Source organism: Sturnira hondurensis, unplaced genomic scaffold (genome assembly GCF_014824575.4).
Source record: "Sturnira hondurensis isolate 20B ecotype Veracruz unplaced genomic scaffold, ASM1482457v3 Scaffold0004136, whole genome shotgun sequence".
Lineage (NCBI taxonomy): Eukaryota > Metazoa > Chordata > Mammalia > Chiroptera > Phyllostomidae > Sturnira > Sturnira hondurensis.
Window position 1 is genome coordinate 18,152,176 of NW_028076767.1, and position 138,336 is coordinate 18,290,511.

At 52.2% G+C, this 138,336-nt stretch overlaps 7 protein-coding genes and 1 long non-coding RNA gene across 14 annotated transcripts in view; 4 read left to right on the top strand and 4 right to left on the bottom strand.

Annotated features, from left to right (window-relative positions):
- Positions 1-3,041: 3,041 nt before the first annotated feature.
- MYLK2 (myosin light chain kinase 2) lies at positions 3,042-17,234 on the top strand. The gene is made up of 14 exons (XM_037043816.1): positions 3,042-3,124; positions 3,222-3,321; positions 3,786-3,896; positions 4,917-5,274; positions 5,972-6,273; positions 7,754-7,859; positions 8,442-8,535; positions 10,631-10,740; positions 10,823-10,964; positions 14,086-14,156; positions 14,280-14,408; positions 14,965-15,117; positions 15,267-15,399; positions 16,325-17,234. The coding sequence occupies exons 2-14, from the start codon at positions 3,270-3,272 to the stop codon at positions 16,403-16,405; spliced, it is 1,842 nt and encodes a 613-aa protein (XP_036899711.1). The 5' UTR covers positions 3,042-3,124; positions 3,222-3,269; the 3' UTR covers positions 16,406-17,234.
- Positions 17,235-26,219: 8,985 nt separating this feature from the next.
- Positions 26,220-29,089, bottom strand: FOXS1 (forkhead box S1). Its single transcript, XM_037043820.1, has one exon. The coding sequence runs from the start codon at positions 27,471-27,473 to the stop codon at positions 26,481-26,483; it is 993 nt and encodes a 330-aa protein (XP_036899715.1). The 5' UTR covers positions 27,474-29,089; the 3' UTR covers positions 26,220-26,480.
- Positions 29,090-29,178: 89 nt separating this feature from the next.
- LOC118985342 (interferon regulatory factor 4-like) lies at positions 29,179-39,644 on the bottom strand. 3 transcript variants are annotated; one of them, XM_037043819.1, is made up of 8 exons: positions 39,277-39,644; positions 33,724-33,913; positions 33,314-33,411; positions 32,413-32,524; positions 32,256-32,321; positions 31,132-31,506; positions 30,420-30,562; positions 29,179-30,186 (listed from the first exon to the last, which is right to left on the bottom strand). In XM_037043819.1, the coding sequence occupies exons 1-8, from the start codon at positions 39,505-39,507 to the stop codon at positions 30,109-30,111; spliced, it is 1,293 nt and encodes a 430-aa protein (XP_036899714.1). In that variant the 5' UTR covers positions 39,508-39,644; the 3' UTR covers positions 29,179-30,108. The 3 variants fall into 3 exon arrangements, with proteins under 3 accessions (XP_036899714.1, XP_036899712.1, XP_036899713.1); XM_037043817.1 differs by having other exon boundaries at positions 30,420-30,553; positions 39,277-39,607; XM_037043818.1 differs by lacking the exon at positions 32,256-32,321 and having other exon boundaries at positions 39,277-39,607.
- Positions 39,556-45,413, top strand: LOC118985345 (uncharacterized). Its single transcript, XR_005066102.1, has 4 exons — positions 39,556-39,630; positions 43,487-43,635; positions 44,569-44,694; positions 45,284-45,413. It is a non-coding gene; the product is annotated as an uncharacterized LOC118985345 (long non-coding RNA).
- DUSP15 (dual specificity phosphatase 15) lies at positions 42,709-51,207 on the bottom strand. 4 transcript variants are annotated; one of them, XM_037043821.1, is made up of 7 exons: positions 50,860-51,205; positions 50,061-50,094; positions 48,471-48,553; positions 46,473-46,522; positions 45,427-45,501; positions 44,135-44,306; positions 42,709-43,252 (listed from the first exon to the last, which is right to left on the bottom strand). In XM_037043821.1, the coding sequence occupies exons 1-7, from the start codon at positions 50,878-50,880 to the stop codon at positions 42,980-42,982; spliced, it is 708 nt and encodes a 235-aa protein (XP_036899716.1). In that variant the 5' UTR covers positions 50,881-51,205; the 3' UTR covers positions 42,709-42,979. The 4 variants fall into 4 exon arrangements, with proteins under 4 accessions (XP_036899716.1, XP_036899717.1, XP_036899719.1 ...); XM_037043822.1 differs by lacking the exon at positions 46,473-46,522 and having other exon boundaries at positions 50,860-51,207; XM_037043824.1 differs by lacking the exons at positions 46,473-46,522; positions 50,061-50,094; positions 50,860-51,205 and having other exon boundaries at positions 44,135-44,298; positions 48,471-48,528.
- Positions 51,208-60,048: 8,841 nt separating this feature from the next.
- On the top strand, positions 60,049-97,180 carry TTLL9 (tubulin tyrosine ligase like 9). 2 transcript variants are annotated; one of them, XM_037043826.1, is made up of 15 exons: positions 60,049-60,113; positions 63,102-63,145; positions 65,981-66,073; positions 69,901-70,012; positions 70,764-70,949; positions 77,516-77,584; positions 78,236-78,310; positions 79,475-79,565; positions 81,367-81,407; positions 82,244-82,331; positions 89,032-89,090; positions 89,906-90,102; positions 91,462-91,575; positions 92,771-92,895; positions 96,773-97,180. In XM_037043826.1, the coding sequence occupies exons 1-15, from the start codon at positions 60,099-60,101 to the stop codon at positions 96,847-96,849; spliced, it is 1,386 nt and encodes a 461-aa protein (XP_036899721.1). In that variant the 5' UTR covers positions 60,049-60,098; the 3' UTR covers positions 96,850-97,180. The 2 variants fall into 2 exon arrangements, with proteins under 2 accessions (XP_036899721.1, XP_036899722.1); XM_037043827.1 differs by lacking the exon at positions 60,049-60,113 and having other exon boundaries at positions 65,981-66,065.
- Positions 97,181-98,850: 1,670 nt separating this feature from the next.
- Positions 98,851-103,935, bottom strand: PDRG1 (p53 and DNA damage regulated 1). The gene is made up of 5 exons (XM_037043828.1): positions 103,772-103,935; positions 102,183-102,258; positions 101,071-101,145; positions 100,374-100,454; positions 98,851-99,778 (listed from the first exon to the last, which is right to left on the bottom strand). Exons 1-5 carry the CDS (start codon positions 103,856-103,858, stop codon positions 99,696-99,698), a joined length of 402 nt encoding a protein of 133 aa, XP_036899723.1. The 5' UTR covers positions 103,859-103,935; the 3' UTR covers positions 98,851-99,695.
- Positions 103,936-117,847: 13,912 nt separating this feature from the next.
- Positions 117,848-138,336, top strand: part of XKR7 (XK related 7) — a 23,651-nt gene continuing 3,162 nt past the window's right edge. Inside the window, exon 1 of the mRNA XM_037044707.1 lies at positions 117,848-118,431. Within this exon, the coding sequence (XP_036900602.1) occupies positions 117,848-118,431 (584 nt within the window). The remainder of the gene's footprint in view (positions 118,432-138,336) is intronic.

Here is a 138,336-nt window from a genome sequence, read left to right on the forward strand (position 1 = left end):
TGGCGTGTTTACATAAGTTTAAGAAATGCTAGTTATTGTCCTGATTTGTGTGGCTCAGTTTCTTGGGCACTGTCCCTTACACCAAAATGTCGCTGGTTCGATTCCCGGTCAGGGAACATGCCAGGATTTCGGGTTTTGTCCCTGGTTGAGGCGTGTACAAGAGGTGGCCGATCGATGTTTCTCTCTCACATCGATGTTTCTCTCCCTCTTTTTGACTCTCTCTTCCTCTTTCTCTAGCAATAAATCAATAAAATCTTTTTCAAAATGCTAGTTATTATTTGGGAACCACAACAGTGACAAAGGTAGCAACATCACACCCCTTGTGCTGCCCCAGCCTGGACTGTGGTCTCATCAGGAGTGGCTTTGGATTTGCAGCTGCTCAATAACTGTATGACTTTAGAGACAAGCCTCTTACGCTTCTCGGCATTAGTTTCTGCGCCATTAAAGGGGTCTGACACTTGGCCCCTGGAGTCCCTTGTGAGGACCCAATGGGCTGGGTGAAGCCTTTGACAGAGGCAGCCTGGCCCGTCGTGGGTCCTCGCTCAGGAGATGAGCGGTATTGACAATCACACACACTGATAAAGAGAGGACGCCAGCAAGGGCCGCCCCAGGGTAATCCCGCAAACCCAGGCCAGACCCACGCTACTCACCCCTGCAACACTGACTGGCAAGTACACTTTGTGCTGGGAACACATGGGAACATCACACCGCCTCTGACCTCTAGGGGCTCCCAGACGGTGTCAATAGTGGGATCAGCCAGGTTGAAGGAGGCCAGAGGAGGGAGGTCTAGCATTACAACCTAAACTAGAACCTGCTATGGGGATGACCCAATGGAGGCCTAGCGGCTCCTGATAATAAGCCCAGACAGGAAGTGTTTCAACCATCGGAATGTTGAGACCCCAGTGGGAAGAGTGGGGCAAGGCACAGGCTGGGAAATTTTAGGGAAATTTTACAGAAGAGAGAGAACTTCAGGTTGTGAAGAAGGACATTTCTGTCTGGCTGAACTCCTCATGGAGTGACTTGGAACAAACTGCTCAGATTTTATTTATTTATTTTTAGAGAGAGGGGAAGGGAGGGAGAAAGAAGGAGAGAAACATCAATGTGTGGTTGCCTCTCAAACCCCAAACAAGGGACCTGGCTGGCAACCCAGGCATGTGTCCTGACTGGGAATTGAACTCATGACCCTTGGTTCGTAGGCTAGTGCTCATTCCACTGAGCCAGGGCAAGTTGCTTACTCTTTCGATCCTCCCTGTCTTCACCTAGGAAATAAGATGAAAGCTCCCCAGGCAAGATGATGTTTTAAGACAATATGGATAAAGCTAATAATCAAAACAGCCCTCAGAAAAGTAAGAGCTCCTTTTCCTTCAGAGAGCCTGGGCTCAGGTCCCAGCTCAGTCCCTGTCAAACTGAACAGCTTTGGGTTAGTCACTGAACCCTCTCTGAGCCTCAGTTTCCCCATCTGTCGTCATGCCTACCTTGCCAGGTTGTTCTGAAGATCCCGTGAGTGAATCGACACGAGAGCACTTGGAACGGGGCCTGGCACACGTGGCAAGTACTAGATAGGCACCAGCTATGGCTTCTGCTTTCTAGAAAAGGCAGGCTGTCGAGCAGACCTTGCGGAGAGACGTGGAGGCGGTCAGGAGAGCGGCGCCAGGGAGAGCGAAACCCGTGAGGAGGGAGGAAGGAGCGCCAGCTCGGGTTTGTTCTCGCCTGTCCTGTCCTCCTCTCCCTAGTATTCTGTCCACACAGTTCACGGTTCAGAGTGAAGGTGAAGGGCATTCATCTCCCTCCCCCCCTCCCCGGCCCCACTGTTCGCTTTTCCTGCCAAAACCATTGTTGGGTGCACAGAGTGAAAATGTGTATGTCATTACATACATGATTTCGTTAAATATTATATATTTTACTCTCTTGCCCCCAAATGATAGCTTTTTCTGAATGTTATTCTGCACCCGGCTTTGTTTTTGTTTTTCCGCTTTGGAGGTTGTTTCCTGTCAGTTCATTCACAGATTCCTCACTCTCTTTTACAGCTGAGATGTGGTTTCCCCCCCATTGCTTAGACTTAGACATGCTGTGTCCTCACGTCGTTCCCCGCCCCTCTCTGCTGGGGCGTGTCTCCACCATTTGCCAGAGGGGTGGAGGCTCACCACAGTCAGGACCTGAACCCCGACGCCCACTCCAGAGCTATTTCTAATGCACGCAGCTCAGCTAGTTCTCAAGTTCCCCTTCAGAGAAAGGCTGGGGGCAGACAGGGCCTGGGTGATGGGAGACCCCTTGGATCATATCTCAGCCCACCCCATCTTGGTCTGAACACCTCAGGCTGGAGTGGCCCCTGAGGGCACCCCTTCAGTGGAAGACCCTTGGAAAAGACTGTCTATCAGCCCCCTCCTTCCAGGCAAGCCATTGGCAAGACCGGGGGCAGCTGGGGGTGGGGGCCCTGAGCACTGATCATCTCTCACAGCCGCTTGGGACAATTTCCACCTCCCCAGGAGCCCAAGAAAAAAAGAGAAGGCTTTCAGGCCAGTGGGGATGCTGAGCAAGTGCCCCTGCGACAATTTCTTACCCAGAGATGCTCCAAGTAGGTCTGATTGCCAGGGGCGGGGCTTGTGGGCACAGAGCTGGGTGCTGAGATCAGGGCGATTATTCTGGGCCTGTGTGGCTCTAACCAGGTTTTGGGGTACGTAGGGGGCCTCAGGCACTCAGGTGGGTAGAGCCAGGGCCCAGCCTGGGCGTAGTGTTGCCCTTCAGCCCAGCCTGAGGGCCCCTCTTCCTCCAGGCTCCTGTTCCTGATCCAGTTCAGGCCAAAGCCTGAGAGAAAGCAGCTCCCCTGAGGCCCTAGGTACCCCCTCCTTTTTCTCTTCCTGCCCGTTCCAACACCACTCTCCCCCCAGTCAGTCCGTGGGAAGAATGCTGTGTCCTCTGAATGGGGGCCAAGAGTGACAGGTGGTGGCAGTCCGAGCTGCATGGCCCCTGGTGTAAGAGATCCTCTCCTCCGTCCCCGCCTCCCCTGTGGGCGCCCCTGCCTCCGCCTCTGCCCACCCGGCCCAGTCGCTTACAACTGCCCAGGACCGCTCCGGGGAAGCTGCTGCATGACAGACAGCCAGCAGGTTGCCCCTCTCTGCTTCAGGTACTTCTGTGTGCTCCGTCAGCTGGCCCTGGCTTCCTCTCGACCTGACAAGAGGAGGCATCTGACAGCCTGATATACCTCATGCTTCTTTCTGCAGCTAGCAAGAGTTGAGTTAGACGAGCAGAAGCATACGCCTCCCTACCTCATGGCGACAGAAAACGGAGCAGTTGAGCCGGGAATCCAGAGCTCTTCAACAGGTGCCGAGCTGGGCCAGGAGACGGGGGGAGGAGGTTTGGGTGTTTGAATCCAGGTTGGGGCTGGTTCCTCAGCGGTAGTTTTGTGCCCTAGCCCCCTCGTACGGCACACGGGGGACTCAGAAGTCAGAATTCTGTCTGGGTAGGACTGGGCTGGACCAAGAGCCTATGTGAATTCCTTCTCAGAGAGTCTAGGAAAATGTAAAGCTCCCATGGACAGCACCTAAACACAGGGCAAGAGATGGTGGGGCACCCAGGCCCACCAGGGGACCAGAAGCCCCGAACAGGCCTCTGTGATACCAGCAGCCCATCTCTAGGGCCCGAGTGGCTCCAGAGGCTCCACCGAACCAGCACTGCAAACTGTTGCCTTGGTGGGGACCTGGACCCAGAGCTGGTCTCTGGCCAGGGTGGCTGGGAAAAGAGGGGGCGGAGGGTGAATCCTGACAGGTGTCTCACCTCTTCTACAGACAAGGCACCTCAGCATGCAACAGGGGAAGGACCCCCAGCTATGGAGAAGGACCCTGGTCCCCCAGACCCGAAGAAGGAACCTGGTCCCCCAGACCCGAAGAAGGAACCTGGTCCCCCAGATCCAAAGAAGGAACCTGGCCCCCCAGACCCCCAAAAGGACCCTGGCCTCCCAAAATCAAAGAAGGAATCTGGCCCCCCAGACCCAAAGAAGAAACTTGATCCCCTAGATCCAAGCAAGGAACCTGGTCCCCCAGACTCAAAGAAGGAACCTGGCCTCCCAAAATCAAAGAAGGAATCTGGCCCCCCAGACCCAAAGGACAAACCTGGTCCCCTAGATCCAAGCAAGGAACCTGGTCCGCCAGACCCAAAGAAAGAACCTGGTCCCCCAGATTCAAAGAAGGAAACTGGCTCCCCAGACCCAAAAAAGCAACCTGACCCCCCAGACTCAAAGAAGAAACCTGGCCTCCCAAAATCAAAGAAGGAATCTGGCCCCCCAGACCCAAAGAAGGAACCTGGCCTCCCAAAATCAAAGAAGGAATCTGGCCCCCCAGACCCAAAGGACAAACCTGGTCCCCTAGATCCAAGCAAGGAACCTGGTCCCCCAGACCTAAAGGAAGAACCTTGTCCCCCAGATTCAAAGAAGGAAACTGGCTCCCCAGGCCCAAAAAAGCAACCTGACCCCCCAGACTCCAAGAAGGAACCTGGCCTCCCAAAATCAAAGAAGGAATCTGGCCCCCCAGACCCAAAAGACAAACCTGGTCCCCCAGATTCAAAGAAGGAAACTGGCTCCCCAGACCCAAAAAAGCAACCTGACCCCCCAGACTCCAAGAAGGAACCTGGCCTCCCAAAATCAAAGAAGGAATCTGGCCCCCCAGACCCAAAGGACAAACCTGGTCCCCCAGATTCAAAGAAGGAAACTGGCTCCCCAGACCCAAAAAAGCAACCTGACCCCCCAGACTCCAAGAAGGAACCTGGCCTCCCAAAATCAAAGAAGGAATCTGGCCCCCCAGACCCAAAGGACAAACCTGGTCCCCCAGACCCAAAGAAAGAACCTGGTCCCCCAGACCCAAAGAAAGAACCTGGTCCCCCAGACCCAAAGAAAGAACCTGGTCCCCCAGACCCAAAGAAAGAACCTGGTCTTCCCACCCTGAAGGAAGGTGACAAAGTCCCTGCCTCAGAGAAAGGGGATGATGCCCCCGCCCACCCCTCAACTGGCAGCCAGGGCCCTGAGGGAGAAGGCGGCTTGGGTGAGTGTCCTGCGGAAGGCAGTGTGGGGCAGCCAGCAGCCCTGCCTCAGCAGACCCAGACTCCAGAAGTGGTGGCCGGTGTCAAGAAGCCCAGCAAGGACGACAATCAGGGGACCTCAGGCAGCCAGGATCCCAGAGAGCCCAAGGCAGGAAAGAAGGCGACAGAGGACCAAGCAGAGGCCAGGAGAGGCTCACCCGCTTTTTCACACAGCCCCAGCTGCCCTGCCGTCCTCGTCTCCAGGTGAATGCCCCCTGCCTGGGAGCGGGGAGGGGTCCTGGGCTCTGTCCCCGGGGGTCACGCTGAGCTCCTCTGTCCTGAGGATCACTGGGTCCACCCATGGTGGAGCTGAGATGTCAAGAGGAAAGGATAATCCCTCTTCTTAGGATAATTATCGGTACAACATGGAAAGATGACTAACAGACTGGTAGATCCTTACCAATACTTTCATAACTTACTAATGCTTTTTTATAATAAAGTGTCAGTTTTATGATGCAATCAATTACACTTACCTGAATGTTAATTATATTAATGAGGTCATTAATGATGTATTGTAAACCACAATAATAACACCATATCAATTTAAATTTCATATTAATATCAATTGCATTGTCAGTTTTTATGAATCAAGAGCTATGTAATCTCCTTAATTATATCCACATAATAATTAACTATATCAACAATCTCATTAATCGTTATTAATGATTAGTGGGTCGATGGTCAAGATAATGATCACAGTCATTTATGATAATAATAACATCCCTTAATTTTGTATAAAGTGAATTCAGGTGCACGACCCCAATGCGTCGGGGGTTGGGGAAGGGGCAGGGTTACCTTAGCTTCAGGGAGCAGACAAGGCTTTGGAAGGAGGAGGCCTTGCCTGAGGCCGCGGTGGGGCTGCGGCTGCTGAGGGCATCACCTTCGTGTTCTCGCCTTCTAGCCCTGAGAAGCTGCTGGCTGAGAAGCCCCCAACTGAGGCATCGGAGCTGGTCTTTGAAGGGGTGCCCGTAACCCCCGGCCCCACGGATCTCGAACCCGCCAAGGAAGCAGAAGAAGGCAAAAACATTCTGGGAGGCAGCCAGGAGGAAGCAGGAGGGAAGGCTTCAGGCCAGGCTGGCCAGGCCAAGGTGCAAGGGGACACCTCGAGGGGGATCCAGTTCCAGGCTGTGTCCCCGGAGAGATCGGAGGTGGGGCAGGCCCTCTGTCCCACAGCCAGGGAGGAGGACTGCTTCCAGATTTTGGGTAGGCCAGGGGCAGGCATGGGCTGGGGCTGCCTGTGGGCCAGGGAGGAGGGAAGGGGGTTCCCCAAGCCTCCTTCGTTTCGAGTACTGAACTGCTCTGAGCCACGTCTCACCCAGGCTGATTTATGTAAGTGCCACTCGGCTCCGGAAAGCAGGGAGTTTCTAGTCTCTTTTGATTGATGGGGAAATGGAGTAAGTACTGCAAAATCCATAGCTACTGTCAGGATGACCTGACTCCAGAGCTCACTTTTGCTTTCTTTTACTTTGGCTAAAATGGGACTTTGAAGAAAGCCAGGCATATTATCGGTGCAATTCCAACTCTCTGGACAGTGACATCTTAAGTCAGTAGTAGAACTAAAAGGCCAGGCTTTGGTAGTTAAACTATATCCTGGATGGGGTGGGAAGGGTCATGGGAGCTACAGAGGATTCATGAGCTGAGGAGCACTGGTTTCTGTGTGGAAGCAGTGACCAAGGAAGCTGGGCACGTGAGACGCGGCAGGACCGTGGCATGGATTAACTAATCATCAGACTCAGAGCGGGTGGTTTATTCAGCGGGCAGCAGGGAGCCTCTGAGCATGCGTGAGCTTGGCGAGTAGGTGAATAGGCCTGGGCAAAGGTGCGGCAAGGCTGGGGGTGGGGTGAGATGGGGTCAGGAGAGCCCAGAGTGTCCTGACACCCCCGCTCCGGGCCAAGGTGCCCTGGGAGACCCGCCAGCCTGCCTGGTGAGCGGCACAGTGCCACCCAGACAGGGTGGGAGGGCCTGGCGGCTGGGCGGCAGCCCGGAGTCCAGCCTCCTTCCCCGAGCAGCGCCGGAGACCTCCGCCCCGCCCCGCCCCGCCCTGAAATCACATCCTCAGGGTGACGGGAGCTGAACAACCTCCAAGGGCCGTCTGATTTATCACCAGCCTGGCTTCCCTGCCACCTCTTGCTATTTATAAGGAGGTTTCCGTTCCCTACGATTCAGCCTGTCGGCCTCCAGGGCCCCGTTCCCTGTGGCTGTCACTAGGTGGCAGCCTCTCCCTACCAAACTCCGTCCCTTCCTCCCTCCAGCCTAGCCCAGCTCCCGCCCTGGTTCCTCACGCTCACCCTCGACCGCTGGGCCCTCCACAGGCCAGTTTGTGGTGACATCTGAGGGGATGGTAGGCGAGTCCCATCACCAACCCCATCAGACACAGTGACCCCTAGCTGGCGCTCCGACACCGTAGCTGTTTTCAAGGGAAGTGTAGACAGCTGGGGAGGGTGTGAGTGGTGTAACGGGCCATCCCCATTTCTGTGCGGGAGAGGCTTTGTGCATGTTGGGGGCAGAACTGGAGTTGGAAACTGGGCCCCCAGGCTCCTGTCCCGGAGCCAAGCTGTTCCGTAGGTATTGCTCAGTGAACTTCCCTGGATGGGCCGGGGACAGGCGGGAGGGGGTGGTACCAGGATGGATCCTCAGCAGCCCCTGGCACTTTGACTAATGGCTCGGCTCTACTCTGCTGCAGACGATTGCCCGCCACCCCCGGCCCCCTTTCCCCACCGCGTTGTGGAGCTGAGGACAGGGAATGTCAACAGTGACTTCGTCATGAACTCCAAGGAGGCGCTGGGCGGGTGAGCGCTGGGCCCCTGAGCCCCCGCAGAGCATCCAGCCCCCCTGGGGCTTCACATCTTCCCTGTGGGAGGCCCCACCACACCCCACTGGCTGTGACCGACGTGGACACAATTGCTTCTAGTGGCTGCATCTGTCATGTGCAAGCTGTCCTGTTGCTGATGTCTAATGACATCACCGTCACTCACACGGACACCTCCTCAGTCATTCAGTATTTTCTACAGAGAGCACGCAGTGTTTTCCTGTCTGTGCTTCGGTCGCAGGCGCCACACTGACCCTCCCACGGTCACTCCTGCCTTGTAGAAAGCACCGAAGGGCTCCTCCTCTGGGGCCCAGAGCCCTATCTGCCATAAGCCTGTGAGTTGTCACATCCGGGGCCACCCTTCAGATCAACCTGCCCTTTCCTGTGTCCACAGTTTCTGTAGTTCAGCCATTGTCCCCACAGTAGAGATTCAGGAGGGAGTCAGGGCTAGCTGGGGCGATTGTCCCCATCTCACAGTGGGGATCCAGATGGGCACAGAGCACAGACTCCCTCAGCCCTCGTCCCCAGGAACCCCCTCACTCCTGGCCCTTTCTCTCTCCAGTGGCAAGTTTGGAGCGGTCTGTACCTGCACGGAGAAAGCCACAGGCCTAAAGTTGGCGGCAAAGGTCATCAAGAAACAGACACCCAAAGACAAGGTAGTAGGGGTGGGGGCTTGCTATGTAAAAGGGGGGGAGTCTTGGAGCAGGGGGGCCTCTCGCCTCCCTCTACCCGTGTGTCTGTCTAGATGGACAGACAGACAGCACTGCCACTGGGGCCTGATGCCCCTAAGTGTGAACCAGACACCTCTGTTAGTGAACTTATCCCAGGACTTCCCTGTCTGGGCAAGGGACAGTCATGCCCTCTGCTCTGTTCAAGTCTGCAAATGCTGATTCATGCAGGCTCTGGGCCAGACCCCGTGCAGGGCACCAGGGGTCCCCCCACTCAGGGACCGACAGGGATAATAGTCCTGGTCTAGAGCTCTGGCACCTAGCACCCAGCTCAGGCCCAATTCAGTGGAGGCTGAGAGCTGAGCTTGGGAAGGAAGGACAGAAGGATGGATGGGAGGGGCTCACATGAAGTGAGGGAGTCGGGGAGGGGTTGAGGAGGTGATGATGACCCAGCCACCTGGTGAGGTAAGAGCTGTAATTGGGCAAAGGTGGGCCAGGGCAGGCGTGGTGAGGAGGGGGAGGAGGAGGCTCCTGTTTCAGCCTGTGGGGTCAGCGAAGCTTCCTGGACAGGCTGTCTCCTTAATGAAAACTGTGAGGAAGGAGGGACTGTGGGAGGAGAGGCCTGAGTGCTGGAAGTAGGGGGTAACTGCTGGGGAGCCGTGAGTCGAGGCAGGAGGAGCAGGGAGTGAGGTTATGGGCATTCCAGGAGGAGAGCACAGCATGCAGAGGCCCAGAGCCCGGGGTGAGTATGAGAAGCAGCTCTGAGTGCCGCAGCCCTGAACTCCCCATCTGGCTCTCCACACTGTTGGAAGGCACGCGTTTTCTTTGTGACCCTGTCTCTTCCCCTTGCTGGGCCTGGGTCCCTGTCGCTGACTGCCTGGTCCCAAGGCCTCTATCCTGGACCAGCATAGATGCTCAGTCCATATGTGCTGTGTGAAAGAATTGGAGGCAGCTATTGATTAATTAATTATCCACCAATTTTTTTCCATGCCATTCACCGTGCAAGGGAAATAGCAGTGAACTAAGCAAGTCCCTGCCCTCATGGGTTGCCACGCTGGAGAGGAGAGACAGACAACTAGAAAGCAAAACGCAAAGGAAAGCCGAGCGACCAGAACTGAGAAGGGCTAGGGGAAAAAATGAAGGCAGCGAAGAAATAGGGAGTGTGGAGCCGATTCAGGTGGACGAGGTTAGGCCACTCGGAGGGACGAATGTACATAAGATGAGCTACGAGAGGAGGAACGGGAAAATAAGAGAGGTGAAGCAATTCGGGCGGGCGGCGACATGATGTTCTGGGCGCCGTGCAGGGGAAGGCCTGATTTGTAGCGTTCGCCGGCTTCTGTGGTGTAAATAGTTCTACCGGCTTGAGAGCTTTCTCAAAGTTGTAAGTGATGGTGGCTTAGGCTAGGAAGGCAGTGGTGGAGGATTTGGAATCGAGTGGGAACGTAGAGTCTGAAGACTTAGTGAAGGATTGGATGTGGGGTTTGAGGAAGCAAGATTAAGAGAATAATCTGGAATAGCTCATAATTTATAATCCTGCACACCTGGGTGAAGAGTGAGGTCGTATTGCTAATGGACAAGCTGAGGGCAGCCCAGTTGTGGGGCAGGACTGATACCAAGGGCTTAATTTTGGACGTGATATATTGGAGATGCCTAGTGGACATCCCAGGGAAATGGCAGCCAGGCAGGTGGGGACATGGGTACGCTGAGTTCACAGGCGGGGCTCAGAGGTGGACATGTGCGTGTGGAGAGCTAGAACGTTTGGGTGGGATTATCTAGTCATGGGGCTTGAGGAAAATGCTCAAGGAGAAAGTGTAGGGAGGGGAGGGATGAGCTGGGAGGACTGAGCCCTCGGGACACCAGTATTCGGTCAGGAGAAGAACCCCAAAGGAATGGTGTACCAACAGGAGGGACTGGGGTTGGTAGGACACAGGGCTGGGAGTAGGGAGAGACGGGAGCCAAGGAGGCCAGCAAGGAGAAGGCTGGGCAGTGGTCCAGGCAAGGTCTGGTCAGGGCCCCGGTACAGAGAGTGGAGGGCAGGGAGTGATGACTCCTGGATGGTACCCCCGACTTCCTTGGTCCCCAGGAAATGGTGAAGCTCGAGATCGAGGTAATGAACCAGCTGAACCACCGCAATCTGATCCAGCTGTACGCAGCCATTGAGACGCCACAGGACATTGTCCTGTTCTTGGAGTAGTGAGTGCCAGCAGTGGGGGGCGGGGGGCGGGTGGGGTGCCAGAGGCCCGGAAGCAGCCTGTAGAGGGGTCTGTGCACACAGCATCGAGGGCGGCGAGCTCTTCGAGAGGATTGTGGATGAGGACTATCAGCTGACCGAGGTGGATACCATGGTGTTTGTCAGGCAGATCTGCGACGGGATCCTCTTCATGCATAAGATGCGGGTTCTGCACCTGGACCTCAAGGTACTGGGGCTGGGGCCTCCTGGGAGGGGCCAGGAACAGCGTCCGACTCCCTGAAATCAGGGCTGCAACCGTCCTCCCGCCCCTTCTTCTCCTCTTCCATCCATCCTTCCACCCGTAGACTCAAAAAGGGTTTATTGGGCACTTACTCAGTACCAGGAGTGGAGGAAGAGACAGGAAACAAAGACTGGGTCCTCACTCTTTGGAGCTTCTGATGTAATGCTAGGTACTCGTCGAACGTGTCTTTTGCAGCCCCGTGAACGCCAAGCTCAGTGCCTCCCACGGAACTCACTAATGAGTGTTGCAAAGCACCTCCCTCCGTGTTGGGCCCTGAGAGACACAGCACGTGCCTGCTTATTTACTCAATAAGTATTTGTCGAGGGCCTGCTCCGTGCCAGGCGGTGTTCTCGCTGGTGGAGATCCAGCAGGGAACCAGACAGATCAAAATGCCTGCCCTCACGAAGCTTCCATTCTAGAGGGGGAGTCAGAAAAATGAATCAGTGCGTACAGTGTCCGTGCAGCAGGACACAGAGTAGACGCCCACGAAGACGTTTATGAAAGAATACTTACATCCCTCTTCTGGCCTTGATCGGCACGTCGGGCATAGCAGGTTAGGAGCAGCAATAGATTTTACGGTCGACTGGTAGTGGGTCCCCAGAGCTGAGTGACCGTGGCCGTGGTGCGGAGCAGGCAGGAGCAACACCAGTGCCAGCCAGTCCCCGTTCTTACGGCGGGCGTTAGTGTTTGTAGGGTGAGTGGCCAGGGGAGCAGGGGTGGAATACGCACTCCGAGGTGGGTTACACGTGTCAGCGAGGGAGACAATGCTTGCATGTTCATGCTGAGCACCTGCTAGTGTGCTGCTGTGCACCACACGAGACGTGGGCATGATCGTGGGGATGAGGACACGCCCTGCCCCGTGGAGCCCGCAGGCTCGTGGGGGAAACAGACATCCATAAAACAATGACCAAATAAATAGATCATTTAACACCATCAAAAGCATTATGAAAAAGCCCATGAGTAATGGGGAGATGGGCAAGGTGAAATCCCAGGAGTGGGTAAAGGCCCGAGCATTTGAGGTCTAGAGCAGGCCAGGGAGCTGCTGCTGGGGCTGACTGCACCCATCCCCTGTCATTAAGGGTCAGCTGCATGCCCCTCCTGGCCAGGTGCCTACCTCTCCCACCAGCCCATTGGGTCAGCTGTCCTGTTATCGTCCCCACTGATAAGGGTGGAAGAAAGGACATAAGGAGATGGATTTCGATGGGGCCAACATGGCGAAAGGAATTGAGGAGGCTGTTGAATTAAGGCAAGAGAGAGATGGTGGGGCTGGAGAGAGTGGCGGTGAGGGACAGGAAGTAGCCTGATGATGGGTGTGATCTGAAAATAGAGCCGTTTGGATTTGCGGGTGGTTGGGGGGGGGGAGGAATGAGTAAGGGTGACCCCTGGATTTCCAGATGGCACCCTGTCATTGGAGGCTTGCTGTTCTCCAGGGAAAGCCAATTTCTTTGGGGTGGAGAAGGGTCGCCAAGGAAAATGCCCCAGGAAGAGACTCACCTTTAACCCCTGTATTCCAAAATGGGCTTCTTTGGGAATAACAATAGTTTTTCATTAAAAAAAAAATGGCTTCACGTTCCAGTAAGTTGGGTGAATCATTTTCCAGACCGGGGCTTCTCAGAAGGTCGCACATCCTCCAAAAGGAGGTCTGGGTCCGGCTCGTTTCCCCAGCTGATTGTACCTGGGACCTTTCTTTTCCTTCCCTGTCTTAGTGGGACACCAGGTCCAGCTATTAGAGTCATCGGTGTGCTGCTCTAATGAAGGCACCGGTGGGCAAAGGGCCTTCAGGAAGTGTGTCATTAGGGGCCGACAGTCAAGTGACCACAAAGCCCAGACGAATAACAGAACCAGGTTAAAGGGCCACTTGGGAGGGGGAGGCCCCCAGGGAACAGGAGGACTTTCCCGAGTCCAAGGTCAGCAGCCGCTCAGTCATGTGCGTGGCTCTGTGGCTGGGGCTTCGGCTGTTTTGGGAGGTGCTGAAAATTAGAAAATCAGGGGTTTTTGTGCAAACTCTTCTGCCTTATCACCATGGAGAACTACTGAACGTGTTTCTGCCCTGTATACAACCTCAGGTTCCCCCTGTGTCCTTGTGTTACGTGAAGAGGAGATGGAGACCCAGAATGGGGAGGGACTAACCTGGAAGTAGCTTCCTTCACCTGCTCATCCGGGCCCGGAGCAGAGGATTCTGGGAGCCATGGCTGAGCCCCTACGGGCGTCTTTGTTAGATTCTGAGGGTGGGGGGCAAGGGGCCCGAAGAGGACCATCCTTGCCCTGGAAGAACCGACCCTGTGGCGTTCTGTCTGCCAGCCCCCACCCTGCAGAGCTCACTGGGGGTCGCTGTTGGCAGGGGAAAGAGTGACATCCAGAGATCGGTGCTGGGGCAGACGGTCCTGGGGTCAATCCCTGGCTCTGTCACTTACTCGTTGGATGACTGTGGCCAAGTCACGTCTCTGTCCAAGCCTCTTTTTCTCAATGTGAAATGGGGATGCAAAGTGAAAGGTTCTGCCTCATAGAGTGTTTGGGAGGACTGGCAGGCGAGCTAACGTGTGGAAAGTGACCGACCCGGGGCCTGACATTTTGTCGGTGGTATCGTCACCGACAAAATAGGGAGACAAGAATAGCACATCTTAGAGCATGCCAGGAGCCCGCCATGCTTGCCCAAGAGGCTTCCTTTGGGGGCCCTGAGCTGGTGGGCTCTTCCTGTGGTCTCTGGGCCTCCACATGCTCGGTGGTGGCCCTGAACTAGCCTTGTACCGGGCACAGCTCAGCCCTGTGGGCCCCGGTCACTCCACCCTCAGACCCGCTAGAACACTGTTGTTCTTTCATGGCCTTACATGAAGGAAAATACCACCTGCACCCATCCGGAAGCCTCGGGCTGCGAGGCCTCAGCTTAGTGCCTCTCAGGCCCTCGGGTTCCACATCTGTGCTTGGAGCAGGTGGGCCTGGGGGTCTGGGATGGGCTGCCAATTCTGGCAGCCTGGGCTTCTGGCTGGACCTGGGGCTTAGGTGGCCCTGGACGGGGAGGGAGGGTGAGCCAGGTCAGAGGCCAATCCAGGCCACCCCTTCTCCTCAGCCAGAGAACATCCTGTGTGTCAACACCACGGGCCATTTGGTGAAGATCATTGACTTCGGCCTGGCACGGAGGTACCACCTGAGAGGGTGGTGAGGGCGGGCAAGCCTCTGAGGAGGGCAGAGGGCAAAGGAGGGGTGGAGGGTGCCTGGGAATGGGCTGGGAGCTGTGCTCTGAGCATTTGGTCTCACCCCCAGGTATAACCCTAACGAGAAGCTGAAGGTGAATTTTGGGACCCCAGAGTTCCTGTCACCTGAGGTGGTGAATTATGACCTAATCTCCGACAAGACAGACATGTGGAGTCTGGGGGTCATCACCTACATGCTGTGAGCCCCGAGGGAATGCAGTGTTCCTGGAATTGGGGCACCTGGGTGGGCAGCTGGGACCAAGACTGGCCTTGGGGTCCTGGTGAGGTGGTCCCACTGCCCCATTCACTCAGTCATGGGTTTGCTGGGGGTTGGGAGTGTTAGGGAGTACTAGGAAAGAGAAACCTTGTGCCCATTTTATAAATGGAGAAACCAAGGTCCCTAAAGGTGTAGTGTCCCAGCCCAGGGCTCTGGGCAGCAGATCTCTGATGACCCAGGGTGGGGGCAGAGGGGCAGGGGGCATTTCTTTGTGCACTCACCATTCCTCTTCTTCGCTGTACCTTGGGAAGCTGGGATGATTATGCCCATTTTACAGATGAGAAGAGTGAGGCTCAGAGAGGGGAAGTGACTTGCCCAAGGTCACGCAGCCAGATTCAAACTCAGGTCTGTCCCACTTGAGAAGCTGGGGGTCTTTTCAGCACCTGGTGCTGCCTCCTAGGATCTCCCCTACCCCCCAAACCCTCAAAGGTGACTTTCTAATCTCACTTTCCTGCCCCCGGCTACCCCCTTCCTCCAGGCTGAGTGGCCTCTCCCCCTTCCTGGGAGATGATGACACAGAGACCCTGAACAATGTTCTGTCTGGCAACTGGTACTTTGACGAGGAGACCTTCGAGGCTGTGTCAGATGAGGCCAAAGACTTCGTCTCCAATCTCATCGTCAAGGACCAGGGGTGAGGCTCACCACAGGGCATGGACCCACTGTGTGCGGGCCCAGTGCTCACGTGCGTGCAGGCTGGGTGGGAACTGCTGGAAGGCCCGCTGGGCCCTGGGGCCGTGGGGGCTGGCCACCCACCCTCGCCGTGCTGCCCCCGCCCTGCAGGGCCCGCATGAGCGCTGCCCAGTGCCTTGCCCACCCCTGGCTCAACAACCTGGCCGAGAAAGCCAAGCGCTGTAATCGACGCCTCAAGTCCCAGATCTTGCTTAAGAAATACCTCATGAAGAGACGCTGGAAGGTACTGCTGAGCTGGGGGTGGGGGGAGGGAGGGGCTGCAAGGCAGGAAGGGCTCCTGGCACGGGATTCCAGGCCCCACCAGCCCTGCCTTGGCAGGTTCTGTGGACCAGGCCTGGCCCTGTCTGGAAAACAGGGCTGGCTTTTCTCTCTTTGTCCTGGGCTGGCTGCGGGCCCTCCACCCTGAGGAGGGGCGTCCATCTGGGGCTTGGGCTCAGGAAAAGGTCTCCGACCTCATCACAGGCTTCCTTCCTTCATTTTACAAATATTTATTGAGCCCCCGCTACTTCCATGCACTGGGAATACGCCAGCGGATAAAAGAGACAGGGGTTCAGTCTTTGTGGATTTACTTTTGGGCGGGGGTGGGGTGGGCGACAGAGTAAAAGGGTTCAGGAAGGGCCCCAGGCAAAATAAGGAGTCAGGGATGCCAGAGGAGAGGTCGCACTTCTAAGCAAGAGGTCAGGGCGGACTCCTTGAGAAGAAGAGTGTGAACGAAGACCTGAAAGGGCTGAGGGGTGAACCGTGTGGTAGTGGGGGAAGTGTCCCGGGCAGAGGGAACAGCCAGTGCAAAGGCCCTGAGGTAGAAGCATGGTTGGGCATGTGAGGAACAGGCGGGAAACCAGCGTGGATGGAGTAGAAGGACCAAGGGGTGGGGTCTGCCTATTGAGAAAATTGGGGGGGCAAGGTGTGGCGGGACTCACTGGCCTCAGCGAGGGGTTTATCTTTTACTTGGAGTGCCTTGAGCAGACCCGTAGTCCGGCGGATAAATGTGTCGAATGGAGGGAGGACTCCTGTGGCCGTGCTGAGCACTGCACCCTCTCTGGCACCTGGCCCTCCCGCAGTGAAGGGGACCTCGGGAGACACTCGGCTGTCCCACAGCGTTTCCCCTGCCCTTGTGCTGACTGGGGCCCCTCTCCCTCCCCCCCCAGAAAAACTTCATTGCCGTCAGCGCTGCCAATCGCTTCAAGAAGATCAGCAGCTCGGGGGCACTGATGGCTCTGGGGGTCTGAGCCCCAGGAGCAGCTGAGGCCTGGATGCAGCTGTACAGTGGCCAGGGCCGAGGCCACACAGCCCAGAAGACCCGAGCAGACCCTGGGGTGGGCTGGCCAGGACAAGGCTACACCAGGCTAGGAGGCTCAGGGCTCCCTGTGCCCCCACACAATGACTGCTTCCCGGATGACAGCCACCTCGGATATGGTTCTGCTAACACCTTCCCAGCCGGGGCTCCAGCCCTGCGGCCGCAGCCCAGACGCCACGGGGCTGTCGATCCCTCCCTGGCTCCCTCCTCTTGGAACCACTGCCCTGCCCTGCTCAGCCCCACCTGGGCATCCCCTGGCCCGGGCTTGCTCCTAGCTGAAGTAGGAGGGCTGGGGGACCCAGGCTGGGGGGGCTCCTGCAGTTGTGGATGGGGATTCTTGGTTGGGCAGGAAGGCAACAAAGCTGATTTTTGAGGCCCATCTGCTGGGGAGACAGAGCAGGCTTTGTGAAAAAGGATCTTCATGCCCTGCCCGCCTCCCCGCACCCAACAGATAGGGCCCAGCACACACCATCTGGCCAGGTCCGGCTCCCGCCCACCTTCCTTGCCGACCACCAACACACAGGAACTCCGTGAGAGAGAGAGGCCCAGGCCTGGCGGAGGGGCGGGGAGGGGCCTGGGGGACACAGGAGACCACCCTTGAGCTAGCTGGAGGGCCAGGCCGGCTCAACCCAGTCATTCTGGGCCCCCATGGCCGAGGTCACTCTTGGGATTCGAATGGTAGGATCAGCAGGCCCAGGAGGAGTGGGAAGGCCGTGGGGCGGCCCCGGCGTGCTCTCAGCTTGTGCCTTGTAAATAAATGTACAGGTCGACGTGGCCTCCCTCCCTCGGCCTTCACTTAGGGGAAGTCACGGGCGATGCCCCATTCACTGGCAGCTGCCGTGTGCCAGGCACCCTGAGGACACCCGCTGGTTCTCGGTGTAGTGGTCGCCAGCCCAGCCTCAGGAGCCAGACTGCCCAGCGTGTGACGTGGACAAATGGCTTCCTCCCTCTGTGCCTCAGTTTCCTCATCTGTGAGAGGGAGGTCGTGGCACCAGCTCACATTTATTGGGCGACTCCTGTGAGTCAGGGTTTATGGTAGCTCTTGTGTGTATATTGACTCACTCATTCTTCACAGAGGGGGAAACGGAGGCTCATAGAAAGGAATAAACTTGAAGACTACTCAACAAGTCAGACTCTGGGGCTTGAAGGGGACTCTTCTGTCTCCCAGAGCAGGGGTCTGCTCCTGAGCCCACCCTGTATCTCACCAGAGCAAGGCGTGAGCAGAGAGCAGAGTCATTGCCGGGTCTGCAGTGCTGGGGGTCTCTCAGGAGGCCTTGGGAGAGGGCTCTTCCCGGTGGGGCCACAGCCCACCTCCCTGTAGGCCTGCACGGCAGAGGGGGGGCTCCACCTGCTGGGAGTGGGGGAGGTAAAGCAGGACTTTGAGTCAGAAGTGGGACTGACTAAGCCGGGCAGCTGGTCTACCTGCTGGGTGGCTGCAGGGTGGGTGTCGTATCTGTCGATTCCAGCAGGAATCGCAGCCACAGCAGGTCACGTGCCCTGTGCTGGGTGCTGGACCGGGGCCGGTTCCATGTTCAGGACCACATCGGCTGCTCGCAGTGACGCTGCACGGTGGGCACTGTGCTGTGTCCATTTCTCAGATGGGAAAGCCGAACTTTAGGGAGGGTAAGTCACTCACTCAGGGCCATATAGTGGCAGAGGCAGGATCTGTACCCAATCTAGGCCCATGCCCTCAGCTGCTATACTGCCTGCCTCCTGAGCGTCTTGGACTTGCTCACAGACCACGACCAAGATCATGACTGTTCACCCCCTCCCTCCCGTGCCTCTGTGGACCTTGTCCTGGTGGGGAGGCCAGAGTCCTCCCCAATACTGCTGCCCTCGCCCAGCAGGTGGTGCAGAGCCCCACAGCAGCAGGTTCCCTGGGGGCAGGTGACTCGACTCAGAGCCTGGCAGGGTCCTCAGTCAGGGCCGGCGGGGCTGGGGAGCCTGGCTTGGGCTCGTGGTGAGAGACGTGTTTATGGACAAGATCCCCCGTGGCCGTGGATCCCTGCCCGCCTGCCTGCCTGCCACCTGCCAGCTGGGCCAAGCCCGTGGTGTCCTCTGACTTCTCTCAACCTTGCTGGTCCCCACCCAGGCTGAACCTTGGCCACACAGCACGATGATGAGGGATGAGTCACCCTTGTGGGGTGGCGGGGGGGGGGGGGCGCGGGGAGCGGGCAGCAGGGAGGAGGAAATGAGGTCCAGTGAGAGCAGAGATGCAGGGCCTGGGTCCAGCTGGGGAAACCGAGGCCCAAACAAGGAAGCCTCCTCAGTGGGGACAGCAACAGCTGGGACTCAAACCCAGGACTCCTGACGCCCAGGACAGCCCTCCATTTCCTGCTCTACCTCAGTTCCGCTCTCCTCTGCCGTTCCCAAGGCCAAGGTGACAATCAGGATACGGGATTGGGTGCTCATTCACCATATTTCACAGGCGAGGAAACAGGCTCAGAGAGGAAAAGGGACCCAACCAAAGCCACATCGTAATAATACGTCCTGGGCAGGACGCCCGCCCACCATGGAACAGGGCTGACCCCATTCCCTCCCAGGAGCACTCCTTAGAAAACTCTTTTGGTTGATTAAGTGACTCCTTTGGGCCTCCCTGGTCCCGGGAGGTAATGATGTCAATGGGGAAATAGGGATTCGGAGAGATTTCTCTCCCTGCAAGGGCCACAGAGCAGGCTTAGAAAAAAGCTGGGGAGGCAGAGGGGCTGAGTCTCCTCTGCCCCTCTGCAGGCCTGGCCCCAGTTCCATCACCAGAGTTGGGGGGGTGGGGGACCCGGAGCTTTTTCACCCTAGGACCCACCCTGATAGATGGGGTGAGCCCTCGGCTGGTTTGGGCCTGCTAGCTAAGCCAGAGCCAGTGCCAAAATTCTGGGTCTGAGATTCTGCCAGTCCTGGGTGCCAGGCTATTGTCTTGCTTGGTGTGCCTGGTCTGCCACTGTGCCTGGTTGTGGGCTCCTCCTACACGGGGCCCATGGCAATGGCGATGTTGCGACCTTTCCTGCAAAGTGTGCTGCGCCTCACAGGGTCAGAACCACGGGTTTCCTCTGCCCAGTGTCCTGGGTGGGCGAAGAAGGGTTAACGGTCTCAGTGGGACAGCTCCTCCCGGTTGGTCCCAGCCCAGAGAGTGTTCCTCCAAGACTATTTCCTGCCTCTGGGCCTCGGCCAAGCCCACAGTGACCACCCCGTGGGTTTGAGGCTGCATCTGGTTTGAATTACACCAGGGCTGGTGACGCTGCCTTTTCCTGTCTGTGTCCAATGGCCTTGAATTCCACAGGTCACCTTGGACCCAACAGGGCAGCGGTGAAAAAAGATTCAGCCAGTGACAGGGCTGCCTCCAGGGTGCGAAGCAGCCAGGGCTGCCCCAGAGGATGTGCCCTCCGGGACCGAGCTCCCACTCCATGCCGCCGCCCACCACCTGTTCCCTCCTTCACTCCAACGGGCCTTATTTACCAGGCACCAGACCCTGTACCAAGTGATTCCATGAATGAACTCATGTCATCCCCAGCACTGCACAGAGGAGGAAACTGAGGCACAGGGAGGTGACAGACAAGTCCATGGGTCCCCAGCCTGTAACCAGCGGAGTCAGGATGCAAAGCCAGCAGTCTGACTTCCAACACACCCAATCACTTCACAGTTATTTGCTGGGTCCCTGCACTGGGCCTGGCCCCAAGCTAGAGCCTGGAGATGAATTAGTCATGGTCCCTGCCCATGGGGAGTTCACAGCCTCTGCAGCCCCAGTGGGTAGGAGGTTGGGATGACAGCGAAGCTGGAAGGATATGGAAGAAGACACCAACCCCTATTCTCCGTCCAGTGAGAGTGACCGCCAAGCGGAGAGCAACGAGGAGCAGGGTTTTTCCAGATTGGGGGAAGAGAGTGTTCCAGGCGGAGGAGGTCACATGTCTGAAGACTTGGAGCTGAGAACAAGCCCGCCTGGGAGCATGTCATTCAGCATGTCATTGCGTGTGATGGAGCGGAAGGTCCGTATGGAGAAATTGGCAGGGCCTCAGATGCCAGACTGGACTGGGGCAATGGGGAGCCATGGGAGGGTTTTGAGCAAAGAAGGGCCATGGTCATATCTGGGGTACAGAAGGATCTTGGCAGCCAGGGAGTTCAGTGAGTCGGGGAGAGAGATTGGAGGCAGGGAGACCAGAGGGAGGCTGGGCCACGTCTGCTGGAGTGGCTCTGAGAACCGTGGGGACAGGAGGAGTCAGAAGGTCTCACACCTCTCAGGAGACAGCCTGGTGACAGAGGGACTGGGTGCAGGTCGGACAGAATGGGGTTCCAATCTATCTGTTTACCCTCTCTGAACCTCAGATTCCTGCCTCCGAAATGAGGTAGTAATAATGTGAAAGCTACATGAGATGAGTCGGTAGAGCCAGCCCAGGTTGCTGACCTCATGTGTGTCCCACAACTGTTCCTCCAGCTCCTACTATGTTCCAGGTGCCGTTCTAGGTCCTGGGGACAAGCGGCCCGTTGACAAAAAAGAATCTCTGGCCTCGAGGAACTTCATTCCAGCGGGGAGAAGTCTGAAGGCAATAATGAATTTGGAATGGGCTGTCGGGGTGGGTGGGCACGTGGTAGTCAGAGGGGCTTCTCTGAGGGCTGGAAGGGCATGAGGGAGTGAACCATGAGGGGATGATTTTTTAAGGTTTTATTTACTTATTTTTAGACAGAGGAGAAGGGAGGGAGGAAGAAAGGGAGAGAAACATCAATGTGCGGTTACCTCTTGTGCACACCTACTGGGGACCTAGCCCACAACCCAGGCATGTGCCCTGACTGGGAATCGAACTGGCGATACTTGGGTTCGAAGGCTGGCACTCAATCCACTGAGCCATAACAGCTGTGGCGGTTCTCTGAGACTCAATTCCTGGCAAATGAATGAATGAGTGACAATGACATCTCTTGTACAGTCAGCAAACCTTTACCGAGGGCCTGGCCGGGTGACCAGGGTTAAGGAGATGGATACAATGATTCAGGCAGAGCCCACTCCTGCCTCCCGAAGCGTACATTCTAAGGCAGAAACACGATAAAAAGTGAACACACACTAAAATGCATAACCCCACCTTGCATTAGGTGCTGGATGGAGAAAATCAACAGGGTGCAGAGAAAGAGGATAAGCTACAGACGCCTAATCAGACGGCGGTGGGTGGGGGGCGTCCCAAGGAACTGGTGTTTAATGTGGGCTCTGAATGTGGAGCAGTCAGTCAGTGGGAGCGAGTGTTCCAGGTGGTGGGCGGGACAGCAGGTGCCAAGGCTGACGGGTGGAGAAAACGTTCACAGGGGAATCAGCTGTCTTAACCTGGAGCAGGAGGATGAGACTCCCCTTTGTGTCCGAGATCAGTGCACCCTGAGAACTGCAGTCAGGGGCAGGCGGCCCTGGCCTTTCCAAGGAACACCAGGCAGGGTTTGGATCGACTCTGGCCTGGTTTTAGCTTGGAGCTACTTCCTTCAGCCCCACCAGCTGGCTCTCTGAGGTACCAGCTAATTACCAGCAGGGCAGGAACAGGGCATTAGGTACCTCCAGACCTGCTGGCACGGAGGTGTTGCCACGTGCAAGGGAAGGGGCAGAGAGGACTGGAGGGTCCAGGGCCCTCCAGAGGGGCTGTTTTATGTCCCAGCGTTATTCTCGTTGATTGAATTGTACACATAGTGTGCAGTTTTCCCACATGCCGGTCCTGGGCATTGGAATCATTACTCCATTTTAAGATGAAGACACTAGAACTCAGAGAGGTAAAGCCACTTGCTCAAGGTCACACAGCAAGGAAGAGGAGATGCCAGGCAGTAAAGCCAAAGCCTTGTCTATACAACAGTCTTTTCTCCCCTGCATCCCCCCACCTCCACAGTAGCTTGACCTTCACTTGGGGGTAAACCATTAAGAGGACATGCACCCCAGGTCCAAATATTTATGTATTGTACTTAACACACACTTATATTGCAGTTTCTGCATGCTAGACTGTTCTAAGCATTTTGCAAGTACTAACCCATGTAACCCTCACAATAACCCCATGGGAGTGGGTACTGTTAATGCCCACACTTTATAGATAAGAAAAATACAGAAAGGGGAAGCAGCTTGTCCAAGGTCACACCGCTGGAAATTGACAGAGCTGGGAGCTGAACAGGCAACTGGGCTCCAGAGCTCTTGCCCTTAGCCGCAACCTCTACTGCCCCGGTGGCCTGGCCTTCGGGGAGGTGGGAGCCTGGGTGGGGAGGAGCCGGCTTGGCAGAAGCCTGGATTCCTGGGTTCTGTGTACTCCCAGCAGGCGGATGCCAGGCCCGCTGACACGGCCTCCCCCAGCTTTCTTCCTCATCATTTGGTGGCCTCTGAGAGCCCCCCCCTTCAAGGGGGAGGGTCTCCCCACTGGGGCCCAGGGGCTGCCTGGGTGTGGGAAGGAGTGTTGACCTCTGGGCGGTGGAATGCCAGAATCCAGGGAAGGAAACGGGTGGGCGGGAGGGGAGATAAGATGTGGAGGGTGGAGGAGCCGGCTGAGGAAGGCCCAGCCCTGTGGGTGGGGGTGGCTTCCACCGGGTCAGGGGGAGCAGAGACCCAAGGACCAGCAGGTGAAGAGCTTCCTGACAGTCCAGGGGAGCGCTTGCCCCCAGTGAGGCTGGCAGGGCTGCCTCTGAGGCCAGGGAGCTCCCTTCCCTGGCAGCCCACGGGCGGGCTTCTCAGTGCGGAGGGGATTCAGAAACCCAGCCCTGCCCTTTCCACCCTGATATTCCAGGAATCTGAGCCGCTGCTGTGATTAAACACTCCGATGCTCCAAAACACCGCTGACTTTACTCCTCTCAATTTTGGTTTAGCAAGGTGACTCGGTATCCTTTTTTTTTAAAATTCTCACCCGAAGATGTTTTTTATTTTCTTTTAAATTGATTTGAGAGAGAGAGAGAGAGAGAGAGAAACACTGATGTGATAGAGAGCATTGATAGGTTGTCTCCCACATGCACCTCGACCGGGGATGGCACCCACAGCCTAGGCCTGTGCCCTGACCAGGAATCAAACCTGCAGTCTTCCGGTGTTTGGGACAACGCTCCAACTCACTGAGCCACCCCGAAAGGGCTCAGTAACCTTTTTGGCTCTAAGCGGCATGGAGGCGGAGTGGGGGCCGTGACCCCCTCCTGGTTTCAGACAAACCTGCAGTGAAAAGGGACTTGGAAGCAGAGTCCCATGGGATGGCCCTTGTCCAGTCAGAGCTTAAAGCAGCAGAGGGGACGGATCGATGGGTAGGGAGGACAGTTCTGTTCCTGCCTTGCTGTGTGGCCTTGGGCACGTCACTTCCCTCCTCTGGCCTTCCTCTCACCATCTCTGCCGAGGTGTACTCTCTGTGTCGGCCCAGCTCCGCCCCCAGCCCCTGACCTGTGGTTTGAGGCATTCTGAATCTCTGCTGAGCACTGTCCACCCTCTCCAGGTGGGGGTGGCCAGGCAGGAGCCAGAGGGTCATGGAAAGAATGTGAGGGCAGGAGGCCCAGTGGGTGGGGTCCTCGGGCCACGCAGCGAGCAGAGGGCAACATGAGATCACGGTGTCTGGGCCTCTTGGTTCAGCACCCCTGCAGGTGGGATCCCCTCCAGGCCATCCCCCAGGGCACACCCTCCTCTGGGACCCAGACTCAAAAAGTCAGGCTGTTCCCCTGCTCCCCCACTCCCCTGGGGCAAAGGGAATGAAATCAGGGCCAGAGAGGTGGGCACTAGTCCAGTCTTATACAGAGATCCAAGGCAGGCACTGAGCCCAGGGTCTTGCTTGGGGATTGGTGCTGAGTCGGGTGAGGTGGGGGAGGGGCTGTCTTCGCTTCCTGACTATGTTGGGAGCCAGAGAGGGATGTGGAGAGGGGGCTCTTGCCCAGAGATGAGTCTGTGCCCCTGGGTGTGGGCGACTGTTCTGCATGTTTCCCCAGGGCGAAGGGCGGGCAGGGGGTACAGCTTTCTTTTCCCCAAGCCCCCTTCCCAGTTCAGAAGCTAAAGCTTCTCAGGGGAGGACTGGGCAGGGTGCAGAGGCCTGGGCTCCCCCAGGCAGGCCAGCCTCCCCATCCTCCTAGCAGTCCAGGACTCAGGCTGGGAAGGGATTGGGGTCACCAGGTCTCCACAGGAATGTACCACAGGGAACTGTGCCTGGCAAAGGCCTCTTTCCCTGACCCAACTGAGAAAGAATCCCCGTGCCCCTGAATCTGCTTGTCAAACACACCCCCTGCCCCCGGAGACATCCTGACCCACACAGGCACACGCCATGGTATGAACCCATGCAAGAGCCTCCTTCCCCCTTCTCACCCAAAGCCCCCCACCCCGGGGACCTCTCTCTCCTCCCCTTTCAGCCATGAGGCTGCCTGGATGCAACAGGACTGACCCTCTCTCCTTCCCCCCATCACTCAGTGAGCTCCAGGCGGGGGTCCGGCAGGCATGGTGGGGAGGGACCCCACAGCTGGCCAGGCCCTTTCCCACCCCCTCTGGCCTCAGTGAGCCCCCACCCTGCAGGTTCCCCTTCCACCCTGGCTCTGGATTCTGTGGGAACCAGACAGCTGGGGCTGTCCAGCCGGGCTTGCTTCCTCCCAGGCCCCAGGGGACCTGCCGAGGGAGGAGGGAGGAGCAGAGACTGAGAGACTGAAGTTGGTGTGGACGCCTGCCCAGGAAGGGCCTCTGGAGGGGACTGGGCTGTCTGCCCGATGAAAGGGTCTCCAGCTCCCTGGGTGTCACCTCGTGGGACATAAGACATTCCAGACCACCACACCAAAGACCAGAAAGGGTGCGAAGAGAAGGATCCCTGGCCCTTCTCTTCTCCCCCTGTACCCCTGATCCAGATGGGGGACTGAGACTCTGGAAGGAGCCTCGGCAACTCGGGTACCAGGGGGCCCAGGGACAGCGAGGTTTCAAGCACCTAAGTCTGTTCCTTTGGTGAGGGCCACAGATCTACCCATTTCTCCTGCTTCTCGAAGGGGGCCAAAGGTCAGGGCTCTGTCACTTCTGCTGTACCCAGGACAGCCCCCCCCCCAAGAGAATGCTTTCTTAAAGAGTCACCAGGAGGACTCAGAGAGCTGGGGACTCAGGGAGGCCACATTCGTGTGGGAAATCCAGGCGGGAGGCTTGGTGCTGCCCTCCAAGCCTCAAAAGCAGGGCCTTGTTATCACAGGCATTGGAAGCCCCACCCTCACTCCCATCTCCCTGCACACGACTAGCTCTGCTCGTACCCTGTGTGGTACCTCTGCGTCTCTCTCAAACCGCAGGTCAGGGGCTGGGGGCAGAGTACACAGACCTAGATTTGTTTTTCTCTCTGCCACTTACGTGCCACCCAGAGTCAGAGCCAGGAGCGCCAAACTCTCCAAGCCTCAGATTCCACCAATGTAAAATGGTGAGACCATTCCGTACCACACAGGATTTGGCGAGAGGATATATATATATATCTCCGGGATGGAATAAATGTCGCAAATGATCACAGTGACCCTGACCGCTCATGATGGGGGCAGCTGAGTCACAGGTTTGGGACTGGAGAACGAGGCCCCCAGGGCAGGCCAGCGTCACCCGCTGCCTGGTTTCTCTCATGGCACACCCCTCTCCCCTCTCCCCCGTTCCCCACTCCCCCTTTCTCTGCCTTCCTGGGAAACTCCCGGAGAAAGTCCCCAGCAGGAGAAATCCTCACGAGGAATATTTCCATCCAGGGTCTCTCACCCCTACCCCACAACCCCACAGTCGCAGCCCCTCCCCCCTGCCCCCAGAACCAGACGTCCCAGCCCTCAGCCCCCAACCATCCAGCAAGCTGATCCTCATTATCACACTGGCTTTATTGGCCCTGAGAGCCACAGAGTAAATCCCAAGGGGGCTCTGCTTCCCCTCACCCCAAGTCTGTCTGGAGGCCCTGAAGGCTGGTTGCATGTTCACCATTCCAGTCTTGGCTTCCTGTCCCAGTCGTCGTTGGCTTGCCAGACCTGGGTCCTCTGAGAGCCCCCCAGATCCTAGAGTCAGGCCCAGCCTGCAGGATGCAGTGAGAGGGGTCCCACAAGGACTGCCCGAGGCCAGACTGGCTTCACTCGAAGAAGAACATTCCTGGCGTCCGGTACAGGCAGGGGGTCAGTCCCAATGGGTAGCCAGAGCCTCCCTGGACAGGGAAGCCGCCTGCAACCCAGGGCTCCTTGGGGTCAGCTGGCAGGGGTAGCGGGGCCCGCAGTGAGGCCGGAGGGGTGGGAGTTGCAGGGGAGGGGGCTGCTGAGGCCAAGAGGTGTTCAAGGCCTGGGTCAGTGCCCATGCAGAAATTCAGGGCCTGCAGCCGGCACTGGTAACTGCTGCCAATGCCTGTCTCGGGGGTCAAGATGGGTGTAGGGGCCTTGCTAAAACCCTCAGCCTCAGAGAAGCTGGCAGGGAAGCCAAACGCCGGGCATGAAGAAGACGAAGTGGCCACGGGGAGCTCTCCTGAGCCTGCAGGCTTGGGTGTGGGCATCTCTTTGGGCTCCGCAGATGACCGGGGCCTGACATCAGTGGTTGCCGGGCACATACTGGCTGGCAAGGCCCCCACCAACCCCCCAAAGCTTAGGCCCTTGGTCTCTGGCAGCTCTGACAGGAATGGGCACTGCCTGCCAGTCGTAGTATCGGGGACTCCTGGGTCCTGGCTGGTCACTCTGAGGGGTCCTCGGCGTGCCTTGGCAGGGCCCTTGGTGCCCTCAGCACCTGTCCGCCGGGTGAAGCGTCGGCGTCGGCGCAGGAAACTGCCGTGCTCGAACATGTCGTGGCAGTCGGGGTCCAGTGTCCAGTAGCTGCCCTTGCCTGGCTTGCGGTCATCTCGGGGCACCTTGACAAAGCACTCGTTGAGTGATAGGTTGTGGCGAATGCTGTTCTGCCAGCCTGGCCGGTTGTGGCGGTAGAAGGCGAACCGGCCCATGATGTAGCGGTAAATGCCGCTGAGGGTGGCCCGCTGTCCCGGGGAGCTCTGGATGGCCATGGCGATCAGGGCTATGTAGCTGTAGGGGGGCTTGGTTGGCTCGGCTGCAGGGGCCAAGGGCCCTGATGGGGGCTGCTGTTGCATGCTGGCTGGGCTGGCCGGGCTGGAGGCTGCTGGAACCAGGGGAGCCAAGCACCACAGGAGGCAGGCACGGAGTCCAGGGCTGGTGTCCGGCACAGTCTGCCCAGGCTGGTTAAAAGGCCCACTGGCCCAGCCTCCCAGCCTGGAAAGGCAAAAAGGGGTGGGCCCACCAGGCTGCCCTCCCTTCCTCCTTCGCCCCCCTCCTCCAAGGCCCAAGAGGGGCGGGCAGGAGAGGCCAGGACTGGGAAGCTTTGAGCAGCTGCCAGGGGTAAGGACTTGGGAGGGAAGAGACCCCCAGCCCACACGTGCTGGGTGGTGGTGGCTGGGGAGGGATAGGATGTGAAATTGAGGGCAACAGTGACAGAAGCAAAAAAAAAAAGATAGTAAAAAAAAGAGACGGAGCTAAAGAGAGGTAGAGACAGAGCAAGAGGCAGGAACACATGGAGAGAGCTAGAGGCAGAGACATTATGAGAAAAAACACACGGTCAGGCGTGCCTGTAGTACACAGACAGAATCAGTAACACAGAGAGGCAGAGAAATCTACAGAGACAGAGGGGACAGGGGAGCTATGGAGAGAGACACAGGTACAGGCACAGGAGAGGGAGGGGCAGAGAGACCGTCGTCCCTGATGAGAGAGGGGAGAAGTAGAATCTAAGCCTAGAGCTAAGAGAACCAGGAGTCTCCATGTGAAAAGTCACCAGGGCCTCTCAAGTCCCCACTTCCAGTTTCCCTTCCCTCCTCTCCTCCTCCCAGGCTTGTGGTCTACTTCTCTCCACAGTGCAGGGTCCTCGAGTCACACCGTTACCTGCCTTCCTCTCACTGCCAGGTCTGTGGGATGGAACACCTAGGATGGTGATGGGAGCCCGCCAAACCCGGTCTGCTGCATCCTGGCGCCCTCTAGTGACTGGTGTGGGGAGAACAGATATTTCGACAGAGACCTCTCCCCTCCCAAGGAGTATCTCAAACAAGCCCCAGACTCCGGCTGAGCCTCAGTTTCCCCTAGCTAAAAGTGAAGCTGGTGACTCTCCATCTGTATGAACTGTGGTGAGGAGGCAACATGCCCCCTTACATGGAATCTAGCGCCCTCTGAGAGCCTAGCACACAGTAGGCACATGGTTGAGGAGTATTGCTCTGAACTGAGGCCTCCTGCCAGCCGCAGCCTTGCGCCAGGAGTACAGCAAAGCCCAGGGCAGACACTCAGGCCTTCTAAAGGCTGAGGTCACCTCCTCCATGTTCTCCCAACCACAAGTAACCCAGTCAGAGGGCACCTACTGTGTGCCACTCTCCATATCAGGTCCATTCACCTCCTTTCACATTGTCTTCTCAGACCAACCCTGCTCCAGAGGCCTCCATAGCTTCCTTGGGTAGACAAGGAAGCTGAGGCTCAGAGAAGCTGAGTGAATTACTTAAGGCCACATAGCTGGTGAGTGGAAAAGCTAGGATTTCAGCTCAGGATTCTATAACTCCCTAACCTGCCTCCTGTGAGGGGCAGGAATAGAACAGTCTGTGGGGCCCCACTGGAACACAGGCTGTGAACCCCAAGAGAGCAGAGACCACGCTGTTTTGTTCTGTCCCAGTGTCCAGCATTGGCCAGGAAACAGGTGCTCCATCAACATTTGTTGAATGAATTAGAAAAATAGTGATCTGATTGACTTCTGCCCTTTCCTGAATCATCCAGTTCCCCCCGCCCCCACCCAAAAGTGGCTTATTAATGTATCACTGAAAAAGATGTATTGTGTTGCCATCTGTAAAGGAGCCCTGAGAAGTCAGAAACCAGCAAAGGGGAAATGGTCTGACATCTGGGGCAGAAAGCAGCGACTCACTGACAAGGTGGGGTCAGCTGCCTTCATGGCTGAGGGGCTCCCTCCCGATTCCCAAGAAATCCGTTGGCAAAGTTTGAAGGGGTTTGGGGAGGGGCTGGACTCCTGGTCTCCACTTTGGCTTCTGCCTTAGGGCTCTGTTTGGGGCCCTGCCTCAGTTTCTCCAAAGAAAGTATCTCCTGGTGCTGGTGGTTCGGTGGTTAGCATCTGAAGTCGCAGGTTCAGGTGAAGTCCTCTGTTTGGGGGATCTCTTCCACCCACACACACCCAGAAAGAAGAGAGATGGGGCACCAGATGCCCCCAGTGGCAGGTAGGAGGAAGGATCAAGAAACTCAGAGGCCCTCAGAGGTTCCACTCTAAACAACGCTGAGGATCTAATTATTGGTAAACTCAGTTTTAAGCAAAGCTTATAATGGATCAATCACAGGTAAGGTCTGCTTTAGATAAACCACTGTAGGCATGTTGGGTTCTCAATAAACAGATGAAGTCTTGTTTCTTCTGCCCTTACTTTGGTTTCAGGAATCTCAAGATCGAGTTCAGTTTCTGCCTGACTCCCCAGACCCAGCATCGGCCGGGCAACCTCCAAACCACGTTCCAGGGCTACATCTCGGCTCAGAGGTTGAAGGCTACAATCAGCTTCCCCCATCCCAACCCACATGGGCGGTGGGTGGGGGGAGGCCCCAAGTGCACTGGCTCAGTTTGTGCAGAGCTGGGGTGTGGGGGGGGGCTGCCTTTAGAGGGTACAGGAGGAGGAAGTGGCTGCTTAGGGCTGACTCAGCTGCGTCATCAAGGGAGTGATGCCATCGGAGATTTGTGGACTAGGGACCAGCCGCCAGGGCACTGAGGCTGTGGTGCTTTGAGTGAAGCAGGAGCTCTCGGGCAAAGACGGGCTCCACCTGTGGAAGACAGAAGGCAGGGCAAGGAGTCACCTTCCTCCCTCAACCATCCTCTGTGTTCTCCTGGGAGGTCACAGCCCTAGGGAGAGCCCCCTGCTCACAGGGACTTTACATGCAGGGTCATTACAGACCAGGGGTTCACATGGCAGGTCAGGGGTGGAGCTGGGACCTGAGGGAGTGGTGAGGGAGTGGTGAAGGGCGTGGTTCCCCACTGGCCCGGGGAGGCGACTCACGTGGGCCATGATGAGCCGCTCCTGGGGCTGGTCTGGGGGGCCTGGGTACTCCTCACCAAAGCACAGTCGGATCTGGTACTCGGGCTCCGGGCGACCATCCTGCAGGTGGGCCCGCAATTCTACGGGCACTGAGACTGTAGGGACTGGGCCAAGATGGGGCATCCCACCCGGCGCCTGCCTTGTGCCCTGCCCCACGCCCACATGCTGTAAGCTCACATCTCCACTCTGTACCCCCATGCCCTATGCCCACTTCCACACCCCTAAGCCTGTCTCATCTCCCACATCCGCCCTCACTTCCAGCGCTCATGCCCTCTGGCCCTATTGCTCACTGCCACTCACTTAGGCCTATCTTGTGCCCAGTGCCCCTGTTGCCCACCCTATACTTAGCGCCCTATGAAGAAGGATCACACGTGACCAAGTCCTATGCGTGTGCTCACACCCATACCCAATGTCCCTAGCCTGTTCCTGGCCCATGCCTCATGCATGTCTATGACAATGACTGTGCCCAACCCTCTTGGGGACTGTACTCCCACTCACAGTGCTTCTGTGTCATGTCCTTTGTTTCTCTGTCCACCCCATGCCCAACACCCGTAAGCCCATTCCCTCGCTCCCACAGCTCCTGTGCTTTCTTCTCTGCCCACTTTCCTTCACCCACCCTTGGGTCCAGCCACTCTGCCCTGAGCCACCAGCGGCCCCACCTTCGCCACTGTACCTGCGAGGAAGCGGCGCGTGTCGAGCAGCTGGCAGGTGCGCTCACGCTCCAGTTTGTTGGGCTGCTCACGGTGCGGGGCAAGCGGGCCGCGCCAGTACACGCGGCCCTGGCACAGGCGCTTGGCGAACACGCCCTCGGGCGCCACCCACAGCAGCACGCCGCGCTCCAGGTGCGGCAGCAAGCGCTGCAGCACGCGGGCTCCCGGCGGCGGCTCCGGAAAAGGAACCTGCGCGATGCACGACGGCGGCCCCAGCAGGCGCTCCGCGGCGGAGGCGACGGCTGCCCGCGGGCTCAGTCGGCAGCCCTCCGCCGCGCGTGCGGTGGCTTCGCGCACCAGCTCCGCGCCGTAGAATAGTCGCACGTGCAGCCAGCAATCTGAGGAAAGTGGGGAGAAGGCGCACGGGCGTTGGTGGCGCCAGTTCCCACCTCCTCCCCATAATAGGGCAGGGGACCCTGAGGTCCTCCAGGCCCTCACCTCAGGAGATTTTGGCGGTTCCTCCCAGTAAGTGATTATAATTTTGGTGGTGGTAAATCACTGCAGCTTCCAGTATAAATGAACTGATAGTTGAGCCTCAACTCTCAGCGTCTGGGCCATCTGTACAATGGGGGCACCACCACACTGAGGCCCTCGCAGCCCCTACTTCTGGTATTCTAGAAGCTTCCTCCCAGCAAATATTTTAACGCTGGTGGAAATAACAACGACAGCAACGAAACCGCAGCCTCGCAGGGGAGGAGCCAGCGGTATGCTCAGTGGTTAAAGCTGTGTGCTTGGCAGCCAGGCCCTGGGATTCTAATCTCTCACTGCCACTTAGGAGCTGTGACCTGTTAGTAATTTTCCCAGGTTACTAGCTCTGTGACTTTGGGCAAGGTTCTAAACCTCTGTGTCAGGTTTCTGCACCTGTAAAACGGGGTGGTGGCAGGGTCTATCTCTCAGGACAGTGGGAAGAGCTCAAAAGAATGCCTGGAACAAACGAAGCCCTCCACTAAGCCCTGGAACAACAAGGCTGTTGTTATTGGGAGTCTGGGGTGGGCGCTTTGCGTGGCAGCAGAGGCCTGCTGGCTCCAGCCCCGGGCCTTCCCCGTCCTGCACAGTGATCCCAGTGGGGAGCCTTCAGACTCCTTACCCGGGTTGCTGAAGTCCTCAGAGGGCACAGGACTCCAGGTGTGTACGGGGTCCTGTGCCTGGTACCCTGGGGAAGCAAGCAGTCAGGTACTACTTCACCCTTGACCCCTACCTAGATCAAGGTCTTGGAGGAGTGGGTGAGGAAAGCCAATACTTACTGCGATCAGCCAAAGGGCCTGGGAGCAGGGCAGCTGGTGGCAATGAGCCCTGCTGGGCCAGCCTGAGGGGCCGCTCCTTATCTGTATCGTCTGTGGCTAATCTGGAGCCAACCTGAGCATCAGGAGAGAGGGTTGTGAGGGTGGGAGGGGAGTTCCAAGACTCTGGGCCCTAGGGCAGAAGGAAGTCTGGGCAGACTGAAGGCCAGCTGGGATTGACAAGGACTTGGAGGTTTCAGAGTTCAAGACCCTTCTTCCTACAGAGGTAAAAAGAGAGTCGGTAGGGGTGTTGGAGGTGATGGGGTCAGAGATGAAGCTTGCCGTGATAGCAAAAAGGGTGTTAGGAATGAATGGGAAGATGGGGAACAGAAGTGATAGGGAGGAACGATAGAGTGGATGTTGGTGGGGCCACTGGGAACAGTGGAATGGACCAGACTAATGGGATGGGGATGGAGCAACAAACCACAGATGGTTGGGGGAGAGGTGATGCTGTGGAAATAACACAGGTGATACAGACAGTGATGGAGGTGGAGATGGAGATGATGGCATCGGTGGCCACAGTAAGAGAGCTAAAGGTGGTGCAGGTAAAGGGAACACGGAGGTAGAACTGGATCTCAAGGGGTGATGGGGGACAGAGTGATGGACCCGATGATGATGGAGGCAGGGGGTGAATTTGGGGAAAAGAGGGTTGATGCAGAATGATGGAGCTGACAATGATGGAGGTGGTGGGAAGAGGGAGGGAGGCAAAGTGAATGGAATGATGCACCTGAAATTGATGGCAGGGATGAATAGGAGGGTAAGGATGGAGGGGACGAGCACACGTGCTGGAGACCACAGGGAGTGTGGTTTGGGGAAGAGGTGACTTAGCTGGCAAGGCCACAAAGGGCTGGAAAGGTGCACTGACCTGGTCTGCCCTGCGGGCTGGCTTTGTCACTTCTCCAGGGGGCTCCTGCTGGCTCTGGAGAGTGTCCTTCTCTTCAGAGGAAGAACAAGCCCTGGCAACTAGATGCAGTAAGAGATAGCCTGCTGTTTCCTGAGCCCCCCAGGGGAAGCCCCTCAACTGAGATGATCCCAGACCAAGAGACCCCCAGCTCACTGCAGGATCTCAGGCAAGACCCACCTCTCTCTGGGCCTCCATTTTCTCCTTTTCAAATGGGAGGATTAACTGGCTGGTCTAAGGGTCCTTCTGTGTTTCCCTGCCCATGAGTTTAAGCTCAATAAGTTGACCATTTCCCATTTGACCGATGTGCAAAATGAGGTCCTTATTGCCCAGAGAGCTGTCCTTGGCTACCACCTCCAGGGGCGGGATGATACCTGGGCCATGGGCACCGTCGGACACAAGCCGGTAGACCTTGTAGGGGTTGGAGATGTCCAGCTGGCTGCGCTCACGCACCTCCCAGAAGTCAGCACTCTTGTTGAGAGCGCAGCGAAGTCGAGTCTTCCAAGTGGAGGGGTCCTCCTTGTCAGTGCCCTCTAGGTGCTTGCCCTTGTATATGGCCCAGGCCTAGGGATGAGCAAGGGTACTTGGGGAGGAGTAGCCTGGGGTGGGGGACTGGTGTTATACCAAAGAATGAGGGCCTGCCGAGCCTCCCACCCCTACCTATCTCCCTCCCTCTGACCCTCTGTCCCTCTGTGTCTCCATCCCTTCCTCTCTCCTTCCCTCCATCGTACACATATTTGTATCCAGCTGGCCAAAAAGTTTGTTTAGTTTTTTCCATACGATTGCTCTGGTAGTGCTTAGTTGTCTTTAACTTCATTTGCAACAATTTTGTTAGATTATATTGCAACAGCTGTCCCAGCTGTGTGCACTTAAAAAAACTTATCAAAATTGGTGAATTTTTGTGCAGTCATTTTAACATTGAAGATGGAAGGAAATACATCCCGTTTTCAGGTATTATGTATTATTATTTCAAAAAAGATAAAAACGCAACTGAAACTCAAAAAAATTTGGGCAGTGTTTGAAGAAGATGCTGATCGACCATGTCAAAAGTGGTTTGCAAAGTTTCTCGGTACTTATTGACATTTTGGCCAAATATTTCTTAGCTGTGGGGCTGTCTTACGCATTGGAAGATGTTTAGCAGCACCCCTGGCCCCTGCCCACTAGAAGCCAATAGTGGGAGATAGCTGACATATGTGAAGTGTCCAAATCAATAAAGTTATTGGTGAAAATGAAAAATGTGCCCTTTATTTTACAGGAAAAATTAATGGACTTTGTGGCCAACCCAACATTCCCTGCACTCCTACAACGTGCCAGGTTCAACTTAGGCACTCGCTGGGGAACAAGGCAGACGCTGTCCTTGCTCCCACGAAATCCGGGCGGATGGGAGAGGACTGTTGCCAACAGCCCAGTGGTAATAGCTATGTCCCAAACTATGGACTGTGAGAAATAAAAACATAAACAGGATGATGGGGTATAAAATAATGGTGGTGGGTTTTTATCTGGAGAACCATAAAACTAAATCCCTACCTTTTGCCACCTCCAAAAATGGACTCCAGTCGATTAAAAAAACAAAAGTAAGAAGTAAAACTGTGAAGTTAACAGAAGATAATGCAGCAGAAAATCTTCGAGGGGCAGAGAACGCTTGGAAACAAAACTTCAAAGGCATGGACTATAAGGCAAAAAAAATTAATTATCTGAAATCAGCAAGGGGCTCAGATCTGGAGCAGAACTTCTGGAAGTCCACAAGAACCAGAGAGCTTCCCGTGAATAAAACACTCTCACCAGGGGCCATGAATGAGCGGTTTACAGAAAAGGGAACCATAAGCCCATGAGCACATGAATCCTTAAATTCTAGACCCTGGCTGGTGTGGCTCAGTGGATTGAGCGTCCTTGTCCGAACCAAAAGGTGGCTGATTTGATTCCCAGTCAGGGCACATGCCTGGGGTGCATGTCCCCAGTGGGGGCCATGTGAGAGGCAACCAGTAGAGGTCTCTCTCACACATCGATGTTTCTCTCCTTCTCTTTCCCCCTTCCTTTCCCTCTCTCTAAAAATAAGTAAATACAATCTTTTTTAAAAAATAAAAAATTCATTAGTGCCAGAGAAATGCAAATAAACATACGTAGAGATAGCACTTGTAAGGTGGCACAGTCTAGCAGCTGGCTAATGCTAGGAGGTGGCTGGGATGTGGGCACTGTTGGTACGTGGGGGATGGGTGCGGAGCTTCTGCATGGTCACCTGGCATGCCTAGTTGAACAAAGTACAAACGTACCCTGTGAGCAGAAATTCCAACTCAAACAGAATTCTCACAGAGGCTTATGAGGGGGGCAGGGCGAGACTTGCAGGAAGACAAACTTGTGTCCGTCCCTGGAAAAGTGGATGGGTGTATGTGCGTGATGGATGTCCGCTGTGCAGCCTCTGCAGCATCTAGAAGCATCTAGGAACAACACACTGAATGTGTGGAGAACAAGAATAGATATCCAAGGCATGGCCACGAGTGATAAGCTACGGAATGAAGTCTACAATACAATATAACGGGTATTAGGTAAGAATACACACAGAAAAGCAATGCTCACTTTGCCATAAAGCATACCCACTCCGAATAGAGCTGGGGGAGGGTGTTCAGGGTAGAATGAAGAGCAAGTGCAAAGGTCCTGAGGTGGGAAGAGATTGATAGAGTCAAGGAAGGCCAGTAGTCAAAGGAGCTATATTGCTTGCGTTGATCACATTCAGGGCTGCGAGTAGGGGTTTCAGCAATGAATCACACGCTCAGTCATTGCCCTCAGAAATTCCAGACCTAGTGGGAAGCATGGACACCAGAGCAAAGAGTCACATTCCTACATTGGGGCCACTTGCCAGTGCTGAGACCTTTAAGGCTTGATTTTGTTGTCTCTGAACAATGCCAGTGATGCCAAACCTCACATGACTGTGGCGGCTGTGAGATGAATGGTCCACGTAAAGTGCTTAGCACTTCCTCAGCACAGTAAGGATGCTCTCACCCAAAGGTAACCCGGTCACAGGGTGCCATGCCCATAGAGAGGGATCTTGGTTTTGTCTGCCGCTGTGTCCCCAAGCACTTAGAGTGGTGCCTGGCACACAAGAGGCACTCGCTGAGTATTGATGGAATAAACCGAGAAGTTGCCAGGTGGGGCGACATTCCTGGCAGCGGAAACAGCTTGAGCAGAGACCTGGAGATGCGTGTGTGTCTAAGGTTATGTGTACAGTCCTCTCATTGCCTGCGGTTGTTATGGTCTATAAAGTCTACACAAACCCCGAATGAGTGAGTAGCGAACCATGGCTCCTAGGGAAAACACAGAGCTAGATTTCTGCACATCTCTGTGTACAACATTTCCACCAACTGATCAATACCTGAGTTTGTTTTATGTGCATTTCTGCAGGATGCCTTATTTGACACAAACTGTTGATTTCTGACCAAGAAAACTGTAACTGACACCTGAATGAAGCTTAGCTGACACATGTACGGGGGTGGAGGGCAAAAGTAGGCCCACAGGTGTAAGTATGCGAAACACAGAGTTTATTCTTGTATTCACTACCCGTCGTATTACTGTCCACCCAAACCATTATAAACCTACTTTTGCCCACCCTGTGTTTTCTCTGTCAGGCACATCACAGGCTTCTTGTGCAGAGGGGCTCTGGACAGCACTTCCCCACTACTCGGGCTTGGGGCCATTTCACACTGTGAGATCACCAACCAAGAGCACGCAGGTGTTTGAAATGTGGCTCTCCATGGGCCGAGAAAAGGACATTTGTTTCTAGGATGAGAGAGGGCACAACCCAGAAGGCAGAGCGTCACCTGTTCAGCCTCAGCTGGGAATGTGCGCGGCCCGTGACTCAGATTTCTCACTCTCCTGCGTGCGTCTGTGAATGGCCCCCGAAGTGCCCTGGGTACTGATTTGGGGATCACAGATTTCAGCCAGTGAGTGAATTTCCAAATAAGGAATCCACAGATGAGGAGGGTTAACTAACTGTATGTGTGTGGGGGGGGGAGGTGAATCGAGGGAGAAGAGAGACACTGAAATTCCAAGAGGGATTCTGGAGAGTAAATGTGATGGGAAGGAGCCAGTTTGGACAAAGGTAATGACGACTGAATCTGGATCACGAATGCCCCCAAAGGCCAAGCTCTGCCCCCTGGGTTTGGGGCACCAAGAAGGTGTGAGGCCAGGGAGTCACATGTGTGTGTCAGCGGTGGGTTGAGGAACAGTAGCCAGAACAGTGGGGACGGCCAGCCCACAGAGTCTGTTTTCTGAACAGCACATAAGTTTTAAGGGACAGGCCATGCACACACTTATTCAATACCGACTGAGTACCTACTGTATGCCAGACACTGGGCTCGGTGTCACCACCTCAAGCAGCTGGCAAAGACACAAATACACAAAGCACTTCTAATTCACAGGGAAAGTTGTTTTAGTGGAGAAAGCAGACGGAATAAGGGATGGATTGGAAGAAGTGCTCAGCTGGAACTTAACAAATGCATTAATACACATACATGCATTAAATGCACGTATCAGGGAAGGCGCTCCTGAGGAATGTTTAAGCTGAGCACAAGGACAGCTGGCCAGGTGAACGGGAAGAGCAGAGGGTGTTCCAGGCAGAGGGAAGAGCACGTGCAAAGGTCCAATGGGGAGGTAGCCCTGAAGCATTTAGAAACTGAAAGAACTGTCAGGCTTGGGTCTCAAGCTGGGAATGGGGGGAGAGATGAGTCCAGGGAGAAGCCGTTCCTGTGGGGGCTGCCATGATAAGTAGCTGGGACTTTATCGCAAGATCACTGAGGAGCCATGGAAGGATTCTGAATAGGGTAGTAAGCGAGGCAAGATTTACATTCAGAAAGGTCCCTTTGGAAGACTGAGAGCTGGGCGACAGGTGGAAGCAGGGAGTTGGGTGAAGTCACAGGTGTCCTGGTGAAAGACTGTAAAATGGGTCCAAGTAGATGGACTGAAGGGCAGTTCTGTGGGAAGGGCCAGCGGGCCCTGGTAATAGAGTTGGGTAAGATTGGAAGAGAGGGGGTTTGGGCACCTGGCTCTGGGGTCTGGAGGGCAATGGTGCAATATTCCATTTTGGGAAACAGATGCTTGTCGGCACAGGCTGATGGGGATACGCTGAGTTGGAGAGATCTGGGAACTGAGACCAGCAGCCTGGGGCTCCAGTGCTAAGCCTGTGCAAGGGGAGAGCGGGACATGAAGAGGTAGGTCCAGCAGTGGAGGCCGAGAGCCCCCAAATAGGAGCGGAGGAGTTGGAGGCTGAGAAGCAGGGGCCACGAAGGTAGGAGGAAAAGGGAGGGCAGGGCGAGGGGTGGGGTGGGAGGCAGAGATTCTGGAAATTCAGTGAGTGTGTTTCAGGGAGGAGCTGGGGTGGGGGTTGGTGGCCAGGAGACTCTGTCCAGGAGAGGGGAGTCCAGAGGACCAGGAGCTGGAGACGCTGAGGTGTTTGGGGTGGCCTGGATGTGGCCTGACAGGTGGTTGGTGGGTCGTTGGTTCCTTATTGCTCACAGGAGGGATTCTGGAGTTGAAATGCGACGGGAAGGAGCCAGGCTGGAGGAAGTTAATGATGACTGAAGAAAGGAAGTGCATCCCTGCAGGGGCGAGTTCCTGAGAAGGGCTGGTATTGGGAAGCACAGACAGTGTCCCCGAGCTGCTGGGTCGAGGGTTCGTGGGCGGGAAGTTCAGGGAGTTCTCATCAGTGGCGTCTAATTTCCCCCCACGGAGACGGAGGAGAGGCCCCCCCGAGAGGTGGGGTCGGTACAGGTCATGCTGTCGCGGTCATTCTGACTTAAGAGGGTGTCCGAGGGTCTCCATCTACCGAGAACACTAGAAACGGCTAAGGCTAAGGGCCAAGCCAGCGGCCCAAGGGAACCCAGTGCGTCCACCGCTCCTGTCGCTGGGGCCGTGTCCCCCGGCCCCCGCCCCCTTACCCTGAAGAGCGCCGCGTCCTGCTGCGCCTGGTAACCCTGCTTGGCTGCGTGCTTCCAGGGGATGCGGAAGAGAGTCTTGCCCTCGTCCTCCCAGCGCAACCCCGCGTAGCGCCCGCTCTCGATCTGCGCCACCAGCCAGTCGCGGAGGCGCAGGGGAGCCCTGGCCTCCGCCGTGGGTCTCCTGCCGTCGGGGACCTTCCCTTCTTCCCTCCGCCAGGGGTCGCCGGCCATTGGGGACGCGGTGCTCCAGGAGCCAGGTCTGGGGCGTGCGGTCAATTTGGACCCCGGCGCAACTGGCGATCGCGGGGCCACTTGAGCGGCGCGTGGAGGCGGCGAAAGCGAAAGTCTGGCCAGGTAGGTTTCACTTTCCGTTAGGTCCCCTCTCTTGGGAGGCCCCTTCCTTTCTCCCCTCCCAGTACAGACTGGCCTGCAGGGCGCCGGGCAGCTTGCAGGGATCTGCTAGAACTGGCGTGGGCCGCCAAGACCCATGGAAGAGTTAGGTGCCCTGCCCGTCCCCAAGCTTGCGGAGGCGTCCCCTGCCCCACCCCTGCCCCTGTTTGCTGCTCTTCCCAGCCAGCCAGAAACTTGTGGGCCCTTTTCAGAACCTGAACTGTAGGGGCTGGAAAGGTGTCGTGCTGCTCAAACTAAGTCCCCTCAGAATTGCGAACCCTCCGTTCCAGACTTGTAGAAGCAAACTTTAACAAGTTCCCCATGCGGTTCTGATCCAAGTGGTCCATGGCCCATCATACTGGAGAAATATCACCTCAGATCTCAGGAGTCCCATTTATTGGGGCTCACCAAAGTGCTGGGCCTGGCAGGACTGGTTCNACCCATGGAAGAGTTAGGTGCCCTGCCCGTCCCCAAGCTTGCAGAGGCGTCCCCTGCCCCACCCTTGCCCCTGTTTGCTGCTCTTCCCAGCCAGCCAGAAACTTGTGGGCCCTTTTCAGACCCTGAACTGTAGGGGCTGGAAAGGTGTCGTGCTGCTCAAACTAAGTCCCCTCAGAATTGCGAACCCTCCGTTCCAGACTTGTAGAAGCAAACTTTAACAAGTTCCCCATGCGGTTCTGATCCAAGTGGTCCATGGCCCATCATACTGGAGAAATATCACCTCAGATCTCAGGAGTCCCATTTATTGGGGCTCACCAAAGTGCTGGGCCTGGCAGGACTGGTTCGCACAACAGCATGTGTAGTGAATATAGTTGCCTATTTCATTGTTAAGGAGACTGAAGCTCAGGGAGGTTGAAGCCCTATGACACTGCTACAGGGCTAACAAGTGGGGGTGCCAGGATTCACACCTGGGTCTCTCTGTCCCAAGGGCCCTGGACCCTAAACCATGCCTCGTGGTGCCTCCCAACAGCTACACCTGGAGTCCATGGATTGCTGGTGGGCCTGTGATTCCCCTGAAAGTGTGTGCAAATTTTCATGTCTATGCATTTTTCTCGAGTTTGTATCTTAAATTGTCACATACGGGTTGTGATATGAAAGAGACCAAGTAGTCCAGACCGCTCCACCCCTTGCTGTGTACCCGGGGCATCTGAGGCTCTGAGAAACCACCCCCGCTGCAGCAAGTGGCGTTGACTGGAGGCTGGAAGCACTGTCCCTAATGTGTCCTCGTCAGAGGGGCCTCCGTGCTCCCTGCCCTCTGTCCCCATGTCCCAAGCAGCCACCCAGTTCTGACACTTCTAGTTGTTAGCCAGGATTCAAATTCAGGCCCATCGGGCTCCCATGGAGCATAAAGCATTTTGTATGATTAAATACAAAAGTATTAAATAATACAAAATAATTGCATCAAAGCAGAGGTCTTCAGTGTGTCAAACAATCCCTTCATTTTCCTAAGTGGTGGAACAGTAGTAATTAGGGTGGGCTCCATGGCCAGACTGCCTGGATTCCAGTCACGGTGCCCCCACTTGCTAGCTGGGGACTTTGGGCACCAACCTTCGTTGCCACACCTGTGAAATAGCAGCAACTACTTCTCAGGGTTGCTTGAGGATTCACTGAGAGGCAAGTAACATGTTTATCACGTTACCTGGCCCATAGCAAGCGCTCAGTAAATGAGTATTATCATTGTCGTTGTTGTTGTCACTATTGTTGAGTCAGAGTGTGGTAAAAGTAATTACGGAAGCAGGTGGAACATCAAAAAGGACCTGGAACATCAGACCAAGGTGCTTTGTTTTGCCCTCTTGATGACCGGGGTCATGGAGGCCTTTAGGTAGGGGATGGCACCAGTAGAAATAGAATGGTATTTTAAGCCCAGTGGGTGGTGACCCCACTAACCAGTCGGGACTCCCACAGACCCCCTGCACTCTGCTGAGTCCAGCCATCTTGCTTTCACACGGGATCCTACCTCAGGACCTTTTCACTTACTGCTGCCTCCACCTAGAATGCTTCTCCCCAGATAGCACACCAGTTCACTCCCTCACTCCCTGATTTATTTTTACTTTTGTTTATCTGACTGTCTGGTGTCTTTCCCACCAGAATATCAGCAACACCAGGGCAGACGTCTTGCTCACCGCTGTATTCCCAGTGCCCAGCACAATACCTGGCGCACAGCAGATACTTGATGGGCATTTGTTGAGTGAATGTGGAGTGGGAGGTTGGGCAGCAGGAAAAGGTAATTTGCTCAGTCTCTCCAACCCCAGAACTGGAATCCGGGTCTTCCTCACAGCCCTGAACACAGTGCTTGTGGTCTAATAAGAGCCCCATGAAGGTGGCTATATTATTATAGCTATTTCAGACTCCTCACAACTCTGGGTTAATGTTAGTCTAGGAAAAGTCAGCTTAAGTGACCTCTGTTCATCCTGGAAGTGAGTTTGCTGCTGTAAAGGGCTGCCTGGCCTTTAAACTCTAGATCGGAAGGGTCATTCCCACTAGCTAGAGATGGATTCCCCTCTCCAGTAACCTCCAAGGTCAGAAAGAGCTGCTTCTTAACAACCATCATACCATGCAAACAGCCTAGGTTCAAACCCAGCCTGCCCTACTCCAGCTGTGTGTCCTTGGGCGAGCTGCCTGCCTCGGGATTAAGTGAACTCGAGTGTAAAAGGTCAAGCATGAGGGAGGCATTTACCAGCTAGTATTTTTGAGTAGGGAAGGGCAGGGAGTTGGAGAGGAGGAGGGGCCTCTGGGAGGAGATGGGATTCAGAGAGGAGGGCCTTCGCAGGAGACCAGGGCCTGGGGGGAAATGGTGAGGGAGGCAGGGAATGTCAGAGAGGAACTCGGAATTCAGGTCCCAGGCCTGCAGTTTACCAGAGGGCAGCAGGCTCCTTAGGCCCCCGGGGATGCAGACCTCCTCCTACCCCTGTATCCTGCAGGCTCCTGGCCCCTGGCAGAGCCCTGCTGTCCCACCTTTGCTCAAAGACTTGGGAGGCAGTCAGACAGGCAGCTTCTGTGTCTCTTTAATACCCTCCAGGCCCGTCCAATCCCTACCCACCCACTCCCACCGACTTTAAGAGGGGAGGCCCGGGTGCCCCCACCCCTAGCCCAAGGACTAAGGCACCAGATGGCTGCAGCAGCCTGGCCCGGACACAGAACAGAGACGCACTAGACAGAGGACACACTACTGCAGACAAGCAGGGCGGGCATAGGGGACAGGGTCAAGGATCAGGCCACTGCGGGGCTCCCACAGGCTCTGGGCCCTCCTGGAGGCCGTGGGAGGCCCAGTCGGCCCCTCGCAGGGGACCAGTCAGGAGGAAAAGGGGCGGGATCCTCACTTGCCGCCTTTGCGGGACAGACACCGCGGGAGGCAAGAGAAAGTCTGCTTGACGCGCGCCAGCAGCGGCAGCGGCCGGTGGGTTTCCCGGGGAGTCCGCGGTACCAGGCGCTGCAGGGTTCCCTCGGAGGCTGAAGACTGCGGCACGGGGGAGGCGGCGGAGGCGGCCGAGCCCTGCCGGCAGCGCTTGCACAGTGGCAGCAGCGTGCGCACCTCCTCCTCGTCGCGGAACGGGCTCTCTCCGAAGTGCTCCTCCAGCTGCCGGCGAAGCTGGGGTGGGGGTGCACGGGTTCGGGATCGGTGCCAAGCCGCCGGCCTGTCTCCTCCCCAAACCACAGAGCTCCCGCCCTCAGCGAGCTTTCCACACCTCTCTAAGCCCCTCCCCTTCCCCAACATCCTCTTAGCCTCCCTTCTAGGTTTCCATCATCCTCACTGAGAACCCCCCCAACATGGATCCCTTCCCTTTCCCTGAACCCACTTTCCTTTTGCCGCTCTATCTTCCAGACCTGTTGAAGCGAACCCCCAGCCTGCACAGTGGAGACCACATGATCCCCCTCCCCCTGCTCAGCAACCCGGCTCACACAGACCTCTTTCTCACCTGCCTCTTTCCTAAGGCCTTGCAGATAAGCCTCTGGGTACCAGCCTGCCACCTGGTAAGAGCCTGCCTGCACTCGCTGCTTCTTTCTTTGTCTCTCTGTCTCTCATCCCCTGTTGCATTCTGACATCTCCATATGCCATCTGCCCAGTGGGCATAAGAGGAAACACTGCTTTGGCCTCATCAAGGACGCAGGGATGCAGTAGGAGATGGACATTTTTCCCCCAGGGGCCGAATGCTCAAATGCCTTCAGGTTCCAGGCAGGTAGGGCAGGCAGTTCTGGGACCCAATCAAACTGAAAGCTCCATACTGTGGCCCAAAGGCATTCAGATTCTAAATTAAAAAGCTAACGAAAACACCTGGCTATCGATGGAAACACAATGCAACTAGGGGCTGTATTAGCCCCAGGGCCGTGAGTTTGAGACAGAGACATATTCTGCCAGGCCCGAAGTACAGGCTAAATTCTTTCCAATATGTGCTCAGCCCAAGTGAGGAAAGAAAAACCCCCATCCTTCCCCAGCACCTGCCCCTGCCCCTGCCCCAGCCCCAGCCCCTACCTTCCGGGAACTGCCCCAGCCAAACTCTTCAAGCTGCTGCCTAAAGCCTGGGTTCGGGTTGGCGATGGGCCGGGTGGACTTGATGGCTTCAAGCACTTCCCGCCAGCCTAGCCCCGTCACAGTCATCACATAGGCTGTCACGATCGTGGTGCTTCGGGAGATGCCTGCGAAGCTGGGGCCACCCCCCACCCCTCAAGCTTCAGTTAAGGCCCAGTCCCCTCTGCACCCCCACCCCCACCTCAGTGTCCCCCTGCACCCAACCGTGAGGAACCTGTCAGGACCTGTCTTCCCACCTGCAGGCCTTTGCCCATTCTGTTCCCTGTGCCTGGAGAACGCCCCCCACCCCAAGCACTCCCCCACATTAAGGGCCCGAGTAAAACATCATTTAATTCATTCAGTCAACAAACATTTCCTGATCATCTGTTATTTTTCAGATACTGGGGATGGAGTGGGAAGTAAAACAAAGACAGTCCCTGTCATCCTGGTACTTACAGTGTGGTCCGGGGGAGGACAGACACTAACCAGGGAAACGAGTGCACGTGGTGATGATGGCTTTGAGGGTGAGTCCAGGGGCTAGGACAATCTAACGGGGGGATGGGGAGGGTGAGGGAAGGTGTTTTCAAGGAAGTGACCTCAAGCTGAGTCTTGAAAGAGGGGGAAGGGTTAATAAAGAATGTTCTGGCCAGCACTGGAGGAGGAACCTGCCCAGGTTCTACCTTGAGGTGCGAACCTGGTGGATCTGAAGAACAGGAAGATGGCCAGTGCCCTTGGAGCAGGGAGAGGCGGCAGACAGGGTGAGAGACAAGGCCGGAGGGGGCTGTCCTGTGGCTGGGGGCGTGCTCAGTGAGCAGTTATGAAAAGAACGGCACCTACTGGGCCAGGGGTTCCTGGGGAGACTCGGGATCCTGTCTCCCAGCTTGGGGTTCCCCACTGCCCTGTGCTACCATCCCAAAGGCCCAGTTGGAGGGGAGGAGAGGGAGCTAGAACTATCGGAGGGTATTGGGCTGCCTGCATCACTTCACCTGGCCCTCCCAGTAGCCTGGCGTGTCGGCATTGTGTTCCCCACTTTACAGGTGAGGACAGGGAATCTCGGGGGAAACAGCTCTCTGGCTGTGCTAGGGGACAGAGCCAATGTGAGCCCCCTCTCAGTTTCTCTCAGGTGAATGGTGGATCGTCGGCCCTTGTGACAGCCGGACAAGATCTGTCATAGGTTCCTCCTTCCCCACAGAGTGTGTGTTCGGGATGGAGGACAGCCACTTCCTCCCTTTCTCCCCACTGCCCTCTTAACTCACCAGTGCACAAGGCAGTTCCCCCCATTGAGGCGGCAACAGTGGATGAAGTGGATACATTCTTTGAAGTGCTTTTTGCTAGAGAAGAAAGCAATAGGGTAGGGAGCACTGGTTGGGGGGGCATGTCTCCTAGGAGTTGTCCCCCTCCCCATTCATGAGATGGCAAGAGACAGAGGACAGAGACCCTGGGGTCCTTAGGTCAGTTAGCACGTGCCGTGAGCAGGAGCCTGTAGTGTTACATGAAGTGGGGATGCCTGTGAAACCATAAAGGTGTCACTTCGCGTGATGAGAGAGGCCAATCATGGCAGATCCCAGCAGGAGCACCTCCCAGTGCGTCCTGTGGACTCTATTTTCATGGGGTGGTTGATCTTGACCTTTCAAGGAAATGGGTAGGAGAAGACACAGGAGTCCCCCTCCTCTGGGGTCTGTAGTCAGAGCATCTGGGGACACTGATGGTCAGCAGTGGGGTTAACAGCGAGATTCCCGAGGGGAAGGAGAGTCTCGTCTGGGTACCTCCCGGGCTGCAGGCGCTGCTGCTACCATGAACCAGAACCCTGTGTCCTGAGCCCCCTCGGCACTCAGGCCCCTAGATCCTCACTCAGTCCACGCCATCTGACCTAGGAAGGCCTCTGTGGTGCCTATGGAGCCCGTTTTCCCTCTCAGAGAGGGGAAGTGATTTGTTCAAGGTCACACAGCAAGTAAATGGCAAAGCCTGGCCAGAACCCAAATGTCTTAACTCCAAGGCCAGGAACCCGCTGAGCTTGACCTTTTCAAATCCGCTGGTGCAGCTGATCCTTTGAGACAGGGTGCTTTCTCCAATTCACAGCAGAGGAGACTCAGCTCTGGGAGGTTAATGGTCTTAATCAGGGGCACAGGCAAAGCCATAGCTGAGACGTTCAAACCTGGGGCTGGGTGACCCTCTGTGCTGGGGTTCCAGGACAGTTTTCTGGCCCAAGTCCTCTCTGTCTTTCCTCAGACCACCTTCCATCCTCCCTCCCACCACCATGGGAGGCAGCTGTCTATCTTTTGGTCCATCCCAGGGAACTTACATGGGTACCTCAGGGGTGTCAGCCACTGGGATGCGAAGGTAGGTTATGCCCTGAAAGTACAAAACACACACAGGCGGTGGGGCGGGGGGGCTGGCTTGTACCCTCTTTTCCCGGCCTGGGTCCCCAAGCACTGCCTGAGCCCAGACCAGTTCCTGTCCCTCTCTGGGCCATGATGGCCCTCTCTATTCAAAGAGAGTAGATGCCTTCTGAGGGCCTCCCAGCTCTGACCATCAGTCAGATTCTAGAACCTTCTGAGAACTTGATAAAAAAAATTATTCAGGGACCTTTCATTTCGCAGCTAGGGAAGGGCCACTTAAAGTGACTCCCTTCCAAATGAGGATTACAAAAGTACATAGTAAGAAGGGCAGCTTTTATTTTCTTAAAAAGAAACAAAAATTATGAAAATAAGTTTACACTTCATGAATTGTGTTATATTAAACTTTGTGCTAATTCTTAAAATAGTGAAGGACTGAATCGTCAGTTTTTCCAACCAACTTGCTCCAATATCCTTCCCTTCATACTTTACCTTCACGTGAGATAATAAAGATGATTTTTGCCCACATTCCAAGACCCTCCTCGCTTTTCTCAAGGACCTCTCTTAATCAGTCGATATTCAAACGGCTCTTTTCAGGTGCCCGGCCCAGCAATGGCCAGTGGCTGAGGGGTCTCCCCATTAGTTAATGGCTTCCTGCGAGAGTCCAGCCTTTCTCTACCTCCCTTTCCCCAAGGTCACTCAATCCGGAGAATTTTGCAAGGTTTGCGATTCCATTCGCAACATACTTGGCTTTGCATTTGCATGGCATAATCAAACCCTGACTGGTAAAGTCACTGATGTATGAAGCGGGAGAGGTGCTTGTGAGACGAGGGGCGGGCTGTTGGGGCAGGGATTTGTTTTGCAAGCAGTCATTTCATTAGTCAGCGTACTCCTGACTCAACAACTTTCCCCCTGCAATCTAGTGACTGCGTACTCCGATTACTCCAAAACGAGTCTGCTCTCTTCAGCAAAATCAGGCTCCACTGACCTGGAAATTTCTTCTTTGAATGACACTGAGAAACACAGATTACTGGAGGTTGCTCTTAGAAGTCATCAAGTCAGACACCCAGGGAAACTAAGGCCCAGAGACGGGAAGGATCCTGCCCAAGGTCACACAGCACATCCGGGGCAGAACCTGGTCTGAATCTCAGATCTCCCGAGCCTTTTCCCACCCGCAGCTCTCTCCCTTCGGTGGGTGACAGAGGCTGTGTAACAGATGAGGAGGAAGGAACTTTGTTTATGGGGTAAGATACAATTAACTTAGTATTATAGCAGCTGTAATTTGTTAAGCACCTATGATGGGGCTCTCAGTAACTCAGTGAGGTCGGTACTATTACAAAGTTTCCTTTACAGATCAGGCCACCGAGGCTCGGAGAGGAGAGGTCCTGTGCCCAAGATTTCAGGTAGTGAAGATGTGAACTGGAGCCTTTAGACTCTGGCACCTGTGGCTGAATTTCCTGCTTTTCTCCTCTGGGTCAAAACACCCTCACTCCCTTTTCCCCGGGGCTCCATAATACTTGGGGCAGATGGGGCTGAAGAATCAGAGTCCCAGAGAGGTGAAGTCACAGCCCCAGGTCACACAGCAAGATCTAGAGTTCAGAATCATTCACTTGGGGTCATCTATTCAGTTGGGCATGTGGGAACCTTTTTATGCCTCACGTTTGAAGCATTTTGGGCTAGCTCCTTGGCCTGTGTACAAATTCTGGCCCCTTAGTTTCTTAGATGTGTGAGTTTAGGCAAACTACTTTACCCCTCCGGGTCTCAGTTGCCAAAGGGGATCAACTAGGGGCGCTAATGTAAAACAGGCCAGTGTTCAACCCAGTGAATTAGCACGGGTCAGGAAGGCAGTATAGGACCTGGCACACAGTAGGTACATGATAAATGGGTGCTGTGGGGGGTGTAGAGACCCCCGCCTCAATCAGTGCCCTGCTCTGGGACGGGGGTGAGGGGTGAGGAATGAATACCTGCAGCAGAGGCTGGGGTGACTCGTGAACGGAGATGATATGTGTGATTTTGTTCCGGCCCAGCTGATCCGGGTCTTTGGCATCTGAAAGAAACAGGGAGCTTGAGCCAAACTGGCAGGTGTGACTTATGTGTCCCTGCACCTAAGTCCCACTGAGGGGAGACTCCCCGCCCAACTCGCCTCACCTCACCCTCTCCACCTCAGCAGACCTTCTGCGGGCTCCCTGCACCTTCGCCACCTCCTGCTCCCAGCTCAGCAGGTCCTGCCACACCCCTCGGCGTCAGTCTTGTCTCTGAGGCAACCTCGAGTCGCAGCTCGGCATCTCCCCCACCTTCCCCATGCTATTTTTTTTCCATCATAAACACCCTTCCCTGGCATATCCTTGACCTAGTAATTCTACTTCTAGGAATCTGGTCTACAGAAGGATTTGCTCACACAAGAGCTGTGTGTAGAGGACGCCAGTCTCTGCAGTGCTGCTTGCAACAGTGAAGACATCAGGAAGAGTTAAAAGTAGGAACAAACTACACGTCCATCAAAGGGGAGCTGAATAACAAGTGGACTATTCATACCTGAATACTATGCAGCCACTAAAAGATCTTTATGTGCTGACGTGCAAGGGTGTCCACTATGTATTATTAAATAGGAAATACAGGGAACAGAACAGCATGCAGCACGGGATTCCATTTTTGTTTTAAACGCGGTATCCGTATCGACAAAGATGAAAAATGACCCAGGGGTACGCCTCGCACTGCTATTAGCGGCCGTCTCTAGGGGCTGGATTTCTAGTGTGTGCAGCCCTTTTATAATCAGAGTAAATAACACATGCCTGCTGTCTCTCCATGTGTCCACATTCTCATGCAACCCATTTACGGAGTGCTTACTGTGTGCAGCCTCGGTGGGGCACAGAGGTATGGGGACAACTTCTGCCCTCATGGGAATATGACCTTTTTAGCCAAATACTCAGAAATCAACGTGGTGCGAGCTGCTGAGGTAGCTGCAGGAAGGAAACGGCCGGGTGGAGGGCCTCAGCCCGTGAGGGACAGGGTGGCTGGGGAAGCCCTGTCTGGGGTCAGATGCCCCTCCCTCTCTGAAGCTCTCTCTGGCTCTGCAGATGGAAGGGACTTTTCTCACCTTGCGTCGCAGAAGCCCTGGACCAGCCTGTCTCTTAACACAGGCCTGGGACAGGCAGAGTGCCATGGCCTTGGGAACACAGTGGGCAGTGCTGACCAGTGATGTTTCTAGGGTAGAGTCCAGTTTCCAGGACTTCTCCTCTGAGGAGGAGGTTATGGGAGGGAGGGGTCCCCAGCTCCCCAGCTAGAAGCAACATCTCCAAACAGACCCCCCCCCCCCCAGGAAGAGGCTCAGAGCAGATACAGACCAGCCCACAGCGTCCAGCGTCCTGGGTCCTTTCCCCACCCACGTCTCCCTTTGTCCTCATGAGCTCTCTCCCCCTCCCAGCCTGGCATCACTTCCCTGCCCCCAGCCCCATTCCTGAGCTCCTCCACGGTGCGTGGGCCAGAGCATGAATGATGGACTCAGGCCTGCGGCAGGCAGAGTGCCAGGCCCTTGGGACAGAGTGGGCAGTGCTCACCAATGAAGTTTCCGAGGTAGAGTCCAGGAAGTACCTACAGGAGAGACGGCAGGGTCAGCCGGGTAGGGGAGCAAGCTCTTCCCACCCGACAGCTGGAGCCCACAGCCTTCTCCATCCCATGAAGGGTGTCTGAACCTCGGGACTCAGGGAGCCCGCTCCTCCCTCTGGTGGGCTGGGATTCTGTGAGAGGGGCTGGGCGGGCACGAGGGGGCACCAAGGGAGGCCACCCCAGGTAGGGGTGAGAGGAAAGAGGAGGGAGGGCACAAAGACCTAGGGGGTAGGGTAGGAGGAGCAGAGAGGAGGAGAGGGCAGGTGAGAGCTGGTCTTGCCTGGGTGGGTGGTGGGGAATTCTGAGGAGGGAGCAGGGAAGGCAGGAACAGGAGGGGGTAGAGGAGGGAAAGAACATAGAAACAGCCCCAGGGAGACAGTCAGTAGAGTCAGAGAAAAGGGAGACAGGGGAAGGGAGTAAGGGAGAGAGAGACTCTGGGAGTGACAGGGAGCCACAGGAAGAAATAGTCACAGAAACAGGCAGAGAGACACACAGGGAGACTGAGGCTAGAGAGAGAGACAGGGACGTGTACCGAGACAAAGAGAGATGAAATTAGAGAGAGATGCAGCCCCAGAGAGACAGCCAGCGAGACAGGATCTCCGACAGAGTCGTAGGGAGACAGAGATAGGGACACAAGAGTCTCGGCGACACGCAGAAGGTCAGGGGCAGGCGGAGCGAGCCGGTGAGAGGCAGGCGCGGCGGTCGGGCTGGGGGCGGGCAGGTGCGGCTGCGAGATCCCCGCCCACCTACCTTGGTCATGCCATTCCCCATGATCCCGGGGGCTGGGGTCCTGGCGCACCCCCAGCTCGCAGCCCGGAAGACGCTCGGGTCACAGCCGCCTTGATGGCCCAGGCCCGGCGCCGACAGCCTGAAGGGGAACAGGGGGCCTGGCGTCCGCGGCCCCGCCCAGCCCTGCCCAGCCGCCGTCACAGCCCGCCGACCCCAGGCCACCGAGGGAAACGAAGGTGGAGCCGCCGCCGCCACAGCCGCAGGCTCCTCCTACCCCTTCGGTCATGTGGGGGCCCCCTCCCGTGGGTCGCAGCGGGGGGCTGGACAAAGCCCCAGTGTGCCGGGCCCCGGGCCCGCGGGACAACGGCAGCTTGTTGGGGCCTCGTGAGGCGGATACCTCCGGAGGTGGGGGCGAGGGCCCTCCCCCCACCCTGGCACTGTCAGGCTCTGACGGGTGGGGGGCGGGAAGAGGCTTCTGCTGGGGGCTTAGAGACCCAAACCCCAGTGCAGGCTGTGCCTGGACTTCCCTATGGGCCCTGGGGCAAAGCACCTCGCCCCTCTGGCCTCGGTTTTCTAGCAGGAATGTGAAGGGGGCCGGACTTTGATCGCTGTGGGTCCTCTGTTCTTCAGATTCTGTCTGAGATGAGAAAAGAGGGTAGGTAAGTCCTTCCTTCTGTAACCCCCTCTCCTGCTCCACTCCTCATGCGGGCATCCTACCAGCCAACCATCCTCCTTCCCCACTCACACACAACCGCCTGTCCTCACAGCCTTCAGTCCATCCATTCATTAGTCGGTCCATCCATTCAGCCACCCTCCCATCCCTTCCTCCCATCTGCTCTGACCTCCTTGTGGGTGGTGCCATTTGGGTCTGTTCTGCTGGGACCAGGCACACCTGCCCTTAGGCCCCCCCAAAGAAGTCAGAGGTGAATGTGAGGTGAGGGGACGGGTCCCTTGGCATAAAGGACATTACAACAGGATGTAGTTGGCGATGAAAGTCCTGCAAGGTGATTCTGGAGACCAAGTTTCCAGCCCCTATTTCCCTCTGACCTGCTGGGTGACCCTTGGGGTCTCAGCTGCCCCGTGCAGCTCAGTGTGTTGAGTCCTTCCTGCTACTAGGACCAAAGCTGGAGAATGCAAAGTAAATCTTATGATCCTGAAACAAAAGCAGCTGAACCGGCTTTGCTCCTCCAGCCTCCCCTGAGCCCGCCCCCCGACCCTGCGGCCCCCATCTATAGTAGTAGGTAGGTGACTGTGCAAGGGAATGTCAGTACAGAGCAGGGCAGAGAGTCCACAGAACCTGTTGGAAATGCAGTGACTGGAGAAAAATAAAACCCTCCTTTTGCATTTCTTTATTTCTCAAATTCACAGCACACGTGGGGGCTGCCTGTCTCAGCTCTCTCTGAGCCCAGAGTTCTCATAAAAACCAAGTTATTCAACAAATACTCACTGAGCACCTACTACATGGTGAGCACTGGGAACGCAGAGGTAGATAAGGGAGGCAGTTCCTGCCTTCATTGGCTAACAGTCCAGAACAGCACTGACTAATAGAAATAGAATGTGAGTCAAATGCATCATTTAAAATTTCCTAGCAGCCACATTAGCAATGTGGAAAGAAGAAAGCTGTTAATCATGTTTTAACCCAATGTATCCAAAATATTATTTCAACATGGAGTCAATATTTAAAAATGATTAATGAGCCCTGGCTGGTGTAGCTCAGTGGATTGAGCATGGGCCTGCGAACCACACAATCACGGTTCAATTCCCAGTCAGGGCACATGCCTGGGTTGCAGGCCGGTTCCTAGCAGGGAACTCACGAGAGGCAACCATACATTGATGTTTCTCTCCTTCTCTCCTTCCCTTCCTTTCTAAAGATAAATAAATAAAATCTTTAAAAATAAAGATAAAAATGATTAATGACATATTTTACGTCTTTTTTATTGTATTTAGTCTTTAAAATGTAGGGTGTATTTTACACTTAGATCACATCTCGCTTCAGACCAGGCACATGTCCAGTGCTTCATAGCCATATCTGTCTGGTAGCTACCGATTGGACATTTCAGGCCTAGGGGGGCTGGCAAACAAAAAAAGCAAGTAGACATGCAAATTAAAACCACAATGAGATACCACTTTGCACTGGTCAAAATGGCCATCATAAACAAAACAACAAACAACAAGTGCTGGAGAGGTTGTGGGGAAAAGGGGACCCTAGTTCACTGTTGGTGGGATTGCAGACTGGTATAACCACTATGGAAAACAGTATGGAATTTCTAAGAAGACTAAACATGGACCTGCCTTTTGACCCTGCAATTCCACTGCTGGGATTATATCCTAAGAACCCTGAAACACCAATCCAAAAGAACCTGTGCACCCCAATGTTCATAGCAGCACAATTTACAATAGTCAAGAGTTGGAAGCAACCTAGATGCCCATCCGTAAATGAATGGATCAAAAAACTATGGTACATTTACACAATGATATTCTATGCAGCAGAAAGAAAAAAGGAGCTACTACCCTTTGCAACAGCATGGATGGAACTAGAAAGCATTATGCTGAGGGAAATAAGCCAGGTGTTGAAGGACAAATACCATATGATCTCACCTTTAACAGGAACCCAAACAACAAAACAAACAAGCAAGCAAAATATGACCAAAGACACTTATATAGAGAACAGGCTAACAGGTACCAGAGGGGAGAGGGGAGAGAATTTCAGGGGAAAAGGGGAAGGATTCACAGAAACTAGTATAAAGGACACAGGGAGAACAACTAAGGGGGGTGGAAATGTGAGGGAGGTAGGGAGCACGGGGAGGGGTGGGCTGGGTTGGGAGTGGGGAACAGAAAACTGTGCTTGAACAATAATTAAATAAAAAATATTTTTAAAAAGCAAGTAGACAAATAGAGCATTTACACATAGTCTCAATTTTCTATGAAGAACACAAAAAGGAGGAAGAAAGAACCTCTCTAAATAGGTGACATTAAAGCTGAGACCTGGCATAGAAGAAGGACCCAGCCCTTAAAGAGGGGCGATATTTCCAGCAGAAACAACAGCTCAGGCAAAGGCTGTGCGGGGTGAGTGGGGGGGAAGTTTAGCCTTTGAAAACAGCCAGGTGAACTGCAGGGGAGAAAACCAAAGGAAGGTGATAAGAATGAGGCTGAGAGGAGAGAGGGAGTGGAGTGTCAAGACCACGTATGGCCGTAATTGGGGGTTTAGGGTTTTCTTTTCAGGACACTAGAAAGCCAGTGGGAAAATTTAACTGGGGAAGCCGCATCGTCTGATGTACATCTTAAATTCATCACTTGAGCTTCTATCACTTAAGTGTAGATTAGAGAGCAAAGCAGGGAGGCTACTGAGGTTACTGAGGCAGCCCAGGCAGGTTTTCCTGCATTGGAAATCACCACCTGTGCCACAGAAGTGAAAGCAGGGTTATTCATTCATTCAACAAATGCTTATTGGACACCAGATTAGGGATGGAAAATTGCACCGAAGGTGTCTGACTTGTGTGTCCCAGAATGCCCCACTCCATGGATGACATAAAGAAATGCCGATAAATGGGCCTGGAGACTAGTGCCTCATCATGGCCGCTATGCGAACCTGGGCAGGCAACCAAATGCCCCTGGGTCTGTTTCCTCATCCACAAAGGGGAAATTATAGCATCCCTTTGAACTTCTACTTGTACGAAAGAACTATCAAGTTAAAAATATCCTAAAAAAAGATGTGAGGCCACGACACCCCACCCCCTCAAAAAAACAATTATTTTGTGGTGGACAGGCCCCTTGCAGTACAGGCTTCCCCTGCTATGTGAGTGTTCTAGGAACCCATCTGCATCTGTGTACCAGCCAGTGTTATTGTGAGAGGCTATATTCAGCTTCAGTGAATTTTTTTGAACACTCAATGCATTTGCCCATTTCGTGATGGGTGATTTACAAGTGTACCTGCCCACACTCTGCTGAGTGTTCAGCAATTTTCAACCAAAAATGATCTCATCCCAAGTGACTTTTTTTTTTTGGTGTTTCTGGATGAAAAAATTCCTCAAAGAGAAATGTTTTGCTGATGTGGAAGAGTTGAAATTAAAAAACGGCAAAAGCACTAAAAGGCATCAAAATTGATGAGTTTAAAAACTGTTTTGAGCCTGGGATGGTGTGGTTCAGTGGATTGGGCGCGGTTCGAGTCCCAGTCAGGGCGCATCCCTGGGTTGCGGGCCAGTTCCCAGCGGGGAATGCACAGGAGGCAACCATACATTGATGTTTCTCTCCCTCTCTCCTTCCCTTCCCCTCTAAACGATAAATAAAGTCTTTAAAAAAAATACTGTCTTGAGCAGTGGAAAAAAACATCTCAATAGGCCCTGGCTGGTGTAGCTCAGTGGATTGAGCGCGGGCCTGCGAACCAGAGGATCAGGGTTCGATTCCCAGTCAGGGCACATGCCTGGGTTGCAGGCCAGTTCCCAGCAGGGGCCAGTTCCCTGCAGGGGATGCACGAGAAGCAACCATACATTGATGTTTCCTTCCTCTCTCCTTCCTTTCCCCTCTGAAGATAAATAAATAATAATTTTAAAAAATAAAAAAATATTTTAAAAAAACATCTCAATAGGTGCATTGCATCAAATGGAGAGTATGTTCACTGAAGTTTAATCATGTAAGGATAAATACACAAGTTCTAATAAATAAATTCTGGGGGGTTGAATCTCTCCTTGTATACTTACTAGATGGAACAAATTTAATATCTATGAACTGTTTATTCTTTGAAAGTGTTAGTTGTTTGTTGCAAGCGCAATTTGCAGTAAATAAGTCATGACGTGATGGTTTTATAAAACCAATAATAAAAATATACTGAAATGCAGGTCTCACCTTGTCATTTCCTTGCTTAAAACCCTTCGGTGGCTCATTGTGGTAGGCAAAATAATGGACCCCCCCCCCACCAAAGAAGTCCAGGCTCTAATTCCTATAAACTGTGAATATGTTGTGTGACGTGGGAGGGGGAACTAAGGCTGCACAGGGAACTGAAGTTGCTAATCAGCTGACCCTGAGGTGGAAAGATAATCCTGGATTATTTGGGTGAGCCCACTGGAATGACTTGCGTCCTTGCCAGTGAAGGAGGGAGGCAGGAGAGGAGGCGGCAGAGGGAAGGTGATGGCAGAGGCAGAGATCAGAGAGGTATGAGTGCTGGCTTTGAAGATGGAAGGGGGCCCCCAGCCAAGAAATGCAGGTGGAAAAGCAAGGACACAGATTCTCTCCTGCAGCCTCCAGAAGGGACCCAGCCCTGCCACCACCTCACTTTCAGACTAGAGAGACCCATTTCAGACCTCTGACCTCAGGCACCGTAAGCTAATACACTGAGGTTGTTTTAAGTCACTTCATGTGTGGTAATTACAGCAGCAATAGGAACCTAATACACTCACCGACACCCCTGGGAAAAAGTTCAAACTGCTTAGTATAGCACACAAGGCCTTGTGGGATCTGGCTCCTGCCACTGTGACCTTGAGCAAATTTCTTAATTTCTGCAAGCCTCTTTCCTCATCTGTAAGGTAGTGAGGAAAAAAAAACCCCTCTGGGTCCGTAATGAGATTAAATGAGAGGACACATTTGAGAGACCTGGTAGAGAGGCTGGCACGCCATTATTATTGTCCTGGAGCAGCTGACAGGGAGTTAGGAGGCCTGGGCTCTATTCCCCTCACTGAGGCTCTGTTTCCACGTCTGTAAAAAAGGAAACACACACACACTGGCTTAGCAGCTTCAGCTCTCCCCTTTTCTTCACTCCTTCCTGGTCATTGATCTGATTTCACTTGCTCAAACTTGCTTCAACTTCTCAGACTTCTGATTTTGCACAAGCCATTCCCTCCACTGGGAGTGCTCTTCCCCTCCCCCTTGGTAAGGCTAACTCCCATTTCCTCCGGGCTGTCCTCTCGGATTCCAGTTAGAGTTGGTTAGACCCCACTGTTACGCATTCCCGAAGCACCCTAAACCTCCCCTGTCCTAGTACTGATTTTCTTTCATTGATACCGCTTGTGTGCTTTTTGTTTGGAAAAAGCCCAAACCCCAGAAAACAAATCCAGATAAGAATACTTTGACCTGTTTGCTTCAAGTATGTTTAAATAAAAAAAACATTCTAAGTAAACTTGAAGTAGTCAAAGTTCCCTTTCTCTTCTTGTCTTCGCCAGAGGCAGCCACTGTTATGAGTTTGGTGTGCACCATATCAGCCTATATTTTAAACTTTTAATACTTATATACCCATAAATATATGTAGACTTATGTTTGCAGGTGTGTTTATAATATAAATTGTAAATTTTAAAAGTATTTACCACTCTACAACTTTCTTTTATTTACTCAACAATAGGTTTGAGAGATATTTCTTATTTATATTATATTTATGTGCTGACTTCTTCATTTTTATCATTGCATAGCATTTTATTATTAGAATCTACTCCATTTTATTCATTCATTACCCTCATAATCGACATTTATATAGTTTCTATTATTTTCCACTATTATAAAGAACATTTGCAAAGAACATCCTTACACACATGACCTATGCACAAGTGTGAGAATTTCTTTAGGAAAGGTTGTCATCTTGCACTTTAGTAGTGACATGAAAGGCAGTTCACGGGTCGTGTGGCTGTATTCGGTGAGCCGGTAGGATACAGCCAATGGCACGGGATTGGTGCTTAAGTAGTGAAATCGATGGGTTACAAGCTGTGTGCTTTTTCAGCTTTACCAGATAGCGTCCAATCTCCTCCCAAAGTGTGAGTGTACCAGCAGCGTGTATGGTTCCCGTGGCCCTGCATGCTCACAAACACTGGGCATTGGTATATGTTTTTATTTCTACCTAGCTGATCATAAAAATCACACCTGATCATTGTTTCTATTTATAGATCTCAATGTGCTTATTGGCTATTTAAGTTTATTCTGTTTGAAAGTTCCTTATTTATATCTTTTGTCCATTCTCCTTTCCCTTGCAGTTGGAGGAAGTCTTTCTTAGTGGTGAGTAGTTCTTTAGGTGCTAGTCCTTTGTTATACGTGCTGCAGTTACTTACTCTTAGATTGTAGCTTGTCTTTTATTTGAATTTACAACGTCTTTGGTTACATGGCAGTTCACACTTTCAGAGAGTCATAGATCAATTTTTTTATGAATTATGTTTTATTCTTGCTTGTCCAAGAACTCCTTCCCAATCTTGAGATCATAAAAATATTATATGTATGCATATACATATTTCCAATAGCCTGAAATATATGTTTGCCATATTCCTCAGTCCACTTGCATTAGGCTTCTATTTTTCATTCCCAGGAAAGCCAGTTCCTTGGTACCATTTACTGGGTCCTCCATTCTTTCCCCACTTATTTATGATGCCACCTCTATTGTATATCAGCTAACACACACGCAGACACCCACTGTGTCTGTGTTTATGATCCTCATTGTATTCCATTGATATTTGCCTCTACCTGCATTATATTGGGGCTGATAGGCACGGAAATGTCCCCGGCCTCCACACATGCGCTTTGTTGTTTTGGCTTGACAAGAGTTCTCAAAATTTCTCATTTGGGGAAATACATATCTTGTGTAGACATTGAACCTTCCCATCCATACACATGCTATATTCCTCCATTTATTCAGGACTTCTTCTTCTACTTCTTCTTTTTTAAAAGATTTTATTTGTTTATTTCTAGAGAGAGGGGAAGGGAGGGAGAAAGAGAGGGAGAGGAACATTGATGTGTGAGAGAAACACGGGTCGTTGCCCCTTGCAAGCCCCCCAACTGGGCTGCGGCCGTGACCAGGTTAGCAATCAAACTGGCCCCTTTTCCTTTTGCAGGATGACACCCAACTGACTGAGCCACACTGATCGAGGCTATTTAGGTCTTTTTTAATGTCCTTCTGTTAGGTAGAAGTTAGCAAAATGCTGGAGGGAAGTAGGAGGGGATCCACAGTACTCAAGGAAAAACCCATAACTAGTTAGCTGCCTCTGATCACCTACCTGTTTTACAGTGGATGACAAAAGTGGGCCGGAGCAACGGTAAGAGTCTGGACTGAAAGCCCTCCACACATACCTATGTTCAGGTGCTCATGTCTGTCTCTGGGGGAAGCTGGCCTCACCTTTACCCCCCAACCTGTATGCAACTTCCTCATCCCCATCCCACAAACCATATGAGTCCTCAGGATAAAGGGCCTGATGCTTTTTGCCTCCCAAGCCTATGCCTTTCACCCCCACTTTGGCTAGGCCTGTTCTTCTCTATGAGAACTCATCACTAGTAAACTTTGCTTGCATGCTAGCAGACTTGCTGATCTGTAACTCTTTACTGCATTGGCAAGAAGAACCGAGTTCCCCCCACAACACTTCAACGTTTTGTCATTTTCTCTATGAGAATAGAAACTCCACAAGGGCAGATGCTTGTTGACTTTATTCACTGCTGTCTCCTCTGAGTCAAGAATGGGACATGACATAGAGAAGATGCTTAATAAGAATGTGTTGTTAAACGAAATACCTTGCATACATTTTGTTAGTCATATTCCTATATATTTATATTTTGGTCACTATAAAGCAAAAATAAAATTTGAGAGTTAAATCAGCGATGATTGGTATACAGATGCTGGGGTGGTGAGGAAGGGAAAGGACAAGGAACCGGTACGGAGTGCAGTGACCGATAAGATGCCATTTCAGGGTATATGCAGGGACGAGACAAGATCGGATCTTGTGTTAAAGAGCTTTTTGAGGGTAGTGCGGAGAATGAACTGGAATGGGCAAGAGAGGTCACGAGTAGACTGGTCGGGTAGGTGGCTACTGCAGGAGCTGGCAAAGAGTCCGCGCTCAAGAGTTACAGTCACTGGGAGAGAGCAGAAGTGACTGGTCTCGTTAGTTGGTTAGCTAATACCAACTGATTAGCAAACGAACCAGGTGACAAAGTGAGGGCCCGAGTAAGGACACTTAGAACCACTGCGTTTACCAAAAAATGACAACTTTCCAAACTCAGCTCTCTTAGGTCAAGCGAAGCTCAGCTGGAAGAGGCGCTAGGCAGTGAACGACCGCGACAGTCTGGCCGGGAGGGCCCCAGGGTCGCGGAGGCACAGGACTCCGAGAGAAACGTTGAGGCGGGTAGAAGGGCCTAGGCTGCAGGGTGCGCGATGACTTCCAGTCTCCTGGAACTAAAAGAAGTGCTCTGGGCTCATCCAATCAGAACGGCGGATCCGGGCTCCCCCTCCGTTGCTTTGGCAACAGGACGCACAAGCTCGCGCCAGGCCAGGTGGCGGTTTGGATCAGGCCCTGGGGAATCGCTTCATGTCGCGACCAAAGGTAGGAGTGCCCCTGGACCCACGTGCTTTCATCGTCCCTAAAGAGAGGAAGGGAAGCTGCGGAGGGATTCAGAATTTGGATCCTCGCGCAGGGATTCCAATGGAGTGGGCGAAAATGATGAATTCAGAGAAAAGACCACAAGTCCCGGCAGGCCGCGAACCGCCAGAGCCTCCGCGCAAGTCCGTCGAACCAGGCTTGCTGGCGGGAAATTTTCGAAACTCTAGAATTCTAAACTGTACTCCGAGGCGTGCGTGTCCCCAGGGAGAGCTCAGAATTTCAGGTTTTCTGACTTGGAAAACCGTTTAAGAGATCTGTTCATCCCTTCTCCCACTCGCCTACTCATCCATATATTCATAATCCACCCACCCACTCCAAGTGCTGGCCAGTGCTGCGCCGTGGGGCGCAGAGGTGAATCAGACTGGGATAAGTCCTGACCTCCAGGAGTGCACAGGTCACCTCCCCCGTGTTGGAAGTGTGTGAAGGAAGACCCAAACCTACAGCTTCTTATCCCGTGCTCCACCTCTTATGAATGGCAACTTTTCCTTAATCCCCTCTTACAATAAAAAATGAGTGATTGCATTGGGTTTACCCAGGTAACCTTGAAAAATCCAGAATAGTCAATATTTTAAAGTCAGTTAGTTAGCAATCTTCATTCCATCTGCAATCTTAATTTCCCTTTGCCATAAAATGTAACATATTTATAGGTTCTGGGAACTAAGACATGGACATCTTTTTTGGGGGGGGGGATATTATTCTGCCTACCTCTATACTGTCACCAATTTAAAAATAAATTTTAAAAAATACTGTTTATAATAGCATCACAAAATCAAATACCTATGAAAATTAATTTAAAATGTTCAAGACACACTGAAAACTAGTAAACATTGTGGAAAGAAAATAAAGAAGACTTAAATTAATGGAGAGACTGACCATATTCATGGATTGGAAGACTCAGTAATTTACGATGCCATTTCTCCTCCAAATGACCTTTAGATTGAATGCAATTCCAATCAAAATCCCAACATACTATTTTTAAAAAGAAATTAGCAAGCTGATTTTAAAATTTGTATGGAAGAACCCCAAATTGCAAAGACAATCTTGGAAAAAAAAGTTGGAGGGCATGCTACCTGATTTCAGATTTACTAGAAAGCTACAGTAATAAGAATAGTAACAAGCTACAATTTACTAAAAAGCTACAGTAATATGTGCCAGTGACATAAGGTTAAACAAACAAGAAAAAAGAACAAATAGAGACCAGAGATTGGCCCACATATAGAGAGTCAGTTACATTTTTAAAAATATTTTATTTATTTATTTTTAGAGAGAGGGGAAGGGAATGAGAAAGAGTGGGAGAGAAACATCAGTGCGTGGTTGCCTCTCACATGTCCCCCACTGGGGTCCCGGCCCACAACCCAGGCATGCGCCCAGACTGGGGATCGAACTGGTGACCCCTTGCCTCACAGAACCGTGCCCAATCCATTGAGCCACACCAGCCAGGGTGAGAGGCAATTAAATTTTGACAGAAGTGCCAATGCAATTCAGTGAGGAAATGAAAAGTTTTTCAACTGAAGACTGGAGCAGCTAGGTAATCATATGGGAAATGGAACTGAAAATACGAGAGAGTATAAAAGGCATAATCAAAAGGACAAGGATGCAACTAGTTCTGGGGGAGCTGGAGGGGCTTGAATGGACAAATGGGACAAGATTGCACTTACTTCTGTGGGGGAACTTGCTTCTGCCAATCTTGTAGGGCAGTATCCATATCTCTCTCCAGCAGCTCTCTGAGGGTAGCATGGTGTGGTAGGCAGAATTCTAGATGGCCCCCAAGATTCCCACCCCCAGTGTACACCCCTTGTATAGTTTCCTCCCCTTAACTATGGGTGGAACATGTGAATTTGATGGGATAGTTACTGTCATAATTATGATGAGTTGACTATCATAATTTGATGGGTTGTATGAGATTCCATCATGGCTGACTTGGAGGGGCAGGATTGAAGTCAGAGGACATGCTCCTGCTGGCCTGGAAGGAAGCAAGTGCTCATGTTGTCAACTGCCTGTGGGTGCCAGCACTCTCTAGGAGCTGGAAGCAGTTCCCAGCCAATGGCTAGCAAGTAAACAGGGACCTCAGTCCTACAACCCGAAGTAACTGAATTCTTCCAAATGATCTGAGTGATCTTGGAACAGGGCCCACGCCCTGGATGAGAACCCTAACCCACCCAGGTCATCACCTTCATGTGGCTTTGTGAGACCTGATCAGAGGATCCAGCTAAGCCATGCCTGGACTCCTGGACCGTGGAAACTGTGAAATATAAATTTGCACCGTTTCAAGCCATTAAGTTTGTGATAATTTGCCAGGCAGTAATAGAAAACTAAGGCAGATGGCAAGTCTGCCCAAGCCACAGAGGTCATCCTGCACAAGACCAGTTCCAATTTCTTTCTTCATGCCTGCCGTTAGGGATCAGTTACACCAGGGTTGAGGGCCAAGCTGTTTTGGACATGGTAGAAGCAAAATAATATCCACCGCCCTCTGAGGGTTTAAAAGATCCAACTTGGGTGGAAGAAATTAACTTTGCTCTGAGTCATTGACCCAGCCATCTCCTGGATCATGAATCTGAACACACACCTGAGGTTGGAGTGAAAGGGCTTCTCGCAAAAACTGCTGAGTTTGACGCTCAGGACTGGGTTTCAGGGCCGGACCTTTGGAGTATTGAAAACCGGGTATGCGCTCTACTGGTCATACCTGTGGAGCAAGGCTGCAGTGAGCAACGCTGCAGTGAGGCGGGCGTTGGACACTTGTGGATTCATTCCAAGGATCAAGTTGCCAGGCATATGGTGACTGATGAGAATTTGGCCAGGACCTTACTGTCTCAGGATCTGGACGGTGTTGGATTTGATGGTTTGAGCATGTTAATATCTGCAGTGAGTTGAGCTGGGAAGGCAAGGTGGGTATTCAAAATTAGTGTCATCACTTTTCTTTTCTCATTGCAGAATCAAAATTACAAGGGGTATGGATTATCCAAAGGAAAGGAACGGTAAGTGGTCCCACACATTCCAATAAACACAGAAATAACTCCTTCCTTCCTCCCCTTCATCGATCCCCTCTCCTTCTCCTTAACTTCAATGATCAGAATGATGATGACGATGATGATAAACAATTATTGAGCATTTGCCATGTGCCAGGCCCCACATTATTCATTTTACCTCTATCATCTCATTGAATCCTTATCACAATCCTCTGAAGTAAATCCTGCTATCACGTCCACTTTACAGATGGGGAAACAAACTCAGAGACTACGTAACTTGCTCGAGACCATAGGGTTAGTAAGCGGCAGAGTTTTCGGACCCCAGAGCCCATGTTGTATCTAACTGTGCTCTCCCACGTCCTTCAACAACCACGAGAAAATGACTTGATAACTCAAAGTTCAAGTCCACCCTGATCCTCTGCTTCACTCTGTATCACTAACCTGAGCGGGAACTCAGCCCCTTCTCAGACTTCCTAAATAGAATCCGTTTGCACAAAGCAGGGGTGAGCAATGTTGACTCAGCTGAATATTTTTGTGGGGAGTTAGAAGAGGTAGTTTACTTTGTATATACCATGGCAAATATTTTAGCTCTTTCTATTCTTTATATCTGTAGATATTTCTGTTCTCTCTCAAGTCCTTCTTGGCCATATCCTCTTCGCAGGGTCTTCTTTCCTGCACCGCCCGTCTTTGCCTTCTTTCTCTCCACGCTGGCCCTGTCCCATCTATTTCAAATCTCTCACTCTCTTATGCAGAGCACTTCAGCACTGTTCCAGGTCCTGGCCCTCGACTTATACACCCCCTCCTACCCCAACAAAACAGAGAGGACTTTAGGTAACAAGACCCATCCATGTATTTTATTAAGGCAGAAATCAATTAGGAACAGGAAACCCAACTGATAGCAGCTTTAAAGAATGGTATTTATGTTCCTCATGTGACAGTCTGGAGGGCTGGCACAGTGACTCAGCAGTGTCAGAGCTAGTCTTCACTTTTCCCTTATGGGCACCAAGTGGCTGCTGGAGCTCCAGCCTTCATGTCACACTCCAGAAGGGAAGAAGTGGGGAGGAAGACACAGTCAGTGTCTCTCTTTTCCTCTCTCATACACATACACATAAAAAAACCCCACAAAACTACCCAGGAACCTCTTTCCCCAGCAGTCTTATGTGTTTAACTTGCTGACCAAAACTGTGTGGTACTTGGACACCCCTAGCTGCATGAGAGGCTTGGAATACAAATTACATAAGTGCCATGATACTGTGGTCATTGCACACCCTGTTTTTGTCCCACAAAATCTAATTTTCAGTATTTATCATGTTTGTGCATGTAGGTCTGATACATTTCACTCTATATGTTCCACTGTGCCCCACAAGGTATTAATCTATCTTCCTGCTAAAAGGCATTTCGGTTGTGTCTTAGCATCGGTTTCCTCCAGAAGCCAACCCTGAGACAAAGATGTGAGAACAAGTCATCTATCTGGGAGGTGATTCCAGTAAGCACTGGCAGGGGAGTGGGGAAGTGAGACAGCCAGAGGAAGGGAACGAGTAAAAGGTGCATTATTGACAGGTTACTCCTTGGGCAAGTGGGGCTCAGTTCCACTGGGGATTTCTGGCGGGTAGCAGAGAACACACTGCAGACCTAACCCAGCTGAAAGATGGGAGAGCTGGATGACTTACCCATCAACTCCAGGTATACACTGTTGGGGTATACACCTGGTCCTCCAGATCTGCTCAGAGCGCTAGCTGAGCAGAGCTGGGGGGCCAGGAAAAGCCCTTTGGCAAAGGGCTGCAGGTGCTGGCGGTGGGAAGCCCTCGGGCTGGCATGCACCGGAACTGAGAATGCCCAAGGGAAGTGGGTGGGCCACCAACAGTGTGTGCTACAGGTTAGTTCAGTACAAAATAGTAACGAGTACAAACAAACACCCTTGTACATATATTGCCTAGTGCATGTGTAGAGTATCTAGCTAGGGTATTGAACTAAGACAGAACTGTTGGGTGCAGAGTACATGCTCATTTATGCATATTTAGCGGTCCTAAATACTGCCTCGTGATCTCTGAAGTGCCTCCTACCAGCAGGGAAGGGAATTTCATTTTAGCACATGGTTGCCAAAACTTGGGCTTTGAGATTTTTGCCTGGCTAATGTGTATGAAATTATATGGGATGATTTTAATATGCCAAATTGCTCTCCACGGGTTCATCCAATTTACACTCCCATCGCCACTGTAGAATAATTACCATTTCCCCATGTGCTTACAAACACTTGGCATTTGTCTGATTTTAAATGTTTTGTTTTTACAGCTGGGATCTACAAGCCAAAAACAAAAAAAACAAAAACAAAAACCCATGCAGAAAATTCACCACCCTGCTGTTCCTTGGGTACTAAAGACCCTAGCTGGTCTATCTCCTTTTGTCCGTCTTACCGCGTCTTTGTTGGTTTCATACATAATGTCCTGGGGTTTTAATTGTACTTGTATGAGGAATATGGAAGAGTACACCTGTTCCATCCTTCCAGCTGACTGCCAGAAAAGGGGGGTTGCAAATACTTACTATGAGATAGTAGGAGGAGGCAAGGCACTTGTAAAGCAACCAGGCCATGCCTGGCACGTTGTAGGCATTGAATGAAATGATTGCTATCACTTTTCAATGAGTCAGGGTCTATAATTCTCAATCTGATTATGTGAAATGTTGCATGCTATGTGCTACATTCTGAGATTCAGCAATTCTCATTTGGGGCATTTCCAGGTATGCAGTTTGACCTTTTTTCCTTCCCTTTTTTCCTGTCCCTGGACCATCCTGGAGAAATCGTTGGTAGTTGGTACTCAGCAAGTGTTCTGTTGCCTTGTCTTTCAGAGAGCAGAGAACCTCCATCCGGTTCAAGACCACTTTTATGAATACTCTTATGGATGTCCTTCGCCACAGGCCGGGCTGGGTGGAGGTGAAGGAGTAAGATCTCCCCCACTCCCAACCTTACCCCTCCCTCCCTTTGTCTCACAGGCCTTGCATCCCTTTGTTTTTCTCCCAGTTTCCCTAGGTGACCACTAGGACTTGTCCCAATTTGGCTGTGACAGGGGACAACATTTATTTAGCACTCACAATGCATCAGGGACATTTTTGATGTCATCTCTGTCTTATTTTTAAGCATTATAAGCATCCAGCAAGATCTGATTGTGTTCTGAGGTATTAAGGCAATTGCTTAAGGTCACACAGCAAATAAGTGGGATTCAAACCCAGTTCAGTTATTGCACAGCCATGCAGAGTCCCAGGCTCATCTCTGCCCTGTTCTAGCAGTGTCCCATGGCTCCCTGTAAAAACAAGGAGTGCAGCCATCACAGACCTGCTGGCTTGAATGTCAGGTCCAGGTCGTGTCAGGTCAAGTTCAAGGTCTGGTGATATCAGGTCCAGGTCCAGGGCTGATCTTCCCTGGCCACTTACTACTTCTGTAACTTTGAACAAGTTACTTGACCCCTAAGCCTACATTGCTCCTTCTATGCTGAGCCCTGAGGATACTGTGATGTGTAAGCTTACAATGCCTGGTGCATAGCAGGTGCTAATATTAGTTACCAGGGTTAAGGTTTGGATGCAGGTAGCAGGGACCCAAAGTAAAAGAGACTTTGATGCGCCAGAAGTTTACTTACCTCTCTCACTGAAGTCCAGATGTAGGATATTTAGAAATGGTACAGAAGTGTGGGATCCATGTGCTTCCCTTTTTACACCCTGCTGTTCCTTGAGTAAGGCCCTTATCCTCCATGGTCTGAGGTGAAGCTCCAGCCTTACATCCACATTCCAAGAGCAGTAGGTAGGAAGGAGGCAAGAAAAGGCATGCCCTGCCCTTGAAGAACACGACTCAGGAGTCCCATTTCAATGGCCAAAACTTAGCCATGTGGCCATACCTAGCTGCAAGGGAGTCTGGAAAATGTAGATAGGTAAGTGCTGGGATTTTTCCAGGTAAATGTTAGGATTTCTACTATAGAGAAAGAGGAGGGTGGATGTTAGGGGTAGGGGCAACCAGCTGCCCTGTCCTGGTGCTCAACAACAATCACTAAGCCTGCTAGACACTCCTCAGCACTTCACATGCACAACCTCTTCGAATTATCCAGCAAACCTCTTACATGGATGCTATTATTATCCCCATTTTACTGAGGAGGAAACAGGACACAAAAGAGTAAAAAAATGTCATGTTTGAGGTCACGCTGCCTGTAAGGGCTTGTGCTAGGATTTGTATCTCGCCTTTCTGCAAAAACCTAGGCTCATTTCGGCCCTTTTCCAGCAGCCTCTCAATGACTGAAGGAACAAATGAGCCAGCAGACGAATCGGTGATTCCCACTGCCCGGTGTGATGGAGAATGCAGGAGGGGTTGGGGGATGAACTGGAGGAGAGTGAAGTGACTGGCACATGGGGGTACCAGGGGATAGACAGGGGCTCTCCCCTGACTTGCTGGGTGACCTCAGGCTGTTCCCTGTCCCTCCTCAGCCTTGCTTTGTAGTCAGGTGGAAGAGGGTCTGAGGGTTTGTCTGGTACAGATGGTGTGGGAGTCCATGAAGCAGGTTTCTTTATAACTGATCCCAAATTTCCCCAAGGGTCCTCCAATCAGGAAGGGCCAGAGGCCAGGGCCATTACAAGCAGGCATAACTCTATGAATGTGAGTCCCCACCCTTTTAGACCTAACCTGGGCTCTGGGAACTCCAGATAGAATGAGGTCTCAGTTTAGACTGTCAGCCTGTCAGGCCAGAGTGTGGAACAGATATGACCAGAGCTGTCCCTTCCCTTGCTTGCCACCAAGAAAGCTGGCGTGATGCCTGGAACTGCAGCGCCCATCTTGCAGTCCGGGAGTGATGAGCAGGAGGACATCACATTAAGGACGGCAGAGGGGAAGGTAGAAGGGGCCTGCATCCATGCTGCCCTTCTTGAGCGGTTTAACGTCTTCCTGGGTGATTGAAGAGCAGCTTGACTGTGATGATCCTGAGGCTGGTGTACAAATGAACTTTCAGAATTAGAAAAGACTCTGAAATCTGCACCATGGTCTACAAGGCCCTTCCGAGTTGGGCCCTACCCTACTCTTCAGCATCATCCCTGACCTCCCTTCCTCCACTCATGCCTTTCTTCACGCCCTTGAACATGCCCTTTTTGACCCCAGGGCCTCACTTAGAGGCCCTTCCCTCTCTTAGAATCCTCTCCCCACTGCTCTTGACCTGGCTGTTCCTCCTTATCTTCAGTCCGCAGTCAACATACCACCTTCACACGGTGATCTTCACCCGACATAGGTCCCTCGGCTACCCTGCCTCATGGCCTTCGGCTGGATTACTCATGGCACATTTCCCAGTGCCTCGCTGTAGAGTCAGTTATTCATTTCCTTGCTTGTTGTTAACCTTCACCGTGGTTGTGCATCACCTGGCCTGGACCTTTGGCTCCTCCTGCACCTGTGCACCGGACACTGTGTCTGACAGCAAGACAACCTCCACTCATCTGTGTTGGTTGAATGAGCGAACAATGCATTATTTATTCATTCATCTATTATTTACTCATTCATCCAAACTAAAAAGTCAATGGAAAGGCAGGTTGTAAAAGGAAATAGTCAGGACTGGTGCCAACCACAGAGCTTGGACTCAGAAGCCTGATGGCCTGAGTTCAAATCCTGTTCAGCGACTTACTAGCTGTATGAACTTGGGTGAGTTCTTTCATGTGTCCGTGCCTCAGTTTCCTTATCTGTAAAATGGGTTTAATAATAGAATTTAACACTTAGGATGGCCATGAGGGTCTATGAGTTAATATTGAGAACGGTGTCCAGCAGTAAGTATTAGCTATTAGAAAGTTTAAAAACACAATGCCATGTGCTGTGTATAAATACACACATATGTACATAGTAAACCTGTAAAAATACTCATAGAAATGATACACCAAATTCAGGCTAATGGCTTCCTTTGGGACAGGAGGGAAGATAGAACCAGGCAGGAATATACATGGGGCTCCAGTCGTACCTAACATTTTACTTTAAAACATTAGAAGCAGTCATGGTGGCATTATTTTATTTCACATCTTTTTCAAGCACCTCCACCCCAGCTCTGGTGTCCGACTCCATAGATGAGTCTGGTCTCTGTCCCTCTCCCTGGCACGTTGGTGAAGAATGAGGTCGGCATTTGGAGTCAGGTGGGCTGGGTGTGAATCCCGCTGCTGCTCTGTCCTGGGGGAGCAAGCCGCCCTTGTCTGAGGGCTCCAGATGTGACCCTAGTCACATCCAGGGCTGTTGTGCTGAGGATTCAGTAAGAGGAGGGCCTTCAGAACCGGGAAGGGCTTGCAAAAGCTACCCAGTTCCACTGTTCGGTAATGTGAGCTGATGGGTGGCAGCCCCAGGATGCTTCCAAAAACTCAGGCAGGTAACGTGATCAGGTGAGGTTGGCTGGCATCCTGGGCTATAGGGACTGGTGGGGGCCATGACTTGGAGGGTGTGCCCCATCTGACATGGTGGCTACTCCTCAGTCCAGCCAATAGGTGCCAGGAGGTATCTGGGCTCACTGGAGGCCACCAGCCTGGATTTTTGTAGCTATATTTCTCTAGTTTTCTCTAGTTAATATAGAGAAAATATAGTTTTCTCTATATTTTCTCTAGCCTAACAAAGCAGGTTGTGGTCAGTGGCAGCCCACGGCCACCTCCTTGAGACCTCTATTAGACACACTGCTGCTTGTCCCTCAGCTGTACCTCCCTGGGCCCCAGCCCCCAGCCCCCAACAGTGCTGAGGTCCTCTGGTCATGACCTTTGTCCTACCCCACCCCCAGCGAAGGAGAGTGGGACTTCTACTGGTGCGATATCGGCTGGCTCCGGGAGAACTTCGACCACACCTACATGGATGAACACGTGCGGATCAGTCACTTCCGAAACCACTATGAGGTGAGCTGGCTAGGCCGAGGGGACTGAGACAGTCACCTCAGGTTCCTGGGTGTGGCAGCGAGCAGGAGCTAGTCTGGGTTTACAAGGATGGGAATGAAACATCTAAGGGATTTGGGGATACATGCCAGGTGGGGAATATGTATGCTAGATGTATGGTGAATTAACTAGTGAGAAGGAGTAAGGATCTTAGACCCGAGGAACAGGTTGTCTTGGGGTGGGGTTCGAGGGCGTGGGCTGGTGGACATTTCAGCACTAGAGATTCGAGGGTCAGGCTGGCGTGGAGTGCAAGGGCCAGAGGAGCTGGAGGCTTGGGGGCTTATGAGGACCTCAGGGTAGAGAGGAATTGAGCAGTTTGGAGCCTGGAAATGGGAGGGAGGTCCAGGAGGAACCAGACCACAAAGATGAGAATGGAGAAGCCAGTGGTGGGAAATTTTAAAAGATTGGTGCCGCTTAGCAGTTGGATGTGAACTTCAGAGTCAGACAGACCTGGGTGGAAGGCTGGCTATGCCTCCCGTTAGCTCTTGGGAACTGACTTAACCTTTGTGAGCCTCAGTTCCCTCACCTGTAAAGTAGGGAGAACTACAGAACGGCTGGCTAAAGTTACTCTTGGTCAAAATTACTCTTACTGTCATTGTGAGTTTGCTGGCCAGAGGACGGAGGGTGTGGGGGCAGTTGGGATGGGTGGGGTTGGGAGGAGGAGCGGGGCACTGGGCTGTGTGCTGACTGCCCACCGGTCCATCCCGTGGCCCAGCTGACCCGAAAGAACTACATGGTGAAGAACCTGAAGCGGTTCCGGAAACAGCTGGAGCGCGAGGCAGGGAAGCTGGAGGCAGCCAAGTGTGACTTCTTCCCCAAAACCTTCGAGCTGCCCTGCGAGTACCACCTGTTTGTGGAGGAGTTTCGCAAAAACCCAGGAATCACCTGGATCATGAAACCTGTGAGTGCCCAGTGCGGGGGAGGGGGGAGGGAGCTCCCGGGCGAGAGAGCAGGGATGCTTCAGGGCGCCTCTCGAGACAAGACCCTGCCTGGTAATTCAGCCGTAGACGCCCCCCCGGAGGGTGGACCTCACCTCCCCCTTTCTGCAGTGTGTGGACCCAGCAGCTGTGAATACTAGTACCCAGCAGGTGCACAGTAAGAGTTCAGCAGGTGAACAAGTGACTCTCAGGGCACCAGGGCAGGGAACCCAGGCCCTCCTCAGACTCCTGCCTTTCTTCCTGCCTGGAAGGGAAACGGAGGCAGGCTAGGAGAAGTGCTGCACTCCAACTGCCAGGCCTCACAGTCCTTGGAAGGAGGTCCTGCCCCCCACCCCCACCCTGCACTGTAAAAAGGAGGAGCCCAAGACCTGTTTATTCAAGCTTTCCACAAACACTCATGGAGCAAAGGCTGAGCCAGGATTTACCCAGGATTTTCCTCCTCTGTGAGGTCCTCCCCTGGCAAGGTCTGCAGGAAGGCTGGCATCCCTTCCTGGAGGCACAGAGCCGAGGGCCCAGGCGATGGAGCGGCAGGGCTTAGGCAGAACACTGCAACCCACCTGCGGATTCCAGCTCCCAGCAGGCATTATCCGCTCAGACAAATGATAATTTGTGCTAATTGGGAACGAGCAATCGCACATTAAGCTGATTCCTTTTCCCAGCCCCGGCCTCCACAGCTGTAATTAAGAGGGGGAATCTTGGCTCTGTGTGCGCGCGCGCGCGCGCGCACTCGCCCGCCCTCGCCCTCCCTTCTGAGTGGCTGAGGCAGCCTGTCCTCGGTGTAGGGTGCGGAGAGTGGGTGCTACCAGTCAGAGCGGCCTGGGTCCTGACTGTGTCTGCCACTTATGTATGGCCCCACGCAGGTCACTGAGCCCCTCTCGGTCCATTTCCTCCTCTGTGAGGTGGAACTGATGAGTGTGGCCCTGCGCAACACTTGGACTCATGAGGCTCTACTGAAGTCATTCTCGACCTTGAGAGTGCATCGGAATCTTCCGGAGAGCTTATTAAAGCGCACCACTCCCACAGTGTCTGGTTCAGTAGACTCGGTGTGGGCTGGAGCTTGGCTGTCACTCCTAGGGAATATAAAAACAAACTCAGTCTGGAGTTAAAGTGCACACGTCCGAACTTTATTTCCATCTACACAGTCTCCCCTCCCATCAGCTCAGGCTCTCTGGGTTGACAGGGAGGTAGGCAAGACCCAGGTGGTGGGCCCACGCTTGCTCCTCCAGCCTCCCTGGCGCGGCTGGGAGGCAGGTGCTGGGCTGTCAGGGCCCAGGCCTGTGTGCCCATCTCTCGGGGTCTGCAGAGCTGGTTAATACCTCACTCGGGGTCGAGAACCTGGGCAACCTGGATTGTTCTTGGCTCTGGGGGCCTTTTTCCAAGTGGCAGGACAGGAAGAACCACATTTTTGCATTCTATTTTACGAGTTTACCCCAATCACAACTTCTCACACTTTTCACTGCTGGCTCCTAAGAGCTGGGATGCTTTGGGTAATAACGGAGAACCCAAGTAACAGTAGGTGAAATAAGGGCACAGGGGTTCGGAACCTCCTCAAGCCCGGGGCCTCTTCAGCATCTGGTGAAATGTGGGGACCCTGGCACAGGACAGTGATTGTAAGAGCATACGATAAAGGGCATTTGATTACAAAAGAAAGCAATGATATCAAAGACAGTTATCAAACTCTCTGGGTCCTCTGAGGAACATGCCAACCTAAGATCCAACATGCCAGAGCTTTGCCTGTGGGAGAACCGGGGAGGGATTCGGGGAGGCTGAGAGAGCGGTCAGACCCCGGTGGGGGAAGGGAGATTGGGGAGAACCTCCTAGCCTCATGCAGCCCAGGGAAGTTCAGCAAGGCAGAGGGGAGGCAGCAGACCCACGCTGCTATCAGAGGAGTCCTGTCTTCCAGGACTGGCCGGCCTTCGTGTCCCACAGTCCTCAGCCGTGGGCTGGGGCCTGAGTGAGGCCTGGCCAGCACAGGGCCCCTCAGTCAGTCGCTGCCCTGTAGCTAACTACAGGCCTGTGAGTGCGCGCTGACGGCCACCACGCAGACTATTAAAACATTCTTTAGCTGTACTAATATGTGCTTTTCAGGAGCAATTAAAGAGAATCTAATAGTAGGCCCAATAGTTACCATGATTTCAAAGTCGTCGTGAGCACAGACAACATTTGAGATGTCTGCAGCAATTATAATGCAATATGTAATAATAACTGATTTCTTTTGAGAGCAGAGTCCCAGGCATAGCCAATATTATTATGACTTGTGGCCTGCGCTCATGATAAAAGGAGACGCGACAATCTGATTAGGGGTTAATGACAATAAAGATGAAATTTTCTTTCTTGTTTGAGTTTACACACCCCAGGGAGTTTCCTTTAGCGATGGGAGGCCGACTCCAGGGGCTGTTTATGGGGCACCTCAATGTCCCCGTCATCAGTGTCCAGCTCAGCGAGCTGGCTGCGCTACGTAGGCGCAGCATGGCTGCCGCAGCTCCAGCTTCCCCTGTCACATAACAAAGGAACACCCTAGTCTGTGTCCCTTTTGAAGAAGATGCAAACTGTCCAGAAGTCCCTGCAGCAGAGTCCCCCTGGCATCCTGCTGGCCCGAGCCCGAACCAATGGCAGGGGCGTGGGACCACCGCAAGGGCTCAGACCTCCTCAGAGGAAAGGGCCCCAGAGGAGGCCATCCCCACGGGGTTCTACGGGTAGCGAAAGGGGGCGCTGCTGGGGAGGCCACCAGCCTCATCTGCCACACCAGATAAATGCTGCACAGTGAATGTCATGCGAGGAATGTCGCCCAGGGGCCCGGCTGGGCGTGGCAGGGGGTGGAGGGCTGTGAGTGGCCACAGCTGGTGCAACATCAAAGTGTGGTTCATTATAATAACCCAGGTATTGTTTTCCGATCCATACCATCTCTTCTTATAAAAATAATATAAAAATCATGTCCTTGCAAATTGTCAAGCAAGACTGTCACTCCCAGAAGTGGCACTACGTTTGTCATTTTATTTCATGCGCTCCCTGGCCCCGGAGGGTGCGTGAGCACCAGCCTGGTGAAGTGCAGACTTGGTTAGCCTGTATTTATCTCCTACTGGCTGGGTGACCTTGAACAGAGTGCTCGGCCTCTCTGGTCCTTGGTTTCCTTGGCTGCAAAATGGGCACCGTGTAATGCCACACATAGGGTCTTGTTTTTGAAGCTTTAGTGAGGTCCCGTGTGTGAGTCCTGGAGCCCAGCACATAGGAAACACCTGAGAAGTATCAGCTGCTGGTGTTTCTCTCATTATGGACCATTTTCCTAGTTGGTGCTCTGGTCCTGCCGCTGCAGCCCAAACCCAGGGCCTTGAAAACACACTCACGTCCCATTCAGCCCATGAGCCCCCGGGTGGACAGCACTTGACAGTGAAGGCTCGTGGCTGCTCCAGCAGCTACTGGGGTGGCTCCTCTGAGGGCTGCAGGCTTTGCTGCGCCAGGCTGGCTCACGCGCTCGGCTGCAAGGTGGGGCTGGCTGTTGGCTGGCAGCTCAACCAGGCTTGGGGCCTGGCGACTCAGTTGCCTGCCATGTGGGCCTCTCCCCGTGACCTGGGCTTTCTCACAGCGTGGTGGCTGGGTTCTCGGGTGCCCCTCCCCAAAGAGAGAGCTGTGCGGATGCTGTATTGCTTTTTATGACCTGGCACTGGAAACCACACAGTGTTGTTGTGCCATACATAATTAATTGATACATTCTTTAAAGGTTTACCCAGATTCAAGGAGAGGGGGCAATGACTTTACCCATTGATGGAGGGTGGGGGTAGCAAGGTCCTAGAAAGACACAGGGGCTGGAAATATGGTTGTGATTGTTTTTGGAAACTGCAGTCTGTTGGAGCAAGATATTGGGTGATCGCCAGTCTTAACTACCCTGACGCATCACTGCGCAGTGAGTTTCTCTTCTACTCTTTAGGATAGTTCCCTGAGGAGATTGGTTACTACCAATGCTCTGCACAATAAAGACATTTCATTATCTCAGGTAACAAGAAAGCTAAACTGGGAAGTCCTGGGTTTGGGGCATGCTCAACAATGCCGCTAAAAGCCAGGTTCCCTCTCTTTGCTCACTCTGCATCCTCGGTGTATCGGCTTTATGTCACCAGACTCATCACCTCATCCGTGGGAGATGGCTGCCACCATTGCAGGCATCACCCCCTCAGACTGGTATTCAAGGAAAGGAGGAAAGAAGCTAAGCGTTTCTTTCTCTCTCCCTCCCTCCCTCCCTTTCTCCCTCCACACACATTTCTCTCTCTTTCTTTCTCTCAAACTTTTTCTTCCTCCTCCTCCTCCTTCCCCTCTTCCTTGTCAAACCCAATGTTTTTAACAAGGAAGAAAATCTTTCCCAGAAGCTCCAGAGCCTCAAGCAGATGTCTGCTTAGGTCTCACTGACCCAAACAGGTCACGTGGTTTCCACTAGCAGCAAGGGAGGCTGGGAAAATAGCTATCTGGTCTTTCCAGCCTCGGTGGTGAGAGGCGGGTTTGCCAGCCAAGAAGAAGAGGAAGGAGAATGGCTATAGGGAAGGCAGCCGATGATGGGAGTGAGGTTCCTAGATCAAAAATTATGAGTCTTAAAAAACCTTTTTAATTGAAGTTTAATAAAACATAACATGTCTACCTTTCAGGGGTACAGCTTGATAAATTTTCACGAAGTGAACACACTCAAAATAACCAGCACCCAGGTCATAAGCAGAACATTACCAGCCCCTCAGCGGCTCCCCTCAGAGCCTCTTCCACTCACTGTACCCGAAGTCCCTCGGAACGTAGAGTCGTTTGCCTGCTTTCATACTTTATACATAATCGGAATCATGTAGTATGGCTGCATTGTGCCTGGTTTCCCTCCCTCAACATCATGTTCATGACATCCATCCATACTGATGTGGTTGGCTGTGAATTGTCATTTATCATTGCTGTTTACTAGTCCATTAGGTTCATATTGATCCATTTGGGAGTTCTGAGGTTGGAGCTTTTATGAATCATGCTGCCGTGGACGTTCCTGTACATGTTTGGGATGTCCATGTGCATGTTCCTGCACATGTTCAGGGGTGCCCTTGTGCACGTGTAGGCACCCAGAAGAGGAATAGCTGGGTCGTGGGGGTGCCTGTGTCCAGCTTGGTGGGTGCTGCCAGAGAGTTTCCAAGCAATATACACCCCATCAGCACGTGTGAGAGTTTCTGTTTCTCCACATTCTCGCCAGCACCTGAGACTGCCTGTCTTCCGCTTTAGCCAGGGACTGTGGAGTGGTATCACATTGGGGTTTTCATTTGCATTTTTCTGAAGACTAATGAAGTTGAGTGCCTTTTTATTGTTTGCATTGAGTAGCCCTCTTTTGTGAAGTGAATTTGAATCTTGCATGGCTGTGAACTCTTGGGAGCCCTTGATGCACACTGATTATTAGCTGCTTGCCAAAACAGCTGTGTGTGTGGCTCCCCCTGAGCCACCACAGTGCTCCACAGTCTTTTGGGACCCCCCCCCCACTGGGCACACACCCCCCTGAACCAGGGTGCACAGCACAGCAGGCAGAGCAAGGCTGGGTTTCAGCTCCCGCTGCCCCCACGACCGGGAGCCCTTCATGCAGCAGACAACCTGCACGGCCACGCCTGACGACTCTGCCCGCCCTACGTTGTACAGAGGTCCCCACAGTGACCAGCTGGGCCGTGCTCAGAGGACACCAGAGAGAAACAAGAGTTTGCACTTGCCGGGTGCCTTTATGCTGGAGGAAAAAATGACTCGGGGGGCCTGCTCAGTGGCTGCAAATGACTAAAGGACCCAGGAATCAGATTCATATTGGAAGCCCTCAAGGCCAAGCCCAGGCAGGCACACTTTAGCTCAATACAGGCCAGGCTGTGACAACTCCCTGGGGTCTGGGTTACTGGTGTGGCATGACACCTAGCACACAGTAGACACTGACTGTATACCTTTTGGATGACTGCGTAACAGAGCTGTTCTGCAACAAATGGTCGGTGTCTGGATGCTCCCTGGCACTGTGGAGGTGCAAGGCCTGGCAGGTGACCATGGAAGAAGACATCATAGGAAGAAGTAATGCCTTTGCTGCCGACTGCTCTGCGTGATACTAAAGGCTCTCCTGGCCTCTCGACTTTGTGGAGCTATGAATTATCCATGCTGGCATTCAGCACAAGCAGACTGATTTCAGTATTAGCTGGAGGAAAACCTAATTAGGAAGGCAAATTGATTTCCAAAAAAAGAATTGGATGATATGTTCCCAGGACTGTGGAAATGGTTTTTTAATTGTCTGTTCTTTTGTATTATTCATGCAGTTGATGCCTTTGTGAGCTAAGTTGGCCCTCAGTTGTCTCTCTGCTTCTCTCTCCCTCCTGCCAAGCTTAGCACCTTCTCTGTTCTGGCCTCTTCAGGGCTGGGCTGGGCCTTTCCTTTGGGGGTAGCTGGGGGCCCACGAGGGAGTTGGAGACAGAAATGCTGGGGGCAGCCCCAGGCATGGGGGTGAATGAGCAACCACAAGGAGCTGAGCGCTGACCTTTCTGCCTCTACCACCACCACCCAGGTAGCCAGGTCCCAGGGGAAGGGCATCTTCCTCTTCCGGAGACTGAAGGACATCATGGACTGGAGGAAGGTGAGCTTGTCTGTCCCCCTTCCTCCCTAAATTCTCTGCCCTCACTGGGAGGAAGGGCCCCTCTTTCCCTCCCTGAAAGCTTGGAAGGCTGGCAGAGAAGTTCTGCGTACAAGTCTGCCCATGAGTACTAGATATCTGGAACCAGAATGCTTGGGTTCAAATCCTGACCTTGCCACTTAATAGCTGTGTAACCTTGGGCAAGTCACTTCACCTCTCTGTGCCCAAGTAAATGAGGGCTATTAATAGCACCTGCTGAGAATGCACCTCGGTAACTGAAAACATTGCATTCTTTACCTGGACCCCTTACTCACCTTACTTACTCAGGGGAGAGTTTAGCTAACTTCCACTAAGTCCTAGACTGAACCTGAGGTAGCTCCCTTCCTCCTCCTACCCCCATCATATCCCAAGACACAGTGCAGTAGAAATCCTGGTTCTAATCCTGCTTCCACCACTCAGAAGCTGTGTGGTCTTGGGAAAATTGCTGAAACACTCTGAACCTTACAGATGATATTGGTGCAGGGTGGGTGAGAGAAACAGGACAACCAAACTCTGCACAACCAGCACTGACTGCACTAGCAGCCCCTAGAGGTGCTCAGTAAATTAATTTCCTCCTTCCACTGTGCGACCCGATTCCTTCCACAAAACGGCCAGGGCACTGCTGGGAAGAAGCTCACCAGCTTGGAGGCCCAGCAAGCCCGGGGCACTGTCAATTCTTCTGGCAGCCACGTGAGTACATGTTGGGGGTGGCCTGGGTCCCAAGAAGAGAAGATTTGGCTGCCCCTGTCTTGCAAGAGCTTGGGATGGGAGGATGTCAAAAATCCCACCCTTGGAGCAGAAGCCCTGGGTTTCAGTGCCCCTCTGCCACAGGTCTGTTATGTGACCTCACCGAGTGTTTGAGACTGGCCTTTGGGCCTCGGTTTCCTCACCAAGTTCCTCTGAAAGCAACAGTGTGGGGGTGGGGCAAGGGCTTGTCAGACAGTGAGGTGCTATGCGTATGTGAGGGCCTCGCTGTCTTCCTGAGCCGGGCTGGCCAGCAGAGAATTAGCAGGTGGAAAAGGGAGAGGCGAGTCCCTGTGGGCCTGTGTGGGGTGCTGGGTAGCACTGACCAGCAGAACTTTCCTCAGTGGAGGACTTGGTGTGTTCCTGTGCTTTCCAATGTGGTGACCACTACCTGTGTGGACACTGAGCCATTGAAATGTGGCTAGTGCGACTGAAGGACTGGATTTTTTAATTTATTTCCTTTTTGTCACGGTAACATATACATAATATTTACCACTTGAACCATATTTAAGTGAACAGTTTTGTGACACAGATCACCTTTGCATTGTTGTGCGACCGTCACCACAGGCCATCCTCAGAACCTTTTCATCTTCCCCACTGACACTCTGTGCCGGTTAAACGCTGCTCACTGTCCCCCGCCCTCCAGCCGGTGGAAGCCACCAGCCCACCTTCCGTCTCTGTGAACGTGGCATCTGGGTGCCTCCCTTAATGGAGTCACACCCTATTTGTCCTTTCATGTCTGGCTTCTTTTACTTAGCGTTGTGTCTTCAAGGTTCATCCGTGTCGTCATGTGTAAGTTCACTTGCTTTTAATCAGTTGAAGTGTGTGTAGCCACACATGGCCAGTGGCCGCCCCGTTGGGTTAAATGCCCAGGCTCCAGACCCAGTCCACTTCCCAGCCGCGTTACTGACCGGCTGTGCCACCTCGGGCAAGTCACCCCCGCCCCAGCTCTGTGCCTCAGTTTCGCGTCTGTAAAATGGGGATAGTGGTACTTCCCTCCTAGGGTTGGTTTAAGGATCAAGTGATATACCCCAAGTAGAGTGCCTAACACAACGCCTCGTACTCAGAGTGCGCTCCATAAATGTTAATTATTATTATTACTACAACTAGGATGCTAGAGGTTCGGATGACCAGAAAGAAGAAATCCCTGTGGAGAACTATGTGGCTCAGCGTTACATTGAAAACCCCTATCTGATAGGAGGTGAGCTGGCTCTGCTCCCCGCTCTTCCACTGGGCAGCCCAGTAGTCAGTCAGCAAACACTGATGAGCAGCCCGCTGTGGGCTTGGCCTGACACCAGGTGTGACAGGATGCAGAGATGGAGGTCCGCCCTGCGCTCCCCCACCTCCTGGCTGAGCCTGTGCAGCCCCTCTGCCTGGCCTGCCCTTCCCACTCCCTCCTCGGTTCACTATAGTTCCCGCCATGCTTCACGAGCCAACTTGTTCATGCATTTATCCTGCAGATATTTATAAAGAGCCTACTCATGGCCAGCCACTGTCCTGAGCGCTGGCTGTCCACCTGCTCTCACAGAGTGGAGACCCCAGGTGAACAGACAGCAATCAACTAGAAACAAATACATAAGATAGTTCTGCAGTGTTATGGAGTTAATCAAGCTGGATGATGGGAGAGAGGGGGAAGGAGGGCCTCTCTGAGGAGGTGATAGGTGAGCTGAAACCTGAATGACACCTAGGAGTCACCTGTGGGTAAATTTGGAGGGAGAAGGAACAGCAAGGGCCTAGGGCCCGAGGTGGGCTGGCAGAGAAGCTCTGTTTGCGGGTCTGTTGGTGGGTGCGGGGTCCCTGGAGCCAGATTGCCTGGGTTCAAATCCTGACCTGGCCACTTACTAGCTGTGTGACCTTGGGCGATTTATTTCACTTTGCCTGAACATCCTCTTTTCCTGTTTTTTAATAACAGCTTTATTGAGATATACTCATATACCACATAGTCCATCCAGTCAAAGTATACAACCCAATGGTTTTCATCATATTCACACAACCTGGCCCCTTCCCATGAAGCCTTCACACGTTTCCCCAGGGCACCCGCACATCTGGTTTCCCCACACAGGGTCTAACCTGCAGGCAGGTCAGTCTGTGTGTGAGAAGGGGTGTGATTCCAGAGGGTCTTGCCATCTGAGAGGGGCCAGGTGCTGGAAGCGGCATCACTGAATACTGTTAATCCACTCGCCCCCTCTCACCTCCCTGAATAATGTCCTTCTCCAGGGGCAGCCCTTGGGTCTCTTCTCCTTCTTCCCCTCCCTCTCCCAGTGACCCCAACCTCTCTCTCTGTGGCTTTAAATGTCACCCAGTGACTCCCAGCTTTCTATCAAGACCTTGCCCCCCACAAATCCTGATGTCCCATAGCCCATGACACCCCCTCCTGGGTGTCTTCCGGCGACTCAAACCCCAATGCCTCGAATCCAGCCTTTGTCCTCCCCCCACCTTCTGGCTCATTCCCCAGCCTCCCCATCTGGGGACACAACCCCACCACCCCCTTGTGGCTTGGCCAGACATCAGAGACTGTCCTGGGTGTGTCCCTCTCTTCCCCTCCCACATCCGGTTCTTCACCAAGCTCCCAGCTCTTGAATCTGTGTGGCCACCTCCATCCCTGTCCTCCCCTCCCGTGCTGGCCTCCTCACTGGTGCCCACTGCTGCTCTGGTCCCCTTTGGTCCTCTCCAACCCAGCAGCCAGAGGCATCGGATACCCTTCAGCCGCTTCCCAGGGTTGGTGGAACAAAATCTAAAAATTGTACATGATCTGGCCACTACTGACCTCATCACCTTCCACTCTGCTCTTGGACCAAGCTCTTCGCCCCGTCTGGGCCTCTGATCCCGCATTTCCTCCTACCTGAGGGCTCTGTGCCCCCTCTGGACCGGGAGGGCACCTCGTATCTCGTGGGGTGTGTTGGGATTCATGTCTGTGAGTCTGCTGCCATGTCCCCCAGACCTAGCATGGTGCCAAACAATCAATATCTGCTACGTGAATTGTGTGTTTCCTTGCCTCACAGGCCGCAAGTTTGACCTGCGTGTCTATGTGCTGGTGATGTCAGTGAGTAACTAAAACAGGTACCCTCCTCCAGTGGTGGGTAGGGGCAGCTGGACTCAGGGATGGGGGCAGAAGCCATTCTGAGGGTAATTGGGAGCTTGTCTGACTTTGCCCACCTGGGAGAGCCCAAAGGGACATTTGAGGGTGGGTGGGGGGATGTAAATGAGTCTTTTACCATCTTAGACACCCCAGCATCTGGGTTTGCCCTCCACGTGTCCTTTTCCATCCATTCTGTCATGTGTGGCAAGCACAGCTAACATTTACTGAGCAACTACTAAGTCCCAGGCCCTGGTATTTAGCAGGTTTTATCTCCTTCAGTCCTTGAATAACCAGGGAGGTAGGTTCTATTATCCATTTTACAGATAAGGAAACAGAGGAATTGAGTGACTTGCCCAAGGTCACACAACTACTAAGTGAGAGCTGGGATAAGAATCCAGGCAGCCTAGCCCCAGAACCTAGTTTCTTAACCAGGGAGTTGCTATACTCCCTCCATCCATTCATTCACTCAGCAAACATTTAAACCTTCATGGTGCTGGGCACAAGCAGATAGGCTCACCCACGGTCTAGTGGGTACTATGAACACACCCTAAGTGGGGCAGTCACAAGTGGGGGTGAGCAGAGAAGTCCCTTAATTTTGTCTTCTTCTGCATCTTACCTGGGAAAGAGGGAGTAGAATCAAAGCAGGCTGGCGTTTGAGCAGACTCTGAAGAGCGATGTAGGGAAGAAGGCAAGGTGTGCCAGGTGGAGGGAACAGCAGGAGCAAAAGCCAGGAGGCATGGGAGTGGGTGCACTTATTTTGTTTCCATTTTTCTCTCCCCCCCATTCCCACTCTGACTCAGTACGTCCCCCTGCGGGCCTGGCTGTACCGGGATGGCTTCGCCCGCTTCTCCAACACCCGCTTCACACTCAACAGCCTCGATGACCAGTGTATCCTGGGATCCTGCCTCCCCATCCCCCACGCACTCTGCCCTTCTTGTCCGCTCACTGTCCTGGGAGAGCGCGTCTATTCCACAGATATTTTCTGAGTGCCTGCTGAATGCCAGGTTCTGGAGCAAGCCCAGGAAGGGCAGCAGCAGTGAACAAGAAAGGCCTGGTCCCTTCCCTCCGGGAGCTTCCAGCCTTGTGGGGGTGGGAGGTTCCCCAGAGACCCGAGGAAAGCTGCTCTGCTCTGCTCAGGGCAACTCAGGTCACACGGTCCTGCCTAAGGACCCTGTGGGTGGTGTGCTTGACCTGTGCCTTGACTCGCGTTCCCAGGGTTCGGTGTTCACACCCATTAGAATTCACAGGATGGAGCAGCGTGAGCCCCTGGGGAGAGTGTTTGTGTCCTTTTATGTGCCTTTTCTTCCGTGCCTGCTCACTCACTCACTCACTCACTCACTCGTATACAATGCCACTGCCACCCATCAAATTGGCAGGGCCAGAAACGTGCTAAGACACCATGTTGGCAAGGCTGGGGGAATCCGTCCATTGTTGGCGGGAGTAACATTGGTACAACCTACTAGGAGGCAATCTGGAAAATGTCTATTGAAAGGCAAATGCACATACCCAGCAATTTTTCTGGGACTTTCTCCTGCAGGCACGCTCACCACGTGGAAAAAAAATGGAGGTTTAAAGGCTATTCATTGTACAGCCTTGTTTGTGAGTGTGAAGCAAATAGGAACCACGTAAATGAATGGGTCATTTCTACAGTGGAATACTAGGTAGCTGTCAAAAAGGAACGCGTTGGGGGGGAGTACTTTATGTACTGACGTGAAATAATCTGCAAGATATATCATTAATAGAAAAAAACAAAGCATAGAACTCTGTGAAATGTCTACTCCTGTTCATGTTAAAAGTAGCTCTATTCATGTTTTCACCTGTGCAGAGACATCCCTGAAAGGAGGTACAAAAAACTGCACACAGAAGTTGCTTTTGGGAGGACAAATGGGTGGGTGGGAAGGGTTTGGAAGGAGGTATTTCCTTACATACCTCCTTGTACCTTTTGGCTTTTGAACCATGTGAATATATTATCTGATTAAAATATCAACATCAAAAATGTGTTTAAGATTTTTAGGCCTGAGCATCAGATGAAAAGGGGCAAAGAGCATGGAAACATCCTGGAGATAGATCAGCAGGACTAGGTCACCTGCAAATGGGAGACGGAAATGGAAGGCGAGGCTGCCAGGCTCTGGCTCAGACGAGCCAGCCGAGGCTTTTACCCCGGTCGCAGCCCTCTGCCTCCATTTCAACATTCTGTTAAGTGTCTGTCCACGGTAATGCCTTGCCTTGCCTGCATGTCAGAATGGGGCTAGGCCCTCCTGAGAATTTTTTATAATTCGTTTTTTTTTTCCCCTACTTTGCTGACTTCGGCATTTCCAGTGTGTTTTATTTTGTAAATCTAACAAGCATTTATGAGTTGTAAGTCATCAAATTTTAGTTTTGTTTTTGCTTTCCATCTCACATTTTAAAAAATTGAAATTAAATGATGCGAGTAATGTGCTCAGAACAGAGCCAAACCCAGAGTGACCACTCGGGACAAGACTGGGGGTCCTTCCGCCACGTCAGTGTGTTTGCAGACCTCGGGGCCCCGTGAAATAAACTGAGGCCCAGGGCCAGTTTCTATTTAATGAAGCTTTACTGTTTTCACAGTGAGTGACTGCATGTGATTTTCTACCCCTTCTCTTAATTGCTTTACATTTTTAATATTGAAAGATTTAAACATTTTTTAAAACTGCAGAAAAGACTGTAACAGAAACCTATGCATCTGCCATCCAGAATGAACAGATATTAATATTTTGCCACATTTGTTTCAGATATTACACACCAGCTTTTAAAATAATAAAGCAACCCTGGATCACAAAATAGGAAGACACATTTTTAACCTGACTTTGATCATTGTGCATTAAAATATATATAGTTTGATGTGTATGTGCATTATGTATATAGTCAAAATGTGCACACAAAATACAAAAATACACATAAAATACAAAAATATCCACCTCAACACTGTAATAGGGAACCAGTAGAGCCCTGGCCGGTGTGGCTCAGTGGACTGAGTGCCGGCCTGCAAACGAAAGGTCACCAGTTCGATTCCTAGTCAGGACATATGCTTGGGCTGTCAGCCAGGTCCCCAGTAGGGGGCATGTGAGAGGCAACCACACATGATGTTTTCCTTCCTCCCTCTCTTTCTTTAAAAAATAAATAAAATATTTTTTAAAGAAATCTCAGACTATTAAGTGAAAAACAACAAGCAAGTTGCAGAAGTGGTGTGCTGATAATCCCATTTTTGCTTTTTTAAAAAAGATTTTACTTATTTATCTTTAGAGGGGAAGGGAAGAAGAGAGGGAGAGAAATATATCAATGTATGGTTGCCTCTCATGTGTCCACTGCTGGGAACTGGCCTGCAACTCAGGAATGTGCCCTGGCTGGGAATCGAACCGTGATTGTCTGGTTTGCAGGCCCACGTTCAATACACTGAGCTACACCAGCCAGGGTCCATTTTTGCTTTTAAGGAGGTATGTTTCTGTGTAGAAGGAAGTATGAAAAGATATTCACTCTGTTAACTCTGAAAACTGGGAAGAATTAGATTCATGTCAGGAAACATTTATATTTGACTTTGCACATTTTCCTATGTTATGAATTGTTTTTACAATTGCTGTGCATTACTTGGAGAATAAAAATAAAACACTTAAAGAATATAGCTTTCATAATAACAATAGTATAGCTCTTTGAAGTTAAGTCAGAAAATGCAGAAAGGAGAAAAAAGACAAGAAACCTTGTCTAGTCACATTTTCTAGAGATAAGTACTTGCTATTGTGATGTATTTCCTCCCAGGTTGATTTGTACAGTTTGTTTTATTGTTTACCACTGTATAGATATAACCTTTCTTTTTCACTAAATTGTATATCAGCATTTCCCTTGTAGGCGTTTTTTATTAGTTACAGAATATTCCACTGAGTAGATATAGTGGTTTACTAATCACCCATCCTCCAGGCATGGGGAGGTATTCAGCTTCTTCCTAGTATGACATACAGTGCTGCAAAGAAACATATTTTTAATGAACCTTTTACTATATTTAATTTTTTCCCTTTGGATGATATCACAGGGGTGTAAATACGTGGTTAGGGGCATCTGGTCAGACAGGTTTCTGGAAGATTGCTGTGTATCTGTGCCCTCCCACCGACTGGGCCCATCTCCCCGCACCTTCCCTGTTCCATTGCTGCTCAGGGTCATTTCTGAAACAGTGGTGCATCTGGGCACAGCGGGCAGGCGTGGGCCCACGCCACCCTGTCCCAGCAGCCGCCCTGGGGGTGGGGAGCTTTTTCCAGATAAAATGGTTTACAAAACTGTGAGTGACTTGGGGAAGCAGGGTTTTGCCTTAGAATTTCCATCTCTTCCAATTTGCATTTTTCCCCCATTTCGCATCCCTTTAAAATTGTATTTTAGGTTCCAAAATACAATTACTGAAAAGCTTGGGCACTTTCCCAGATGGTCTTTACCCATTGTATTTTCTCTTTTATGTTTCCGTGGCCTTTATTTATCTATTAGGGTCATAAAATTTTATTGTTAATGATTTATGTGGGATTTTCCTGTGACAAAAATATCAGCCTGTCATGTTTGCTACAAAATCTTTTCTCTGGTCGTGTTTGCCTTTCACTTTTGCCTGGATAATCTGATTATTTTTATTTTGGTGTAGCTGATTCTGTCCGCTGATTTCCTGTGGATTTTGACTGTTGTACCCAAGCTGAGAAAATTCTTTTCCCCCAAAAATTTCACAACGAATAGGTTCCACTTCTCCAGGGATTGGTTTTGGTTGTTTGTTTACTCTTTGCTGCCTGGCTGTTTGGTCAGTATCTGCAGAGAGGGGAGGCTCGGTCTCAGCTGAGCAGTCACCCGCCTTTCTCTCATAGCCCCCCACGCCCACCCCACCGAGGGAAGTCCCTGGCCGCCCCTCCCTGCAGGCAGGCGCCGTGTGTGAAGGGATGGGAATGGTGCTTCCTCCGTCACAGGGAGGGAGGTTCCCTCTAGAGCCAGTAACTCACTTGGCCTGAACCTCCTCCTTTTCCATTTTTAATAACGACTTTATTGAGATATATTCACATAGCACAGAATTCGCCCAGTTGAAGCATACAACCCAGTGCTTTTTATCGCATTCACACAAACAGCGCCATGGTCTCACCATGACCAGATTTAGAATTTTCATCATCCCCTAAAAGGCACCCCAAACTCATTAGCTGTCATTTCCCACTTCCTCCACCCCCACCCCCGCCTCAGACCCCCGCCACCACTTTCTGCCTGTTTGTCTATTCCAGGCGTTTAATACAAATGGATTCAAACCATATGAGGTCTTTTGTGTCGACTTCTTTCACTTACCTTAATGTTTTCAAGAGTCATTCAAGTCGTGGCATTGATCAGCGTTTCTTTTTCATTGGCAAACACTATTCCTTCTATGGATATAACACATTTTATTTGTCCATTCATGAGTTGATGGAGGTTTGGGTTATTTCCACTCTTTGGCTGATATGAATAATGCTGCTGTGAATATTCATGTTCAGGTTTTTGTGTGGACATGTGTTTTTATTTCTCTTGAGTATATACGGGAAGGAGAATTGCTGGTCACGTGGTAACTCTAAGTTTAACTCTCTAAGGAGCCTCTAGACCATTTTCCAAAGCACTGCGCCATGTACACTCCCACCAGGATGGTGTGCGGGTTCCAACTGTACTTGCCAACACGTGTTACTATCTGTTCTCTTTATTATAGCAACCCCACGGGGTGTGAGTGGTTTGTATGTGCACTTCCCTGGTGACTCATGACAGTGGGCATTTTTTCATGTGCTTGTTGGGCATTGGTTAAGCTTCTCTGGGTAAATGTCTCCTCAGAGTCCATGCCCATGTTTCAGATGGATTTTGAGCTGTAAGAGTTCATGTATTTTTAATACTCCCTTCTCAGACACCCGACTTACAAATATTCTCTTTCGTTCTGCGTGTTGCCCTTTATTTTTAAGGGCTATTTTTTTAAAGCAGTTTTAGGTTCAGAGCAAAACTGAGAGGAAGGTACCGCAATTTCCCATGAGCCTCTGCCTCCACATGTGCACACTCTCCCCTGTTATCTACATCCCCATCAATCACTCACAACTGACAAACCTACATCGACCAGCAAAGCACCCAAAGCCCATAACTTACACTGAGGCTGAACATCCGGTGGGTTTGGACAGGCATAAGGACACGTGACCATCAGCGTTGTATCATCCGGACTCTCTTCCCTGCCCTAGAATCCTGTGCGCGACCTTACACTTTCTTCATAATGTCCTTTGAAGCACAAAAGCTCTTAATTCTGATGAAGTTCGATTTATCTATTTTTTCCTTTTGTCACTTGTGCTTTTGGTGTCCCATCTAAGGTCATGACTTTTTCCTGTCTTTTATTCTAAGAAATTTGCAGTGTTGGCTCTTGCATGTAGGCCCATGGTCCACCTGGAGTTCATTTTTGTCTGTGGTGTGAGGAGGGGTCCGGCCGCCTTCCTTCGCACGCAGGTGTCCCGGCCCATGTGGTGAAAAGACTACGCTTTCCCGTAGAACTGCCTTGGCGGACTTTTCAAAAATCAATTGACCGTGAACTTAAGGGCTCTTTGTTTATTTAGTGGTTTGTTGTGTGTTTATTCTTTTGAAATTAAGGTAGGAAAACTCTCAGACAAATGTGAAAAAAAAGTCTTTGGAAAGCTCCTAAGAAGGCACCTCTCTCCCAAGGCCAAAGCCACCTTCCCCGTCTGATATGCTACAGACATGGAGCAGCATGTTTTAGGGGGATTAGACTTGGGTTAGGGACCTAGAGCCCAACCTTCCCATCTGCAAACTGTCCTGAGAAGTCCTAAAGAAAGTTACATTTTACGGTCATTTCATGAGGTTTGGGGGATTCATTCTCCTCTGCTGTGGGGGGCGGCTGTTGAGGAAGAGCCATTCTGAATGGCTGTCCCTGAGCCTCGCTGCATCTCCAAGGTCCCTTCTTTGAGATGGGCGTGATCTGGGGCACACACGAGAGGAGGCGTGTGAGCTTCCTCCGTAAACTGCGGAGTGCTGTGGATCTCACTGGTGGTCAGCGTGGGGATGGCCACAAAAGGCAGACTTTCAGAGCTGGGACTTCAAAGGCTACCTTGACCCCGCCCCAAAGCTGGACCATTTTTCCAATAGTCCTACAAAGTGGCCCCGCAGCCTGACCCCCTCCAGTGACAGAGAGCTCCGGACGTCCTGAGATGGCTCTTCTGTATTCAGTCTCTCTACTTGTTAGGAAGCGTTCTCCTCTTGAGCTGGAAAATCACGATATAAGATCAGTTATGCCAGGCACTGTAAGAGGTGCTTCTATGCAAAATGTTATCTGATCTTTCAGATAACTCTGGAGGCCAGTATACCATTAGGTACCTCCATTCAATAGGTCGGGAAAAAGACTCGGGGGCCCAGAGCCAGCAAAGATGCAGGCAGGATTTGAAGCCAAGCACTTCGGACTCTAAAGCCCAAGCACGTGACCTCTGTCTGGGCTGTTGGTCGTCTTCCCCATCAATTCCCGAGGAAGAGTCTTAGTTTGGTCTCTGGGGTCTCCGTGGAGCAGGACTCTCCTTCTTGTCCACACTGAGCCTTGACCACCGACCTCTGCCAGATGTGCACCTCACCAATGTCGCCGTGCAGAAGACGTCCCCCGACTACCACCCGAAGAAGGTGAGCGCGCTGGGCTTCTGCCCCCAGGTGCAGCCCCTGGGACTGGCTGGGGTGGCGAGTGAGAGAGTCAAAGAGCCCAAGACAGGCTTGCGCTCACAGTTCACAGTGAGGTCAGGCCCCCCTTCCCATTTGCCGGGCCCATGGCAAGAGCACAAATGGGGGCCCGTGCACTGTGTCTAGGTGTTTACAAGTCACAAATCACACTAACACACCCTCCAGCATATATGTTCTGTCCTCCTGCCTTGACAGATATGCTTCTATCTATGTATCTTTATCTGTCCGTCTATCTGTCTATCTTCTGTCTAATAACCTGCAAGGCCAGGTTCAGATTTAGAGTTCTCAGACTTCTCAGAGTTAACAGAACTGAGGTGCACAGGGAGAGCTGGTCCCCAGCTCACACCCACACAGTGGGGGTCTCCTGCATACCCACCGACCCTCCACGAACAGCCGTTGATGGTCCCTTGGGCCATGGGATGCAGTATGGTCGGTGCAATCCATCTTCAGTGAGGCGGCAGGCCCAGGGGAGAGGCCGCACAGGACATTGGTGCAAGAAATTCGGGGGCTGTGGGTACCCAGGCTATGCCTTAGATCGAGAGGCACACACACTCTGGACAGGCGCATCCCCTTGGGCCTGCAGAGTCTTTGCCCTGAAAGGAGGGACATATTTGGGGTTCTCCTAATCACAGCACTCAGGGATGGGCTCCCCATGTCTAGGCCTGAGGGCTGTGTTGATAGCAATTGTCGGAGGGTCCTGGCTGGCCAGGTCCCGGTTAACTGAGGCTCCCTCTGCCCCAACCCCGATGCCTGGGGCCCAGGGCTGCAAATGGATGCTGCAGCGCTTCCGGCAGTACCTGGCATCCAAGCACGGGCCAGAGGCCGTGGAGACGCTCTTCAGCAACATGGACAACATCTTCATCAAGAGCCTGCAGAGTGTGCAGAAGGTGATCATCAGTGACAAGCACTGCTTCGAGCTGTATGGCTACGACATCCTCATAGACCAGGACCTCAAGCCGTAAGTGGATGGGCCAGTGGCCCCAGAGAACCGGGCAGGATGTTTTCCACTCTCCGCACCCAGCCTGCCTGGGTTTGATCACAGCTCTGCCACTTCCTCATTGGGCACCCTTTCTGTTGCCTTGGTTTTCCCACCTGTAAGGTGATGGTTGTGCCTACAGCGTTGTTATGAGGAACGAATGAGCTATTCTCTATGGATCACTGAGCCCATCCCTGGCACCGGAAGGCCTTTCCCGAGTACCTGCTGAGTCAGGCATCCTCCCCTGGTACCAGGAGAGAAAATCCCCCTTGGAAAGCCCTGGTGCTTTCGGGAAGCAAAGTGTCTCGTAAGGGAGGATTGTTACCATGTCGATCCCTGTCCAGAATTTGGCGCACTCCCCCAGGGTCCATGAGGGTGAGCTGATGAGTAGAACAAACCCGAGGTGGCAGGGACCACAGCGATGGCCCTCCCATGAAACCACTGGGGTTGTTCTGGGAGCTGAAACCACTGGGGTTGTTCTGGGAGCTGGAGGTCACACAGTAAGTCAAGGGCAGAGCCAGGCCCTGGGAACTCTGACCTGAGCCGGCACCTCGGCTCCTGGATCCAGCCCCTCCCCAGGGTCACTGTGTGGTACTGAGTTGGGGTTTTCTGAGCCAGGTGTAGGAGTTGGAGAACAAGACTTCAGTCGGGCCTATGTTTGAGAGAAACAGGATTCTGGTACCAGTGGGTCTCTCTCCTGTGCCTCCTGGGGTAAGATGTGGCCTTGGGCATTAGAATGGATGCTGATGGGGAACACAAGCTTGGAGGAGGTGGCAGATAGTAGAAAGTGGGACCCGAGTCTCCCGCTGACCTGCTGGGTGAGCCCTGCTGTCCCTGTGCCCAGTTCCAGGCTGTAAATGAGCAGGTCGCCCAAAGCAAGAGGCAGTAAGCTGGAGGCCCTCAGGTTGCTCTTAGCCCACAGACACTTTGCATCTGGCTTTCAGAACGCCTCTTGTTTCTTTTTCATTGAAATCCAGTGACAGTCTGTAAACACTGGGAGTTCGGGATGTTTGGCTTTTCTGGAGAACTCAGATGATCTAGCGGTTCTGGGCTCACACTCCCACAGGGCAACCCTGCCCGGAAGCTGGCCGCAGCCAGCCCTTTAAATCATGGAACGCTCTTTCCAGTGCATCTCAGCTGGGCGCCTGTGGGGACAACAAATTTGTGACAATTGTTTTCAAAAAGCTTTAGCCACTGGAGCCTTTCTTCTAATGGAAAGTGGAGAGGGCACTCTGGTTGAACAGAGGGTGGGGCCCAGCCCCCCATCTAGCCTCTCAGTGAAATTCCAGGGGCTCCAGGGACCAGGAAACCCTGAGGCTCTCCACACTCCTCTCTCCCCAGGTGGCTCCTGGAGGTCAACGCGTCCCCATCGCTGACAGCCAGCAGCCCGGAGGACTACGAGCTCAAGACCTGCCTACTGGAAGACACCCTGCACATCGTGGACATGGAGGCCAGGTGGGGGGTGGCCTGGCTCCTGCACCCCTGCACATGACAGTTGGGGCTCCCACCAAGGAAGAGGCAGAACGCAGAGCCCTGGGATGGGGGCAGCCCGCAGGGACACTCTGGCTTGCCCTGCTGTTCTCTAGATGGAGTGACCAAGATGGGGCCGGCCACATGGGGTCGGAGCCTGGTCCGGGGACGCAGCCCTTTGGGGTCAGAGCAGGGCCCTGCACCGCTTTCTGGGATTTGGTCCAGCAGATTTCCTCGACACTCCTGACTGCTGGACCCTGGACCAGTCTCCTCGCCTCTCTGAGCTTCTTTCGTCCTCTGTAAAATGGGAAACACTGTGTCTGCCTCGAGGGAATGTTAGGTTAATTTACCAAGATAATTTATTGTCGAGCGCCTAGCTACAGGAAGCGCTCAGGAAGAGACCATATATGGTTATAACAATGTATATATAATGGGAAAATCCAGGGTCTGACACCGGTCAGTATTGGTTTGTCTGTCTCCTCCCTCCCTCCCTCCCTCCCTCCTTCTCATCTCTTTCTGCTCTCTTAGATTTTTATCAATTATTCCAGCAGGGGTTTGAGGGCTGACTCTCATGCTCATGGGTGGGGGTTGGGTCACATGCCCATCTCTGAACCAATCACTGTGATTGACAGGCCTAGGTCTTGCATCCACCTCCCAGGGGGTGGAGTCAACCTCCCCTGAGCCACATGAGTGAGAGAGGGAGGAGTGGTCCTCAAAGGGGACACCAAGGCCCATAAGGCTGAAAGAAGGTGAAATGGATGCTGAGCAGAGGGAACCTCAGGTGCCCACTCTATCTACTATCACTTATTCATTCAACAAACATCTGAGCCCCTGCTGTGTGCCAGGCCCTGTGCCACACACTGAGGACATGGTAAAGGACAGGATGAACCCATCCTTGCCTTCATGGAGTTTGTGGTCTGGGGAAGGCAGCAGGGTTTACAAAGAATACAGCAGTAATGAGGGCAAGTGCTTGAGTCAAGGGACAAAAACGGGGGAGGGGCGTCCCCTCTGAGACCTGTGTGGGCGCCTGGGAGAGAGCCAGTGAGTGGGTGGAGAGAGGAAGGAGTTCTTACAGAGTTGGAACCCGCCAGGTGCAAGGGTGAATGAGCAACCTGGCTCTGGTCTTTGGGCCCCAGCCCATGCACCTTTCTTTACCCTTTTGTGTCTCCTGCCTGACTAGGCTCACGGGAAGAGAGAAGCGAGTGGGAGGCTTTGACCTCATGTGGAACGATGGCCCCGTCAGCAGAGAAGAGGGGGCTCCTGACCTGTCAGAGATGGGGAACTTTGCGACCAACACACACCTTGGTACGTGGGGCCAGGTGGGGAGCAGGCACTGAGGATATGTTGGGGGGCGGGGCATGCCAGGTAGTCTAGGACTGGTAGCTCAGCACAGCCGTATGACCTCGGGCCACGGACTCAAACTCCTTGCTCCTCATCTGTAAAGTGAAGATTAAATAATTTCTATCCAATATATGCCTAGAACACTGCCTGGCACACAAGGGAGAGATATTATTAATCTGTCAGGAGGTAGATTTGAAAAGGCTTAGAGAAACAAACAAAAAATGACCACCAGACAACCCTGCTGGGTTAATATCTCTTAACGATGCATTAAGAGAAATTAAGGACTTCAGGGCTTGACTTTAAGCTTGGTACTTTAAAAAATGAAAATTTTCTCTGATTATAAAAATTATTCACACTTATTGCAGAATATTTAAAAACTAAAGGAAGAACTAAAAAAACATTCCGACATAACCATCTTTAACAATCTGGTGTATTTCCTTGCAGTTTTTAAAAAACACACACACACACTCATACTCTTTCTCGTACAGAACTGGCACGGGGCCGCGGCTCTGAGTCCCGCTTTCCCACGCAGCGTTCCTCATCATTCAACAATATTAGTAAGAGCCTGTCTTTTGGAAACACTTATTTGCCAGGTCTAGACTAAATATTTTACATGCTTTATCTCATTTCATTTTTAGGCAGCTTTTATTATCAGTTTACAGATGAGGAAATGACCTCCAGATGTTATACAACTTGCTTAGAGGTGGTGAGCTGGGACTCGAACTCCCATCTATCTGATTCCAAAACCCAAATGCTGGGCTGCTAGGCTCCCCTGTCCCTTGGCGCAGTTAGAAGTGAAATTACCACCTGGCTACAAAGTATTCCAGCTTGTACAGCTGCCAGGTTTGCTAAATCAACTTCTTGCCATTGAGCACACGGCCTGATTTCAATTTTTCACCTTTATAAACAATGCCATGATAAACATCCTTTCACATAAAGTGCAACTGAAAAACCTGGCTGTTTCTTTAGGACAGGTTCCTAGAATGTAACTACTGGGTCAGAGGGATGGACTTATTACAGCCAAATGCTTTTCTAGAAAGATTACAGGAATTTGCCAGCTTTGAATTAAAAACAAAGAAAAATTAACAACTTGTGCATTGCACCGATTCCTGGTGAGGTTTCAGATCTCTGAATTTGCGTTTCTTCTTTTGTTAGCTGTCTATACTCTGTTTTCAATGGGTTTACATTTTCCTAGGTGTATAAAGGCCTTGGGTAGTGATATTGCGGATATTACCTCTCTGCCGAGCTCATTGTAAATATTTTACTGAGTTTGTAATTGGATTTTGAATGTAGTCCGTGGCATCTTTTCTTTCCTTTATGAAAAGGTTTTAAATCTTTCTTAGTGATTTAGGATTGGGCTGGCCACAAGCCACAGAAAAGCCAGCTAATAGTTATCCAGAGAAGGACTGAGTTGTCTTGAGCCACCGGAAGTCTTGGGTTGGCTGTACAGGGCTGACACTGTGGCAGCAAGGTGCCCCCAAAGACCCAGCGCTTCCCGCCTTTCGCTTTGCCACACTTAGCAGGTTGCCTTGGTACTTATGCCTCATGGCTGCAAGATGGCTGCTCCAACTCCAGGCACAATGTCCCAGGCAGAGAGAAACAGAAAGGTCCAAGGGCCAAAGCCTTTCCTCCAAGCTTTGACTGTTTATTCCACAGGGGAAGTCCTCCTGTGGCCCTCTCCTGACCTTTTATCCATCAGGCCTGGCTCTTGTGGCCACCCGAGATGCAAGGAGGTTTGTGGATGGCTTTCCCACAGCACATCCCTAGAGTCTGCCCCATTATGTTCTTGGAGGATGACAGTATAGTGCTTTCAAGCTGTCATATAATCACCTGAAAATCGTGTTTAAGTGAAGTTTATGATTCTGTAGGTCTGGCATGGGGCCCAAAACTCTGCATCTCTGGCAAGCTCCCAGGGGACGCCATTAGTTAACTGTTACTGCGTAACGAACCTTCCCAAAACCTCACAGCTTAAAACAACTATCTTATTTGCTTCTCAGTCTTCAGGTGTCGCCTAGAGTCACTCATAGGGCTGCAGGCACCTGGCACACTTACTGAGATGTGACGGCCTAGGACGGCCTCACTGACATGCGTGGTGGGTGATTTTGATTGCCAGCTGGGCCTCTCCTTCTCGGTGGCCATTTGTCCTCTAGACGTGCTGCCCTGGCTTCTTCACATGGTGCTCTCAGGGATCCAAGGCGGCGGGAGAAGACTTAGAAAAGCTTTGAGGGCTAGGCTTAGAAGACCCACAGTGTCAGTCTGCCACAAAGCATTAGTTAGAGCTAGTCCAGCCCAGATTCATGGGGCAAGAGACTCTGCCTCTTGGAAGAAACAGCAGTCACCTTACAGAGAGGTTTGCCTAAGGGAGAGGGGGGAGCTGTTGCAGCTTTTTGCTAAGTCCACCTCAGAAATCGATGCTGCTGCTTTCTGGACCCTGTTGAAAGGCAAAGATCCAGAACAGTGTTTCTCCACCTCAGCTGCATTTTGGAGTCCCATGGGAGCTTTAGGAAACACTGATGCCTGCCAGAGAAAAATATACAGGTGGTCTGGACATCAGCGTTTTTAAGATCTCCCAGATGAAGCACAGGCTAGGTTGAGAGCCACTGCTTGGGAAGTCTCTACAGAATCATTGCCAAGTTATCTAGTGGAGTGCCGGGCATGTGGTGGTGAGTGCAAGGGGAGCTGGTGGGGAGGGTGCTGGTGAAATGCATTATGGGTATGTTGAGGGATTTCCGGTGAAAGGATGAGCAGGTACCCCAGAGACGATGGTAGAACTCTGAGAGATTTGTGTAGGACGCAGACTTGGGAGTTACAAATAAGTCAATGACAGTTAAAGCCAGGGTTCCACAGAACCCTGGGGAGGCACAGAGTAGGCTTAGCTCAGTGAGGTCTTGATGAGTGGTGAGTGCATAGGAGTTGGAAACAGGGCCTTGGGGTGATAAGAAAGATGGCCGACGCTGCCAGGTCAGTAGCTGTGGCCACGAGCTCAATCACTCAACCAGCAGTTGGGAGTGTCATCAACGTGCCTGGCCAGGTGGTTCAATGGTTGGAGCATCGTCCTGGACACCAACTGGCCTGGCAGGTTCGATTCCCAGTTGGGGTGCACAGGAGGCAACTTGCCAATGTTTCTCACATTGATTCTCTCTCCCCCTTAAATCAATAAAAACATATCCCCGGGTGAGGATTGAAAAAGAAAAGAGAATGACCATGAAGTTGTTCCATGGATGTGTTTGGAGAAGAGGTGTCTCAGAAGCTCATGTTGGCCTCTCAGCACAGACTGGCTGGGACGTACTCCCATGAGTAGGGGCCGCTTATGGAAAAGATTCGTCCCTTACCCAACTGTGCCTGACACAGGGGGCTGCACAGGGGAAGAGCTAGCATTTAACCTGTCAGGTACCAGGCACTGGGCCAGCTTTCAGTGCATTGTCGCTGAGGCCAGAAGAAAAGCAATGTGGGGTAGCGGTTAAGAACTTGACCTCTGGAGCTAGATTAGTCTGGGTTCAAACCCCAGATCTGCTGCTTAGTGTGATTTGGAGCAAGTTACTTTAGCCTCTCTGAACGTCTGATGAGAACTCAACAAGTTAATCCACATTCAGCACCTGAAGTAGGCCCTGGGGTAGTTCCCAGTGAAGGCCACCTTCCTTCGATGATCCGTACACTGGTCCCATAAAGCAGGTACCTGGTTGACATATGAGAAAACTGATGCTCAAGAGAGGAAAATGGCCTGCCTGAGGGCCGCAGCAGCTGAGGGTGCAAACCACAGGCCAGCCCAGGCCTCTCCACTCTCCCAAACCCCCTTTCCTGAGGTCAGGCCCTCCCAGCCAACACTCCACTTCCCTCCTAGGTTGCATCAATGATCGAAAAACACAGCTGAGGCAGCTGTTCCGCTCCCTTCAAGGCCAGAAGAAAGCTTCCAGCTAATCCCAGCCACAGGACCCTGGGAGGCACCCTGGGAGGCACGACGCCAGCCAGTCCTCCCCACTCCATTCCCAGCACCACAGCACCTCCGGGCACGCGCCTCCCTCCCTCTGGCTGGGCTACAGCTGCTGGCTGCTGCTTGCACTGGGCCCCTGGATTCCCTGCCCACCCCTGGGCATCTTTGCCCCAGGAGACAGCCAGATCCCTGGACTGGATGGGTTTTAACCTTGACAGATTGGCTTGGCGAACAGGCCCAAAAAGGAAAAACCCAGTAAGTTCTACTACCCCAGAGAGATCACAGCTCTGTGTGCATAATAAATGAGCACAGGCCGTACTCGAACTCATGAGTTTACTGGACACCAGGCTTGCCTCAGGGATGCTGTCAGCAGCAGCCACGTCGTCCTCCTGGCTTTGACCCTTTGATTTCTCTTCAGAGGTTAATGGTGAAAGAGTCCTCTAAGAGTGAGGATTCACAGGCCAGCAAACTTGTCAGTTATTAGATTGTGTTTATTGGGGGTCTGGAGGACTGAACCCCAAGTACATCTTTCCCTCCTTGCAATGCCCTGACCTCTAGAATCAGGGGAACCCATCTGAAAGCTAGCAGGCCCTGCTACCCCCATTTCTCAGATGGATACAGTAAGATCAGGGAGACAGAGTTGCTTAGTAAGGGTCCCTGCAAAAAGAGTGCACTTATCAAAGTCACCTGGGTGACGAAAGAGCCTCTCTGGGCCTTCTTGCTTGAAGGTAGGAGCTGAGCTTTTTAACCAGAAAGCCCTGGGGTGGCGGGCAAGGAGACGGCTTAAGGAGGGAGGGTTAAGTGAAAGTTTCTGCATGTTCCACATCCCTATGTTCCTACACCTCCTCTTGCTTTAACAGAAATTACGAGTCAGCTGGTGGGCTAACTGCTCTGTGGGGGGCCTATCATGAGACCCCAGGCAGCTCCTCCTACCAGTCTCCCAGCTTCAGCGCAGTTCTTTCAACTGCAAATAACAGAATCTGACTGCCCAGGAACAGGAAGGGCTTCAGAAGGAACATACTGGCAAATCTGAGAAGGGAACCAGTTAGCTTCGGGAAGGCCAGAGGCCAGGCCACTCCGGGCCTCTGCCTCTGGAGCACGGTGCCTTCCCTCTGTCCCTGGGGCAAGCCCACACAGCCCCAGGCACAGGTTTGCCCCTTCCGGCAGAATCCAATTGGCTCTTTTTTTTGGCCTAGCATCTACCCTGCTGGATAGGTAGGGGCAATGTTCAGAGAAATTATGAGCAAAGCAGTTATACCAGATAGTATCTACCGAAGTGAATGCTGCTACTCCCTAGTGTTTTAAAATGTGCAATAACAGCAACATGCTCTATCCTTCCGCCCCAATCATGCAGCTTCTGTTCTGAGGGAACCACATGATCAGTGACTGCATATGAGCCATCAGCTTACTGGACACCTGCCCTGCCCTTGCTTTGATCAGTCCTGGGGCTGTCCCAAATTGGTGCCCAGACAGCAGCATCCCACGACTGATACCACCTCCTTTAGTCTACTGTGGACATTTAGTTTCTTTTTTTTTTTTTTACATTTAGTTCCCAATTCCACCTTCCTACTCTCATGAGAAAAACACACAGAAATTTCTACTAAAAAACTTAAGAGGATGCAAAATAGTAGGTTCTGGGCCACATTTGATCTAGGTAAGGCATTTTGTTTGGCCAACACCAAAGTTTTTAAAACTTTGAGTCAGTAATATTTAAAAAACAGAAAGCTCAACTTAAAAATCCAAAGTGCTAGCTCCTAATAAGAAAACACAAGGTCTGGCCACACCAGCCTGGGCTCCCACATAACCACCCACAGGGCCAGGTGGGGCGAGGGCAACTGAGGTGCGCTCTCTCCATTCTGCTCTGCGGTTACACCTGTCTAATCCCACTGTCATTGCGAGGAACCACTGGCCCTTCCTAGGTGACATCCCCGACCTAAAGGGAGTAGTGTGCTCTCAGTGAAGGGCCAAATGAGGTGAGGACTAGAAGCTGCTATTCACTCATTTAGGTAACATTTATTGAGCCCTCAATGAACAGGAAAGACACCAAGTTGCCCTCACAGTGCATTCACACTGAAGCAAAGGAAACTCTGAGCAGCCCTGGCCCTGCTCTCAGAGGGGGCGGGGCGGGGCATGCTGAATGCACGAAGCGTGTTAAGAGGCAGTCTCCCTTGCCCATCTCTGGTGCAGGACGCTGCACGGCCTTTCTGACCAAAGAGCAGCTGCAGAGGGTGGACAAGCAGCACCCACTCCGGGCTCTGTCTGGAAGCAAGCAGGAAAAACAGGCCAAAATGCAGCCAGCGGGGAGAAATGGTATGTCTGCTCCACAGAGAGTTGTGGTTAACCACGAGCACCGAGATTCTGTCCTTTGTTCAGAAACCACCTGTGAGCCTCCTGCTTCATTCCACTTGTGTGACGCACGCTGCTGGGAAATAGCTCCCTCTCTGAGAGGAATGCTGGAACGAAGCTCCCACTCTCCCCCCTCCCTTCTTCCCTGCCCGTTCAAACAGCAGGCCACTGTTGCGAAGTGCCGGTTGCAGTCCTTCTCATACCCCCACAGGCGCTGCCCGCGCCCACCCACTGGTGGCTGCTCGGGCCTGTCAATGGGTCTTGTGTCTTTCTGGCCCCCTTGGACAGGCCCGGCAGACACTGGAAGGCTGAGGGTTCCCTCCTGTTGTCACAGATCAGTCAGGCGTTACAGATAAAAAGGCTTCATACAGGAGCCATGGCCAGATGCCTGTCCCCTTGCAGGGCAGATACCGTCCTTGCAGGTTTCAAAGGTTGGAGTGTTCTGGGTCCTACGTGGTATTAGGTCCCCTATTGTGGTTCTTGAATTTCATCCTTTCAAGATGATCTTGAGAGCTTTAAGCTCATCCTGGTTGAGGGGGTTCAGGTTGAAACCCTTCAGCTCCGGTTTGCCTAGGGGAAAAAGACAATCTGTCAGCAAGTTCAGGCCTCCTGCTGGTCCAACCCTGGGCCCTAGAGCCAGGCCTAGGAAAGGAGCTCACACCGCATGCGCACTGCCGAACACCTGGCTTTGAGGTCTGACAGGGAAGGGCCTCACATCTGCAATGTCCTAAACAATACACATCAACACCCGCTCCCGAGTCACCAAGAGCCTGAAGAATCATGTCTGCTGCCCCGAAACCGCTAGATTTCTGCCATACCTGTGATCAGCCTGGAGCAGTGAGGTTTACCTAGAAATGTAGCTTCTGAGTCAGAACTATCCCGGTCTCCATGCCATTCCCTGGCATAAAATGGAAGCTACCCCAGGCTCTCCCTGGAGCCTGGAAAAAGAACTTGTGATGATAGGAAGAAGACCCCACAGACTTCTTGTCCATTCTATCTTGGGGTGGCTAGAGACAACCACTGCCCACAGCTTCAGTGCCCCTCGCATGCAGTCCAGACCACCATCCACCTGGGAGGGGCTTCCCACCTGCCCTCTCAGTCTGTGCTGATGATTACGAACCCTCTCGGTTTCCTGGCTCCCCGCTCACCCCACCCAGGCCAATACCTTGGGCCTCAAACAGGCGGTTGACCTTCACTTTAAGTTGTTTCCGGAGTTTCTCTATTTCTCTATCCAGATGATCCTGATCTGCAAAGTGAAGTAAGCAAACGGGATGAGGTTATACCATAAACAGAATGACCCACAGGAGTCGGAGGTGCCAGCCTCTCCCTGGCCCCTCTGACAGCAAGGGCCCTTAGCGTCCAGGAAAGAAAAGGGGACTTCAGAGACGGACTGAGGAAGAAACCAAAGGCTGGAGATGCAACGTGACCCGCCCACCACCACTGAGTGAGGCCAGGATCAGGCTGAGCAGACCACTCCCAACTCTCAGTCCTCTGACTTGTGCATAGGGGAGGCAACATCAGAACTTTAGGTCACCACTCACAGTGAAATCAGGAAACGTCAACTGTCAGAATAGAATGAAGAGCCTACACCCCCACCTACCAGAAGATGGTTGGGAAATGGGTGGCCAAGGAATTGTAAATGCCCAAGTCCATCAAGGGGTTTTCAGGAAAGCACGACAGAGGTAACATGAGACCTAAACCACCTAAACAATCAACGGGCTGGCTGAATGCTCCAGCTGAACCTCATTAGCCCCAGTGACCAGAAAAGGACATCTTACCTTAGCAGACTGCACCTGAAAGCAAACCGCGCTATGAGAAGTGGAGGCTACAAAGCTCGACGATCCACGCCTAGGGAGCCTTACCTTTCTCAATCATTTCCTTCGTCTGAGGGTGAGACATCTTGATAAACATGTTCCCGAAGCAAACCATCACATCTTCTGAAATGGCAAATGGTCATTATTTCAACAAATATTTGCAGCACCTACTGTCTGCTAGGCATTGTTGTAGATGCTGTGAGAACACAGCAGCACAAGACGAGGCTCTTGCACTAAGAGAGCGTACATTATGGTGCAGGAGGGGGAATAAACATGCAAAGATATCATCGGTCAGACCCTGACAGGCCTAAGCACTGTACAGAAACATAAAGCAGGGCAAGAGAGATGAGGAATGCCAGAGTCGGCGAGGGGCTTGTTATGTATACCAGGTGGTCTGAGAGGCCTTGCTGATTATCTAACATCTGGACAGACTTGAAGAAAGTGAGGGTGTGAGCCCTTCAGCAAAGATTAGCAATGTGCTTGGGGTGTTAATGAAGAGCAAGGCCAGTGAGGATGGAGACAACGAGTGACGGCAAAGTAGAGATGGCGCTGGAGAATTTAAGGGGGTCTGGAATCCAAGGGGTCTTGCAGGACTCTGAATTTCACTCTGGTGAGATTAGAAGCAACCGGGAAGGTTTTGGGCCTTCCAATGCCACTTTAAACAACATTCACGATTCTCCCCTCCACTATGGCCCCTGCCCATCTGTCCAGCGTCATCACCTGTCCTTCCCTCTTTGCCTATTCTGTCACAGCCACTCAGACTCTAAGAGCCCCCATCCCCTCCTCCAACACCCACCCCACACCTAGTCCCTTCTTCAGCTTTCTCTCGATTTCCTATGATGTATTCATGTTGCTCTGCTCACTTGCGGAGCATGAGGCCAGGAACCACACTGTTTTTATGCCACCCTCCCCACCCCCCACCCCCAGCACTCTCCCAGTGCCATCGGTGACAAGCCAGCTCCTAATGGCCTGTCCCAGGGTGAGCAGCTGAAACCCTGAGCCGGTCTGTATCAGACCTATGAAAATGTTGCCCCGACCTCCACGAGCTATATGTCACACACCTGCAGCCTCTCACGTGGTCTCTAATAGGGACAAGGCAAAGGCCTTAGAAAGAAAACGGAACAGGCCTCCTGGGCTGTAGTGAGGAAATCCTGACTTACCAGAGAGGCTGAGATCCTTCTGCAGGGCCCTCAGGCCCTCTCGGTTTTGATTTCTTTTCATGTCCAGGTCCACAATCTGAAAAGCACAGGGGCAGCGGGGATCTCAGCTACGTCTTGTCCCAGCCTGTCACCTCCCAACAGACCTGCCTCTCTATTAAAACCGACAAAGACACCAAGGCATCATTGCTGGGTTACTTCCGGTGTCCTGAGGTGCAAACATATTTCTTCCCCCACTCAGTTTCCGGGTCCTTAAACCCCAGTTTGCCCTCCAGTGCAGGTGCTGGCAAAAGGCTGACAGGTAATTCTTCACTATCCACCTGAGCGCCAGTTCTCCAGCTTTAGGGGGTTTCTGAATGACCAGGGAGTGGAAACCTCTTCCTGGGCGAGCTCCTCAGCTGATTCTAACCTAGTATCATGAGGAGCCCGAAACAGAGAGGGCGGGGCACAAAGACAGTGGTACCAGCACCACAGCTGAAGAATCAAGGAGGGAGTGTTACACGCTGCTTTGGAGCACTGGCCCCAGGATCCGAATACCCAGGTTTGAATCCTGCTCTCGCTATGAACCGTGCCATTCCACCTTCCTATTCACCTCTCTGCAAAATGAAGGTATGAACTATACCTAGGTTCATACCTATGAACTATTTCATAGGTTACTGGACCAGGAATGAAATGAGTTATTAACACAGCACCTGACACATGGTAAGTACTCACAAACTTTAACTGCTGTCATTGTCATCACTCAGCACGCCTTCACCCAGTATTTCTCAGGCTGTTCTCCCAAGTCTAATTAAATACCCGACCGACCAACCAGCCAATCCTTCTAACTGAAGAGGAGTCATGAATCACTCTTGTCTCCCCCTAGCCACCCCCCTCCCGTATGTTACTGGAATCAAGACCTACTACGCTCATCTCCAAAACACATTTCTGACCCATCCGCGGTCTCCATCACCACCATCCTAGTCTAAGCCCAACCCTCTCCCCGAGCCGGGGGCGGGGGCGGTGGATCCTTTTAAAACTTGAATCCAATTACCTCATCTCTCGCCCCTCCCCCCATGAACTCCATTCAAACACGAGGCATGCGGATTAGAACCTGACCAGAGCTCCTTGTTCAGATCTGCAAAGCCCGCCTTGTCTAGGGTCCCTCCCGCGTTTCCACTCCCGCGCCATCACACGCCACTCAGACCTCTTCGATGTTTCTTTTTTCCCCTCAGGACCCCGACTGGGGCGGCGCAGGACAGGGCAATGAGGGAGCCCCGGAACTGCATTTTGAAGAGGTTCAGGTAAACTGCCAAAAGGGGTAATGGTTCGGGATCGGGGGGCACAGTAAGGGACAAAGGAAGGACGGAGCGAGGGGATCGTTAGCACAGAGCTCCGCTAGTACGTACTATATAAAAGGGGAAGCGCGGCGCTGTGCCAAGCACTTGCCCACATTATCTCAAGCTGCCATATGTTTGTTGTCACCGCTATTAGACTACCAGCCCCGCGTCAACTCACTGCCAGCGGGTGCTAGAACCAGATTCCGGGTCCTGCCCCATCAATAGGCCCCACCCGCTGAATCCAGGTTCCTGCTCCGCGGCCACGTCCCCTACCTGCCGCTTGTCCGCCAGCACCGCCTCGGCGAGCTCCTCCACTTCCACCAGGTACTGCAGCACCCGCTCGGCCTCGGGTGCCAGCATGGTGCCCGCCACCCGCGACTGCGTTCCTCCTAAACTCCGATCCCGCTCCGCCTGCGCACGCGCCGCTCTGACCGGGTTTCCGGCGCGCACGCTCAATTAAAAGAGGACCGGTGGCAAGCAAGTTCGCACGCACGCACGTCAACTAAACTAGGGACGCAGGGCCTTTCTTTGGGGGCGGGGCTGGAGCGCCCCCTGCAGGCCCTGAGAGCACAGGCCTCGGAGCGACCTCTTAAGTTCTCCCTTCCTTCCTACATGTATTTCTTGAGCCCCCGGCTATGTATAAGGAAGTTTCAGGAGTCGAGAATGCAACAATGAACAAAACAAAGTCCTTGCCCTCATGAAACTTCATACTAGAGAGAAAGGGCGACAATTAATGACCAGAAAATTAATTATATACTATGGCAGGCAGAGATAGGGCTGGAGAAGTGTAATTCATTCTTTCCCCGTTTGAGGAACACCAAGGAAGCCCATGGGGCACTGTGACTTTTATTTAACCTCTGACACAGGGGTTTCTTAAGTTTCTAATCTATAAAATGAAGGTGAATAAAAGTCCCTCTCATCGTCTCTCTGCAAGATCAGAAGAGGCAGGAATAATTTTTTACTCACTTTGACCAATGCTTCAGAGGCCCTATGTTGGGCCCAATATGGGGAATAGTGGACCTAGACCCAAGGAAGGTGCTAGAAAACCATGGACAGTGAGCAGTGAAGTTCTGTAAGTACTGGAAAGCAAATTGGTGTGGGCCGTAGGATCTGGGAGGACCTCCAGAAAGAGGCAGGCAGGGAAAAAGTGTCTGTTCTTTAGAACCAGAGGGTTCCCTAGAGATCATGCCCAAACCCCTCATTGTACAGCTGGAAACCAAGGCTCAGGGAGCAGAGAGGACTTTAAAAAGTCAACAGCAGACCTGACACTCAAACTCTGACCTCCTACCTCCCCGAGTCCTGAGTTTTATTCTCTCCTTTTGGCCCCTTGTAACCAAGCTCTTTCACATCCCTTGCCTTACTTGAAGTTCACGACCTTCGTATGGGAGGCTTCCTCCTGCCCCATCCCACAGCTGCAGACTGAGGCTGGCAGAGGGCAGTGCCGTGTTACACAGAAAGTCAGGAGCAAACGTGGGTCTAGAAGCTCTGTGCTTTCTGTACCACAGCTGTCTCTGAGCCCTGAAAAAAAAAAAAAGAAGCCCTCCTTCCCCTGATACTGTGGCCCTTCCTCTTTGCTTGGCCTTTGGCTGTGTTTGGCTGCTAGAGGCAGAGCTCATTTTCCCTGCAGCTGCCTGGTCTGGGGAAGAAAGGACATTCATTAAAGATTTCTAGTTGAGGGCGAATTTGTCCCCAAACCCAGGATGTTTTGTGTCAACACCTTCTGGTTCAGAAATGCTGATACAGCCCTGGGAAGGAAGTGGGGATGTTTACCAGGAAAGAAGCATGGCTCAGCAGACATCCCTGGGGCGTGGACCCAGAGCTGTGTCTCCTCCACTGTGGGGCCCAAAGAGAGCTGGACCAGGCTCCCCACTGACCCCTGCCAGGTGGACCTGGATGGGGAAAGGCTGATTGGAGGGAGGCTCTCAAATCGGTAGCTTCTTAGCTGTGACTGGCCCTCAGAGGGTACCCTGCCTTTGGAAGTGTTGGGGTGGTCATATCCAAGACTTTGAGACAGACCTGGAAGGACTCTTGTTTCAGGACCACTTCTGTTTCAGAAGCATTGATTCCACAAATGTTTATTGACTACCTTAGCTCTGTTTTAGGGATTCTGCCATGAACAAAATGACACATGGTCCTTGCCCTCAGAGGCTTCCAGTCTGGTGAGAGAGAAGACAATAAACATGAACACATAAATATATCATATTAAGTGATAAGTACTCTGCAGAACAGCAGGGCAGGGCAAGGTGGGAAGGAAATGATACGTTGGGAGCTATTTGAGATAAGGTGGTCAGGGAGGGCTTCTCTGAGGAGGTGTCATTGGAGCAGAGAGCAGAGGTAAAAGAGGTGAGGAATGTGGGCTTCTGGAGGAAGAGAATTCAAGGCAGAGGGAACAGAATGCAAATGCCCTGTAAGTTGGAAGAACAGCAAAGCCAGTGTAGATGGAACTGAATGAGTGAGGAAGAGGAGGTAGGAACTAAGATCAGAAAGGGGAGGGAGGTGCCCTGCCCAGATTGGCAAAGCCTTCCCTGGAGGTCACATGCGGACACTGCTGTGCATGCCTGTGGCTTCCTGCTTCTCTGCTCATGGATACAAGTGAAGTGAGGAGTGTGGCAAGTTAATGCCCACAGGAGTGGCCCTCAACCAACAAGAGAGAAGAGTTTGAGGTTACATGCCCCAGCTTCTTTGCCCCTCTATGGGAGACCCGAGGGGAGACCGCTACAATCACACATGAAAGATAGGATGGTCGCTGGGCCAGGGGCAGTGGGGATGGTGAGCAGTCCGGGTTTTCAGGAACTTTGCATGCACTCCTTCATCAGCCTGGATTCTTTTTTCCTCCCACACCCATATACCTGAGTGACCACTGTATGTCTCCCACTTATCAGCTTGGTGTTGCCTCTTCCCATGGGTCAAGAGTCCCCTATCACTGGCAGCTTCTGGGGCTTCCCCATCACTGCCTTCACCATGCCATCTTTTTCTCTGATCATCTCCCTCTCCAGTGAGGAGCTCCTCAAAGCAGGGACCTTGTCTGTCTTGTTTTCTTCTGTGTCGCCAGAACCTAGCATGACGCCTTGCACACGGTAAGTGCTCAGTGGATGTTTACTGAATGAGCGAATAGACTCAACGTGAAGCAGAGCTTTCTACAATCCAGAGTATCCAAAGATGAACAGAGCTAACTCAAGGATAAGTAGTTCCCCATCCAAGAGGTACGGGGACCGCCATGTAGCTGGGATATTGTAGAGGGTGAATCCCTCTGCTATCCTGGATAGGAGTGATACCTACTCTTCCCTTACCAGATAAACTCCACCTGGTCATACTGGGGTACACCCCCCATCTTCAGCCACCCCAAGTCCAGGCCAAAAGGGATGTGGCTGCTGGGGCTGTGGCATTTGGGGATTGGAGTCAACAAGAGTGATGCTTTGCCCATTCCCCTCGACTCCTTTTCACCAGGTCTGTGAGCCTTCCTTGGGTAAGTGTTCGGTGACCGCATCCATTTCTGTCCTTGGGGAGGACACCCCTCAGACTTCTGGAGCCCCCTGGGTGCCTTACCCTCCGCACAAGCTGTACCCCATCATTTCAGGGATTTGAAAGCCCACCTTTCTTGCCTGGGCTGCTGGCAGGGGTGTGGGTGGATAACTCTGAGATATAATTACACTCCAAAGTGCCCTGTGGGATCGGGATGAAGCAGCCACCCACAAGACATCCGCAAGCCCTGCTGGCTACCTCTCCTTCCCGGTTCTGCCTCTCCCACTCCCTTATGGTCAAAACCCTCCAACGCTCCCATCTCACTCAGTAAAAGCCAGACTCCTCACTGAGGCCCCTAAGGCCACACATGAGCTTCCCTAACTCTCTGAGGCATCTCTAACCTCTCTCCTCACTTCCTTGCTGTTCTTCACGCGTGCCAGGTGCAGTCCCACCTCAGGGCCTTTGCACCGGCTGCTTCCTCTGCCTGCACTTTCCCCTGATGTCTCCCTCCCTCCTATAAGTCTTTGCTTAAATTTCACTTTCTCAGTGAGGCTTACCCTGACCATCCTATTTTTTCTAAGATTTTATTTATTTATCTTTAGAGGGGAAGGGAAGGAGAGGAGGAGAGAAACATCAATGTATGGTGGCCTCTCGTGTGTCCTCCGCCGGGAACTGGCCTGCAACCCAGGCATATGCCCTCACTGGGAATCGAACCGCGATCGTGTGGTTCACAGGCCCGTGCTCAATCCACTGAGCTACACCAGCCAGGGCCCTGACCATCCTATTTTAAAATGCAACACCTGACCCTCTAGTACTCCTGATCAACTTCCTCTGCTTTATTTTTTTCTTTAAAAAAACAGTAACATCTGTCACTTTCCAGCATGCTATTTAATGTATTTATTGTTAACTTCCCTCTGCTATAAAAGAAGCTCCATGAGGCCAGGGACCTTTGTCTCATTCGTTACTGATGTATCCCAAATGCCTAGAATGGTACCTGGCCTGTATTAGGTACTCAATAAACATTTTTGAAGGGGTGAAGGAACGAGGAAAAAAGCCAGAATTCTAACCAAGGCAGATTTTCTCTGATGCTAGGCTCTTGACTCCCATGCTGGAGGTGGGAGGGGGCAGGGAGTGGCAGATCATGCCAGGCCTCGTTGGCTCAGGTAGGGGGGTTGGACTTTGTTTTCAGATCCGTGTGAATCTACTGGAGGGCTCTGAGCAAACATGAGATGTCAGAGGGTTTTCTTTGTGGAAGCCCATTCTGGCTGTGGGGATAGGATGGGCTAAAAAGGGCAGATGGGGCGTGGTCGTGTGTGTGTGTGTGTGTGTGTGTGTGTGTGTGTGCGTGTGTGTGTGAGTGAGTGTTGGGAGTGGGAGGGTGACGATGGGGACTTGGAGAGGTGGCAGGGCTGTGGCTGCACTGAGGTGGAGAGCAGCAAGAAACCAGCTCACATCCATTTCTCCAGGCGGCCTGGGTGGCTGCACCACGGGCTCTGGGCCGTGAGCAGCCCAGGCCAGCTGTGAACCACGTGCCCCGGTCCCACAGATGGGCTGTTTGCTCTTCTGGGTGGTCCCCAGCTCTGCTTCCTTTGCACCCTCGTGGGCTTGGCAGGTGGTGGGCAGGCCTCCACTCCCTGACTCCCCTGACCCAGAGAATAATCCCCGATATTCATGGGACTCTCCTTGTGTCCTCATTTCATCCTCCCACATCCCCTAGTGGCACCGAAATCTGGTTCCCATTGGGCAGATGAAGACATTGAGGCCCGGAAAGGGGATGGGACCTCCCACGGTCACGCGGCCAGATGGGGACTCTGGGTGGAGACCTGTCTCCCAACTCTCCATGCCTCAATTTCATCAGGCAACAGATGGTCCCAAGGCTTGACTTGAAAAATCTTAAATGACCTGTAAAGGAGCACAAGCCCAGAACATTCCAGACCTCCCTGAGCTGGTCTATACCATTATTTTTAATACTAAGTCCATTCATTTTCAATTCTATATATAGATTCTTATCATAAATGAAAATATTACAGAGAAGAAAGTTTCTTTTTGACACCCTCCCCTCTCTCAGTTCCTTCCAGAGGCCCAGTTTGGGTGCATCTTTTCAGGACTGGGATTTTCATTTGAAGACATAGTTAGGCCCTGGCTGGTGTGGCTCAGTGGATTGAGTGCCAGCCTGCAAATGGAGAGATCGCTGGTTTGAATCCCAGTTAGGGTCCATGCCTGGGTTTTGGGCTAGGTCCCTGGTTGGGGGCCAGTGAGACTCTTGCACACTGATGTTTCGCTCCTTCTCTTCCTTCTTCCCTTCCCCTCCCTTTAAAGGCAAATAAATAACATATTTTTAAAATTCTAAAAAAAAATACATAGTTAGAAACTCAGAGAACAGATGCAGGACAATTATGTGTGAGGCCGGGTAGGCAGGTGGGTTGGAGGGCCCTGCACACAAATGTATCATTCTGCAGCCTGTTGGCTCTCAGGACATCTTTAATTGTTACATTTTGATCCGTCTCCTATTTTCTAACAGCTGCAAAATGTTGCGTAGGATAAGCACCATCGTTCATTTGTTTATCTAACTTTCTAAATTAAACTTTACATTTCTTTTTCATGCACTAAAGTCCAGAGGGTTAATTAATCCCACCTTTCAGATCTTAGCATGTGGTCGTGAGATGATCCACAGAGAACCTCTCTTGTTTATAGTATCTTCTCCTTCTCCCCACACCCCCACTCCATGCTGGCCTGGCCAAAACCCTCTCTGCTGTGTTTGACATACATTCTTAAATAGTTGAGAGTTCTTACACAATGCATAATAATTATTTTATGTGTTTGTGTGTTTTAAAGTTTCTCACGAAGGAATAATTCACACAGAAGAGTGCGCAAACAAGGGTACACTTTGAAAGTTCGTAAGTGTACAGTTCATGAACTTTTGAAACCTGGACACATGTCACTAGCACTTGGAGCAAGCAGCAGAAAACATCAGCAGCCCCTCAGCAGTCCCCCGGAAGTCCCCGCCCACTACCCCAAGGGTAACCACTCCCCCGGCTTCTAACACCATACACAGGTTTTGCTAGTTTTTGAGCTTCACACACATGGGATCACATGGTGTGTGCTCATTTGCACCAGGCCTCTTTCTTTCTCCGTGTAGTCCCTGAGATGTAGCTCTGTTATCGTTTGTTGCTGTTGATCGCTCCCTCTCAGCACCACAGAGCTGCCCACTGGACGCCTGCCCTGCAGTCAGACTCTGGGGCCGCTGGTGGACAGGGGGTGTTTTCCAGCTAAGAGCTGTTACAAATAGTTTGGCCTAAGTTGTGTGTGTGTCTTTGGGAACATGCATGCATCTAGGCATTTCTGCTGTGTGCTTACCGAGGAAGGGGTTGCTGGGTGTGTTCTGTTTGAGTAGCTACTGATACACTGGGTATGTATTTTTAATTCACGTAAATATTACTGTGCTGGAAGTGGTGTGGATTTCCTATGGGGTTTTTTCCCTCATCCCGATGTTTCTCTGATCTATTCACCTACCCTGTGTGCTTTAGTCCCTTGCTCCTGACAGTTCCTGAGAACCCAGAACTGCTTTCCCCACCTTTTGCTCGTCCTCTCCCTCTCCCTCTTCCTCTCCCTCTCCCAAGGGATGCTTGAGTTCCCCCTCTCTCCCCTCACCACACACGGTGCCGCACTCGACACCCTGTCGTGCTATTTCCTGGTCATCAGACGTGAATGTACTTGTTTTTCCTAAATACTGCCACAGTCCTCTCCAAATTGGCTATATTCAGCTTCTACCAGTGATGCACGTCCTCACCGACATCAGGTACTATCCATCTTTCTACTGCCTGCCAGTGTGGCGGGTGTTAGCATCACAGGCATCGAACACTCCCTGGTGGACGGACATCTGGGTCATGTTCCCTCTTCCAGGGGGACGAGGAGTGCTGCTGTAGTTAGTGGTCCCGCAGGGGCCCCACTCCCCGGTGCTCATCTGCTTGTCCTTCTCCACCTCATCTTCTGCCGCTTTTCTTGGACCCCAGTTCCCAAACACACCCTGACTGCCGCCCCCCCTCAGCCTTTGCTCTGGCTGTGCCCTCCGCCTGGAATAACCTTGGCCTTCTTTCTCCACGTGCTGAGTGCTGACACCTCCCAGAAGGCTCCTTTTCCTAGAATACCCTCCCTCCCTGACCTGGCCTCCTAGGAAGGTCACTGTCTCTTGTATTTTCCAGAGGGCCTTGGTTCCTTGTATTCTCCAAGCATCCGTCACTTTCCTCTTTTGGAATAGACTTTTTTTTTTTGCCATGATTTTGGCTTTCTTATGAGCCTGGGAGCCCTGGGCCAAGGGCTCCACGGACTTCCTCCCGGGTGCCCAGGACCCTCAGAGGATGATGCCTCAGGAGAGGTCTGCTGGACTGAGTGAGGCCTTCACCTAACAACGCCTTGGAGGGATTAAGGGTCCAGTCTATCTGTCTCCTCTCCTTCTTTATCAGCCGGACTTTTCCGGAGTAATTCATTCCACTGGGAAAAGGGGGAAATTTGGTGTTAAGATGTCCCCTCTCTTGAGAGGGGTGAGTGGCTTGACCCATCTGTAACATAGGTGTTGGTGAGGTAGGAGAGAGAAATGTGTCCCCTTTGTACCTTTGAATTTTGAACCATGTGAATGTATCAACTATTCAATAAATAAACACAGTCTTGTTTGTTTAAAGGGCTTTCAGGTCTATAGGGAAGAAAGTGACGTCAGAGCAAAGAAGACGTCCAGGATCACTGAGCCAAAAGCGTCTTAGTGACCACTTTGTCTTACGAGTGAGGAAGCGGAGGCCCAGAGAGGTGAGGTAACTTGCTCAAGGTCACCTAAGCAGGTAATGGCGAAGTCAGGACTGGCTGTCACCTGGATTGTCACCTGGACCTTTTCATGTCATAGCTGGCTCAGGGTCACTAAGCATCTATGTGCCAAGCTCTGCTAAGGGCCAAAGATACGATGGTGAACCACACAGGCATGACTGCTGCCTTCACAGATTTTATCCTCTAGAGAAGAAACAAATAAATACATATGAAACCGTCATGTAGTGATAAATGCTTTGGATAAAGAAATGCCCTGACTGGGTGGCTTAGTTGGCTGAAGCGTTGTCTTCTACACCAAAGGTGGTGGATTTGATTCCCTGTCAGAGCACATACCTAGGTTGTGAGTTCGATCCCTGGTCGGGGCACTTACAGGAGGCAACTGTTCAATCTCTCTCTCTCTCTCTCTCTCTCTCTCCCCCCCCACCCCCTCTTCCTCTCTCTCCTAAATCAATAAACATATTCTCAGGTGAGGAGTAAAAAATAATAAGAAGGCAGGTGAGCGTATAGAATGTGGAGGAAAAATTCTCTTCAGAAAACCCTTCTGAAGAGACAGCATTTTGGAGAAGAGGAAGAGGGAGCCTCTGACAGCCTGGGGGAGTTGCAGGAACAAAAGCCAGGTGGGAGGAGGACACCAAAGTGTCACAGGAATGGCAGAGAGCCAGTGTGGCCGGAACAGAATGAGCAAGGGAGAGGCGGGTGGAGGTGGGGTCGGAGAGGAGAGAGGGAGAGAGACTGTAGGCAGGACAGAAGACTTTGGCTCAAAATGAGGAAGGAAGTAGCCAGAGGGTTCTGAGCAAACATGGGACCTAGTCAGATTTCTTCTTTGAACAAGGCCCTTCTGGCTGATGGTGGAGATGGAACTTTAGGAAGGAAAGGAAGGGCTCCAGGGAGCACGGTGACAAGGCTGATGCAGTCCAGTTGTCCAGGAGAAAGGTGACAAGGCCATGGCTTGGGGCACTACAATGGGGAGCAGCCGTTGGTCTCCCCATCTGCGCGACAAAGGGATTGGATGAGATGGTCCCACAGGGCCATCCCGGCTCTGGCATTTCGTACAATAATCTGGTGGATTATCTCAGCACACACCCACTAGGTGCAGCCAAGCCCCTGCTTTGCTTTTCTCGAAATCTCTTGGTTTCGCGTCTTGGATTCCAACTCTCGACAGAGCCCAGTGATCTGAGGCTCAGAGCTACTTCTCCTTTTCACCCCCATCCCTGCCAGCCCCACTCTTGTCCCCACCTCCCAGGGACAGATGGGTGGGCAGCAGGAGGCAGCTGGGCTGTGATGCCTGCAGGGCCCCAGGAGAGGAAATTATCTGAGAGTTCATAACCCCTCTCTGCCTTCCAGATCTCAAGTTAAAAGCCCCAAATGTCACAGCCTCAAGGGATAAGGGTTGGGAGGTGCCAGGAGAGGGGCAGGACAAGTCACTTTTCTGTCTGCAGCTGCCCAGTAGGAGGGGCGGAGACCTGGGGTGCTGAGAACTCCCGCCCTGGGACCAGGAAGCCATTAGCACTGAGGCTGAAAACCAGTGGCCTTCAGGCCCAGTCTGACCCACTGACCTATTTACTTGTCCTGAAAAGTGTTTGAGGAAAAAAGTGGAGCCAACGGTTCAAAATGAAGAGCTTTTACAATACAATCCAGATTTCTGGCTCCCCTTGAACAATTAGAAAATCTGACACACCGACTGCCTATTCCCATATGACAACATTCAGCAGTAGCTGACTAGCAGCTGTCCCCATTATTATATTCTTTCACTAATAGGTAAATACATTCGCATGATTCCAAAACAAATTATACATAGGCATATAATGAAATCTCCCTCCCAGCCTTGTTTCCCTCCTGCCCAGTGCACCCTTCAGTAATCTTGTTTTTTACATGTACTTCCAAAGTTTCCGTGCGCATGTGCACGCAAATGCAAGTGGCGATTATGCCTCCTTTTTACTCTGCTCTGTCTCCTATTCTCTCCCTTGCTTTTCTCTGTGGAGGCCTCTCTGTGTTAGGAGATGGAGAGCCTTTTTTACTGCCACATGCTGTTCCGTTGTCAGGAAGTCCGTGATTCATCAGCCAAGACCCCACTGGGGTCTTGGGGTATTGGGTATTGGGGTCGTTCCCAGTATTTGCTGTTAGAGACAATGCTGTGTCAGTGACCTCGTGCATACTTTCCACAGGAACAGAAGGGGTATCATTAGAAACCGGTCAAAGCTGAGGGTAAGTGGGCACGGACTGAGCTCTCAGTTAATTGAGAAAATGTGACAAGGGCTGTTCCCTAGAGGGATTCCCAACGAAGCCCAGAGACCATGCCCCTGGCGACTGAAGGAAAGGCTCTCAGCTTTGCTTCTGCCACTTGCTAGATATGGGGTCTCTCTCTGGGCTTCAGTGAACTCGCCTCCAAAAGAGAGCAGCTTGGGGAACTGGATGAGATCTCAAAGGGCCAGTTCAGATCAGCGGCGGTCCACCATCTCCCTCCACACCTGCCAGACCCAGCCTCTGCTTAGCCTTCCAAGGAGCCTGGCTCAGCCCCATTGCAGAGCCTTTGCCCCAGGGGTTCTGCCCCCCCTACTCCCCACACACACTGAGACACGTTCCTGTGCTTCCTTATTGGTCCTAATCTGAATCCCAGGTCTCTGCTCTCAGGCCACTCAGAACACACCAATACAGACTGCTCAGGGCAGAGTTCCCTCTAAAGTACCACTGACAGGGGGGCACCCCTACACTTTAGATGCCCCATCAAATCCTTTCTCTGGGTCCCCTCCCCCAGTCGTCTGAACTAAAGTTCCTGAATGCTGGCTCTGCTATTTCCTAACAAATGGCCTTGGGCAAGTAACACCTCCCTGAGTCCCAGTTGCCTCACCCCCCCAAAATGTGAGGAAAACATGTGGTCACATCAGTAAAGTGCTAATGCAGGTGCTGACCCACAGAAAGGATTGTTGATTTTGTAAGTTACTGCCTTTGTCTGAAGCAGTTACCTTGCTTATAAAATGGGGAGAATAAGGGAACCTATTTTATAAGGTTGATCATTCATTCATTTATTCATCATGCATTTATTCAATGGTTTTTATGGAATACCTGTTGAGTACCACACATTGCATTGGGTGCTCAGCGATTTCTTGGTGAAGAAAATAAATTAATCCATCCTGGTCGGTGTGGCTCAGTGGATTGAGTGCCGGCCTGTGAACTGAAAATTCACAGGTTCAATTCCCAGTCAGGATACACACTTGGGTTGTGGGCCTGGTCCCTGGTTGGGGGTGTGCAAGAAGCAACCAGTAGAGGTCTCTCTCACACATTGGTGTTTCTCTCCTTCTCTTTCTCCTTCCCTTCCCCCCTCTCTAAAAATAAGTCAATAAAATCTTTTTAAAAAGGAAATACATCAATCCCTCCACTGTAGCAGCCATTGGAGAACAGCAGATATGGCTCTACAGTACCCCATGGCTGTGGACCCCAACAAGGGCTACAAGGTGAACAAGAGTGTGAGCAAGTCGAGACACAGCCGTCACTGCCAAGGGCACCTCACCAAGCACCCCCGGTTTGTGCAGAGCATGATCTGAGAGGTGTGTAGCTTCACTTTGTATGAGTGGCATGCCAGGGCACTGCTCAAGATCCCCAAGGACAAGCAGGCCCTCAAGTTCATCAAGAAAAGGGTTAGGACATACATCTGCACCAAGAAGAAGAAAGAGGAGCTGAGTTATGTTCTGCTGGTCAAGAAGGACTGAGCCTCCTTCCCTCTGTGAATAATAAAACCTTTCAGACACTCTGACTGGTATGGCTCAGTTGGCTGGATGTTGTCCCACAAAGCAAAAGGCCACTGGTTCAATTCTCAGTTAGGGCACATGCCTGGGTTGCTGGCCAAGTGCCCGGTGGGCGGGTGCATGAGAGACAACCACATATTGATGTTTCTCTCCTCTTTTTCCCTCCTTTCCCCTATCTAAAAATAAAGAAATTAAATCTTTTTTAAAAAGAAGGAAAAGAAGAAAAGCTCATAATGGTGTTGGGGTGTCAGGGAGACTTTTCTGAGGGATACAGAGCAGGGCACAGCTGGCATAAAAGTATGTCTTGGGCTGCTTGTTTGAACAGAATAATCCTGGGATGTAGAGAAACATGGGAGGTAGAGGGGCTCCCTCTTTGGGGTGGGGGTGGGGCAGAGGTGAGAACCTAATTCTGTCAGGCCCCATCCAGAACTTGTGAGAGGGCGGAGAGCCAGACACATGCAGAACTGACCTAGGGCCATGAGGGAGTCTGGGGTCAGAACTTCCCTCTGCCCAGGGCTCCCTGCCTAGGGTTCTAGGAGAGAAAGAAAAGGAAAGGGAGATGGCTCCTGCCTAAATCACATTAGGAATCAGACTCCCCTTTAGCCTGACGCACAAAAACTCCCACTAGTCTACACATGCCTTTGGATAGGGATGGTCAAATATGAAGCCTGGAAAACCCCCTTAATCCCTCATTTTCTCTCCTCCATTTTCAGCTTTGGGTGACGGCTGGCATGCCAATCTCCAGAGCATTGCTGGAACCAAAACAGTCCCTGGACACGAACAGGATGCTGGGCTGCACAGCTGCAAAGAGCCGCTTCTTCCTGACCCAGGGCAGCTGCCTCCCCTCATCTTCCCTTTTCTGCCACTCTGAGGCAGGGTGGTCCTCAGACCGCCCCTCCTCCCCTCTTCTTTCCTCCCCATTTTACCTAGCTCTCTCCCCCTCCCCTTGGGAGGTAGCAAAACCTATTCTGGAGTCAGATTATGTGTTTGAATTTAGCTCCAGCACTTACTGTTTGGCTCCAAACAAATGAATTAACCTCTCTGTGATTCAGTTTCTTCATCTGTAAAATGGGAGGAAAAAGGCAAATCATCTCACAAATGGTGAGGATAAAATGAGTTAGTAATTGTACTGTGCTTAGAATAGTCCTGAGCAAAAAGAGACTGCTATATGAGTGTTTGTATAATGAATGCCCTGATATGTCCACTCTGAGCGAAGGGGGTGGGGAGCTGGGGTTATCCAGGATGTATGAGAGACACTACCCCCTCTCCTGGATTACTGTGACATTCTTCATCTGGCCTCTCCATCCCCAGGCTACTTCGCTGTGAGCACTTCTCCCCTCCTGCTACAGGGTCTTCTTGCAAAATCCTGACTTGATCACATTACCCTCTGCTCAAATTCTGCAGCGGTTCCCCATATGCTTCCTGGATAAAGCGTATCTTCTGGCCCTTTAGGACCTCATCCCTCAGAACTCTCCAGCTCCATCTTTCTTAGCTTTCCACTTCCCTGGATCTGTGATCCAGACTTTCTGGAAAATACGCCTTCCAGTCTCAGGCCTCCCTCAGGCCTTCGCGCTCGCTCTTTCCTCCTCCGTTCCCTCCCATCAGCACCAAGGACAGCTCCATGTTGCCCCGCCCCCCCGCCCCCCAGCCTCCAGGGCTGCGGGCGGTCCCTGAGCGGGGAGAAGGGAGAGTGGGGAAGAGACAGCAAACTCTCAGAGCTGCAGTTTTCTCAGCTTCAAAACAGTAAGAAACAGACAGTGAGAAAAGGGACCTCTCAAGATCAAAGAAGGGGATGAAACAATGTGCGAACACTCTGGAAACCAAGAAGTGGCCTGTTGGCGCGGCGTGATTGCTAAAGAGTTACTGGGGTGCCTGCTAAGCAGCCCCTTTCAAGTTCCTGGTCCCTCACCCTCCTCAGACCCAGGTCCTTGGAGGTAAACAGAGGAGATAAATGCAAGAGGAGTGGATGGAGAGGGGCGCAGAGAAGAAAAGAGAAAGGAAGGAAGTGGAGTGGGGCGAGGGATGAAAGGCAGAGAACATGTGGCTGGGGCCCCACACCTCCGAGGAAGGAAAGAGAGGGCGACCTGGGATGCTCTCCCCTCTGCATCTCCCTTCCCAGGGGCCGCTCCCCGATCCCGCCACAGCCCAGACGGGGTGGGGGAGGGGCGAGGGCGGCGCCCAGGGTAATGAATAATTGAAGCAGAGGGGAGGAGGAAGAAGAGAAGGAGGAAGAGGAGGAGGCGGGAGCCTCCCGCATAGGGTCCTCCCCACCCCGCACCCCACCCCCTCCACCTCCCGGAAGTCGCTCCCCGCCTCCCGCTCCGCCAACATGGCCGCGAAGTCTGATGGAGCGGCGGCCGCGGCCGGCCCGGGGCCGGAGGGGGCGGCCGGGGGAGCCCGGGGCAGTGCGTCCGGGCGCGGGGAGGCGGCGACAGCGGCCGGGGGCCCCGGAGTGACCGGGGCGGGAGGCTCCGGGCCGCGCTACGAGATGCGGGACTGCTGCTGGGTACTGTGCGCACTGCTCGTGTTCTTCTCCGACGGCGCCACGGACCTGTGGCTGGCGGCCTCCTACTACCTGCAGGGTCAGCGGACCTACTTCGGCCTCACGTTGCTGTTCGTGCTCCTGCCCTCGCTTGTAGTGCAGCTGCTCAGCTTCCGCTGGTTCGTGTACGACTACACGGAGCCCGCGGGTGCCCCGGGACCCGCCGTCAGCACCAAGGACAGCGGCATCGGCGGGCCCTCTGTCAGCACCAAGGACAGCGTCGCCGCCTTCCGGACCAAAGGAGGCAGCCCCGAGCTGGGTCCCCGGCCCGCGCCCCCCTCGGCCAGCGCCTACCGCCGCCGCTGCTGCCGCCTCTGCGTCTGGCTGCTGCAGACTCTCGTCCACCTCCTGCAGCTCGGCCAGGTCTGGAGGTAGGAAAAGCGCAGACAGAGGGAGCTGATTCCAAGGAGTGAGGGTGGAAAAGTGAGGAGGGCCTCCTACCCCAGCCCTCCTCTGACCTCTCTAGTCAACCCTCTTGTCCTGACCCCCGCCCTGCTCCACCCCAATGCAGTTCTGATTTCTTCTCTGCCAGCCTCCTTCCTGACCTCTGCCCTCAAACTCCGACCAACCCCGGTGCCATCCTCTCTAATCTGACCTTTGGAGGAGGAGGGGATGGAGCAAGGAGAGAGAGACGGAAATCCTCTGGAGGGTGTGAATGAGGAGGGCCCTGGGCTGATGAGGATGCATGTGAAGCTTGGAACAGAGCCCCAGGGCTCCCTCCAGCCCTCACCTATTCCCTTCTGCTTGAATGCTGAGCCTGGGTTTAGGAAAGAGTTCAGAAGTCCTTCCCAGCTCTCAGAGACCTCAGTTCAGAATTGCAATCTGTGCCCAGCCTCCCAGGAGAAGCATGGAATTTGAGGTGGCCAAACAAATATCCCGCCCAAACTTTTTAGACTTTTGGGAAAGGGTGTGTTGGACCCAGCTGAGAAACTGGCTCCTGTTTCGTAGGACTCCCCCAGTGTCTACCTCCCGTCCCCACCTCAGCAAAGCCAAGGGATTGGGGATCTTGCATCTGAGATTAGATGGCCACTGACTGCCCTTTAATACCAGGACAGTAAGACAAAGCTGAGGCTTTGTACAAGCAGCCTACTTCCTCTGCCAAGTCTGAGGGCGCCTGCTGAGCTGAGCTGAGGAAATTGGAGAAGGGGGAATTCTGAACCTAGGGTTCCCCTTGAATCAGGATTGCTCTAGTAGCTTAGGTTCTACTGTGCACTGACAGGGTGAACTTGCCTACAATATGATCTTAGGCAAACTCCCTCTTCCCTCCAAGACTAAGTGTCCTTACCTGTGAAATGTGGAAGACTCCCTCCTCCTCATCTTAGTGTCTACCATCCTATTTTTCTTACCTGGTGGGTGGTCAGGTGAGAGAAGGTCTATGTGAAGGCCATGCAAACTGCAATGTGTTTAAGGAATGTAATAGATGACTCTGATGATCATAGATGTGGGGAAAGCAGGGAAAAAGCCAAAGTCACAGTAGAGATGTAAAGGGTGATTATTGCTGTTCTTGTGTTTACTCTGCTACTTGTTAATTCATTCTACCTCGCTCAGAAGATTTAGATCTGGGCTGAGGGCTGGAAACAAGACACCCAGGGTTTGTCCCAGCTGCTCACTTGCTGTGTCACCCTTGTCGTGTTGCCAAAGCTCTCCCTGCCTTGGTTTCCCCATGTCTGCCTTGCCTAGATTAATGTGTATATTCCATTTAGCTGTCCTGGGGAGGAAAGGGGAGCGAAGTTGTATCCACACAAAGTAGTGTTATTATTATTAGCTTGACACATAAAAATATTCATGTCTACATCCAGGAACTAATCTACATTTACCATTCTGTGCCTGAGTGGACAGATGGTGAAAGATATTTTTAGATTCTGAAATGGTAACTTCCTATTCTTGGTAGCCAAATCTTCATCCCCTTTCGCTTCAGCCTAAAATGGGCCAACTGCCCTTTGACTCACTACGTCAAGCCCCTCTCTTCCCCCTTTTCAGAATCTACTTGCAAGAAACTGATACTTCTTTTTTCAAAATATAAACTGAATTTCCCTCAAATAGGGCAAAAAATGACCACAGAGTGGGGGCAGGACCTCAGGGGAGTGACTGGAAGTAGTTAAGGGTCTACTCAGCTCCATGGTTTCTCCGGTAAAAGGGCTAGCTATTCCCACTCTCCCCTATTTCTAAAGTAAGGTGCTTGGGATGGCAAACTCATGGCCCTTGGAATTGTTTGGTTTGGTTTGCATAGTATTTCAAACATCCAGAACTCCTAGCTTCTCTTGAAAAATAAAAATTTAACAATTAAAAAAACATCTAGTAGTATCTGGCTTGTAACAATTTAAACAGGGTATATAAGCTCCAATGTGTCCAGCTCCATTCACATATGGATCATTTCACTTAAACTTTAGGGACACAGGAGCCCTCATTTATAGTTCTATAACAATTATTTTATTCAGAAAGGGCATATCCTTGCCCAAGGTCACACAGCTAGGGAATAGGAGAGCTGGGACTCTTGGAAGGACTCTGCCTTCGAAGATCAAGTTCAATTCATCCGCCCTGTAGTTCTGCCACTAATGTGTCTCCCAAGCTCAAAGAATGATGAGTCTGAGATCCCAAGATTCCAGGATGATAGAAGTCGGGGCTTCTGCTGCACTGAGATAAAAATGTGAAAGGAGGGAGTTGGCCCCTGTGGGCAAGGGTGGGGAGACGGTGTATATTGTGGGGAAAGTGCTGGATTGGGGGCAGTGATCAAGAGCTTTATGTCTCCTTCCAGGTTTGCAACTAGCTTACTGGGTGGCCTTGGATGTTGTTTTTCCTACATCTGAGCCTCAGTTTCCCTGTATGTCAAATGAAAATATTAGGTTCGATCATCTTAAGAACCTTCCCTTTTCTGTAATTCTGACTATGGGTCTAGTTATCAGAGCTAAAACCTCTGGGCACCTGTCCCAAACGCTTTGGCTTTTAAAATGGCTGATGGTCTAGGTAAATGGAGGAAAACCCAGACAAAGTATAGAGAAGCCGGCAGGGCTGGCATTCCTAGAAATTCAGCAATGTTGGCACAACAGGCTTGCTTACTACATGAAATGTTCCCACAGTGAACAGGCTCACTGTTTGGCAGGACTTGGTGCAGATGTTCAGAGTCCCGAAACCCGGGTTGTTAAGGAAGGAGACATGTGTCTGAGTTCTCCAGGGTCAAAGCCAGGAGACTGGCCAGTCACTCACCTCCTGATCTCACGCCTCTGGTTCTGAATAAACTAATTTCAACCATAAAGACCTCTTTCAACTCCCCATGCTTGTACAATGCTGGATCGAAAGCTTAAATACTTTGAGAAGCCACAGACCTGTGTCACAGACCTTTGTCACAGACCTGTGACAGCACGTGGATATCAGTCATGAGGACACTGTGGGCGAAGCAGCGTCCTGGCTTCAGCTGATGGTGTCATGAGAAAATGTGAACCTGATATTGTCAAGTCTTGATTTCTCAAGAGAAATGGATTGGGATTTTTTTTTGGTGAATTCTTCCCATTTTCAACTACTAATTAAGATTTTTAAAAATAGTGTCAACCAAAGGAAACACGTTTGTGGGACTCTCCTTTCTGACCTCTGGTCTAGCTCTTCACAATTGATAAGGTCTTTTCTTATTCTATCCCCAAACAACTCTGCAAAATGGGTCTTGGTACTATTATTTCAAACCCAGAATGGGGCTCTGAGGAGGGCGCGAGGGGAAGGAGTTCATGGACACCGCGCACCCGCTGTGTCCCAGCTGGCCCCATGCAAGGCTAAAAGCACTGGGTCTCTTTTCACCCTGAGACTGTCCCTCTGTCGGCAATTGATGCACCCATTTACCAGCCAAAAAAGTGAGGCTCGGAGAAGTCACATAATTTGTCCAGGATCACCCACCAACAAAGTGGGGGACAGGTGAGGTTCCAACCCATTTTGCCCAACTTCCAAGCTTCATCCCTAGCACCACCACGCCAGCGGCTTTGGGGGTTCCTAGAAAGAACAATGGCCGTGGACGGAGGCAGATTGAACACCCTAGAGAAGAGCACACAGATCCTTTGGTTCAGCAGGCTGTTGGCGGGACACCGACCTGTGTTTTCATCCCCTCCCCCCAGCCCTCTGAGCTGTTAAACCACTCTGGACTATTAAGCCAATTACAGTCCTAACCTTGTCTCCTCTGACCCTGTGGGCAGCAGAGCAGTAAGCCCTGAATCCTGCTTTTCCTAATCTTGAATTCACTGGGCTCCAGCTTTGCCCAGATAAGCATGGTTTGCTAAGCCAATTACTGGAAGATGATCTGGTGTGGAATTCCTCCCAGGCTGTCAGGAGGCTCTGGGGACCTCAGAATAGGGAAGGAGGGAAGCAAACTGGGCTTTGAAGGACCTTCCTCTAATCCCCCCGCCCTGTCTGAGCACTGCTCGCTCTGCCTCTTCAGGAACCTTGTCTTGCACTCAAGAGAAGTTCTGAAGTGAATTAGTGATCTGCTTGGTGTGAAAGTCAAGCTCTGTGTCTCCCCTGTGGGAAGCCATATTCTCTTCTCAGAATAATGGTTAAGAACGTGGGCTCTGAATTCAAATATCCTTGGTTCAAATCCCGATCCTCTCACTTCCTATATGTGACCTTGACAAGCCATTTAATCTCTGTCCCTGAGCTTCATCCCTTGTAAACCAGAGATCATAATGGTTCACCCCTTGGGCTGTTTGGAGGTTTAACGAGATAATGTGTGCCAAGGGTTTAGCAAAGGGCTGGCCCCATTGTTAAGTATTCAGAACCGTTGGCAGTGATTAGTGCCATCAGCCTGGGCTTTGTTCTCTGCAGAAGCAGGTTTGTTCATTGAGCAGGTGGCCAGGGAGGGGGCAGGAGAGCAAGAGGGCCTTCAAGGCCCCTGAAGCCATAAGGACATGGCAGCTGTTCATTTAATCTTCAATCATTCATTCAGCAAATATTTATGGAGCACCTGCTGTATACCAAGCACTGTGTTGAATGCTGGGAATAGAGTAGCAAACAAGACAAAGTCCCTGCTCTCATGGAGCTCAACGGTCTAGTGGGGAGAACAATAAACAAGCAGAATATAATATGTATTGTGTTGTAGGCAGGTGAAACAAAACAACTTCCCTCCCACCTCCTAAGTTCCTCTAGCTGAGCGAGTAATCAGATTTGATCAATTAACAAGAGAAAATGTCCTAAGTTTATCACAGATGTACATGTGGGAATGCCGTAAGATAGGAGATGGGGAAACCACGGGGCAGCTGAGGTTTCTAAGCCACTGTGGACAAAGGAGAAGGGAGGTCTGGGGTTTCGAAGGAAAAGCAGGTGATTCACAGGGAGGCAGCACGTAGTAAACAGATTCTTACTGGGCTACCAAGAAACAGTGGGACACAGCGGAATCTAGTGAACAGATTTTTGTCTGATTCTCCCTGCCTGCAACACTTAATTCACATGTGCTCAGGTGAATTCCCTCCTTGAAACAAGTTTTTCTTTCTGAATTCACCTTTAGGTGGGTAAGGAGGAGGGTCAAAGTTTCTTTGAGTCTTTTGTTTCTTAAAATCAATATTCCAAAATGCATATTTGGGGGTGGCAAAACTTTGGGCATTTTAAGTATGCATAATATAAAATATAATGGATCAGATGGCAGTAAGTGCTACGAACAAATTGAAACAGGGCAGGAGGCTACAGAAGCTCAGCGAAGAGGGAATGGCTTTTGGAGATGAGGTAGTCAGGGCAGGCTTCTGGGAGGAGGTGGTATGTGGGCAGAGGGCTGGATGAAGTGAGGGCTAGCTGTGTGGAGGTCTCAGGAAGGGTGTTCCAGGTGAAGGGGAGGAGAGGAGCAAGAAGACCCATGTGGCAGAAGCAGAGAGTGTAGGAGATGATGGTGGACAGGTTGGCTGGGGTTAGATCACACAGGGCCTGATGCATGAAGTGGGGAGCCCAAGAGGATATGAGCAGGGGGGGAAAGGGGGCCTGATTTATGTTTTCCAATGTGGACTCTGGCTGCTGGATGGAAAATAGGCTGGAGGGAGGCCAGGGTAAACCTGGAGGCCCATGAGGAGGCTTTCCAATGATCCAGATGAGAAAAGATGGGCCATGTCAGCAGCAACCAGGGCAGGGAGTCTGTTTCGGGCAGAGTGGACGTGGTATCTTTCCTTCTCTGGTCCATTTCCCTATTGCAGCCAGATAGTTAATGGTGAAGAACCCCCATTCTGGAATCAACCATATTCTGTGTCGCCACTTTCTGTGATTTTGGGCGAATGGCATAACATGTGTGCCTTGATTGTCTCATCTGTGAAACGGACAGACATTCTAATAGCAGCACCTACCGCATGCAGCTTGAGGGAGTCATAAATTAAATAATGTATCTATAGTTTTTAGCACAGTGCCTGGAATACAGAAAGTGCTCAAATCTCATCAGCCATTGCTATTTGTATTATTATTTATAAAATGGGCCAGGGGTTGTATCCCATTGTGGTTTTCAAATTGTGTTTCACGGCCCTTTCACAGTCATTTCAACCCGAGTATCTCAGTTTCTCGTTTTTAACATGTTGGTTTTGTTCTAAGGTTTTGTTCAGTCCCTCAGCTGAAACATGTTTACAACCCCCTGAACTCCATGACTCCCCACAAGGTTCCTCCCTGCTCTCACTTTGCAGGGCTTTTCCAGTTCAGCCTCACCACAGCACCTCCTTCGCGCCCCCTCTCTGTGACCCCACCCCGGCCATCCTCCTCTCCCCGCCCCTCCGCAGCAACAGGCCATTAGAGCTGCTCCTAACAGACACAGTGGCGGCAGTTGGGCCCAGCGTCCCCTGTTTGATCTATAAAGACCACACAGGAGAAGCCTTGCTGGGAGGAGGGAGGGCTGCCAGGAAATGGCTTTGAACCCAAAGCTAGGGCGAAAGTCCCTGGGGAGAGGAAGGAGGATGGGTTGGGATCTGCTCTGGCCTCTCCATTCATCGCCCTGCCTGTGTTAGGGCCTTGTAATTCCTCCCCTGGGAAATCCTATCAGCCTCCAATCCCTGCCCCCCAATCCATTCCATCCCACCGCTACCGGTAATCAGAATGATAGCTCTAAAGCTCAGGTCTGACTCCACCCTTCTGAAACCAGAAGGCTGGCACGGCCCCCCTCTGCCCTTCAGGCTAGTCCAAATGCTTTAGCGTGGCCTCAGGCCCTTTGCCTCCTGCTCTTTCCTTTCCTTGCTGCTCTAGCGAACGCTCCACACACACGCTCTCCAAAAAAAACTCGCACCCTCTGTTCCCTCCCAGCTCTGAGTACTGCCTGCAGCCCTTCCTCCAGCAAGCCCCTTTCCCGTTCTCCTCTCAGTGGAATTCTGCACATCCTTCAATGCCACCTCTTCTGAGAAGCCTTCCCTGAATAAACCCAACATGTGCCACCCACTGTCATCCGACTTCCCATTCCTCAATCAGGCAAGAGTTGTTTTGTTTTGTTTTTTTCAAAAACGGAAATTGCTTTGCTGTTTTGTTTCTAAGAGAGCAGTGCACCTCTGTTGAAACCTCAGGCAGCACAGACAAGATCTAAAGAAGACTCCCCTCCGCTCATTGTCTCTGGGGGTGAGGAGGTGAGGTTAGGGGAGATTTCCACTTACTAATTAGATCTTGTACAGCCTGAAGATTTTACTCCAGCTTTTAATTAACCAGAATATACATGCATACATGCACCTGTTATTTAAAAAGTCAGATATTGCTGAAAATTATAGCTACCATTTATAGAACTTAGATTGTTCTTCTTCACAGCAATGGCATCAGGGAGGGAGTGCAGTGGGCAAGAATAAGGGTTGCGTAGCCCAAACTCTGGCTCTGCCGCTTATATGCTGTGTGGCCTTGAATAGGTCACTTAACCTCTCTAGGCCTCAGTTTCCTCCTCTGTGAAATGGGATAATAACATCGCTATACAAATGGCCATTGTGCAGGCTTATTAAATTAATATATAGAACATCCTCTCCATATCTGTAATATAAGCCAGTAATACTAGCCCACACTAACTGAGTTAGTGGAAACCGAGGCACAGAGAGGTTAACAGCCTCCTAGTTAGTACGTAGCAAAGCCAGGGTCTGCAGCGATGCAGCCCAGCTTCCAAGCCCACGTGTGTGACCACCAGGTGATACCTCCTTCCACTGGTTGTGTGTATTAGTCATGTATTGCTTTGAGGAGAGGAAAAACAATCAGAAAAATAGTTTTAAATGTTGATTTTGATATAAGATACCCACTGTTAACACTCTGGCTCCTTCCCCTCAGAAGTCCCCCCAGGCACAGTTACTCATTCCTCTTCAGGCTCCCAGGCCTGATCACATTCTGTTGTGATCATCTGCCCACCCACCTGGTTCTCCTACCAGACTCCAAACCCCTGTGGAGTTGAGGTCTTGTTTTTTCTTCTCCCTGCCCCCATGGTGACTGGCCCAGAACAGACCCTCTGTTGCTGTTGGTGGCCTTGTACCCGGCCAGTTCTGGCAGGTTTTTAGTACTTGAAGCCTGTTGAAGCAGGCTTTGCCTCTGTGGCCGATGGAGGGGTGCTGAGGCAGTGTGGGAGCCCTTTGCCTCTGTGGACGTGGTACTGGGAGCTGCTAGGCCTACATCCACAGGCTTTCAAACTGTCGTGGACAAATGCAAGCTAAGGGCAATGCATTTGTACTTGTATAAGATGTAAAGGGAACAACCATGGGCTGAGTTTTTAGGAGGATGGAGGTGGAAGAAATACTACTTTAGAGATGGAAGAAATAAAGTTCTTCATACGCAGTAAGTGCTCAGTGAGTGTTTGTGTGGACTGAATAGATTCTTTGAGATCAGAATCTCGAGCAAAACATGCGTCATTGCCTGGGGCTCAGTTACCCAATCTGTAAGGTCCTGCTGGAGGTTTGAGAATCCTAGAAGAGTTTTCCCAGGGCTCCGACGAGATAGCAGAGTCGCTGAGGCCCGGGGCACTGGTGCAGCTCGTGGCTCCCCAACTTCCTAGCTTTGTGACCTGGGGCAAATCACTTCACCAGCCAGAGCTCTAGCCCCATCTATGAAGTGGGAATAATGATAGCGTTCATTATTGTGAAGATTCTCCTAAGAATTCTTGTAAAGATATCGGGAGATAATATGAATGCGCAGGGCTCATCACATACTGTATGCTCAGAAAACGTTAATTACTGTTACTGTTATTATTAGCCCAAGTTGCAGCCCATCTACTTGCTTAGTAACAAGGTAGGGAGTGGGAGAGGGGGATGGGGCATCCTAATGCTCATTAACTTTCCCTGCTACCTACCCTACCTTTAAGGAAGGAGATTTCCTCCAGGGCCCCAGCGGAGGCAGAGGCAGTGTGAGGACAGATGAGGACCCAAGGTCAAAGGGAGGTAGAGTCTGTTTAAATAGCCTGACAATAGGCCAGAACACTCTGACAATCATGCTGCCCAGAAGCAGAGCCGGCTGTTCCCGAGGGCAGGAACTCCACACCACAGATGCAGGCAGACAGAAGTGGCTGGTTTTGGCAGGAAAGCTGTAGCATCTCTCCCAGGTGGGACCAGAGGATGAACCAGATGATCTCTAAAAGCCCCTTACCGGTTAAGAGTCTGTGGCTCTAACTTGGGGGCTTTACGATACTTGACAGTCAGACCATGGGCTTCAGATCAGTAGCCACGGACAAACCCAGCCCGAGGTGTGTTTGGCCTACACAGTATTTCCCCACTACTGTTTAATGAAACTTGTTATTATGGAAAAATACATGTATAAAAGTATAGAGAACAGGATAATGATCCCCCTTGCACCACCACCCTGGCCAGTGTTGCTTTATCCGGGCCAGCACCAGCCACCACTTCTTTCTGCAGTGATGGAAATGGGCGATATTTTCACTGCCTATTACAGTACACTAGCCCTACATGACTACTGAGTGATTGAAACGTGCCTATGTGGCAGAAGAACTACTTTCTGAATTTTAACTAACTTTAAGTAATGTAAATGTAAATAATCATCTGTGGCTAGCGTAGGACATACAGGTGTTGGAGACCAGAAGTCCAGACTCCCCTCCATTTCTTTTCTTTCCATCTTATTTTTAAGCATATCTCAGACATCATATCATTGCATTCATATGTATTTCAGTACATCCCTAAGGTCACCGGTTCAATTCCCAGTCAGGGTACATGCCTGTTTTCCGGGCCTGATCCTCAGTTGGGGGCGCACAAGAGGCAACTGATTCTTGTTTCTCTCACACATTGATGTTTCTCTCCATCTTTCTCCCTCCCTTCCCCTCTCTCTAAAAATAAGTAAATAAATAAAATCTTGAAAAACTAAAGAGATAGACTTTTTAAAAATATAACTAATATGATCACACCTAAAACAAGGAATAATAATTTCCTAATTCATATGGTATTTTTAAAATTAGTTGCCAACATTTCCAAATTGGGATGACATTTTTGCATAAATGTCTTAATTTTCAGCTATTCTTTTTTAAAAGATTTTATTTATTTTGTTTTAGACAGAGGGGAAGAGAAGGAGGGAAATATCAATGTGTGGTTGCCTCCTGTGTGCCCCGCACCAAGAACCTGACCTGCAACTCAGCCATGTGCCCTTATTGGGAATCGAACCAGTGACCCTTTGGTCCACAGGCCAGTGCTCAATCCACTGAGCCACATCAGCCAGGGCAATCTCCAGCTATTCTTGAAAAATTAAAATTCCAGCCCCACTCGGCTCACTTTCTCCCAGGGCAACAAGCAGCTGGAGCTCAGGGGCAGCTGCCTTTTTGGACTGGGCACCCCTCAGTCCTTCTCCAGAGTCCCTCATAATGATATCAGCTTGGCCCCCTGTCATCTAGGATCTCACACCCAGACCAAGATCGGATAGAAGAGGTACTTTCTCCCTACCTTGAACTACAAGTTCCCCTAGGTGACCAAAGCCACCAGAGAAGTGGAATCTAACTTCCCCTCCCCCAGCTGGCTCATGACATCCCAGCTCTGCAAGGAATATGAGGAAAAGAGAGAAAGAAGGGACTGAGAGTCTTGCGCTAGAGTATGGGATCCTGGGTTCCCATCTGCTCTGTACCCATCTCACAGGTGGGGAAAGTGAGGCCAGAGAGGGGAGAAGATCTGGCCGCAGCCGTACAGTGAAAGACGTAAGGTGGGAACCTGGTCCCAGAGGCTTTGCTGCAGAGGAACTGCCTGCTTAGTTGTTGGGCGAAAAGAGGGGCCCTGGCTGGGTGCTGCTGGCAGTGGGTTGGATAGGCCAGGGTCTCAGCTCTTCAGCCGAGGCTAAACTTAGTGGCAGAGAAATATTTGGCTTCAGCCCAGCAGAAGGAGGTGCTATGACTCTCCAGGGGGCTGCTAAGGAGGAGAAATACAGCCCTACTCCCACCACCACACGAAATGGGAACCAAATGTGTAAAATCACATTCTTTGCTGGCATTTATGACTCATTTGGCTGCCAACCCAGGAAGGTCCTATTTTGAATCCATGCAGGAGCGCTCAGCCTCAAGGGGCCAGCAGGTGCGCAGGGGGTCTCAGAGCCATTCCCTGCAAGAGCTTCCTGGGCCACCCTGCAGATGGGGTAGCACAGAGGACCCACAGGCATCTGGGTCCCCAGGGCCTGGCTCAGCTTCATTTGTACCTGTGGTGAAATGGAGAAGTTAGCCACCCTGCCTTAAGATGCCACTCTGATGCTTTTGGGTAAGTCACTTCTCCAAATGCTTGCTAAATGTCTCTGAGGTCCATTGCCTTCCGGGGCCATCCTCACCTCTCACCTGGGAACTGGTTTTCCACCTCCCACCCTTGCCTCCCTCACTCCAATCTATCCCCCCACAGCGAGTACTGCCTCTAACACCCAGAAATGCTGTCTAATCCTGTCACTCTCTTGTTTAAAACCTTCCTGTGGCTCCCCAGCAATCTTAAGTTAAAGACCAAATCCTTCATCATGGCCCACGCATCTCTTGCTTTCTTACCTGCTCCTCGAAGCTACAGTGATTCTGACCACTTACTGCTTCCTCCCAGCTCAAGAACTTTGCCCATGTTGTTCCTCTGCCAGAAACTTCTTTCCCTCCTGCCTTCACCTGGTGAACTTCTGTGCCTGCTTCAGATCGTGGCTTACTAGCCACCTCCTTCAGAAAGCCTTCTCGGATTGCTACCCCTTCCCAAACTGGGCCAGGCCCTCCTGCAGTAGCACTGCTTTGCTCAGTGCTGAAACATGGAAGCCTGCTTGCAGCAGGGCAGGAACCCATGGAATATATTTGTTGTTCCCTGTTTCCGTGATGATTTAATTAACGTCCAGGTTCCCCCACAGACAGTAATGGATGGGGTGGGCCTGTCTCGTTCAACATTGTGTCCACCAGCATTTTAGCACAGTTCCTGGTGCACGGTAGGTACTCAGAGATGCTGGATGGATAAATGTCAAACGAACCTCCCCTTTTCTGAGACTCAGTTTCCTCATCTGGAAAATGGGGATCATGCCCACAAGAGCTCACAGGGCTCCAGTGCAGATTTCAGCAGGTCTTTGATGAGTGGCAGTTATTTTCAGGGGAAGACAAAGACCCCAAAGAAGACCCTGCCCTGTGAACTTGCCCCAGAAGGACTTCTCTGAGCCACTCTCTCCTCTGGACAGATTCATCGAGCCCTGGGGGAAGGCGGCCTACGCATGGCCCGCAGCTGTGCCAGACGCTAAACTAGAAACAAGAAGGCCTCCTCTGCCTGCTGGGGCCTCAAACTCAGAAAACTCCTTAAGGTCTCCCATTGGTTGCCTGCCCAGCACTGGGCTGAGCATGTTACATTATTCACTACTTACTGACTTCATGCCTACTCCATAAGGTGGGCAATAAGCCGAGGGGTTCAGAGAGGGAAGCAACTTCCCCAAGATTATACAAACAGTGACGGAGCCAGCGCCTGAACCTGGGCCTCCCTGACCCCCAAGCCCAGGTTATTTCCCTCTGCATTTGGCTGCCTTCCTTGGGAGCTTATAAAGTATATTCACACTCTGCATTCATTGACTCACTCAGAAAACAAATATATGTTGGACATTAGCTATGTGCCTGGCACTAGCGACATGGCAGAGAACAGGAGAACCATGCGCCCTACACCACTGGCCAGACATATGATAAATGTGGGAGCAAGTAAATTAGACCATTTCCAGTTGTTATATGTGTTTTTAAAGAAAAAAAAACAGCTTAGCATGTCAGGAAGTGGCCAGCAGGGTGAGCAGAGTGCTTTGGGAGGGGACCTAGGAGGGTCTCTCGGAGGAGATGACACTGAGCTGAGGTGGGAAGAATGAGAATTTGTCAGAGGTTGGGGGAGCCCTTTCCGAGCAGAGGCTGGAATGAGCTTGGGGTGCTCAGGAGCAGCAAGGCCGGTGCAGCAGGGGAGGCGGAAGGTGGGGGAAGGGGGCGGGAGCAGAGAGATGCCAGAGGCGGGCAAAGGCTAGATCGCACTGGCCTCAGCGGCCACGGTAAGACTTCTGTTCTGAGAGTAGTGGGCAGTGGCATGCACTGATCTGAGACGTTACAGGACCCCTCAGGCTGCTGTGTGAAGAATAAGCTCGAGGAGCGCAAGGAATGGAGGAAGGGCATCGGGGCCAAGGGAGGCTGCCGCTGCTTGGAGTTGGCCGGCTGGGACCAGAGTGGTGACATCGGGGTGGAGAGAAGTACCTGGGTTCAGGACACAGATGCTGGTCCTTAAGGTTATAAGAATTGGATGGGCGGGGAGATGGGCCTGATGGAAATCCCTCGCAGAGGCCAGAATCAGGGTACCTGGGCCCATTCTGTAGAGGAGGTCTGAGGCCCACAGAGGGGTTGGGCTTCCCCTGAAACGACTTGAGCCTGGGTCTCCTGACTCTGATTACTGTTGTCACTTCCCACAGTGTTCTCCAACCCCCTGATGATGCCCAGCAAAGCTTGTAGGCCCACCTCTGTCTGACGCGGGTCCTCCTGGGCGTCTCTGCCTAATATGGGCACTGCACACCCTCCATGGGACTGAAGCACCTTCTCCAGGGCTGGGGCCCATGAAGAGCCACATCTGCGTCCTAGGTGTGGCACTAACCTGCTGTGTGACTTTCTACAAGCCCAGTCCCTTTCTAGGTCTCAGTCTCTTCATCTATTAAGTGAGGATAATAATAGTACCCCCTTCAAAGATTTGCTGTGAAAAATGAACAATATGTATAGAAAGGCTTAGCATAGCTGGTCATGCAGTTGGTGCTCAAAAAATAGGAGCTATTAACAGTATCATTAACACCTGCCCGCTGTCCCCTACAGACCTAAGCAGTGATGCGCCGGCTGGTGCAGGGTGTCCTGCTCCTTCCCATCAGCCCTGCTTTCCCAGCCCCACCCTGCTCATATCCAGAGGGTTGCAGGCCTATCCCACAGGGGAGGCCAAGAGCTAACCAAGGCAGGGTGGGAGGTGGGGCGTTCCTGGATGGAGCAGGAGCGGGGGCACCGCTGGAAGCTGCTGTGTTTTTGGCCCAGAGTATGAGGGGGAGTGGAGAGGGGAGAGAACACACACTCAGAATCACTGAGCCCGACAGATGGAGGAGATGAGGATGTGAGAGACGCAGACAGACAGAGAGAGACCCAGAGTCGGGGAGAGGATGAGCAGGCAGGGGAGGACAGCCGGAAAACTGGCAGTCTCGCCAAGCCATGAGCTGAGCAACAGACCGGCAGATGGACCAAGCAGCCAAGAGACTGACAGATAGACAGACGACAGGCAGACTCAGTATCCAAGAGACAGACAGAAAGATGGACTGAAAGTGGACCAGTATCCAAGCGGACAGACAAGCTATCCTGATATTCAAGCGATAGACAGACTGATATCCCCAGCCCCTAAGAGCAGACAGACAGGCTTACACATGATCCTGGGCCAGACGACTAACAAATGGACAGAGTGTCTAGGAGACAGCGTGACCCATAATCCAAGGTACAAACCATTGGACTGACCCCGGGTCCCAGGGTAAGGTTGACTGACTGACAATAACTAACGAACAGATAAATAAATAGGCTGACCCTGCATTCAAGGGGCGAATACGACAGGCTGAACTGAGCCACAGACAGAAGAGACAGTGGCTCAGGCTCTGAGGGCAGATGAAGGGACAGGTCCAGCTTGGACACAGGTGTACCATCTGCATGGGGATGGAGGCCCTGGCCAGAAACCCTGACCTCATACCAGAGACTCAGGGCAACCCAGGAACAAAGAAGAGGAGAGAGAAAGAGTGACCCAGACGCTGGGCCCAGAAGCTTCCTGGCTTCTCAGGGATATGGATCCTCTCTTCCTTCCCCATTAGAGAGGAGCCTCCCAGCCATAGGGGATGCTGGGAGATTTCTAGGTCACATCTGGGAGAATAAAGTAAGATGTGTCCATTTCTTGACCCTGCTGGCTGCTCACGGAAGCAATGGGGCTCAGAAGGCACAGCTCTCCGGATCCGTGAGTGCAGGGATCTCACACCCTAACTGCTGGCTTCTCTCCTCTCTAGACTTGGTTTTATTTGCTACCAATCCCACCTTTCACAACACACACTATCTGTTCTTCCAGTTTCCTCCCAAACATGCTTCTTCTCCGAGCACAAGGCTGGGAGTCAGCAAATTAGATCCCAAATAGGCCTCTTAGCACCCCTATTTCCTCGCCTGGAAAACGGGAGGTGAGGTGAGTGGTAGAAGCTGTCTGTTAGGTTTGTCAGACTGGCTCACGCTGGCCTCAGGCAGCATAAGGCTGAGAGCTGTCAAACTTGGCCGAGCCCACCCAGGCCGAGGAAAGTCAGGGAAAGCTTCCTGGAGGAAGAAGGACAGAAATAAGTCAGTGAGGACAGGAGTGGCCTGCGAGGTGTCCTGGCTCTATGCAAACTCAGGCAGAGCAGCCCTGGGGCCTCCAAGGTCAGGAGTGAGACACACGCAAACACATTTATTCATTCAACATGTATTTATTGAGTGCCTACTGGATGTGCTAATGCTGGGGACACAGTGGTGACCCAGACAAAAATGGTCCCCACCCTAATAGTAAAATAGAATAGAAAGTGTGTGGTAAAATAGAAAAACAAATGTGTAAATTAACACATAAGGTTATTTTGTAGTGCATGTTAAGAAAATAAGGGAGGGCAATGTGACAGGCTAGAGTGACCTGTGAGAGCAGAGGGGCTAACATTGGACTGGTGACCAGGGAGGCCACTCTGAGAAAGTGACTTGGGAGCTGCTCAGGAGCCAGTCACAGGAGGATCTGGGGAAGGGGTGTTCCAGGAAGAGCAAGTAGCAAGTGCAAAGGCCCTGAGTCAGGAAGGAGTTTGGCTGGAGCACTGAGAACAAATGAAACTGGTTTAGGAAGAGAAGGGAGACATGGGCAGGGCCAGAGGGTTTGGGGCCTGCAAGCCAAGGGGAGACGCTTGGATTTTTGTTCCAAGTGTGATGGGTGACACTTGGAAGGTTTTGAGAAGGGGAATGACATCCCTGACGGGTTTTCAGAATACCCTCCTGGTTGCCATGTGGATGTAGGGAGCCCACCGAGAAGGCGACAGTGACAGTGGCCTGGACCAGGGTGGTGGCACTGAAAGAATGGATGGACTGGGGATGCATTTTAGGGGAGAGCAAATACATTCCCCAAGGCTGCCTTCCTTCCCCTGAGAGAGAACTTCCTTCTCTGGTATCAGTCCCATTTGCGGTAAAGATGAATTTCTTCCAATCCCTTTTCAAACAGAGTGGAATGGGTGGGCTTCCTGGAGGAGGTTTTAAGAGGCTGCTTGGTGAGGGAGCCAGAGGCCTCTATCCAGCATATGCTCCTCCCCCTACTCCCCCCCCAGCCCCCACCATGAGCACATCCTTCTGCAATTTACAAATGCTCACTACAAGGAGGAAAATGAGGCTCAGAGAGGCAGAGAGAGTACCCGAGGCCACAGAACATCCAGGGCAGGGCTGTGCAGCTCCCACAAACTCAGCGTATTGCCGTATTGCCCTCGCCTCTGACCCTCGCCGCCGCAGGGGCTGTGATGTTGGGGAGGAGGGCGGAGCTGACCCCTTGTTAGAGAAAGTGAAACTGGGGTTCAGGGGAAACAGTCCTGGGCAAGGCTGTTTTAAGACCTCCACATCTATCAAGCACATTAAAATGCAGCCGTATCAAACGTATATTCTTTATACTCAGATAAAAGCCAAATTGCCGTTGACTGCCTGGTATCATGTTCTGTTTTGCAGACATTTAATGAAACATTTATTAATTTTGATTCTGCAGTTTTTCCCTGTGTTTTAGAGCCAATTTCGTTTTCCAGGCCTCAAACATTTTTCTAGGCCCCTAAAAGCCTTGCAGGCCTTGGCAGTGAGCATGCAGCGTGGCTGGCAGGAGCAGCCGCAGATCTGGGTGCTCTTGCCAAAGCAGGCGGAGTATTGTTGAACCCCAGCCCTTCCAGCCCCAGACTACCACGCGATCTTCCTACGCTCCCCGCTGACCCCACGTTTGTGGGTCTCAGAGGCCTTCTGTCTTCCCCTCCCCCTTCCCTGCTCTGGCCCACTGTGGTCCTGGGCTGGGTGAGTCCTTTGTCTGTGGTTAGCGGGTGTGGGGCTTTGGGAGCTGGCAGGAGTGGGCGGGGAGGTGGGCAGGCAGCCTGTCAGGTGGTGATGGATGCTGGCTGGGCCGGGGCCTCCCTCATGCTGACCAGGGCCAGGAAACAGATGGTCTTCCAGCCTGAGCGAAACTTCCAGGGTGTCGCCCTCCCCCAACTCCCCAGGCCCCTTCACGTTGGACCAGCTGGTCTCTCCTTCCTGTTCAAAGCCAGAGCCATGGGAATGGGGAAGGGAACTGGGTTGGGGGAAGATGCAGGCTGGGAACGGTGGTCTGTGTCCTGGGCCCTCAGGAGCTTGGGGGGCCATCTGGGTCTCTCCCTTGGCCCCCCCCCACCTCTGGCCGTCTCCAGTTCTGTTCTCTGCCCCTCCTCTGTGCCCTGCCTTAGCTCAGCCCTGTCATTTCAGGCCTGGACCAAACTCCAGCCTCTCCTGGCTTTCCTCCAAGCCAGCCTCCAGAGCAAGCTTTCTAAGCCACTGAGCTTATCACATCACCCCTGATTCTGGGATAGAATTCAAGTTTAGAATAAAATATGAACTCTCCAGTCTGGAATTTGATGCCCTTCACAATTCCAGTTTTCTTACGTCCCTGTGCATGAAAACCCTACCCTCCAGGCCTGCAAACCACTGGCCATTCATTCTCCTAAAAGGCCGTGTTCTTCCATGCCTCTGTGCCTTTGCTCAATGCTTCTTCCACCTGGAATGCCCTTGCACTTCTCATGTGCCTTCCAACACCTACCCATGTTTTAAAGCTGAGACCAAATGTTTCTTCCTCCAAGAAGTCTTCCCTGACCCCCCTCAGCCCCCAGTTAAAGTTTCCCAGCTCTTCTGTGGATTCCACAGCATCTTGGAGCATCTATTTCAGCTCTTACCTTGTCTCCCTCCCATGGGAGTGAGAGACACTTAAGGGCACAGGATGTGGCACGGAGCTGGTGGTCAGGATATATTTGCTAAGTAAATAAATGAGGCCGGCTGCAGGGAACCTTACGTGGGGCATAGGTAGGGGCCCAGAGAATGAAAGTTACAAGGAGACAAATTTCTGCTCACCAAAGAAACACAATCTGTGCGGATCTGCCCAGGAGCAGAAGGCCCTGCCCCAGGAGGTGGGGACTGCCTACCTAGGAAGTGCGCAAGCAGAGAGTGTAAATGCCTGGGGCTGGGAATTGCTGAAGGCACTTCAGCATTGGATGGGAGAGTTGGACTGGGGGACCAGGGATGGGGAGGAGAGCCCTGAATGGGATGTTCCCAGCCACATTTTCAGGAGAGAGTTTGGATCCCAGAACGTTCCCTCTGAAAGGATCTCCAGAGTCATCAAACCTAGCCCTCTTGTTGGCAGATGGAGAAACTGAGGCCCAGAGATGGTCACACCATTGCTGAGACCAGAATACTCACTGGGGAAACTCTGGGTCTGTCCGCTGTCCCCAAATTCCAGGGAGCACTGTGTTCCTCCCTCGGGCAGGCAATTCACAATGGAACGCCATTGACCTCCAAACCACATTCTGATCATGCCCGCCCTTCGTATCTGGGAAATCCCCGTTTCCCCAATTTGTGATGCGGGCACAGGGGCACTGAATCTGTTGGGATTTTCTCCCCTGGTTTCTGGGGAGATCTCTTCTAGAGGAACCCTCTTTGGTTTCAACAAAGGGCATGCCTGCCCCATGAATCAGGGAATTTGGGGGTTGTGGAGGCTAGTGTCTGTGATGGCAACAGCCAGGGCAGGGAGGGGAAATCAGACCCAGAGATCTGTGTGGACAGGTCCCTTGTCACCCAGTGCACACGGCACTTTACAGTTGCAAAGTGTCTTCTCATCCATTACATCCTCACAGCCACTTTGGCAGGGATTAACTAGGGCTCAGAGAGGGTCTTCTTGCTCAAGATTGCAGAGCAAAGTCAGAAACTGAACTCAAGACTTCAGGATTCCTTCCATGTCCCCTACTGGGTTCTCATGCAGTGAAACAAACTTTTAATCATTCCCACATTCGTTCATTCAGCCAACTCACAGACTGAGAGAGCACGGATGGTGTGCTAAGAATTGAAGATGAGCAGTTACCAAGCTGACCTAATCATTCTCATGGAGTTCACAGTCTTGGGGAGATAGATGCCTATACTCCAGGAGGAGTGTAGGAGGAGAAGCCCCTACTCCAGGTGGGGGGTGGTCAGCAGAGACTTCTGGTTGGAGTTTCGTTTATTATAAACTGAGCCTTGTGTGGGGGGGCCGAGGGAAGCAAGAGTTATCCAGGTTGGGGGCTGGAGTGGACAGGACAGGTGAACAACTGTTGCAAAAGCCCGGTGGTGAGGGGGAGCATTGTGAGCTGGAATCTGACCTGTGCAGAGCAGCTGGGGACAGCGTTTGCTGGGAGAAGTGACATGAGAAGCGGCAGCAAAGCCTCGGATGCCAGGGGATCTCTAAGCAGCTTCTCCGTGCCCTGTGGGGAGAACTGAGCACTCAGGGATGGCATTGGGAACAGGCCAGGAAGCTGCTGGGGGCAACAGAACTGGGGGCTGGCACCAGCAACTGTTCCCTGTGTGGGCGAAGTCTTTCTGGCATATAGGGAGAGGCAGAGTTGCTTAACGATTAGAGGGGGAGCCCGAAGCCAGGCTGCCTGGGTGTGAATGCTGGCTCCACTGCTTCCTAGCTGTGTGATCTCGGGTCTCAGTTTTCTCATCTATAAAGTGGGGATTAGAAAATGACAGGGTGCCAGGAATCCTGTGAAGAAAGCAGGCCCCAAAGTGCCCGAGGAATAATGCTGATGAGAACGCTGTAGTAAGTAAGCACTTACTTTGCCTCACTGCTTTAAGCTTAGGAGCC

Bases quoted from the DNA above. Each gene is read 5' to 3' on its own strand.
- MYLK2 (XM_037043816.1), top strand. From the start codon at position 3,270: ATGGCGACAGAAAACGGAGCAGTTGAGCCGGGAATCCAGAGCTCTTCA. The intron at 7,860-8,441 runs GTGAGCGCTGGG...TTCTCTCTCCAG, and splicing joins TCCAAGGAGGCGCTGGGCGG to TGGCAAGTTTGGAGCGGTCT. The intron at 15,400-16,324 runs GTACTGCTGAGC...CTCCCCCCCCAG, and splicing joins TCATGAAGAGACGCTGGAAG to AAAAACTTCATTGCCGTCAG.
- FOXS1 (XM_037043820.1), bottom strand. From the start codon at position 27,473: ATGCAACAGCAGCCCCCATCAGGGCCCTTGGCCCCTGCAGCCGAGCCA.
- LOC118985342 (XM_037043819.1), bottom strand. From the start codon at position 39,507: ATGGCCGGCGACCCCTGGCGGAGGGAAGAAGGGAAGGTCCCCGACGGC. The intron at 33,914-39,276 runs GTAAGGGGGCGG...GCTCATCCCTAG, and splicing joins AGGACGCGGCGCTCTTCAGG to GCCTGGGCCATATACAAGGG. The intron at 33,412-33,723 runs GTATCATCCCGC...TACTGCATCTAG, and splicing joins CGACGGTGCCCATGGCCCAG to TTGCCAGGGCTTGTTCTTCC.
- DUSP15 (XM_037043821.1), bottom strand. From the start codon at position 50,880: ATGGGGAATGGCATGACCAAG. The intron at 48,554-50,060 runs GTGAGCACTGCC...TGTTTCTTTCAG, and splicing joins CTACCTCGGAAACTTCATTG to ATGCCAAAGACCCGGATCAG. The intron at 46,523-48,470 runs GTATTCATTCCT...TTGTACTTTCAG, and splicing joins CACCCCAGCCTCTGCTGCAG to GGCATAACCTACCTTCGCAT.
- TTLL9 (XM_037043826.1), top strand. The intron at 78,311-79,474 runs GTGAGTACATGT...TACTACAACTAG, and splicing joins TCAATTCTTCTGGCAGCCAC to GATGCTAGAGGTTCGGATGA. The intron at 81,408-82,243 runs GTGAGTAACTAA...ACTCTGACTCAG, and splicing joins TCTATGTGCTGGTGATGTCA to TACGTCCCCCTGCGGGCCTG.
- PDRG1 (XM_037043828.1), bottom strand. From the start codon at position 103,858: ATGCTGGCACCCGAGGCCGAGCGGGTGCTGCAGTACCTGGTGGAAGTG. The intron at 102,259-103,771 runs GTAGGGGACGTG...TGTGCTTTTCAG, and splicing joins TGCTGGCGGACAAGCGGCAG to ATTGTGGACCTGGACATGAA. The intron at 99,779-100,373 runs GTATTGGCCTGG...TTTTTCCCCTAG, and splicing joins CCGCCTGTTTGAGGCCCAAG to GCAAACCGGAGCTGAAGGGT.